Source organism: Poecilia mexicana, unplaced genomic scaffold (assembly GCF_051168715.1).
Source record: "Poecilia mexicana isolate PSO_F unplaced genomic scaffold, ASM5116871v1 scaffold_2, whole genome shotgun sequence".
Classification (NCBI taxonomy): Eukaryota; Metazoa; Chordata; class Actinopteri; order Cyprinodontiformes; family Poeciliidae; genus Poecilia; species Poecilia mexicana.
In genome coordinates, this window is record NW_028263371.1 from 44,198,280 (window position 1) to 44,330,187 (window position 131,908).

Here is a 131,908-nt window from a genome sequence, read left to right on the forward strand (position 1 = left end):
AAAATTGTACCTATTTCAATTTTTTTCAGCAAATGATAAATAAATCAATAATAACAAAAAAAAAACATTCAGAGAAAAAATTCAGATGAATAACTTATAAAAATGGCTTATCAAATTTACTACATTTCAAATGTAAACTTACGTTTTGCTGAATGATACTTCTAGACCTGCTGGTGGAAACTCAACATTGATTAAAAAATATAGAAAATAGATTTATACATTTACACAGATAGAATAAAGTTTTAGAGTAGATCAATAAAGTTGGTGTCACAACATACATCCAGTTTATTTTGAAAGATTTGAATCAATATTTCTAAGCAAACATTATTTTTGCTCCGTCTTGTAAAGAAACAATAAATAACAATTTATTAGTGATCGCATCTTGATATCTAGTTTGATTTGAGCATTAGCGCTGCTGCTAAGCTGGTTATGGCAAAAAATATTACTGAAATAGACTTGGATAAAAATTTATTCTAAAATGTGCATTTAAACCTTTTACTTAATCAGTAATCTGTGGTATTCACCAACATTGACTTTCAATGCTAATGAAAGGCTAGAAAGTTTAAATATAGCATTAGGGCTGTCAGCAAACTAAGTAAAAGAATAAAATGTTAATCTCAACTTTTCAAATCCATTCAAACAAAGTGGTGTGTAAACTTTCTCCCTTACAATTTCAGCTAATATTTAACATTGTTGACAATGACACTCCAAAGGCAATTCAGCTGCTTGCAAGTTGTACTTTAGCATTAGCATTGTTGCTAAACAATTCAAGGCACAGAATGTTACTGAAATAATGCTAGGCCTTAGAATTTGTTCCAACAAATTCAAATTTGCATTTCACTGGGGTCAGCTTCCAAAGGGTTAAAAAGTCCAGCTTGCTAGCAAGTTTGACTTTAGCATTAGCGCCCTTGCTAAACTAGTTAAGCTGGTTACAAACTTAAATTCTTGCTCCAACACTCAAAGCCAGAAATGTTATAATAATCCTTAATTTACTATCATTTTACGTATGAGTAATGATTGACTGAGCCAACATCTTGTTAAATTCTAATCAAATATAGATTTGCCTCAAAATAGCAGCTACTGTTATTAGAATTTAGTAAAAATTGAAGACTGCATTATGCCAGATTAGAATTTTTGTATCTCACTGCCCTCCCAAATTCCTTTTTGAATCGATCTGCATTATACAACACACATCTGCTTTGAGAATAATTTAAATTGCTTTAAAACTTTAATCAACGAGAACCCTAAAAACCGCAACCCAGTTTCAAGCCTTTTTGTGCAATACGTCTTGCAAAGCCACAGTGACTGGGGAGTGAGAAATCCTTCTTACTGGCCAACAAGGCCGAGTTGTGACAATTTTGTTCAGTAAATACTGCAGAAGAAAGCGACAGAGTGAAAGCCATGTGAGAGGAAGAAATGGGCACTCAGTCCCACTGTCTTCTCTTTGTTCCAAATTGAGAACTTTCTGTGCAGGAAGAAGCTTCCTCTTGAGTTGGTTGTAAAAGCTAGAACAAGAATAATTGAGTTCACTTCAGATTATTTATATAGCACCAATTCACAACAAATGTCACTCCAGTGCAATTTGAAAGAAAAACAAGTCCAGTTTCATATCTAAGAATAAAAAGAAGCACGATAAAAATCAAATCAATCCAATACAGTTAAATAGAAAGATTCCAATTCAACTGTGCATTGTTCACTTTACTGCTAATAATGGGATATTTGCCAACTGCTGCTGTAAATACTAAACAATTATTGGGGTGAATAATGTAAATATACAAAATGATAATATATTAAAACTGTGAAAATTAACAAATGGTATTAAAAGCAACTACACACTAAACACACTACATATGTGTTAAGCACCGTGCTTACACTGAGATGCGCAAAATCTACAAAAATGTGGTTCATTTCAATTCTTTATATTCTTATTCCTTTCAGCAGTGTTATTCTGAAACATAGGAGCCTGAATACATTTTTGGTCTAAAATAAGCATTAGGGTATAAATTGTTTTCGCACAGGAGGAAGGATACAAAAGAGCATTTAGTGTAATTTCTCATGCCTAAATAGCTGTGAGCCTAATCTGATCTGATTTGTGTTGTTTGTGGCCTAAACACGGCAAACGTTTGACAGTAACATTTTTGACAGGGTACTGAGATGTAAGGACAACGCTATCGTTAAAAGTCACTTAACTGCCCACTATATCTGCTTCAGAACAAGAAGCCCGCGTTTGTTTCTTTTTTCATTTAAATGTTTTTGAAAACACATTTTCTATACACTCTTAAGATTTCTAATGTGCCCCAAAAAATCTGTTTGATTGTAGGACTGATTAAATTATATTGTCTGAATATGAAAGCATAATTTATGTTCATGAAGTAATACCATGTTGTTTTTTATTTTTTAATATCAAGCGCAGACATTTATTTATTATGTTTTTTTTTTTTTTTCACACACCCACATGCACACAAGGAAACCGGTCATGCTCTAAGGGAAGTCCAGGCTGTAAATGTGCACAATATTCCACATTATATACATGTCATTTCAGAGTGCACTCCAAGTGACACAGTGTCAAATCTGTGTGACAGATTTAGGTGAACGCTGGTGAAGGCAGCCCTGCGTGGGGACAGCGGCTTAGGGCTGACTAAAGAAGCAAGTACAAGATCTCCAGCAGGCAGAAAGGAACCCTGCATGGTGCGGAGCCGATGCCTGTCCAAGCCCACCAACGCTGACAGCCACGCAATAACCTGACACCATTGCCATCTTCTGACTGCATTCACACACAACTCTGTAGTGTGCATCTAATGCCGAGATGAGAAAATGAGAATACCAAATGCTACGGGCGGCAAAAATTAACTGCAACTTTTACAAAAGAGTTCTAAAAACATGAAGAAATTATGGCGATTGTTCAACTAAATGGCATTTGACGTTTTTAGAAAAAAACAACAAAAAAAAAGACAGAAGTACTGAGGATTTTATTTATGAGGATGCCTTAATTGTTTACCTTAATGGGATGTCTCCCTCTTATGGTGGGTGCCATGGTAATCTGAAAGGCATGTACAAAATCCATTTTAAATGCAAAAACAATTAACATGACTGGTTTAAAATGTTCATATTTTTAACAAAAGTAATACAACTATTTTGTAACAAAGACTTAAATAATGTTTAGTGAAAAGAGTAAGTTTGAATATTTCAAAGTCACTTTCATCACAGGAGCATTTTAATACTGAAATTGTTTTGGATTTCCTTCACATTTATCCTGTTTGTATTCTACTGTATAGTTTTATTGAGGGTCATAATGTTAGTAGGATTTGTTGAAGAAATGTGTGAGCTTCCTGACATCTAGTGGACAGAGTCTAGATTTGTTTTGTCTGTAGTAGGAGTTTACTTTTCCTTCTGTATCTGCAAAGTCAAATTAGTATCCATACTTCTAATTAGCAGAATGGGTCTGGTCAAATTATGCTGACAGACAAAGCAATATCCACAATATGTGGCTATAATTATTTAGCTCAGTTATTATTTCCAGCTGTTGTATTTAACTTGTCCTTTGTTTTGGATAGGCTCATCTTTTATGCACAAGTGCATCTTAAATAAGATCATTTTTCAGCAAAAACCAGCCTAATTTCATTCAGCATCATGTTTTTTAGCATGAGTTGAAATGCCAAATAAACTCCTTGGGCCTTAGTTTGAAAAACTAGAAGGGCTGACCAACTCCTGTATAGTATCTGCATTCAGTACCTGGTCAAATCTACTTTTTTTTAATGAATTATTGTATCGATGCAGTGGGGAAGACAAGGTTGCTTTAATAGCCTGTCTGCTTTCCTAGGTATTCCTAGGTATTTTCTTTCCAGTCTTCTGTCCAGACAATACCTATTACAGCAAGTGGGATTGTGGGTAGGTACTAAATACTGCTGCGTCAGAATCATTTCAATAAAGCTCGTCAGCAGAGGAAATCATCACTGAATAAGCAAAACATTATTTATGTGGCTCTCTACTCTTCCTCCAAACTCTTGACTGTGACTTGCCAATAAAATACAAAAACTGCTTTATCAGAAAAGAGGACGTTGGCCGACTTTACAGCAGTCCAGTTATCTTAGGTAAAACACTGTTGATGTTTTCTGTGGTTCCGCTATGTGAGTCAACTTGTTATTAAAGTGCCATGCATTCAAACTCTCTTTGCTGGAAAATTTGGTGACACTTGTTCAACGCAGTAAGATTCAAGACAAAGTGGTGCTAAAGTACATATTTCCTCGTCAAAACAGATGTTAGCCAGAAGCAATAAATGTGTTGCACATAAACAACCAGTGATTGCATTCCTTTTTAAGTTGTTTTATATCTACCCACCTTACAAATATGTGTTGCTTCTTTTGTGATTTATTCCACTATGAATGCATCTGACATGAAACCAGCTCCGCCCCCATGCAGAAGTAGATCAAACCTCTGACAAACAAAGACAGTAATAATGGCAGAGGACGTCAAACTCAATGCAGTGCCCAAGACATTTTTGTCCTTTTTGCCTTATACAAGCCAACACTGAGGTGAAGACAACACGCAAGAACATTATCCAAGTCATACATCAGATCTGTAAGGTTATTTGCGGAAAACAATGGAGAAATCAGCATTAAAGCCCAAGTCTTTCTCCCCCACAGGACAAATTGGGACACAAAGTCTGTGTCAGCTGTATTTTACACGTGCAAAAGCAGGTGAGTAAGACTTTAAATAATACAAGCTTGTAAAACAATGCGTTCATAAAAATACTTAAAATTAACATTAGCATAAAAAGTGCTTAAATATTACTGCAGCAAATGTTAGCAGAGCTACCTGAATTTACACATAAATTAAAGCATAACTCCCTTAACTTACTGAGCTTTGATTTGACTATCATACAGTGCCGTCATGACAAAAAAGGGATGCTTACAACCAGTTACCTTTGTACATGTAGCAGTCGCCGTCGATGACAATTTCATTCAACAGGACATGAGGTCGGCAGCAGGCCTTGATCCATTTCTTGCGTTATTCCAGACTCCGTTTGGGTTTTGGAAATGTAGAAAATTGCATTCCGCTCTCTACACGCTCTGGGCAGTGAGTGTCGGGTTTGCATGTTCCCCATTGACAAAGTTGGACAATGATTTCCTCGAAATGTTTATGAACGCAGCACGTTAGCAACCTGTGCTACCCAGCAATCCGTCCCGCATTACCGCTGCGCACCGATGTTACGTCACAAACTGCTTACTCAGCGGTCAGAACAACGTTATGGGAATAACGTTGGATAATAATAATCTATAATTATAAATATATCTATATAATATATCTATAATTAATCTATCATTTTCTTTCAGAAAAGGGGCGTGTACTTCGGGACAAATAGCGACCGCCGATTGGTGAGTTGCTAACAAATTCCCTATGATTGACAGGTGGAGTCGTGAATTATTCTAATTGATACAGAAGTTACTTGATGTTAATATGAAGGTTTACCTTATAACCTTCAGGCCTTTTTTGTCAAGGCAGTATCTCAAACCACTTTTAAAGCCTTATATAAACAGGATAAAGGAGGGATGCTCCATTTGTGATAAACTGGCAAGGTTTTTAATTTTGCGATGATCATTGAAATCCAATATGACACTTACCAGTCAGAGATGGTTGAGGGATGGTGGTTGGTTGTCATTTAGACAGCAAACTAGGCTAGGGCTTATTGAGGAAGCTTAGCTATTTCAAAGTTTGCCGCAAGATGCTGCATAGCTTCAAGAAGTGTATTGTTGAGACTGTCACATCTTCTCTTCTGTTGGGGAAGCAGCATCAGAACCAGGGACAAAGAGAAGTCTCAATAACCTGATTACGAAGATGTTCTGTAAATGTAAAATTGACCAGTTGATAATTACCAACAGGTTTATCGAAAATCAAATAACCAGTGAAAGACCAGTCTTTGGTTTGTTGTCTGCAGTTGGTCCAGAATTCATCTGCCTGTCTGCTAATTGGGACCAGACAATATCCTGATTTTGTTTTTTCTTCCTGTTTCTTTTAGAGTTGTTTTTAAGGTTTTGTTTTTAAATGTCTTAATTGTCTGGCATCACCACCTTACTGAGCTTTTATAGTCACATATCCGGAGTAGATCTTGACAATATCAAAAGCTTTTAGTTGTTCTCAGGATTCAGGTTGTGACTTTTTTCAATTGCAGTTAAGCTCTGGAACAATCTCCATTGTACGTGAAGTCTGCTGAATTTTTATGATTTTCGTTTTAAACAGGTGTATAATTCCAGGGAACGCAATCACCTTTGTTTTCTGACTTATTCTCTTAACTTTGTATTTTGCACATTGTTTTATTATTATTTCCATTATTCTTTTATACTTTGAGTTTTGATGTACCTGTGCAGCACTTTGTTTTTTTTAAAAGCTTAATAAATAAACAATGATGATGATGAAAGATGAACCTAGGAAAGAGACACAGGAAACGAAAGAACACCGGATGGAGCACAAGGGGGAAAGACAGATTAATAAACAAACTATTGCAAAGAAATAAAATAAAATGACAAGATCTAATAAACAAAATAAACAGAAACTCTAGAAATCCCCAAAGTTCAAACAAGCATATATTATGACTTTTAAATTCTAGAGTTGTATGTATTTTGAATGTATAAGGGTTTGGGTTGTTGTTCAGATTTTTCCATTTTAAGCTAGTCTTATTTTATCAAAAATGAATAGTGTGGAACAAATTTTGTAATTTTGTTTACTTGAGACCGGATTTAAATAGATGTTTGAACCTGTTGTAGATGAGATTATTCTGCATCAAATCACTTGATCTGGAACAGGGGGTAGTTTCTAGTTTACTATGAATGTTTCAGTGAAAACCACACAAAAAGAAAACACATTAAGGTTTAAAATGTTTTTAAGATCAAAACCTAAAACACAAAAAAAAAACAAAGCAAAAAACAAAAAAACACCTTTGGCTACTTTTATGCTAAGATAGCACCAAAGCGCTGCTGTTTCGTACTGTATATGTTTCTGCAAATAATAATTCCATTATATATGTCACAGCCAGACACATTATGTCTGTTGCACATATAAACCAGTTATTGGTTAGTGGTATCACCCACCAGTAATAAAACTGGTTGTTATATTATTTGTAAATTAAAATAAAAAATACCCACCAGGACAAATGCATATATATAAAAAAAAAAAAAATTCCCTTCTCACCCTCCGTGGGTGGTCTCTTTCATCCTCTGAGCTCGGGTCCTCTACCAGAGGCCTGGGAGCTTGAGGGTTCTGCGCAGTATCTTGGCTGTGCCTAGAACTGCACATTTCTGGACTGAGATGTCTGATGTTGTTCCTGGGATCTGTTTGAGCCACTGCTCCAGTTTGGGGGTGACTGCCCCGAGGGCCCCGATGACCACAGGCACCACTGTGGTCTTCACCTTCCAGGCCTTCTCCAGTTCCTCTCTGAGGCCCTGGTATTTCTCCAGTTTCTCATGCTCCTTTTTCCTGATGTTGTGGTCACTTGGTATTGCTACATCCACCACAACGGCTTTCCTCTGTTCTTTATCCACCACCACAATGTCCGGTTGGTTCGACATTACCATCTTGTCTGTCTGGATCTGGAAGTCCCACAGGATCTTAGCTCGGTCATTCTCCACCACCTTTGGGGGTGTCCCCCATTTTGACCTCGGGGCTTCCAGTCCATATTCTGCACAGATGTTCCTGTACACTATGCCCGCCACTTGGTTATGTCGTTCCATGTACGCTTTCCCTGCCAGCATCTTGCACCCTGCTGTTATGTGCTGGACTGTCTCAGAGGCCTCCTTGCACAACCTACACCTTGGGTCTTGTCTGGTGTGGTAGATCTGAGCTTCTATTGCTCTGGTGTTTAGGGCCTGTTCCTGGGCGGCCAGGATGAGGGCCTCCGTGCTGTCCTTGAGTCCAGCTTTCTCCAGTCATTGGTAGGATTTCCTGATATCAGCCACTTCAGTTATTTGTCGGTGGTACATCCCATGTAGGGGCTTGTCTTCCCATGATGGTTCCTCCAGCACCTCGTCCTCTGTTCCCCATTGCCTGAGACATTCGCTGAGCACATCGTCCGTTGAGGCTTTGTCCTTGATGTATTTATGGATCTTGGATGTTTCATCCTGGACAGTGGCTCTCACACTCACTAGTCCTCTGCCTCCTTCCTTACGGCTCGTGTACAGTCTCAGGGTGCTGGATTTGGGGTGGAACCCTCCATGCATGGTTAGTAGCTTCCGAGTCTTAACATCCGTGGCCTTCATCTCTTCCATTGGCCAGCTAATTATTCCGGCAGGGTATCTGATTACTGGTAAGGCATAGCTGTTTATTGCACGGATCTTGTTCTTGCCATTGAGCTGGCTTCTCAGGACTTGCCTTATTCGTTGGAGGTATTTGGCTGTGGCTCCTTTCCTTGTGACCTCATCGAGGTTGCCATTTGCTTGTGGTATTCCCAGGTACTTGTAGCTGTGCTCTATGTCTGCTATCGTTCCCTCTGGGAGTGAGACCCCTTCTGTGCGGACGACCTTCCCTCTCTTTGTAACCATCCGGCCACACTTCTCTAGTCCGAATGACATCCCAATGTCAGTGCTGTAGATCCTGGTGGTGTGGATCAGTGAGTCGATGTCTCGATGATTTGGCTGAGGGGGTTCAGGCCTATGCAGAACAGCAGTGGGGACAGAGCATCTCCTTGGTATATGCCACATTTGATGGACACTTGTGCAAGCGGTTTGCAGTTGGCTTCAAGGGTGGTTTTCCACAGCCCCATCGAGTTTGCAATGAAGGCTCTTAGAGTCCTATTGATGTTGTACATCTCTAAGCATTCAATGATCCAGGTGTGTGGCATTGAGTCATAGGCTTTCTTGTAATCAATCCAAGCGGTGCACAGGTTGGTGTGTCGGGTTTTGCAGTTTCGGGCGACTGTGTGGTCTACAAGGAGTTGGTGTTTGGCTCCTCTACTATTTATGCCGATGCCCTTCTGTGCCGTGCTCATGTATTTATCCATGTGTCCGCTTATCTTAGCCGCTATGATGCCTGACATGAGCTTCCATGTTGTAGAGAGACAGGTTATTGGCCGATAGTTGGATGGGACTGAACCCTTTGAGGGATCCTTCTGGATCACTGATGCTGAGTTGTATATCAGCTCATTGGTTTCTGTTATGGTGTTGGTAGGGATTGTTCTCAATGCTGCATTCACATCTTCAATGAGACTTTCTGATGGTACTTCACTCAGCCGTTGTAATTGGCGTCGGGGTTGCCTGGTGTTCATTCGGGCCACGATTCTCTCTCTCAGGTCAGTTGCTGTCTCGTTCAGCTTTGATAGTTCGTTCATTACTGGGGCTGCATACCCAGTCTCGGGGTGGGGAGTAGTTAACTCCCCCCTGACCTTACCTTTGGGCTCCTCCCTTATGCCGTAGCATTTGTGTTGTACCTCGTCAATCTCAAGTTGTGATAGCAGTTGCCGTTTGCGGATGTTGGAGCACTGAGCTACTAGTTGTTTGGCAGTCATTGTAGACTGTGGGTGTCGAAGTAACCATTCCACCCTCAGTCTTTGCATGTAACCCCTCTGACTAGGGTTACTTGAGTAGTAGCATTCCAACAGATCCATGTTTTCGTCTCTCGCCCATTTCCGTCTTGTTCCAGTAGCCCATTTTTCATCAAGGTGCTCTGGTTCCCCAGCACCTGACGCAGACCTTGTTTGGCCGGGCGACGTCTGAGCCGGCATGTTATGCATATCAGTGTCTCTCATTGTATGAGGTAGGCTATATAGCTCCAAGGGTCTTGCCTAGGGACCCACACTGCATAGCTCAATTGCACTGTTGTAACTTGCCCCAACCTGGATTCGAACCCCAGTCTCCCAGGTGGTAGACTGGTGTCTTACCCACTGAGCTATACAGTCAGCCCACTGAGCTATATATATATATATATATATATATATATATATATATAATTTTTTTTTTTTTTTTTATATATAATTTGAAAATATATAGGGTGTATCCCGCTCCTCACCCGTTGACAGCTGGAGATAGGCACCAAGATCCCTCCTGACCTCAAAGGGATAAGGGTGTAAAGAAAATGGATGGATGGAAATTCTGCCTTCAGGCTTGGCACCATCACAAACTAAATTGTTATTCAGACTGTGACCACGTGGTGGCACTGGAATACAGGTTGATCAAAACTTGGTTTGACAACAGTTTTTTGTATTTACTCGGGTTATATTTGTCTGATTATTGACATTTGTTGAGGCAAAAATATTTAAATGTGTCAGACAAGAAGAAATCTTGAAGTTGAAAAATAGTTTCTCACATTATTCTCATTCAGTTTAAATGACCCAATTTAGAGCAAGATTTTGCATTGACCAACAATGTCAACAATTTTCAGTTAAGCAGACAAATAAAGTCAAGTGTATAGTTTATGGAGAATTCACTGGAAGGATGGAAAGTATGTTTTGGAAATTTACAGGAGGAGTGTAGCAGCATGGTTGTGTGGATTTTATAGAGAGATCCCATGGTTTGTAATGCAAAAAGCTATTACATTGTTGTTATTTTTTATTCTCATTTTACTTTTGTTATTTATCTCAGAGCCCGGGTCTGATTGCTTTTACATAATTTTGCCTTGTTGGCCTGAAAGAAACTGCCTGAAGACAATCAACAATTGCATTGTATGTAATCTTTATTCAACCAGGTATGTCCCATTGAGATTAAGATTCTCTTTTTCAAGACAGACCTGACATATTAGGAGCAGAAAATACTGTTAAATAATAACATTATCCAGAAATAGAAGAAAACTGGCCAAGCAGAGTGCCAAGATTCCGACATTAACATTAGAAAGGCTGCAGGAATTCTCACCAAGTAGCTGTTGTGCAATGTGCAGCTCAAGTGAGACAGTCTCATCTCATTCCATCACCAAAAGACAACCACAGCCACAATAAAGCTTGGTGGAGGAAGTATCATATCAAAATATACCATAGTGATTTTGATTCTGAGTCCTCTTCAGATTCACATTACATTGTACAAGATGTTGCATGTATTTGTTGTATTCGGCTTCCATTAAAAAAAATAATTACAACCAAGTTATTTGATCCACCTTAAGAGGGCGAAAATCTTCTTGCCACCACACTCAATTCTAAGTTAAGGAATAAATGTGTCATTAAAACATAAGGGACTTTGCTATCTTTATCCCTGGAGGGAAAAAAAAAACTGTCAGTCATCCACCTGCTCCACCTGTATGGATGAATGGCGAAGCAAATAACAGACAGTGTCATGTGATTTAAAAGCAACACACAGTGCATTCAGTAGACCAAGAAAGTGGCTGGGGAGGGCGAGGATTTGGGACTTGAGGATTTGACCAACTGAGCATCTGTGACTGCAATGCCTCAAGCAAAAAGGAAGCTGTGAGAAGCTGCAAAAACAAAAAAAAAAAAAAAAACAAAAAAAAAAAAAAAAAAAAAATATATATATATATATATATATATATATATATATATATATATATATATATATATATATATATATTGATTCAAAGTAAGACCTGAAAACAAATATAGCCCTGTGCTTTGGTATGAAATTATGCTGTACATTTCCTATATGAATGTTAGATGGCGCTGTTGTCTTTGAAATGTAGCATTAGGCGTCTTAAGCTAAATCCAAATGTTCCATGCTGGTATTCATTACATTCAACTCACCTGACAAGATTGCATTGAAAATGGCTTCTATGTTTATTTAAGTTGTGCTTTGTTATAAGTATTTGTTGTATAACATCATTGCAGATTTTATGTCATCAACTTTAAGAGATCCTTATATAATGACTGCAAAAAAAACAAAAAAAAAAAAACAAATGCGGTCAACAGAGAAAGACTGAAACATGATACAGAGATCGCACAACAGAACTGGATCTGAAAGTTATAAAAGATAGTTTCACATTTGTGTTTATTTGTTTGGAGCAAATAAATGAGATGGATAATGCAGTCAGGTGTAAAATTTGTAGTCATAATGTGACAAGTCTTGAATAGCTTTTTTCGGCTAGCACACTGTAGTGGCTGTTTTGTGTGCTTCATGTACCTGAGGTTAATGTCAAATCGGCCTGACGCTGTCATTGTAAATGAAGACGCATGGTGAGAGCAGGCTTACATCCTGCAGCTACTTCAGCATCACAAGCTCTGAGTGAGCTGAAGGACTACCACTGCTTCCTTTTCTAATTTTATATGCACTAAGTTTCCTTTTGTGTAAAAATCTGTATAAATGATGTTGTGCTTGTATCACATCTAATGTTGGTGCAGGTAAATATGATCAGAATCGCTTAATTTCACATTTGTAAAACAAATAAAGCAAAAATCTTGACTTGATCAAAAATTAAATGACATAAAACCACACACACAAGATTTAGACAACAGCTGTTACATGTCCAGCTCATGTAAAAAAAAATAAATAAATAAGATTTACTATTCTCCTGAGGCTACAAAATCTAACTTGTTTTTCAATCCGCTCCAGATGTAAAGTAAGAACAGCATGTTCTATTATGCAAAACAGCGAAGAAACACTTTTTCACAATCCCTATAGAGTAAGGTGGCCGGCACTCTGTGTCAGAATGGAAAATCTTTTACCCAACAGAGCTCATCTGACAGCAGAGCAGTGTGTTATTATGAGTGACTTATTATAAGCTTCACTGGGTGATTGTGTGTGTCGGTTGTGAGTGCAATAGCATATGTTAGTGCATATGTGTGTTGTGACGTTTTCTCTTCTAACACACTTGCTAATTACAGACTGAATTGCACCTGTTAAAAGTAAGTGGCTTGTTTTATTGCACGAAAGACAGAGCAGAGAACCGAGATAAGCATTGTCCTAAACTGAAAATCACAGTGAATGGGCTGCATTACATTTTATGATATTGTTTCTAAAATTAAACCGATTCCAAAATATACTTGCACCCTGATAAATGAGCAATGACATCGCAAAGTCAACATTGCAGAATTTTTAACAGTAAAGTACAGCAGACTGTTAATTACATATTAAGTACACTATAAAATATAAGCAAAATAATACTGCTACTTCACAGGAATGAAACTAAAAAAAGTTGTGCTAGAAATCAACTCGACATAAACATAAATACTACATTTTGCATATGTGTGAATGAGTCGCAATAAATTCTGGAGAGGTTAATGGTGCTGGATAGATATTAAGAAAAATCTTAACTGCATTTGGATTGCCTTGAATTTTGTCCTATTTACCCTGATTCAGGCATGCAGAAATAAATGATCAGAACTATTCAACTCAATCCAGTCTTATAGATATTGTTGAAGCAGATAAAAATTTGAAAACCTACATCTTGGAGAGGTACTTTTGGTTTCTTGGATTTTTAAACAAACCCAGCAGAACACAATGTTTGATCAGTCGCCTTCTTAGTTTCAGGCTAATAAAACAAAACAAAACGAAACAACAAAAAAAGCTCATTTAAGGTCTAGACTACATATCCAGTCTCCCAGCAACTACTAGCCACTTGTACTGCTTTCTTTCAAACCAATGCTGCATTTTCTCCAGTATTTATTGCAACTCCTCCAGTAGCATATGATATTTATGTAATTTGCTCTATTGCATGTGGGGACAATGGCCAAGTTATTGAATTTAGCCGTTAACTAACTAATGTCAGTTGTCGCATCTCATTTACTCACATTGTTACAACTTTTTTTTTTTCTTTGCACGTTTCATCACTTTCATCCTTTAGATATCAGAAGTCTTTAGCACACCTCTAGTCTCAATCTATCCTGTTTTTATTCTGATATATCAGTTAATACTGCTCTCAATCACCAATCCATTGATACAACAATGTGACAGGGGAAAAAAATACTATGTTTTTCTCTGGGTTGGCTGTAGGGATGATGTTAATTTACCTAATTGCAGTCGCCATGTGGACTGAGAGTATTGTGTAGCTGCTGGGCTGTCTGTGTTGTAGCTCCTCTCAGAGCCTCCGGATCGCTCATTGACTCACCCAGCAGTAGCGTTACCTAGCAACGCCTCTTGAATGTACTGTACAGTACTTCCCCATCTCATGGGCGCCTTTAATAATCTGCTTTCCTATTTCCATGTAAGCTTTGTTAAAAGATTTATTGTGCAGTCAAAACCGTGCTTTTCTTGCTTCTGTTCGCTGCGTATATGGCAGGAAAACAGCGTAGAGACATGGATCAATGCAGTTTACAGCAGTGCTTTTCCCATTCATGCCTTTCTTTGACAGGAGAATTAACATGATGCAAGAATCTCATACAGTGAGAGGGGAAAGCGCTGATTAAAGCTCATTGGTTTGAATGAATGGCCCAAGAATGATGGCAAGGTTTAGCTGAAGAATTGCTTTGACCTCAGCAATTTTATTAACGCCACCACATGGCTGATAGACAGTTTTAATAAGTGAGGCTAATTAAACTGAAGGACCTCGCTGTCATGATCAAGCTCTCATGAAAACTTCATGATGTAATTACGCCGTTCCCCCTAAATGTGTACATTTTGCTGCAGAAGTGCTGCACACTTTCACTGATAGCTGTATGTAATAGAGCAGAGCTCCACAGTAGCTCTGTGTGCAAAATAGGAGTGCATTAGATGGCTACAAACTGAGCTGAAGGGGCAGTGGCAATTGAGAAAGGTAATCTGTTTGTATGTGCTGAATCCTGGCATTGCATGTATTGTTGTTGCCGGAGTCCAGCTGTGAAATTTATGGCCCATAAAAGGGTTCCTCATCATGTGGTTGTGGCAGATGGTATATATTCTCTACGACAGAAAATCAAGGTTTTTGCTGCCTTGTGAAACTGAGACTGAGCTCTTACTAAGTCACAACATGGGAAACCGGCATGTGGGCTGTCGTGAACGCTTCAAAGCTTTACGATTAGCAAAGCAAATAAGTACACATGTTCTGATGGCTTTGCAGCTCCATAATATTATTCTATATGCAGATGGACACCAATAAATTTGAATGTTACTGAAAAGTAAATTTCTTGCAGTCTAAAAATGTATATGTCATATAAAATTGTGAGGCACTGGGATACATTTCAGTCTCTTTCCATTTCTTTGTCTTTTAAGAACATATTGGGACTTTGGGCAGAGCTAGTTTTTTCAGCATCTCCATGACGTTTGCCAGCAGAGGAAAACGTAGCTGGTGGACAGATGTGTTTGCTTTGATCAAACACATTGTATCGACAGCAGTGGATGCAGTCTGAACTTCACATTGGACTATCTGAAATGGGGATTCTGTGCCTCTCATCTCTTCATTGAGAGTACGGGACCATCATTTCCTGCTATACAACTTTTTTCATCTAAAATAGAAGGACTTCTGACCTCTTAAAAACACCCCAGTGATTTATTTCTTATAGCCTCTGGCAAGATACTTATTATTCTAGGCCCTAACATGAACGTGACATTCTGTGTCAGAAGTATTTGTGTTGCTCTTATTTAATGTTACAATATTCAGAGAAACTACATTTTACATTTTTATTTACTATAAACCACAGTTATAATAATGGAAATAAATATATTTTTTTTAAAAATCACTTTTTGAATTTAATTACTGAAATTAAGTTTAACTTCTTATGATATTCATATTCTGATTTAAGGAGATCCACCTCTCGTGTTTTTTTTATTATTTCTGGACCGTTTCGTAAAACATATTTCCAAACTCCTGATTTGACAGTTTCAGCTTTCATAGACCAGCTGTAATTGTCTCCAATATTAGAGGATATAGCTTCACCAAAAGCCTCTGACGTGTGTTACATGGATTACATCATGTTCAGGTTGCTGCTAGTCCACCTCCTCTCTTTGTCTTGTTTTATTTATGTGTTTTATTGAGCTTCCTCTCCTCATCATGAGCTAAACTGGCTCCATGTTCACTTCACTGCCGACATTCCTGAGTCACACAAGCAGCTCCTTCCTGAAAAAAAAGGATAGAAAAAGAGAGAGAAAATCTGTCTGTCTTTTCCTTCACCTGTTTCTGTCCACTGCTTTTCCCTGTGGTGAAGAAGATGTTGTCTCCCATCTGGCTGACTTTACAACAGACGCACACTCTCTTGCAGCTCTCCTGTGATTGCTCGCTGTAGATGCACCACCAAATCTATACAGATCTCCTCCAAAAACAGTTAAGCAAAAGCAATTGTTTTGTTACGACTCGTAAAACACATCGTAAATGCAAATTTTCTGTACATGTGTATTGTTAATCTCGTAGGCAAATTCAGAACATTCCTCACACATATGTATTATTTCTTAGTGCAGCTTTATCAAAAATACTAATTAGATACGCAGAATAATGAACAGCATATTACTTGCAGCTGCACTATGTTTTAATTAAGCCATAAGGCAACACATTACCCAGACCTGGACATGTCTGGTGTTAATGAGCCACCTCAGCTGTCCCCTGTGCTTCTCTTTGGGAAAGGATAAAATGGAATGCGGAAACATGAGACTGCAGCGAGAATTCGCTGCGAGGTGATTAAAGGTAGTTGTGGAGGCCCTTTCTGGGAGCAAGAGATTAAGAAGACGATGCCACTCTCTCATCTTCCTCAAAGCCTGAAGCTATTTGATGCAGCCCCTTTGGACTGGTCATCCAGAACCGGCATTTCTCTGCAGCAACAGCAGATCTCAAATGAGGATACCCATGCTCAAATATGTTTTGATTAGAGCGGTTATGATAAGACGACAAATTGAAAGACAGCGCTGGCGCAGAGCAGGGCGGATTTAAAATTCATCCAGCTGAGGATTTGAGCTCCGAGAAGATTTTAAGGGCCACATTCAAATATCTGAAAATGTGCAGATCATCGTTACTCTAATTGACCGAGGCGTGAAACGTCCTTAGACAAGACTGGGGTTATTTATGTGTATATGCATATAGGGATATATCATTTTTTACATATCTGTATAGATTCAATATATGGAACTGGGCCGATATTAACAACCGATATTTATTTTGGTTGTTAATATCGGAGTGAGCCTGCGTCATTGCGAAATGGCGCAATGCGGTCCTGGTCTTTCAAATAAAATCTGAGCCAATTAAGTACTAGATAATTCCTTACTCACACTAAGACACCACTGGCTTGTTTTAGGACACGTGTTTAGAACACTCCACTAAAATATTTTCACATCTGCTGGAAATTTAAAATTCAGAAAAAAAATATTCAAATTTACATTACATTTTGCTTCACATAGTGGATTACTCATTAAAAACATATGGCTGAAAATACATAGTTATTTAAAATATTCACTTGCAACCGTTTCACTCCAGCTCTGGGGTTCTTGTTTCACTTTCTCACTTTAAAGGCAAAAAAAAAAAATTAAAAGTTCACCTGACATCTCTCTGACACAGGCAAGAAATAATTGCAGAGCGCTATCGTGAATGAAAGCAAAGGTGGAAGCATTATTACATCATTACATGACTCTAATGATGTAATAATGTAATAATAATATCTGATTTTGCCTGTTATTAAAAAATAAACTTTTTACACTGAGGGATAGCTACAATTTATATAAAGACCATCAATAATGAAGGTGTGGCTTGTAGATCTGGCACACAGATTTTGTAGACTGCATCTATGAGGAAAAATGCCTTAAAGGCACAATGTTTATTTTTCTTCATAAGTCCACAAATTATTCTCCTGGGTGGAAATCACATTAAAGTGAGTCACACCTGACCTCTCAGGAAAAGGATTTTAATAGATTTTAAATGTTGCTTCTGCGCGCACCAATTACGTCCTTGTTCCTAATGTATCACATTTATGTTTGATAATTTGCAATTTGAATGCAAAAGCAGTCAGTTTTGTTTAGCCTTTGATTTATGCTTTATACTTTAGGGGGACAATTATTTTGTAGGTTTTAGATGTTGCTGCACAAACAATTCAGATAAAAGGTTATTCTGAGTGCATCCACTTTTTCACTGCTGCCGCCGATTTCCTGATACAGAGCTTGCCATTGTACTGTACAAAGATGATGCTATTAGCACAGATACATTAAACATGAACCATGAGTTGGGGTCTGGAATAAAATAGAACAGATGGTAAGCATATTTAGCGCTGAGCCAGAATGAATAATTTCCTAACAGATGACACAGCAGTGCCAGCAACAGCTTTACATACTTCCAATTTGTTGTAAGCAAAGTTGGCGTATATAAATATATTTTTTGTATTATTGTTACAAGACTTGATACAAGCCTATGATATTTCTATGATGTGCTTACAATAAAATGTAAAAGTCTGAAAAAGCAATAGAACAGGAGAGCTGAATGAATGTTCCTCATTTAACTGAGTTCTTCTGTGCATCTCTGTTGTTGTAATGATCTGCGGTCTACCTTGGTAAACAAGTTGTCCCTGTGTGTGACATTCTCCTTTAACAGCAGCCTAACTCTGCAGTTTGGAAAGGCGGATGTTTGTCCTTGAGGGGACTGCTGCCCCCAGACCTTCCTGTCAGTTTAAATGAGAGATGATGGCGTGGTTTGTAGTACATTTCCTGCAAGTACTTTGAATATATATTTTTTTCAAAATACAAAGTATATCCTGATGGAATATTAATGCAGAGTGAGCCTTACACTTTTAGTCAGCAGAATATGAATCTTGTCCATTTTTTTAATTCTTTTTTTTTCAACCACAGGGAGGTATTTTGTATTTTCTAGGCACAGTTTGGCATTTTATGTCACAATCAATATGGTACATATATTACTATGTTACCTTTTCATAACAACATTTCAGTTATGAAAATGTATATATACATCAAAAACAAAGTAAAATTTAAAAGAAATTTTACTTTGCCATATGTGACACCTTGAAATTGGACTCTGTCTCTTTAAGAACCTTCTACTCTTTCCTACACCCCATATTCAGCAAGTTGCCACAACAGTGTTTCTCCATGGCATCCATTAAAACCATTTTAAAAAAAGTCAGAACTTAATTATACTGTAGGTATTTTAACAGTAAATATTTGCTCACGTTTACTTTTGTTCTAGAATAATAGTTCAAAATTTGACCAGGTACCTTCCTGCCACTTTCTATAGTCCCTCAATACTTGTCAGGGTTTATCAGGTAGGGGTTGTAGCCAATCCCAGCAGTCAATGGGCAGGTTATAATCTGTAAAGATCATCAGACCATTGCCGGGGAAACACAGAAACAACTATAATGTAGTATAGTTGTACTTCCACCCAAGGGCACGTTTGAGTTTCCATGCAATCTAACCTAACACCTAGCAATGTGCAAAAATGAAACAGACAAAAAAAAAAAAAAAAACACGTAAAGGGAGAACTACATACAAACGTCTGCAGCCACTATTTAAAACAAATTACTTTTTGTGTGATGCAATAGTGATAACCAAATAATGAAAACATGTGAAAGTTTCTGTGGACATCAGTCTTTCTATCATCTAATCTAGTGCCATATCATAGTCAGTCTCTCTCTCTGTCTCTCTCTCTGTCTCTCTCTGTCTCTCTCTCTCTCTCTCTCTCTCTGTGTGTGTGTGTGTACATCAATGTTTGTATCTATAATGTAAAAAAATGTGGAAAACTTCAGGATGTATTGATATTTTGGTAAATTCTGTATCTGTTGACCTGTTTTTCTCACTGTGACTCAGCCACTCTGCCTTTAACTGAAGTAAAATTGAAACCCATCTGTTCACTTTTTTGGCCCACTCATGTGTCACTTGGGTTCCACAGTGACCTCACCCTTCACTGTTTATCTTAATGTTTATTGTCCTGAAACCCATTGATCTTGCCAGACCTTCAAACTAACAGCGGGACGAGAAAATTAAGCCCTTTTGTGATTACGTGACCCTGACAAAGAAAGAACACAAAGAGATGAAGAAAACAGTGCTTCATTCTGCAACATTTAGTCCAATCAGCTCCCTGAGGCTAAACACCAATGGGAGGTTAGGCTCCCGTGGTGAGGGAAAGTGGAGGCTTTAAGCCTGCTCTATTTTTCCATAGCATCAAAAATGCATGGGAGGGGAGTGCATTATGAATTACATGGAGGGCTGCATCCAACAAATTCATATAGCCTGTAAACACGAGGCTGTTCAACATCTCGGTATTTAGACCAAGTAGCATCTTCATCCAGAAACAGACTCTGCAGATTATTAATAGCCTGCAGATTCAGTTTTGGAAAAACAAATTCACTGAGAAGACAAATGTGTTATTGGTGCAGCATAGATGATTTGGCTTCTTGACACCCATCTCCTCCTTTATTTGCCATTCCACATGTGTTCTTTAGATGTTATCTTTAGAAAACCACTTGATTTATTTACTATCTAAGCAGAAAATAGGGGATGTAAATTGGTGCACATCCCAAATTTCAGTTGTAATTGCTTGTGAGCAAATTGCCAATTGTTTGTGTAGAGTGAACAGAGGCTTTTGGCAGGGTCTAAACACCTAAGTACCTGTGGGGAGACTCCAACTCTGTTCACATCCAAAGTAACAAATGGAATGCCATGTTGACTCCTGAAATATTCATTCCGCTACTACCTCAGCAGACAGTGCTATGGCAGTGAAGAGACAATGATGAAGTGAGTGACCAGCAGAAGGGGGGGGAAAGGTTTTGCTCAGCCAGGTGAAACGAGCCTTTAGTCTGGGTTTTTATTGTTCTGCTCATCGTCATCGAATACACACGCCTTCTCACAGAACCCAAAAACATGAAAAAATTATCCAAATTTGAATTAAAACATGTAAAATCCTGGCTACATGCAGATTCGATGTATTCTGGTAGCAGTTGCTAGGAAACAAGTGTTGGGAAATCCTTGTTATGAAGTATTTAAAATGCACGTTTAATTGCTTTTTTTTTTTTTGCAGTTTCAGGTATTTTAATATCTATTATAAATATTCACACGGCTTTACAACAAAACCATGTGTGTGCATTTGACTTGATTTCATCAAAAGTTGTGATTGTGACTAAGATTTTGCAGAGTGTGTACAAGATGCTGGATTTGGAGCTGTACTGTGAGCTGGCTCCGAACCTCTCTGTACGGCACATCACGCTTACAGAAGCACACATTTAAAATCTCTTTCTCATAGCTCTACACTTATCAAACAGTTGCCTCCACAGCCACAGAGCAGAGGATGCAGCCGAGAATCTGCCACCCTCGTCTGAGCGAGCTTATTTTTAGCAGCCATGGATTGTGAGAGAGCACTTGTTTTATTTCAGTCCTTCTGGCTGAGCTTAAAGCACCACGGTTACTGTTTGGTGCCCCCTTTTGTATGCAGCTATTTTAAAGAAGTGTACACATCCTCCGCATAGAAGCATATGGATCTCACCTAATATTTTTCGTTTGTTCAGTTTACATAAATATCTCTTCATTAACAGACTCTTCAAATGACTGGTATTTAAATTATCTTGGAAAGTTACTGATTCTCCTTTAACTTTTTTTCTTTTGTTTTTTTTTTGTTTTGTTTTGTTTTGTTTTGTTTTTATGTGACCAAGACAAAGTAACTAGTCTAACCTTAAGATTTTCTACAACCCTATGTCTGCTCTGTCTGCTGTTCTCCTTGGATTTTATGATATTTGCTCAGTAATGTTCTGAGGCCTTCAAAGCAGAGCTGTATTTACACTGAGATCAAATTACACACAGGTGGATTTCTAATGATAATTATACTGTTGGACTGTTTTTAATGAATATCAGAGAAAACACAAATACCACATTTTACTGGGTTTTTTTTTTTTTATTGAAAAAAAAAATATTTAAAAAAGCAGGTTTCATTTTCCTTCCACTTCACATTGAGCTTCTCTTTGTTGGACTGTCACAAATCTCAATATAACACTAAATTCTGTGGCTGTAAGGTTACAAAATGTGTTCAAGAGGAATTAATCCTTTTGTACGGCATTTTATGTATTTCATAAAGTTTTAATACTGAGCAGACTCATTAACACAAAGCTAATTAAAATGTGACAAAAGAAAAAAAAAAAAATCCTTCTACACTCATGACTCGCACATCACGTTCTGCTTAAATTCACGTTTTCAGCTGAAGGACGTAGAGTGGCCTCTCGTAGCACAAAGAAAAGAGACCCTGCTTTTTCCTGTTCTCCAAAAATGATTATTTATGCCAGAAAGACTGCAGTCGCTAGCTGATCTTACAGCAAACATGAATTGCAGATAGAGCAAGCATCAGGCAGACGGACGCGGTATTCTTCAAAGAGAGTGGGCTTGGTGTGATGTGTCCTACTCAGCTCCTTTTTCCCCGCGCTGTTGGCGACTAAAGCAGAGATAGATTTTGACTCAGGTGCAAACTGAGTTGTTTTGCAAACACCCACACCGGCCCGTTATCTTACAAATACAATACACCAGAGACGAGGCATCTGTTGTGGCTATGTGTGGACGGTTATGCAGAGGATGTGTTTGTGCATCTGCGAGCATGAGGATATGTTTAAAAATAATATTTTTTTTGCCATCACTTTTTCCCTCAACCCATCTTTCGCCACATTCATTTTAAGCGCCTTCATGGAACAAAACAAAGGGCGACACTGCGTACCGACTCTGCAGTCGCCGCGCCGGGCTGTGGCAGCTGTTTCCACATCAAATTATCAAACCTATTTGATTTGCAAGGAGAGCAGCGTTGGGATAAGGAGGCAAAGTGCAAATGTAAAACAAGTCATGACAGAATCTGACAAGAGACAGAAATATCCTCTATCCCCCCCCTCTGGTGTTCTCCTTTACACTCTCCCAGCCATTTTTAATCTCTACTTTAATACCAATCCTCCCAGACTCAACTTTGATCACTGTCATTTTGCTAACTTACAGGACTAGAAGGATTGAACAAAATGTATTATTCATCCCACGCACCAATTTGGGTCTCCTTGTCTGTCTGTAATGCACTTCTCTCATCTCTCTGTCAGTTTTGTCTTTTGTTCGCCTTAGTCTACCGCTGGAAGGGACTGATCTTTGGGGATTCATGATGGACGATAAAGTTCAAGAGGAAATTCTGGTAAATTGGTTAATAAATATGGTGGTTTTAATTTTGTAAAAAGACAGAAATCCTTTAGCTTGTTTAGTTTAAAGCAAATGGGACTTACATAAAAGTGATGAATGATTTCTCGATTGAAGCAACATTTCAGTCACGAAGTAAGAAGCTACCTTCTACATAAGCGCTTATTCTTTTCTCTTTTTTTCTCTTTTAGCGGGATTAAGCAGCAACAGAGGGCTAGTATTTATTTTACAGAGTTGTTACCTGCATCACCTTGAGCTTGACTGAGCACTAAGCTTCCTGACCCAAACTAAACCTCGTTAAATCCCACCTAGAGCTCATGAATCAGGAGTTGCAAGAATAAAGATTAATTGGAAATCACTACTCTGGCCTTGAAAACTTTCCCCTCTTCCTCTCTCTCCCGCCTCTCAATTTGGTTAGATGCATTTAGACTAATCTGAATAATATGACTGACTCAGTGTGTAAAAATATTAATTAGACTTTCAGTTGAAAACATTGCTTTTTATATTTTCCATTGTGGTTACACTGACATGCAGGTTAATTATCGAGGCCTTCATTTTAATGCTTGATTAAACCCAGAGAAATAAAAGGAGCTTAACCCATTTAGTCACGTTCACAGGAAGGGGAATTTGTCATGAGACAAACCAGACACAACATCATACATCTGTAGTATGACAAAATTATTAAAAGTGTAAAATTAACCCATTAGGTTTTGTCAAAGCAAATTTAAAACCATTTTTCTTAGTTAGAAAACAGCAGGTTGAGTGTCACTGTAAAAAGGTGTGTTCAACAGCATACATGCACAGCAATTTCCCATTCCGAACTCTCTTAATCTTCCAACATGAAGGCTACTCACATATTTTCAGAACTTACTGGGTAAGTTCTTCTTTTGAGAAAATGTTTCGCAAACTTTTCTCAAAAATCGCCATTAGAGGAAACTAACCTTTTGGTTACTGTTAAGTCATCCATAGTTCATTAAAAGTAATCTTTAAATTTGATAAATATTTCGTAAAGGAGGCTGTAAGTCCTGTAAAAAGTTTCCTCTTTTCCTCTTTTAGTAGATGCATTATTTTTGCACAACATATTAAGTAGCATAATATGATGCTGTTAAAGAGAGACTTGGATTTCTGCTAATACTGTTTTGCATCATTCAAATGAGCAAATTATAGAAATAAATTCAATTATGTTTTGCTTAAAATGAATGCTGCAACCCCATTTGTTCTGATGAAAATAATTGGTAAACAAGGTCTCAGTCCTCATATTAGTTGTTAACAACCAACTGCTGGAATGCAATTTCTGTGCTCATCGAGGCAGCAAAATTATTGGAAACTAGCCATATTTGAAAAAAACAAAAACAACAGTCCTGCTAAATAATGTGTCCCATTAAAAAAAAGTTTCTTGCTGCAAAAGTGAAAATTTTATATATTTTATTGTTTTCACCTGCTCTATTTCCACTTTATTTTCTTCATGCTGTATTTTTGTTGCAGTTTAAATAAAGCATGTCACCAGACATCAAAGGCAAAAAGACTAGCTGTTATGACGCTAAGAAGACATTTGTCATGCAGTGCAAAAGACACCCGCAGCTCAGTCTTTTTGTTGCACAAATCCCCATATGTGATGCCTCATATATTATCTCATCTTGACACTGGCACTGATGTGGTTCAAGAAGTGCCATCTAGTCAGTGAGCCACCTTCAACTTGGTTGTAAAGTATGTTAATCATAATTGATGTGATTATAGAAGTGTTTAAAATCAATAAAACCAGTAAAGAGACAATGGAAATGCTTCCATTTTTGAGCACATTTGTTTCTTTGTCCCATAATTACCACTTGATGACTTTACAGAAGTTGTTGTCATGTCGGATAAAACAGAAACAGTAAATTATCAAGACATCGCTTCAAGTAGTAATTATTTTTGAGGGTTTTTTTTTTTTTTAAAAAGGTTCTAAACCATGAACAGTCCTGTCTTCTCTTCCCCACTAAGCCCTCCCACTTCTTCCGTCTCTGTCTCCGCCAATTATTTGAGCTTTTAAATGCTATTTCGGAGGATAGGCTCAGACAAAAGACAACCCCACCACCACCACCCACACACCCACAAAAAAAGTGACATCCAGAGCACAGATCTCCTTGGTGATAAAGGGCAATTGTTTTCCAGCAGAACAATTGCTGATTTAAGGTGGCCTAAAAAGATTTGAACCCCATCTCCGAAAAGACTGAGGATAATGCCATCAGCAGTTTTGATACGTCGATCCGTCCCATGGGTTTATTAAGGAGGGGAGGGTTATCTGAGGATAAAGACACAATTAACCTATCTGCTTCTGATAAGTACAATAATGGCACTGACTTTTATCACCAGAAGTTCTTTAGGGGCTCTCTTCAAATACACATTATTATACATGCATAGTTAACAGCAACAAATGGTGTGCTGTGAAAATAAAGTGCAGCACTGATTACACAAGAGTATGATTAAAACAATGGAAGTGCCTGAAGAGGTGACACTGCCTTTGCGTCGATGTGTTATTGTTTGTCTGACTCAGTTTTATCTAAATTTAGAAACGGATCAAATTTGTTTGCAGGCATGTGTATTGCCAAGTAAAACAACAAATAAGTAAGAATGAGCTGCCCCCCCTCCCCCCCTCAGGTTGCTTTGAACTTATAGCTAAATGATATCAATTTAAAAACATAATTCTTTATCTACAGTGCACTATTGAAATATTTTTGTAAGTTTTCACACATGTATAATAAACTCAAAGTAACTACTTGCAGAAGAATGTTTCTACTACATACATCATTAATGTCCCAGTCATCAATTTAGATTTAATTTGATTTGTTGACTGTCCATCAACAATTATTTCACCTACAAAAATATCAGTGTAACTTTGTACAACTGTTCAGTGTATTTTTAAATTAGTAAAACATCCGTATTTATAGATCTATGTCAGTAATGTGTGGTCCATTAGTTTGGTAAGAAGCAAGAATGGCTTAAAAAGTTGCATGTTTTAAATAACAAAGTACCCTGAAGTAGTCAGCAAGGCTAATACCCATATTTACATTTGAACAAGCAAATTGTGATTTTAAGAAAGCAGAGGAGCGCGATAAAAAAAAAATGTTGAAAAGCCTTAAGTTCCTACTCCAAGTCTGCCTATTTCAGAATATCTCTTAGCCAAATTGACATTTAATCTGTTAAGCATCTTTCTGTACTTTCACACAGCAGGTGTCTCGCCTTTGCTTTTATACCTTTGCTTGAGGTGCTGCAGCTAAAATTTTAAATAATAGATGGAAGTGCAGATAAAATCTGACAACCAGATACAGAAGAAGAGCTAAAAGAGGAAGTACATTCCTAATGTAACTGGCTACAGTGATTTACTTTGAGATTTTACCTTGTTGCTCTTCCTGTCTGGTGAGTAAGCAGTACTCTGCGCAGAATGTTGCAAAATTGAGAGGAACACAGCACAACATGCCCCCCCCCCAATACATTTTGGGTTGTGCTTCTGCTGCAAGAAGAATTTAATTTTCCTCTTCGTGTTGTTCAATACTAATCCCAAAGAACAAACTCTTATGTTCTATTCACTGAGTATTTCCATTCAAATCTCTACTGTTGCCAGTTTTCAATTTAAGAGGTTATTCAAAATGTAGGTGTTGAAGGAGTATTTTATCAATTCACTTTTATCAATACTATCATGATATTTTCTGTGATAGTATTTGAAAAACAAATGTGTTTTCAATAACTAATCACAGAAAATATCATGAAAGTTGCAATTAAAAGGTGCAATGCTTTTCGCTAATTTAGTGAGAAAGAAACTATTCAAAAGAAGTAACAACTACTTTAATCTACATTTTCTCTTTTTCAGTTAGCATTAGTTCAGCAGTAGTTTTTCCCTAAAAAGGCTCAGCAGCCAAGTTGCAACTCAACGTGAGGAGTTCTGAGATGCTATCCTTCATAATTTCATGCTCTGTACATTTTTTAAATTACCTCCAGCATGTTGCCCTCTGCAACATGTGTTTACTTAACGCATGTTGCAGAGGGCATTGGAGCCCTGGCTTCCCTTTCTTCAAGAAAGAAGGCTTTTTTTTTTTTTTCTTAAATTGTTTGTTAGATTTCCTGTGAGATTAAAAGCCAAAACTGTAATCACAGCCCATTCCCAATCTGCTGCAGCCTACAGTGTTAGAAATCCACTTAGAAGGCCATCAGTTTCATTACATCGAGGCAACACTGAGAAGCAGTGCTCTTTAAGTGAAAGAACAGTCCTGAAAATGTCTGAGTAGCAACTGCTGTCCTAAACCTAAATAACTATTTTTTTTAATATTAGGGAAAGCAAAAGCAAACAGCAAGTATAAGAAAAAGTAGAAAAAGGAAAAGAAAATAACTGCCTTCTCCATCCAGCCTAAAGCGTGGTCTATTTGTTCATAGATAAATACACTTGAACATTATCAGGCCATGCAATCTTGCAAACGGAGGTGGTTTCCACACATTCACTGTAGTCGTGGAGTTTTCTAGAAATGCTCCTCGGGGTTTGCAGCCACTGTATGTTCTGAATGCAAATGTCTGCATTCCAGACTTCTTTAAGAGATTTTCCCTGCAGCACCCTATGCCAAAATCTCTCGAACATAGCTGGGTGATAAAATGTGCAAACACAGCAGTTACATTTTTGAAGCATTTAACATGAGCCAGTGTGCAATCGTGTTTATAGCTTGGATTGTGTATCGTCTGTGGGCTGCACCTCGCTTGTTGATGCTGTGGTCATATTGGGCTATATGTGATACTGGTATGAACATAAGACAGACTACTCTATTTTGATGTAAAGAACATAGAAGTTTCTACAACTTCATTTTTGCATCATGTCCTTCCTATTAGGATCTCTAAGGGACCCTATTGCTGGGGACTGACCTGTCTGTTTTCTGCTTCAAAATGCCCAGAATTAGTGAATGAATAGCTTCTTCTGCTTGTCATTAAGTTGTGCAATCAATCAATCATTTATTTAGCTGCGCTGAAGCAGATAAATGTCCAAAACAGGATCTGAGGATCAGGATCAATGCCTGCTGCTCTAGAGGAGCCTTCCACTGCATGCTCTTGATCCATATTTAATTTCCTGCTTTCCCAAACATTCTCCTGAACTTGTCCAAAAATTAAAATGTTCATATCCTGTATGTAAAACTGTGTGCGTCTCTGAGGAAATGCACACACATCCCATGCAAAACATTTATTGGTTAATTTGTATTGTTTACTTTGCAGCTGGAGCTTCTTCCATTAGCTAAATGTGGCTTTATGGTGAAGCTATCTAAAGATGAGTAAACAGACAAATGTCATCACTTCACCTACTCCTCCTCTGGATGTCACAGACGGAAGACTGACCCTGGGAACTGGCAGGAAGACAGTTTACCGTACTTAAAATAGGTAGGCTTTGTTTTCCATTTGTATTATTTGGCGTAATTTGTATCAAATAGTCTATGTGGGGATGTATGTACGTGTGGGTCAGATGCGCTGCTTTTGAGCGGCATGCGCATCGCGCTCACGTGTCCTGTTTGTGTGGGGCAGGAACTGACTGTCTTGTACTCGGTGCCACACTGCTGTTTTTTGTGTGCCATTTGCACTGCGCACATGTGGCCTGTATTTGTGTGGGTCGGGTGCATTGTGTGGGTTTTGTATGCCACGCACATTATGCGCGTTAGGGATGTGGTTGTATTTGTGTGGGTGAGGTGCAGTGATGGTTTTTGTGCATGCCCTCCAATAACATCCCTGGCCTCATACACACACACACACACACACACACACACACACACACACACACACACACTTCCTCAGTCTCTCTTTCATTGTCATTCCAATGTCACTTTTGTCTTTCTCTTGAGCTTGTGCTGTCCTCTTCATCACGCAGCAGTCCAGCTTTTTGAAACACGTTGTTACAAAGCCAGGCAGTATTCAGAGAGTGTGGGAAAAGTAGCTGCTTGTAGTCCAGAAATTATGGTACAAATAAAATTATGAAAAGTCTGCATTTGTGTTTAACTTCTGTTACTCTGATACCCCAAAAATAAATGCAGTCCAACCAGCTGCTTCAAAAATAGATTAAGATTTTCTTTCTTCAAACTACTCCTTTTCATTCAGAACTTTCTTTGTGCCGACATGTGGCATGTTCATTTCGAACTGTAAATGAAATAAACAGATAAATCACCTATTCGTAAAAGACAGTCCACTTAGTTGCAGTTCAATCCCATAAATCCAGCTGATTGTGAAGGGTTCAGAAAACATTAGTGAATAAATAGTGTCGTGAAGACATGTTAGAGATAAAGTTGTGGAGAGGTTTCCGGCAGGGTTAGGTTATAAAACAAAGTCCTAAACTTTAAACATCATAAAGAGCACTGTTCAGTCTGTTATTAAAAAATGTAAACCGTTTACACGACAGCAAACCAGTGACGACATCCCTGTCCACCAAACTTGAAACACAGGGTATTAAGAGTATTAATTGGAGAAGCAGCTAACAAGAAGAGTTAGGTGAGAGATGAATAAAAAATAAAAAATAAAAAAACTTTTAGGGCTACTTGTACAATACTAAATTGATGATCAGAATGCAAGATTTTCTATCTGAAAAATGGTTCTTATTTTGCTCCAACGTCTTCCCAGTAAACCTGATGGTAGTTTTTTAATCAGGTGACTATTTTGTCCCAACAATGAGAGGGATTTTCATGGATAAGACTGAAGCAGAGTGCAATTATAACTTGGCCCTCCAAGTTATATCCACCAATCAGACAATGCTGCAGATAAGAGGTTTTTGCATTTTGGTAATGGATTTATGACTGAAAAGTAGTAATGCTTATAACCTTGAACACATGGAGTGTTTAATGGGCATAGTGGCAGCATTGTTCTGTGTCTTTTTTCCTTCAGGAGGGACATGAAAGCTGGTCTGAGTGTATGGGAAGATGGATGGAGCTAAATCCTGGAAGAAAATCTGTTAGAGACCACAAAAAAATAAATAAATAAATAAATGTTGTGAGCTGCAAACAGGTCATATAAGTACATAAATATGTATATTTTTTGAATTTCTGATTATTACTTCTTGTAATCAGCCGGCAGTAATGCGTTCATAAAACGTGCAACGCACCAAATATATTCCACCAAGTACCAAGATACTAAATAGTTACGTTAGATCTTTATTCCTGAATAGATCAGTTATCATACAATGTCTTTGATGCATTTAGAGAAAATCAGATTTCATGGCACAGATCAAGTAAACAAAACAATCATAGGGGGTGTGGTAGACCCTGTGGCTGTAGGTTGTAGTTTTTATAATATTATTGCTTTCATCACAAAGGAGGAATATTATGGTCCCTAAAAACAAAGATTATTTCAATTTTTTTTTTTTTACAGGCCCACCAAATCTAACCAGTAACACGTAAGTTGAAAATCTAGTGGTGCCCTTGTTAAAGCGGCACTGGCTTACTGAAGATTGCATTTTGGTATATAATGAGACAAGAAAGGCTTTCTAACATCTTAAGGATTTATATGATTGTTTTGTGCTTATCGGTTACAGCTATAGAGTATTTCAACTTAAGTGTTACATTAATAAGCAAGTGAAAATTGCGTATCGTTGTGCCCAGTTTTACTGACGCTAATAACGCATTTGTAAATATAGTATGCATCATCTAGCAGCACTTTCTGTATCCAATCAGATAAAATCTTTAAAGCGCACATGGTAAAATAGTCTGTATATGAAATACCAAAAAATACAGCTGTGAACAAACATGAAAATGGGAACAAGGTAATATAGTTAAGGCTAAACATCTTTGTCTATTACCTTTGTATAGCTAAGTCAGTAAGAGGAGCATGCAACCAACGTAACATTGCCACAATTTTACAGTAAACAACAAAAGCAATCAACTCAAAACAAACATGTGCCTTTCTTCACTACAGATTAGAACCAGTGTAATGTAAGTTTTCAGTGGTGTAAATCATATGGCTTTGTGCAATTGTCCACTGTCTGTAAATTCACTAATGAAATTGTTTTTTTTGGTCTTTCTGTTTTGTGAAATCAACAAATTGTCATGCCAGAAACTGAGATTCGGTTCTACATGCGTCGCTTCTTACATGCCAGATTGTGCTAATTGTACATCATCCTAAAAAAGAAACAAAGAAAGGAAAAAAAAACAAAGAAAAATAAATAAATCTGAGGTCTTTCATTAGAGCAAGAACACTTACATCCAGGGACAAATGTGCTCATTTCCATCCCCCTACTTTATATAAGGTATTTGTGCACGTATTCTACAGCTCCTTTAATATAAGAATATTGTCCGTTAATAAATACGGAATAGTACAAGGATTTCAGGTTCAGAAAAAAAAAGGAGATAGCAGGAGTTAAAATTGGTTGTGTGCTTTTATGTAAAGCGATCCGAGTTCATTTTCCTAAGTTTAGGTGGCAAGTGTCCGTCCATCCTCCCACCTCCTCCCCCAGCTAGTCGCTGCAGCTTCGGGGGCAAGTCCGCCACCGACTTACTGATGGGCTCTGTGCTGATCTTGGAGGCCTTCCCGGCCTGTTTGTCGTCAGAGACGCCGGGGACTGAACTGATTCGCTGCAGCTTCATGGGCAGGTCTCCGAAGCTGTAAGTCATCTCTGAGGTGGTGGAGCTCATCCTCAGCAGCTTCTTGGGCAGACCGTCTCGGCCCGTGATCTTCTGCAGCTTGGTAGGCAGCTTGGTGGTGCTGTCATTGTCCTCCAGTGTCTCCAGGCAGTCCAGGGAGCTGTTTTTCTCCCCACTGTTGCACAGGGAGGGCGCCATGAGGGGCGAGGACAGAAGGAGCGCCTCCTCCTGCTCTTTCACGCTGTAAGGAGGAGTAGGCACCTCGAACGTGGCATGAAACTGAGAGTAGTCCACCTTGAAGAAGCCCTCCTCCAAGGAGATGACAGGAAAGAACCGGTGTCCCCAGAGAACCTCGTCCTCCGTGTACGACGTCCTCGCCTGGCAGGTCATCCCTGCCAGAGAAACACAAGACACTTTTAAGCTTCTGGAATCATATAAATGAACGTCTTCGCTGCGCAAAGAAAGCAGCACTGAATTGCTCTGTGGCTCCGATGTGAAACAATGTGCCTCTGATTCAATTATGTGCTTGGCGCCGTTCCATAAAATCAATAATATTTCCAACATTATTTGTGCTATTTTTAGATTACAAAGCAAACAATACTGTAAACATAACAGCCCCATCGAAACAACATTTATTGCATTACAGAGCCAGCTCCCTGAATAATAAGCCTAATTGATTTTTATGTTTCTGCACGTGATGTTTGCAAGCACTTTCCAGGCTAATTTGAAAAATAATTAAAAGTTATTTGCTGTGTGAGTTTTATATGAATTACAAAATATTTAATCCTGAAAGCCTCAATTCATTTTGACATAAAAGCTAAGAAAAACCTGGAAGCATATTTGTCATGCAGTTACGGCACAGTGCTAAACTTGATATTAGCACCTGAGTCCATTATTCGTTCAGATTTGTTCTTCAGTGTGCCTTTTAACTCTACAAACAGTGCCCAACGCAAGCTAATTAATGTATTTTATCGAAATTTTATGTAAAAGGCCCATGCAAAGAAACACAAATTACCAAAAAAAAAAAAAAAAAAACATCTGGAAAGATGTTTTGTTAGCACCAAAGATCCACAGCTCAGGTGGGACAAGCTGTCAGTAAGTCAACTGTTAGCTGTAAGCTCCTCAAATTGGTATTTAAACTAAATTGGCAAGAAAAAAGCAATTTATTGAAAGAAAGCTTTAAGAAGTCCTGCTAGCAGTTTTCCACAGGTCATATAGAACACACACACACAAAAAAAAAAAAAAAAATACATGAGAGAAGGTGCTCTGGTAGATGAAACCAAAATGGAACTTTTGAGCTGCAAATACTTTGTTCGGTATAAAATTAACACCCCACATCTCCCTGAACACCTCATCTCTGTGGTGAAACATGGTGCTGGTGGCATCAGGATGTGGGGTTGCTCGTCTTCAGTAGAACTAGAGAAGCCGGTCAAAGTTGATGGTAAGATGAAGGGAACCAAATAGAGGGATTTCAAGAAGAAATTAAACAAAATAATAGACAAAGCAATTTCACTTTCTGAATGTGCAGGTAAAGAGACGCCCTAAAAGATTTACAGCTGCATAGATAAGGGCTGAATGCCATAAACCTGCAAAACCTTGCTTTTGTAAAAACAAAAAAAATAAAAAAGTATGAATAACTTTGCAGTGGAGTGTTACAGGTTAAGGCTTACCTATTGTGTAAAGATAAAAAGTTTCGTTTTGTGATATTAAAGTAAAGAAACAAGGTTCTCAGAAAAACAAAGTAACTGCAGAAACAGATTTGTCCTCACATCACCTTTTACGCTACTTGCTTTTTCAGTTCACATCTTAAGCTTGGCTTCTAGCTACAAAAGATGAAGGATTAAGATAGTCAGTACTCCCTCTGAGTACTACATTATCACAGAACATGTCCACAGGAAAACATTTAACTTTCTTTGATGCAACAAAGGCAAATTAAAACTCATGCAAAAGTCTTTAAATTATACATTAGGGATTTTGCATATCCATTGAAATATTTCGGGTTAAACTGTTCAGTCGTGTCCATTTTAAAGAACAAATTGAAAACAAAACGTCCTGTTTTGCATGTGCTGGTTGTTTCATCTGAGTGTTTATGTCTGCTCCAAATCACACCATGATGAATTTGGAATAAATGCTCCCCCTGTGAAGAAACATTTATTCCATTAAACCCCTGCGTCAAACCGCCCTTCATATCCACAAAAGGAAATTAATACAGTTAGCAAACCCTGTCTTTAAAATTAGTCAACACAAACATCTTTTCATGCAAACTTATTGGAGGCTTGTTAGTGATTACTCATCAACGATATTCAGCAGCTCCTGTTGTAGCTGTCTAATATTACACACTGCTGCTTAAAGCAAAGCCCTGCGAGTCTCATAATATTAACATTCAGCTGTAAAAATCTGTTTTTAACGTCTTGCAGAAAATCAGCAGTGGATTCTGAAAGTGGTATTACATCATCCCATCACAAGTGGATTTTGGCCTTTTTGACTTCTTGAATAAAAAAAAAAAAAACATGTTTGTATCCCTACCTTTCAAATGCACAACACGGATCAAAAATGGTCCATTTCAATTTTCCGTTTCAGCGTATGTCTTTTTCATAAAGCTTAATTGACTTCAAAACATTTTATCGTTCACTCTTCTAAGTATTGCACACATATCTGTGTTTTGTTCAGTAGAAATCATTTTATTTTTTCGTTCCAACTTCGTAAACAAGTGCAGTTTTGAATCCTACCTCAGGTTTACGCACATGGGACAGAAACAATCCACCTACATTTACCATAGCTGTGTGATGCAAGGCTGTATTACTCAATAGCTAGAACTGTCTATACAAGAAGACCAAGAAGGAAAGTTGGATAAAACATTTTCTTCCTCTTGAGCGGTGGAATCAGACAGAGAGGTGGATGTAACGTATATAAAACATACAACATGTTTGCTCATTTGATTTCACTATAAACACAATAGTCGTTTCATACAAGTTTGTATAATAGTAATGATAGAGCAGAGTCTATTATTGTTAAATGACCACAAATGTGTTGTGGTCATTTGTGAGGTATGTAAATGAGGAAATGGTAATTTTCACAGGTGTGGATTCAAGTCATGTGCCTGGAGTCAGACTCGAAACACAAATTTTAATGACTTTCGACTTGGCTTGATGAAATAATAGATATGAAATATGAAAGAGCTTGGACTTGAATCTGACATTAATACCAACGCCTCATACCTCCACTTCAACTTGACCCCTCTGGCACGAAAAGATTCCATATCTTACACCAAACATAATGTGCATTTCAAGGGAAAAATGCTGGGAGCGCCAAGAGGGAACCGTGTCAAACGTGTGATCCAGCCCGCTGTGTACACGCCGCCATTTAGCAATATGTCTTCCTCTTGTTGCTACAACAAGCACTCTGCATCTACCATGCTGTTTACCTGCTTTTCTTCTCCATCCTAGGATGAGAGAGCAATGCCTCTGTGGGTGGTAGAAAGGTCCTGCGTCCCACGCTATCAGGAAGGTGTGCACAAAGTTGGAAAAAGACAAAAATAGCTGTGCATGGCATCACCCAAACAAGGGGTAGGCTAGTATGCAGCATAGCTCTGTGCCATGATATTAAAACATTACAACGGACCTGAATTGATCAAAGGTGTTTGAAAAGCTGTGAACTCTTCCTTAACATAACATTTTTTTCTAAAAAAAAAAAAAAGGTAAAGCTAAAGACAAAAGTACAAAGCAAAATATACAAGTATTTACATTCTTGTGTTGTTTTTTTATTATTTCAGTTTAATCAGTATATTCTTCAGTACTACAGTTAGATTTTATGATACTGTTCTGCTAAAATTGTCTATCCGTCTATCCATCTATCCATCTATCCATCTATCTATCTATCTATCTATCTATCTATCTATCTATCTATCTATCTATCTACAAACTTGTAAGTTTCAATTTGTTTAAGTGAAACAAAAATTACATTCAGAACAGGGGCGAGAATATATTGCATGGTTTATCGTTTGTCGTTTATCATGATAAATTTCTTATGAGATTATTATTTATCATTTCCACATTCAGTTCCAATTGATGTTTAAAAAATCCTAAGACTGTCTGTTTTATCCAGATTGTTAATTTGTTACTATTTTTTCTCCACTGTTTCTTCAATAAATGTGTATCATTAAATATCAAAACATTTGAAATATGATTAAATGCACTTATTTTGTCCATTTTAGAGGAACAATCCACACTTCATCATTAATTTCCATAATCTACACATAAAACACAAATGTGAACAATTATATATTACTAATATATTGTTTATTTATATTGTATTATTATTTATGTATAATGGAATGTATTTTGCACAGACTACAAATACATTTTAGTAACAAAACTGAAGCAGAGAAGTGTCTTGCTGACTTTCTACAAGGTATTAATATATAGGTTTTGAAACTTAGGCTTTGGTTGAAGCAGTTGTGTTTGATATAATGTGAAGACATCGTTTAACAGACTCATTTGCAAGACGAAGAATGTGGCTTAAACTGAATAAATATTTCTTTGTGAGGACATTTGTGTCTCAAATGAATCCAATTAATCAAATATTTGCTCATCATCACTGGTCTAATCCGAACCTAATATTATTCGTGCAGACATTTGGTTCCCAAAACTGAGGGGCACTTGTTTACTGTGAGACACGGCTGCTGACAGCCAGAGTGTCATCACCCCAACTAGAAGCATCTGCAATTCCGCCTGATTCCCAGTGCCGTGAGATAATTCACTGATCACAACCCTGCACACAATCACAGATGTGCAGGAGACTGAACATCAAGTGCGTTTGGGGTATTCACAATATTACTTCAGCTCTATTGCTTCAAAGTCCCAGTGCCTTTAGGCTCATGCAAGCGTGCTGCGGTGAATGAAGCGGGCAAAGCTAATGTGAACTTGAGGGCCAAAGCGTTTGAGAGTTAAGCGTGAATAGAAATCCTATTCCATAGTGAGCCTGTTAAACAGCCTCCAGCCAAAACATTGTCGCCATCGACGTACGTGGTCACGGCGTACCAAATCTGAGGAGATCTTATCAAGACAAACATATGTTTTTTATAGGCTCGGAACGCTGACCTAATCACCATCAAAAGTTATCTGCTTTATTGAACACTGGACTTAGTGATGCAATGCTAAGCTGAAATCGATACTGTAAATACATGGCTGCAATATTAAAAACAGCTTAACCCATGTATTACAAGCAATGAAGTTGTAAACCGATGCTATGCCTAAGGCAAAAAACTGTATCGCAATACACAACACTCTGATAGTTTCATCTTACATCTATTGATAATGCTCTGTTGGTCCTGCAGATGATGCAAGAGTTATTGTGAGACCTCTGTCTCCTCTGTGAAACCCTGCCTCCTGTTTCAGTTTACTCCACGTCTAAGACAAGCCGCCCACAAAGGAGGCTCTCAGATAAGGATCATTCTTCTAAAACTAACAACTAATGGTACTGGACACAATCTCTAAATATAACACATTTCATTTACATTCATTATTCAATGCCCAATGCCGGAGCACTGCATAATTATAGACAGAGTTGCATCACGTATGTTCAATTGTGTTGCGAAGACCTGCTGTTCTGCTACGCCCACATTCATATGGCACACACTGTAAGAGATAAAGCACTAATATTGAACTGTGCACCTCCGCTCTCAGTGAGGCCATGACACCGTTTAATATTTGATAGAGATGCAAACATTATGTTAAGTATATGTAAACATTATCAGACAGAAACCTCAAGTGGTACAGTACGTCCTTGTAGCCTAAAATAGCAGCGGTAAAGAAAGGGAAGGCAGATTTCGTTATTTTCTGCTGTTGCTGTGCATTATTCCCAAAATAGGAATCCAGTCAAATGAGAAATCCCATATCAGATTGTCTGTCGTATTATTGGTAAGGTCTTATGTAACTCTGTAATACACGGCTGCCCGGCACTCTGTGTTTCTATGGAAACAAAACTGTTGGAATGAGTACATGTGACGGCCATAAACCTTTTCACTGCTCCATTTGGTCAAAAGTAACAGTGACACGACACGAAACAAGAGTGTCTCTCTCTCTCTCTCTCTCTCTCTCTCTCTCTCTCTCTCTCTCTCTCTCTCTCTCAAAGACCCCGACAACAACAGAGAGCGTTTTTTTCCAGCAAGTGCGGGTTCTGATCATACATAAAGCACCAGAGCCAGACAAATATTGTTTTTACTGTCAAAGACTTGTGACCTTTTAAGCACACAACCACAGAGTTAAAAGTGCTGTTTTTAGTGGAGTCTGGAAATTATATATTTTGGTGACGTATCTTCAGTGAAGCCCAGAGCTCTTGTTATAAATGTCACCTTTAATAAAGCACAGGGCAAGTCCCTTTCTTCTCCTTATCTGTCACTCTTACAATACATTGTAAAGTGAGTAATGGTGCAGAAAGTGTGTGTGGCCGTGTGTGTGTGGGAGGGGGGTAAGCATGTACCCCTTTGAGGTGATTGAAGGACACAGAAACGTTACTCAAAGGCAACTTTCCATAAGCGGTATTTTTTTTTTTTCATAAGAAAAAAATGTTTTAGCACTTTAACTTATACGGAAGTATAGAAATAAAAAGGACAAACAGCTAAAACTGAGAGGTATTTTTACAAATCTATTTTCATATTCTAAAGTTTTGTATGTATATGATTCTGATTTCAAACCTACAGTAAATGAAAAACATTAGCAAACAAATACAATCTCTGACAGAGATTACTTATAAGGGCAGGCTTATAAGTTATTGATTGGCGTTATTTACAGACCAGAACTTCTTGTGTTATGAGAATTGCTTCAAGAAAAAGTATGCTGAAAGCTAGTAATTATATTTACCACAGGTGAAAAAAGGGAATAAATAAAAGCATCTCTTTACAGAAAAGTGGCAGGGATGTTACAGAAGTTGGGTTCATTGTTTCTTGCAGTGAAGTCTGCTGAATATTGTTTTGCAAATTATTTTTCTAATCAGAAATGTTTTTCAAATTGTGCTTAAAACTGTTATGCATTTTAGAAAGCAAGACATATTTCCATAAACATTTTGTTTCTTCAAACTCAATATATTATTACAGCATATATGCATGGACTACATAACATAATACTAGGCTAGAAAGGCTAGAAATTAAAAAGATGAAAGCTCTGAAAACAGATGCAGTTAAATGTGCAAAAAATGGCAACTTTTTCACAAAACAGTGCTAACAACGCCCCGTAACTAGGGAACTTTGTCTCGTAGCCCATCAGTCATGAGCCCACAAGTCCAGAGTGGTTAGGTAGGATTACTCATTGAGTGAATATTAGAAATAATAATGAAGTGCATGGTGTAGAACTGGTTTTTATGAAATGTGCCATGAGATGCAAAAAATGATTCACCTCATTACAACTGACTTGAATTGATCAAAAGATTTTGTAAAAACAGGAGATTTGTGCTGAAAATTATGACGGTTTTAAAAATGTGATTTATTGTCAAAAGCAGAGCCAGGAGTTGAGACAGAACTTCTCATGTCTTTAGACAATGATATTGTAATATACAAAGCTGCATAGACTACTGCACTGCTCATATGTATATTAATGTGTTGGAGTTGGCCATATTTCTTCATAACTCCATAACTTAAGAGGAAAAAAAGAATAGGATCATTAAGGTAATATCATACTGCCATTATGACTTTAACTTGGCAGTGTACTCTACAATGTACCTTGTAGAGTACAGTGTGCTGTTTTTATTATTAGATTAAATATTATGTGAACACAAACTTGCTATTTGATTTTGCACAAAACAACATTGTGATGTAAATAATCTCAGTGAAATCTAACTGTGATGGACCTGTTTTCCTGCAGGGGAAAAAAATGGAGATGACAATGTTAAAAGGAAGTTCAACACTTTTTAATTTATTTTTCTGAATTTGATATTGAATATTGTAACTTACTCTCTCTCATTTCATTTTTAAGGTTTGGATATCTCTGAGCTCTTAATTGAAAAAATAGATTGTGATATTGTTGAAAAGGATGTGTTGTAATGTATATTGTTTGAGATGCGCACTCATGTTGAAATCAATCTACATTGTGAAGCAGCCCTCACTTGCAATGAATTGGAAGTATTTTAGAGAAATACACTGAATTACAAGGTTTTACAGAACAGTGCCCAATTGTAGATTCAACATGTAAGATGATAATTATATGATTTTAATAATAATAATAGGTTGTTATCTAAAGTAGGCTGGTCTGAGGCATGGAACTCTAGGGCTTAAAATGAGTTCCTCTCTGGCTCTGGAAATGACAGAGAATTACATTAAATAAAGCTGGTGTTTGTGCTGCAGCTGCTTGGAAATGCCAAAATGGAACAAGAAGACCTCCAGTTTCTAACCCAAGCTGTTTAAGACAATCATCGGGATAAAAACATTTAACCAAATATATTGGAATGGTGCCTTACAAAGACTTAAAGATCCTTCATTTTAACTTTAAACAACCTCTCATTATCTCACAATTTATTCTGATTTTGCCTTAACTCCTGCCAATGGTGTTAGCACTAGCTAATAGTAAACATTGGATCACAAGCCACTCACATTTGCGTCAACAGATATCACTACACAAGAGAACCTTGAGTTAGTTTTCCTCAGTCCAGACTTTTTGTGGGTTGTCTTCATAAGCCTTGAAGATCTTTACATATGCTATGACACTCATACCTGTTTGCAGTGGCGCAAAAGATGGGTATGCACTGTATGCAACGCATAGGGGCGCTGAACCAGAGGTAATGCCATAATTAATAATAAAATAAAGACTTTGTGGTATTCTCATTTAGTGACATAATTATTAGTTGTGCTACCACTCCCACATCACTAGAGGCAGTAGCAGCCCCGAAAAGGTGCAATTTAGGAGCAGATTTAGAAGTATACAGAAAGCTATGGAATTTGTTAAAAACTGTGAGCTGTGTTGAAGTAAATAAAAGACAGAAGTTCAAATATATGCTGAGAGTGAAACTCCTTCTTAAAGATGAAGCTATATCCCAGATTTCAAAAGAAAATAAAAACGGGAGACCGATAATATAGGAAATAGCGCCCCCTTTCAATTCCGGAGTGCAATGGTCCCATTTCCAAATAAGGTGTGAGACTGACAGTGGTCTGTCCTCGACCCTTTCTGCTTACTGCAGCGAAGTCCTTCTCAAACAACAAGGTAATGGTGGGTAACTATGGCAACCAATGACAGTTTAAAAGCCCGCCTACTCTTTCTGCAGTCAAGTTGCGTGCGCATCCGCGTAACAAGAAGAAAATGATACCGTTTCACATCTGGTTGGAGAAACATGCCCCCACTGACGTAAGGACTTCAGCTGAAAATACTGGAACGGAAGACGATTCACTGGTTACCGAACAGGAATTGATCTCCGTACTGGAGGAGACACCAGAGAAGAAAGAGTCCTCTAAGTCCAGCACTGAAAATGTTATCAATCAGGACACTTCTCTGCCTGAAGAAGAAGGTGATCAGAAGGATTCCTTTAAGACAGAGATTTGCAAAGAGGAACTTCTGAGTTTTATATCAAAGCCGGTCACCGAAAAGAAATCTGTCACAGAAAAACAGAAGAAAATGGACCAGAAAGGGGAAAAACAGTCAGTCTAAGCGCATCAAGAAGACGCCATTGTTGTGGAAATCTTTCCCTGAGACTGATGCTTACATAGATCTTGCATTTTTTTGTGAAAACAGTGACATCAACGGTCCTCTGTCTGAAAATCAAAGTCATCAGGCAGGTTTGCCCAGCAGCAAAAAAAAGACATTGTGGAAAGTGCTCCCAAAGTCTGAACCTTGCATAGATATAAGTTTTTTTGCTGAGACTATTGAAACCAAAAATGTTTCAATGCCGGCCGAAGAACATGAGGAGGTAGCTTCCTTGAAAAAGAAAAGTTACTCCGAGAATACTGTAATCTCTACAACACAGATAGTCACCAAAGAAGAATCCATCTTGAAACCCCAAGAGACACTGGATCAAAAAGGGGAGAAACATCCATCTCTGGGAAAACCCATGGACAACATCCAAACTGGGAACTTAACTGAGGTTTCTGTTAATCAAACAGAAGAAAATGTTCAAGGAGAGGATTTAACCAAAATTCAGAATTTGCCCCACTCTCCAGAAAAGACAAGTCAAGCAAAATGTATATGTGAAGTCAAATGTAAGGAGTCTGAATTGGCACATATGGAAGTACAGAAATACTTAATGCAACAGCTCGATGACATGTTCGATGTAAATCAGAAACTAAATGCTAAACCTCAACAGCTAAAAGATCTGACGAGGAAATTGCTCTCAGAGAGAAGACAGAGGAAGAAGACTATGGTTTCTGTTCAGACTCAGAGTGAATCACAAGACACCTCACCAGAATACCAATGTGCTTCAGTCCAGATGGATATGGATGTGCCTGAAACCAGATGTCACTTGAAACCAGTCCGTCAAACAATATCAACGCAAACAGAGATGGATGTGCTGGAGACCAGATTTCACTTGGAACCAGTTTATAAAACCATTTCAACCCAAACTGAGCTTTTTTTATTGCCGAGAAAACAACCCACTGAAACCAAAATGAACGGAAATCAGGATCGGCAGAACAAAGTATTCAAGAGATCTACAGATGAGAACAGGAGAGAGTCAGCAGCGAGAGATGCATCTGAACTGAAAGCTGTCGGTAATGAAAACATTTCTGGTGTCAACATTGAAAAAGAACTTTCAGTACCAGAAATAGTTGGAGACCAGGCAGAGACCATCGAAAACGAGATTCACACAAATGAAACAGCCATAGTTGAAGTACTGCAGGTGATAGAAGAAGAAATGGTGATGTGGGAGTGGTAGCACAACTAATAGATCAAAGAAATCTAAACGCAAGATCAAGAGAAAGGCAGCAACGAGAGATGCATCGGAACTCAAAGCTGTCAATGAGGAAAACATTTCTGGTGAAAACATTGAAAAAGAACTTTCAGTACCGGAGATAGTTGGAGACCAGGCAGAGACCATCGAAAATGAAATTCACACAAATGAAACAGCCATCGGTGAAGTACTGCAGGTGATAGAAGACGAAACGGTCTCCACAGCACAACAAAATGGAGACCATCAGGATGAGAAGAAGCGATCAAAGAAATCTAAACGCAAGATCAAGAGAAAGGCAGCAACGAGAGATGCATCTGAACTGAAAGCTGTCAGTAATGAAAACATTTCTGGTGACAACATTGAAAAAGAACTTTCACCGGAAAAAGTTGGAGACCAGGCAGAGACCATCGAAAACGAGATAAACACAAATGAAACAGCCATTGTTGAAGTACTGCAGGTGATAGAAGAAGAAACGGTCACCATAACACAACAAAATGGAGACCACCAGGATGAGAAGAAGCGATCAACGAGATCTAAACGTAAGATCAAGAGAAAGGTAGCAAAGAGAGATGCATCTGAACTTGAAGCTGTCAATGAGGAAAACATTTCTGGTGAAAACATTGAAAAAGAACTTTCAGTACCGGAGATAGTTGGAGACCAGGCAGAGACCATCGAAAACGAAATTCACACGAATGAAACAGACGTCGGTGAAGTACTGCAGGTGATAGAAGACGAAACGGTCTCCACAGTGCAACGAAATGGAGACCACCAGGATGAGAGAAAGAGATCAAAGAAATCTAAACGCAAGAGAAAGGCAGCAACGAGATATGCATCTGAACTGGAGAGCCTCTTTAAGGAAAACGTTTCTGGAGCAAACGTAGAACAAGAAGTTTCTACAGTAGAAACAATTTGGGATCAGACAGCCTTCGTTAAAAACGAGATTCACTCAATAGAAACAGAGATCGCTAAAGAACAGCAGATCACTGAAGAAAAAACTGAACTGGAGACTGTTGTAAACACGATTGAGACAGATCAACACTCGGTCCAAATCACTAAGACAATAAAACCAAATTCGGAAAAAATACCTGAGATCCCCCAGATTGCTCCTGAAGAAATTGTGACAATACTTCATGTAGTTTCCACAGAGGAGGAGTGTGGTCTAATGGAAAAGCAGAAAACATCGCCTCCACAAATAAAGGTTACATTAATCAAAGATGAAGTCCAAACACCACCTCAGGAATTAGAACTCCAGTCAGCTGATGAGTCAGCTGAGGAGAACAATATTTCTGAAGTAGAAGAGAACCCCAAGAAAAAGACATCACTGTGGAAGCGAATCAAAAAGGCTCTAACTCCACCACCTCTACGCAGGATCAAAAACAGATGCAAAGTCCATCCAGCATGAATGGATGCTGGACATCAGTTGACTTTAGACATCAACTGATGTCTACAGTAGATTGGATTTAAAAGGGGGGCGGGGCCACGTGTGTTTTGGGTGATTGGCAGTAATTGGAAAAAAAAGCTACTGTTGATTGTAATTGGACATTTTAATATTCAAAAGGCAGGACTGCACGGTGGGAAATGTCTCGCCGTGCAGGTGTGGGTTCACTCCGGGTGCTCCGGCTTCCCCCACATTCAACAACATCAGTACTCATCTTCATCCATTGTAAGATGTTAATTTCTAATTCGAAACAGAAAATCAGAAAACCAAATTTATTAATTAGAGGGATATTTAGAGAAAGAAAATGTAAACAACGTGGAACAAAAAGAGAATTTTAGAAGTCTAATCTGATACAAACTGGGAAAATTTTAGAAAACTATTTATCTTTCTGGGCAATCAATCAATCAATAAAATTTTATTTGTATAGCACATTTCAGCAGCAAGACATTTCAAAGTGCTTTACATCATTAAAAATAAAAACACAGTCATGTGGCATTGAATAAACAACCCAAAAAAAACAAACACACACACACACATATATATATATATATATATATATATATATATATATATATATATATATATATATATATACACACACACACGCACACACACACACACACATAAATGGGTGATTGGCAGGATTTGGAAAAAAAGCTACTGTTGATTGTAATTGGACATTTTAATATTAAAAAAGGCAGGACTGCACGGTGGGAAATGTCTCGCCGTGCAGGTGTGGGTTCACTCCGGGTCCTCCGGCTTGCCCCACGTTCATCAACATCAGTACTCATCTTCATCCATTGTAAGATGTTAATTTCTAATTCGAAACAAAAAATCAGGAAACCACATTTATTAATTAAATCGAGATTTATAGAAAGAAATGTAAACAGTATGGAGCAAAAAGACTTCTGTGTCTAACAAAGATGTCTAAACCTATACGAATTGGGAAACATTTTGAAATGTACTTATCTTTCTGGGTAAGATATCTATCTTTCTATCTGTCTGTCTGTCTCTCTGTATGTCTGTCTGTCTGTCTATCTTATTTCATCATTATCATTTTATCATTATGATATAGTTGTTTGTAATTTACACAAGATGAATATGGAGATGGAATGAGTTGGTTTCCTATCAAGCTATAAGAATGATAGAAAACTTTCTAACAAAAAGCCTCAGACCTGCAGCCCATCGGCAGTTCTAGACAGGCCAACAGAAGTGGCTTTTTGACTCACTTATATATTAAATGATGAAATATTGCCCTGTTTTCTGTTTCATTCTTCTTAATTGCCCTGTAGCCAGCAATTTATTCACATATATCTACATTTATTATTATTGATACTTTAATTAAAGATAAATTGTATAAGTTTATGTCATTGGGGCTGGGGGCGCCGATGACATGTTCGGATACACCTCAGAAAGTAGGTAGTTGGGCCCCTGCCTGTTTGTACATCAATGATCTATCTAATCTCTTATCTCTGCTGCCTGTGGTTAAGTGTTTATCTGTAGGGCCAACTGCTAAAGGTATGAATAATTGTGAAACCGCTTGCAGAGTTCAATCAGGCCTTCAGTGTTCAGTGTAATGATACATTCAGTGATATTATTCTACTACAGTGCTATTTTGTTCACAAGAAAAGGTATTAGCAATTAGATTAGGCAAATTAAGCATCCTCTGTTGTTTTAACAAAAAAAATTTGAGATTTAACTATTCTACACATTGCATTTAAATACTGTGGTGGTTGCTAATGCCAAAAAAAGTGGGAACAAAAATTCTCTCTTTTCTGTTTTATCACATAGAGTAATTATTAAATCAGTCTCAAACATTGTTGTAATGCTTGGTATAGAATTATTTATTCCAGCATTTATGAATTTAATACAATAGATTATTATTATTATTATTATTATTATTATTATTATTATTATTATTATTATCATCAAAGTACTTACAAACCATTTGCATCTTTTCTGTTATGCTTTCACCATTTCATGTTTTCACCATGTCATGGTGCTGGGTGACAATGCTAAGTTAAAGCTTAGCAATGTGGAAATCACAGTGTTCTGCTGCATCAGAATGGGGTACATCACTGTAAGTTTTTTTTTATAAACCATGAAGAAATTAAATAAGTGCCTATAAAATGATTAGTTTTTTTTTTTATTTTATTTTTTTAGATGAATCAGTCAGAAAGTAAGTAATCATTTCAGCCATTTTCCCCACCTGTTTAGATATCTTAGAACCGTATTTATATCTGGCTTAGAAGTGAAAATGACTGCACTATAAATAAGTGACTACAAGGGTCTTTTTCTACATTAAAAACACACACACAGGGATTAAACAGAAGCTCAATTGAGGCAAAGAATGAACCAAATGGGAAAAACACCACTGGAATCGGTAAAGAGCCAGTTCCTCAATCAGCCCTTTAGAAGAGAAATTTGTGACTCTGTGGATCCATTGCACTTCTAATTTCAGTAAATCGTTATCTGTTACCCTCAGTGACTCAGTATAAGACAATACCAGTGCATTTCAAACAGTCTGTGGAGTGGCTCTTCTCAGTAAAGTGCTGCATGAAATTCACAAACACTCCTGAGAAATCAGTAGTGTTCTGCTTGTTTTTCCAACAACCTGTATTACTAGCAATGCATACGATATTTATGTTATATGCTTTACATTTATGAGCTTAAATTGTCATATAGTTAGTTCAATGTGCAGACTGATACAAAAAAATCTTCTGTTAATTAGCAGAATAGCGAAATCAGCAAATAGCGAATCAGCAAATCATACAGCAACTCAATGCATTATCCAGGTGTGATAAAGACAACTTGATGAAGTTCAAACAGAACATCGGACTTTGAACTTGGCCTGGTCCAATAAGCTCAATTCAGCTAAAACTATAACATGGTAGGGTCAAAGTTCAGAAGATACATGAGAGCATGATTCCATCCTGTCTTATATCAGCAGTTTAGGCTGTGGTGGTTAGGGTTAGGGCTAGCTGGTACTGTTGCTGACCCTCTGCATCCCTGTATGACTACAGCAGACCCATCTCCTGATGGCTGCCTCTAACAGTATAATATGAAGTCGGAAGGTGTTGGAGATCACTCAGAGGTGTTCAGCTCTTTTTCTGTGTTGAAAAAGATGGTGTTAAAATGCTTGCACGACAAAGGTAAGCACTGAACAGGGAAGTCTTGCCGCTTTTGCTTTTGGAAGTTTAATGTCCTTCAGCCAGGCAAAGACACAGCCACTGTTTGTTGGGAAGTGTCTACAGTGCCTCAACTTTATTTAGCATAGTCCACCATTTTACAAAGCTCAAATCATCTCAAACATGACAGTACTCCAATGACCTTCACAGTAAACATATTCCAATCCAATAGAGCACATTTAGGATACTAATGAATGGGAAAGTCACATCATGCATGTGCAGCCAAAAATCTTCTGCCAATTTGCAATGCGCAGTCAACTCAATATGGACCCAAATCTCAGAGGACCGTTTCTGATATTTTGTTCAATTTACGCCCATGTCTTTAACCGTTCTGTCTCTCCCCATTTTTTGTGTAACTATTATCAATATAAGCCACCAGCTCCACAAGAAATATTTTTTAAAAAAGCTTTTGATAGCAAATGCTCCAGTTTTGCTCCATTTCTACTACAGAGATGCAAAACAGTTACTGCCAGAAATATTTTTGAAATACCTTATTTGATTAAAATATTTCAGTAATAGATTTGCAGCATGCTAAGCTGAGACCTAAATGACAACATAACATAATGGTAAGAAGTTTAAATCAGAAATAAAATAAGAGGGGAAAAAAAGTAAGGATTTTTTTTAATCTAGCAGAGAATATGAATGCTCCCAAAAAAGTTAAAAATCCTGTCTAAATGGTGAAAATGAAATAAAAAGATATCCATACGGAGGTAATGAATACAGTATCAGATCAAATGGAAAAGTGCAGGATGTGTCATCTCCCCTTTGTACAGCCAGTGCACAAGATGGTGATCCGTAGTGATGCAGACCCAAGACTCATCGCTGTACATATTAAGACAGCACTTATCATCACTGCATGCCTCCCAGTTACAGCACCACTCCAAACACAGATGTTTCTGCTCTGGTGTTAATAGCATCAATCAGATGGGATGGTAAACTCATAGCCTTGCTTATGCTGGTTGCTGAGACACAGCGGAGGATGTCAAGCTGTGTCATGAGAAGTTCAGTCATTACCTATCATGCTTAGAATATGGCGATCTTATGCTGTGTGGTCTGCCCTGGGTGACTGGGGAGCTCAAGCCTTTTGTGGGGAACCTTAACAGTGATTCCAACTGGGCACAAGTGTGAGATTCTCATGGCATGATATCCTTGAGTAAAATACCAGGGTTTTGTTGTATTTTCACAAAAATTTCAAAGTGGAAATACATAACATGATCAAACTGCTTCCACTTAAAATAATAAAAAACATTTATTTATACCATTACTAAAATGTGGACAATGATGTTTAAACTTGTAACATATTACCTGCAATATTTTTTAATCATTATGATTTTAGCATTAGTAAACATTGGGAAGAAACTAAATATAGTTTTCAATTATTTTCTGACTTTTTGCAGAGGGAAACCAGGAGATTAATTTCTTTAGTTTCATTTGTGTTGAGCAGAGGGTTTTTTATCCTTCAGATGTAAGGTTTTGTTTGCATTAGCTCATGATTTCCACCTACATTATCTATCAGTAGTCCTCCTCACCTGTCTTAGGATGTATCTAAGTTCTTAGTCATGCTTTTGTCTTGTGCGGGATTCTTGTGCGTTCTTATGACTGTTTAGTTGGTGAATACTCAGGTACACGTCAGTCTAATTTTCACTACGCCACATCATTTTGGCTCTTTGTCATCTCCGCCTTCACCAGTCGTGACACCATACAGCTGGAGAACATCCCTGTCACTCTGGTATTTTATCGGACATTTCATTAAATTCACTTTAAACTGTAGGAAAGTTATGATGGGAAATTAAAAAAATAATAAAACTTTAAAGAAAAATAATTTTGGCTTGGCTGGATTCAACTTTGAAACCCTCTTGAAGAAACTACTCAAGCTATTAACTCAGCCAAGACTATGCATTATTTAGGAACACGGGAAAAAAACTGAAGGCATTTCGGCGACCTATTTTATGGCATGCTTGGGTAATCTTTCAACAATAGCTCAAAATGAAGAACGGGGTGTATCCAAACGTATTTCTGAAAATGCTGAAGTGTAAAACAGTTGACAAGGTGTATATTAATCCTGTAAAAGTGTGAAATCCCTCCAGGTTCTCACATTTTGGGGGAAAGCAAGGGTCATGATATATCCAATATTCATGTGACAGCTGGAGAAAAATCCTCTCCTGAATCCACAAATTCAAGCTATATCTTGACACAGGTCTCACCGGAAACACATTTTTGACAGAAAATATCCTGGGAGTCAGGGGATAAGCATGCAGATATGCTACATGCTCAGATTCTCTGTCATCTAAGTGACAGCGATGTTTTAAAAAAAATGAATTCTTGGGGTGTATTCTAACCATGAGCAGGTGGACATTGGAAATACAAACCACTGAGTGGGAGGGATTACAGCTGCACTATCTGCACTTTACAGTTCAATTCAACGATTTCCAGACTTAACAGGTTGATTCTACTATAAGCCGAGTGAAAGTTAAAAGGTGAGGTGTTGAGAAGAAACTTTAAGATTCAGATGGCCAAGAGCCATCTTCTTTCCAAATAAATGTACCTTCCTAGATAAGAAGTAGCTCTGCATCCTATGAAAGTGAGGTGAGTGACAGCAAAGATAAAATGGGTTCTTTGGTGGCTGAAATAGAAAAGCACTGTAAACCAAGGCAGGCTGTCAGTGTTTCTTGATAGTAGCCGAGAAAAAGAAAAGAACAAGAGATATTCACATCCTTGGCCATCTAAGCTTACTTACCTTACCTAGGTTGGAGAGGATACATACCTTAAACAATGAAGGTATAAAGAAAATTTTTGTAGCATATGTTTCACATGTAATGACATAATCAAATTTCCTCACGTGAAAACTGCATGTTTTTTTACAGCATGAGTTTCACATGTAACTATATGACTGAATTTAATTCCAACTTCCACATTAAACATGATACGAGCTTCACACTTAACACTATAATGTCATTAGAGATTACATGTTATTCTTAAGGGTTGTAGGGGAGTTTCACATGGGCATCACATGTGATACTATTGGTTTCATACGGTGACTTAAATTATAATCATTTTTCCAGAAAGGCTTCAAACAGACATCATATGAAATGATTACATCTTATAGGTGATTCAAACATTATAAAATTGTTCCAAATCCACGTGTTGTACATGTGCAAAATATGTGCTCTATATTTGTTCACATGTCATGTGAGCATATGAAATTTCACGTTGTGGTGAATCACATTCGCATATGATCACATGTTTTTGGATTATATGATTTTGGTGGTTCATAGTCATCAATAATCTAGGGGCCTGGTAGCAGAGGCCAATCTATTTCAACTCTGTGAAATCATCTCGGCACATTCCCAATCTGTACTTTCAATTGGATAAATTAGAGCTATTGTGTGATTAAACAAACCCATGGCGCTAAAGCAAATGACTCTCAAAATTGCCCACTACGTGAAAATGAAGGTTTGCTCAAATGAGCTTTCTGGATGAACAAACACAGAGTGAGTATTGGATCATGGGAGTCAGAGAGGAGTTCTTCGTAACCTTATATTTAGTGACAAAATCTCAAATACCCTCTTTATTCCTTAGTCTATCTCTCTCTTCACGCACAGGCACACACACACACGTATACTCAGTTATCAAAACCATGCTGTCAGCATCGTCCCCTGACAGTCTATCACCGCTGTGAAAACAGCTCGAGTGTTATGTATGAGAAAAATACCAGCAAAAACAAGCATGAGAATCTGGACGTTACTCACACAGAGCGCCATCACACAACTCTCACCGTTTTTATCCCAGCAGGGCTCCCATTGTTGAGCACTTGGCTGCAGCTGAATCTCCTTCCATGAAAATGCCAATACACCAACAATGGATTATGTGGGACAAAAGTTAATTCAAGACAATTAGCCAGGTCTTAGTTTTTTCCAAATTAGGGAGCAGCCTTTGTCTCTTTGTTGGCTTTTGTTGTCGGTCTTTGGTGGCACTGCACAAAGAAATGGGAACATGAGGTGACGGGTAGTGAGTTTAAATCTTCTAGTCTATTGATTCAGCTGTCCAGAAATCTTACAGAGTAAAAGATACCAATCTAAAATTTGAACAAAATAATTTAATTGCATGAAATTATTATCAGACCCTCTGATGAAACTTGTCATGGCCCAGAACTCACTATGGATATGTGTGTTTAAAGGGAGCCGACGCTTTTCATTGAGAGCTGATCATCTTATGGTAAAAGATGTTTTTATAGTATTCTAAGCTACATCAACCATATATTTTATTTTGGATTTAGGTAGCTGAGGCAAAAATCAAAACTAAACAAGCAAACAAAAAAAATTGGGTCAGTTTCCTTTTAAAAGTTTAAACAGTCTCACCTTGATACAAGTGATGGGAGGCACGCCAATTTACACGCCATGGCTGTCCAACAACTTCAAGTATGTCCAAACGTCAGAATTTGTATTTCTTATACCTGACAGGAAAATTGTAGCAGCAATTAATCATCCAGCTGTCTGGCAGTCCACAGTAGCATACTCAGCTTCTCATTCGACTCAATAACTAACCTGTTTCCTCAGCACTTTGATGGTGTCATTTGAAATACTTTAAACGTTTGTAATATTTGAACTGTTACTTAGCCAGACTTGATCATATCCCAGTGCCTTTTAGAAAGTTTACAAATTATGTAAAATTTTAAAGCTGGTTTAATAACAAAGAATTGTTAGATCAATAGGTTTTTTTTTTTTGTCAATTTCACATGATCATTTCTGCAGACTGCTGGAAGAGCTGTAGAAAAACAATTGTACAGAAAGTACAGTCATAGGGAACACTAGTGTTGCCAGATTAGGAGGGTTTTTGCCAATTTGGGTGTCCTTTTAACACACTTGTGCTAGAAAAAAGTATCTTTGAATTGGTTGTTAAACTGCTTTTGAAGGTTTTTAGAAAGTATAGAAAATTCTATCAAAATAGTTGTCATTGTGTGGTAGAAAAGTAAAAAACTTGTACATTTTAAGAAAATGCAGTGTACTTGGACTCATTTTATTTGTTCATTTATTTTGAAATGTCTTCTGTCAAACGTGACACCAACAATTAGTAGTCATTATAGTCATTAGTAGTGGTTAATCAAGTGTAAATGAAATTATATTGGTCAATGTGGTATAATTTTAACATGAGCTTTGACAAAGGTTCAGATTTGCTCTAAGATTTTTTTTAGTCTGGGCGTTAATATTTGTTTGAGCTGGAAACTGTCAGTCAGACCTGGCAACCCTGGTGGATAATTTGTGTGTAGCTGGCATAAAACTGATGACACTGTTGGATACTCTATGTACATTGTGTAACTATGCCACATTGCAAAATTTTACATGCAGAACTCAGAATTTGCCTAAACTAACTTCATATTAGTTTTTAATGAATACTAACAATAATTCCATAAACAACAAATAAGATCAGAGACATTATTTACGCAGATTTTGTTATCGTGGCCACATGTTCACATCATCAGTTTCTATGGTGACCACCATCAAGTGATAAAAAAAAAAATCCAGAAGCAGGCAGTGACCCGTTTTTCACAGTTTGACTTCTCAAGGATGCAAATAAGTACCCCCCCCCCCACCCCCACAAACACACACATATACACACACTTTCAATTCTGTCTTACTGCGAGGCTGGATTCCAGTTGTTTGCTGCTCTGCGATTTTATTTCCTCCCATACAGCATAAGCTGAGCAGTTAGAACAAGAAAGAGGATGACGGAGGGTGGGGGGAAGAGTGCTGCCGTGGGGGAGGGGAGAGCCTGGATGCTGAGGCAAATGCTTGAGTGTGGAGGCTGTTGGAAAGAGAAGGAAAGGGAAAAGGAGCAGGGCTGCCAACCATCTCCACACAAGGTGGGGAGTCAGGCAGGCAAAAGGAGCATATGGCTGCAGGCCATTAACACAGCCGAGAGAGGACATATTAGCAAGTGAAGGCAGAGCTGAATGCTGCCATAAAGGGAAGCACTTGAGCAAAAAAATGTCAATCAATGGATTTCCTTTAGGCTAAACAGCCAGTATTGGTCCAATAGGGGGAGAAGCACACAGACTCTGTCAACCTGGACTGGGAAAGATTTTTTTCTTTATTATATACCGATACCAGATCGGATTTTTTTTTTCTTCTGCAAAACTTAGTGAATTAATAATAGCAATAATCTTATATTGATCGCAGTTATTACATCTTCTTACGGTAAGTCACGAAGAGGAGTTACAGCTGGAAGCAGGCAGACAAAGGAAGGGATTTTTATGCCTTAAGTGGTCTCACACTTGGATGGTACTTTAGGAGAGAGGAACTCACTGTTGAGGAAGAATCCCTATTATGTTTTCTTAATTTTTTTGTCAATTCAACCAGACAGCATATTATTCCAGCAAACTGAAGCCTGACAGAGACAAGAATAGAATGGAGAAATCCCAGAGGAGTCAGTCTTTAGAACATGTCCACGTGATCCTGTGTTTAGGCCCCAGGATTGATTCACCTGCACTTCGTGGGACCGCCACAATCAATGCTTGTCATAGAGTAACGCTGCAAATACAATACGTGATAACCTCTCCAACAAGCAGAGCACAATGTTATGTCAGTTTGTGTCATGTAACTCTAATCTCTAACTGGAATTCTGTAAGGCAATGATCAAACCACACTTCAATTAATTTTATTGGGATTCTATTTGAAGGATCAATTAAAGGTACAGCAAATCTATAATAGTGTAGTGTGCAGGATCATTTAGCCAACTTTACTCTTTTACCCCTAAATAAAATCTATTTTCCATCAGAAGCCATCTAATTAGTTAATAAAGTCTCATTTCATTTTAGAATAAATCCAACCATTCCGTGCAGGCCTCAGTTTGTTTGAGAACATAACTAAACAAAAAGAACAGTGAACACCAAGAAACGCAGCAGACAGGTCAGGGATAATAAAGTTCATCCTACAGACATGTTGAAAGCATGAAAAATTAAAAGGGTACAACTGCCAACCTGACAAGACATGACTGCCCACCTAAACTTACAAGCCAGGCAAAGAAAGGGCTTATCAGAAAGCTGCCAAGACATCCATAGTCTTGCAGCAGCAGACATCCATAGCTGAGCTGGAAGAATATCATAGTCACGTGTTACACGAATCTGGTTAGCAAAGAGTGGCAAAAACAAAACCATGTTCATTTTTTTTTTTAAAAGTCCACAAGGCTCCCTTTTGCAATTTAACACAAAAAGTTGTAAGGCACAACCCAAGCATGTGGAAGAATACAAATTCATGCCACACTAGTCAGATGCTGGTTTGTCAAAAACAGAACATTGAGTTAAAAATGAGGATTGATAATTGTGCAAATGTTGAAATGTGTAAATACTTATTGAGGTCTCAGCTCTGAGTAAATAGTTACCAAAGAGGCGTCCCTCTCAGGCTGGGGAAGAGAGCTGAGGGACAGGCAGTTGGTTCTAACTCAGACGTGTTGCAAAACTGAGATCTTGCAGCTTTGGCCACACAAGTTCATCACCATGTATTCCACCACTCCTCCTCTGCCAGTGATTTGTTTCCATCCAACAGGGATCTGACAAATCCCTAAAGACACAATTACTGTGCACCCCCCTTTGGGAAGACGGCACAGTTCATCTAAAAAGGATAATGAATCCAGGATGTCATAGCGGCTTCGCTGCAATGCCCATTATCTTCATCCTGAGCACAATTATTGGATGTACACTCGGTAGATTACGTTGTTTGTTTTTTCTAAAATTAGTAATGTTAAGTTGGCTGTTTCTTATTACAACGTGCGAGCAAAAGCAGGCTGTCACAGTGATAAGTACACACAAAATTAGCCTCACAACAAATCTTATAAAGCTTATGAAAAGTCATGTTTAAAGACCGAGAGGTGCTGACTTGTCTTCCTGGTGATTTTGTGGCAGGGATTTTTGCTCATTAGTAATGGGCAGAATTAAATTGCAAATGCAGCACATTATACACAAAACAGTGCAACGCAACACAGGGCATTCAAAACATAAGATGGACCAATTATCACCTCTATGACACTGTGTAAAACAAGATGATGTGTTTAGCTATTATTTACTGCGTAAGTGGCGTGACAGAGTGCACAAAATTTTAAACAATTCCCTGGTACTGTGTCTGTAAATTGCAAATGAACTGCATGTGTCACACAGCATCTGCAAGCTTCATAAAATTAAAATCCAACAATATGGGCAAATTACCATGCAAAATTGAAAACAAACAAATTGTAGGGAATTTATCAGATTAGTCACTTAGGTAAAAAAAAAAAAGCAAAAACAAAAACGATTAGAATGTATTCAGAAAACATGAGTATTTTTTCAAAGTAGCAAATTTACTCAGTATTGATTTATCTTAAACAAATGTGTTACATAAAGTGACCATTTACAGCCATTTACTAAAATATCACATTGTTTACAACTGCAATCCATAAAACATACAGACTATAAGGTTGACATGTGTAGTGAGGGTTGTTTATGAGAAAAGCACTTCTTATAACTCTGCTGTGATGTCAAATATTGTAAATGTAGAACATCACTGAGTGTCATAAATCTTAGGTAGCAGCATAAAAGGCAGCTCATGTTCATGTTAGCGCCGGAAAAAAGTCACTAGCATAATCACTGCAGTAGTCTGAGCTAGTTTGCTGCATATGCTATTAGGAAATGTCTGAATGAGTAATATGGAGTCTCTTCAAAGGTTGGTGTTATCTGTGTAAATACAACCATCATAAATACAAATTGAATGTGGAAAAGAGTGCAGTAAAGGAGTTAGGTGTCTCACAGCACTCTCCAAAATTAGATTTTGAAACTAGTATCAACAAAAACAGGCTGTAGAATGACATGCTACTGTAATTATTTTTTTTTATTTTGACCTGTGCGTGCTGGAAGAACTCACAAACTGTGCTCAGTTTTGATATAAAAGAACCTAAAAAGTGCATTTCACAGGACAAAAATATCTCATGTTCATACAAATGTTTAGAAATGTAAAAAAAACAGAGAACTTAAAGAAAAATGCAAGTGGTGCCTTTAACCACAACAATACCAAACATTTCTATATTTGGATCTACACTCTATGTAATGTCCGTTCTGTTTCTGACTCTAAAAACATTATCCATGTTTCTCGTCCTAATGTGTAAACGAGTCGTTAAATGCATTGCCTAAACTGGCAAAGGAAGCAACTGAATGAAATACTCTGGAATATGAGTACCGTAAGGCTCATATGATGTTAAGCCTCTGCAGAACAGGCAAAGCTCAGTAGGGACAGAGATTTATCTCATGAGCTTTCACCTTGAGCACATTAGATTTAATTGGAAACTCCTGTTCTCACCTCCGTTGCAGCTTTTAACTTCCCCACTGAACCCAGTTTAACCCTTTGACCCACAGGGCCGAGGCGAGGAAAGGCGACACTGAAGCAGAGAGGACACGCTCTCGCAGTAATGACTCTGAATGAATTATGGTCAATTCCTCAGGTCTTTCACAACTGCCTAAGCTGCAGGGTTCGGTCTCGCTACTGTTTACTGGAGCTCTGCGACGACCTCAGGCCGCCGGAGCCACAGCCTCATACTTATATGAATAAGTCAGGCCTGTGGCGCAACAGAAAGCTCTCGGTTTTCATTTCAATTACTCCTGCCAGTGATAAAACATAGATTGAGCCATGACATTGGCTGCTTCACTAATCAGTGGCAATAAATGTGTCCAATTAATTATGCAGACTGGCTTTACTCCGAGACAGAGTCTACATTAAAGTAATTATTATTCTCAGTTTTATTTTTCCTGTGTATGCGTTGCAAAACAACTTAATTGAAATTATGATGATAGTATTGAATGACTAAATTAGTTCTTCCACTGCACAACACTGATGAATGATTTTATTTAACTAAGCTAAAAACTATGATTAATTAATGTTGTCATAAAAAACACAAAGACAAGAACCTTAGACAATTGAGTATTGAACTTTTATCACATTACCACCTCAAACGGTTTATTTTATTAGGAAAATATGTGATAGACCAAAAAATGCTGAAAGTGCAAAAAAAAAAAAAAAAAAGTGTGGATTGGGTTTACTCATAATTTTCCTCATGAAACATGATTTAGTGTTACATGTCCAACACACTCCAGGTTAGGAAATCCCTCCTCAACATCCAGATTTTTAGTGAGCTCAGTAAGGGGAACGTGTTTGCCTGTTTTACAGCCATGCTGTGTCAGCAAATGGGTCACATAAAAAGAGGCAGAAAAACTCACAGGAAACACAAACACAAGTAACTTAATGAATATTAAGAGAACTGAATCGCTGCCAAGCAAACGACATCCCCATAAACCCTAAAAGAAATGCTCAGCAATTATAGCACGGGCTGGAAAACATTCAAATCTAGATTTATTTATTGCATTTTAGGAATTTAACTGCAGCAGTAATGATCATACACAACACATTTTGCATGAAACCCAAATCTCTCAAAAAGATAAAAGGTTTACGCTGATGATACACTTTATGCTCACTGCTTTTCATTGCCGATGAGTGAATTTAAAAACACTTCAGAGCTTGCAGAGGTTTTTTTTAAGACTGAAATGCCAAAATGAAAAACAAAAAAAATGCTGTTGAAATTTTCAGGGACAAACCGATGTGCAATGAAACATCTTTTTGTTCTTTATTGAAAATGAGTCCCTTGGGAAATAACTGATCAGCTTTTTTATCTCTGCTGGCTGAAAAGTCTCTAATCTGACAGGTGCAGGGTCTTAAATTACTCACGCTGATGCTTAATACTACTGTGTGGCATTCGTACAGGAATGTTTTTGGAAAATGGATTTAGTTGCTGATTAGTTTCTTAGCTGCAGAAACCTAAACGTCTGTTACTGGCAGCTACAGTTTATTTTGGGATCTTAAGAATCAGCGTCGCTAATCAACAGATTGCTTCTGGCTTGGTGTTTAAGCTCTCATAAAGTTGGACTGTATTACTGGTTTAACTGGGACAGTCACCTAAATTTCCAATGCATTAATTTGCCTAAGTATTATTAAAAGTTTTCCAGATTTATTTTTTTTTTTTTTTTGCTAACTTTCCTGCTGTATTTCTTGGTTTATTGCTGTTTATTTCCTAACAAAACACTGAGACCTTCAGAAAACAGTTGGATTTATAGTGAGATAAAAGTACACAGGTAGACTGTTCACCAATTCAATAATTTTAAAGGCAATCAATTGCTATAGATTTTATTTATGGGCATGAGATTAAAAGGGAATTGGATGTATACGTACACGACACACTTTTCAGCTTTGTACAAAAACATTACAATTATTTTCCTTCTTCTTCACATTTAAGACCTGCTTGGCCTGTCACAAACTCAGTCAAGTAAATTGAGCTTTGGTTATAATTTGAAAATGTCCCAAGAAATCTGAGTATATTTGCAAGGCACTTTCTATCATTACCTCATCAATGATCGCATGTTTGCAGAGCTGCACAGCAGCAGAAATTTCATATACAGACTAGCGCGGGTGTGCCACTGGCTGCCAGCCTGGCCTTGTTCAAGCACCTGCTCCTGTACACACTGACACTCACTCAGAGCCCACAGAGACGCCGACCGGCTCCCTTCCCCTGACGTGAAATTCTGCCTTTGACATCTCTGATATAGGTGTCCTTTGAGCCCTGAAGCAGTTTGCGGCAGCAACATGAGATGCTGACAGCAAACTCCAGAAATGTCATTCTGGAGTGTTTACGTATGAATCACTGCACAATGAAGCCTGAATTGAAAAACAGTTTGGAAGAGTTAGTTTTCACTTGTTTTTTTTTTTTTGTTTTTGTTTTTTTACCTTTTGACTTGGCTTTTACTCTAAATTCTGCCTGGTATTCAGTCAGGCTTCAAATCGTTGTGGTCATATCTTCACATGCTCTCATGCTGTGGATGATAATTTGGCAAGACTGTTGTTTTACCACCTGAACTTTAAAAACGTCAAGTTTTACAAAGAAGGTTTTAATTTTCTCTGGTTTTCCACACTTGGTTGAAATTTGGCTCAAGTTTAAGGTGACTTAAGATGACTTTCCAAGTAAGCAGGACAAGTATGACCTCCACTAGGTATTTAAAACTCAAGGATGACTGGAGGTGAAATGGGAGAGAGCGGTTTGAGGATTTCATAGAAGCTGAGAAGTTAAGAGCTGTTAAACCGAGGCATGAGCCTGAAGTGGGGTTTCCTAATGAAATTATCAATGGAAACAGTTCATAGTCTCAACTGATTTTTTTTTTAAAAGTACGTAAATAAAAAGTTTTAATTTGCTAACTTTGATATAAAAATGAGTTATTTTAATTCTTGGAATGTATTTATTGTTGAAGATACAAATGTAAAGAACATCCACAAGAACTGTCTAATTAACCTTGGAGCTGGCTGAGATAAGGCAATTATTATTTTAATCTTTCGATCGTGAGTGACTCAGAAAAAATGCAAGAAAAGGAAATTATTTTTGAATAATACTATTAAAAATGGTTGTTTCCAGTCTCATGTTTCCAGTAAAATCCATTTATCAGAATAAAGGGTACAATATTTTGCAGTGAGTGACAGTCAAGTAATACATTAGATATGTATTACAATTAGTTTTAAATTCTTATCTCCTGAAAATGTGGACTTTGGCTTTATATGAGCTTAAACCATAATATCTATTTTTTTAATCTTTCTTTATTATAGGTACTTGCTCTGTTTCTTCCGAAATCACTAAAATCTAAAAACAGAAATCAAATCAGAAGGAAATGTGAACGTGTCCTAGGACTAGTCGAACATTTGGCACATTTTGAAGAATGAAAGAAATGAATTATTAAAAGTAAAGTTATATAAATTATTAAATAGATTCATTTTAAATGAAATTGTCAGGCATGTGAGTGGTTTTCTTTGAGTAGTCAGGTTTTCTCCTGCATTACATAGACATGCAGGTAAGGTTGACTTAAGTGAGGGAAAGGATCATTTTGTGTCCCTTTGTTGCCCCATAATGAATTGGCTGCATGTCTTACTTTTAGGGATGGATGATAAACTCTGTTACTTGATCTATGCAAACATGGACAATTTTAAACTGATTAACAAATGTAACAACTCATTATTAGCTCAATGTCAGTTTAATACCCTGATGTGGAGGAATATAAAGGGAGCAACTCTGAAGCAAATAACGGGACACCCAAACAGTTTATCCTGACCACATGACAAGGCCATAAGAACCGAAAGTTAAATAAATTGCATAAGAGCACAGGCCATATGTAACCTGTGTACCACTAAAATATAAATATTAAGAAACACAACAAACATAAGGAAGGGTATGATGCACTTTCGCCCAAACACAGATGTTCTGTCTCCTGTCGTCAGCCAGAAGAACAATATAATATGAATTGTCAAAAGCTCCTCTACGACTTGGAAATATTGAAACAAATAGCAAAGTTAATTGCAGCTTCTACTGCAAAGGATCTGGATAGAGAGTAGTCAAGAATCATGAATTTTGTGCTAACATCCAACCTCTAACAGGACAATCCCCCAAAACCAGGTGCCGGGGTGACTAAAAGATGGTAGGACAGCTCCAACATCTGATGCGTGGACAGCTTTTGTCCACAGAGTCATATGTTACTATGACCAAGCTTTTTCTGATGCATGGGTGCTGGTGTGTTGCATGCATCAAATAAGAATGTCTTATTTGATGCTAACATCTATAGTTATTCTAAGAAGCAGATTAATGGGGAAGACAAAGAACTGTAAAGATTCATCACTTTGTTCAGTTTGTTACTGTGAAGACATTAATGCCCTGAATGGTAGGGGTCTTCCTAAGCCTATTGTTCAAAGCTAAATCTAATAAAACAGACACTGTTTTTCACAACTTCAGGAATGTATTCTCTGATATTAACTTGTAACAGTTAAAATGCACATAGATGGTGGCTATGCTCCATCAGGGATATTTATTATTTCCAAAACCTCTTAAACTCTAAGACGCAATGATTAGGAAAAGAAAAATAATAATAGAGAGAATATGAGTGGTAAAGCCTGAGATCCAATTTAAATTCTGTGGTTGGATCTAGAACGAGCTGTGAATAAACAAATCAAACCTCATGAAACTGAAATTTTGCTTAGATTGCGCCATAACTCTCCACTATGAAGTAAGAGATTGATGAGGTCATACAGCGGAGGATTACTTCAGGTGACAGCCGCAAAAAGTGCTTCTTCAAATTGATTAAGTTTGGGGCGTACTGTGTCACAAAGTACTCTTGTGTTCTGGTATATTTTTGTCAAATTAATAATGACAATCTTTTATATCTCATGACTTTTTGTTCATTCTCAGCTGTACGACACAAAACTGAGAAGTAATCCCACTTCCTTCGGCAAGTGAATGCATCAAAAACCAGCATGTTCTTTTAATGGATTTGATGGACTAAAGAAAACTGGAAATCAGCATCTGTCAGTAAAAGCCTGGTCAGTGCATCTCTTTTACATAGTGCAAACCTCTTTACTTCAGCACTTAAGCCCTGTATTATTATTCTGAGAATCACATCATCAAAGCAATGTGATGAACTGCACATATAAAATCTGACATGCCTATGATTAATAAACCCAGGAGCTCTTAAACATTCTGTCGAGAGTTATGCGATGTTTTGCTGCCACTGCCATTATTTACATTAATCAGTCATTAACCCTGGGCTTGGTGGAAACATGGAAATACTTCATAAGAGGGTCTTGTAATATCAATAGTATTCTTTTAAAAACTCAGCCAAGAGCAACAGATTGAACGCTTATAAAAGATGTTGAAGTAGTCCGGTTTGCACACAAAAAAATATACTACTAGATCATGAAGCACACTGCATGTCTACTGTGTGGCTCAAGCATAGAAAGTCCTCTATGTTCACATCAGAACTCATGCACTTAACTACCAATGTGAGAGTATATTCAGCCATTAGTCATTAATTTCATATCGCAATACCAGAAGGTCTCAAGGCTTTTCAAGCAATAGGTTAAATGTATCAAAACAAGAAAATGCCACAGCTATCTTTCTCCTAACAACTTTTCATAAATGTGCAGTGGAAATCTGGAGGACAAGCAAGTAAAATTCAACAAGGAAACAGCTCAAGTTGGAGCCTGAAGAGAAGCTACTAAAACAAAACAAAACAAAAAAAAAAAAGAAACAAGGCCAAACAACTGCAGCTAAGTCAGTGATTCACACTCTGGAAGAACAGGCAGAAGCAGAGCTGTCTGGATACTGCTGAGACTCTGATGCCATCCATGGAGATGATGGAAAGAACACCAGCACCAGCTACTATCCAAACAAAAGCTAATAAACATTAGGTAGTCTCTTATGATTAAAAAGTAAACTTTGCAGCAAGCAGAAGAGGAGCAGACTGAATACAGATAAGACTCCATGAGAATGTAATCCATAACACATGACAAAAGAACACCACCAAAACTATTCATGTATCCATATACCTCTTTCCTTTCTTTTTACATTAATAAATCTCTAACATTGTATTATTCTCTTTTTTGAGATGCCTCTTCCATATCCTATTAGAACATTTTGGTTGAATTAAAATCATTTTAAATTTAGATGCGCAAGGAATATGTCGAAGTTTGGGTTGAACTGTAAAATGAATGAAAAATAATGACAAAAATTCTAGATATGCAAAATTTGCTTGCTCCTTTTTTTTAACAGAGATGGTAGCTATAAAAAGCAAAAACAGATTGCCAACAAGAGAGTTTTTTTGTAACAGACGTCATATGTCTTTCTAAAAAGCCCCAAAAAAGCAAGATGCTGTGTCTACATTTTTATTGCCCCAATAACTACATGTAACTTTAATGGTAATTCAGTTTACAAATTGGTAACACTAACTGTAAAGATTTAAATTGTTGGATCCTACTAATATAATTTACTCTCCAACATCTTTTTGACTCAGGGCCTGCGTTTTATGTTCCTGTTATAACATTTGCACGTCTGTCACAAAGATGCAGGTGCTGTTATTTTAGGTGAAGATATGATCTGCCAGGTCTCATTTGGAAAATGTAGCACACACTGGTGATCATGGAGGTGAGGTGAGATTATGTTCTCCTCTGACTTTTATGCATAGCGTGACAACTCAGAGCTCTTTCATTCTCCTATGTTTTCTTGTGTGCAAAGAAAGAGTCGTAATTATTACTCTTTGCAGTCTCCAGGAGAAAAGGGTCCCATGTCACAATGTAAATATTTTCTCATTTGGCGTCCAGTAGAAAGCGATGGTGAAACTCTGCGCTGCATAACAGTATTTTAGCTCATTTTTTTTCAACAAGTGACACTGTTAGTTACACAGCTTTTTTTTTTTTTTTTTTTCTAGTAGACAGAAAGCAGGGCTCATAAATGCTTTATCTCATTCTTTCTCTGCTGTATCACCTGTTTTGGTGAGCTTTTAATGGCCCACCACTGCCTCTGAGTGCTTTTCGTAATTCAGACAAGATATTCACAAATAACAGGCGACATTGTTGAGGCAGCGAACTTATTTCATATTCAGCATCGCACATTTGCCTTATTCATTACTGAAACTGGGTAATGATTCCTATACCATAGAAACAAAAAAAATATCTAAGTTTAGTGCATCGCTGCAATCCTGAATACTCAAGGAGAGGTTGCCATGGAAACAGAGTTACATTGGCCAGAAATGAGAGCGACGAAGGATTCAGACTTTCACTGTACATCAATTTTTAACTATAGATTGTTTCTAGATCAGCATTTCCACCAACTTTCACACGACTGCGGCTGCTCTGAAGTTCAGATGTTTTTTTGGGGGGGGGAGAAAAGACATGAGAGCACATTTTATATGACAATAAAGACCTGTTATTTAAAAATATGTGCTAATTACACTATTCACATTCCTGGAGATTTTCTCCAAGGGTCATTCAAAACAGGTTGAAACCCTTGTCTCTTACTTTTTTCAGGCCCATGAATCATTAAATCTGAATTAAATCACCAGTTAATTCCACAATTACAGATTTCCTGATATTCTAAACCAAAGGTGTATTTATATATCACTTTAATCATTGATATTAAATTAAGTTTTACTATAAAATATATTTCTCAAGTGGAACCTCAATGTCTTTTTTTTCTTTAACACTAGGAATACGTTCAACATTACAATAACATAATAAACATCACATATGCCATAAAAAGTACTTTAATAAATCAATCACTTTTACACTTCAGAAGCACTTATGATTATACACAATAAAACTCCAACTTTTTAGCTCTGTCATTAGTAGTGATGCCTTTTGCAGTCGTAAAAAAAAAGCTGTATGAAATAACCTCAGTCTGTTGTGGAAACTAATTGCCCTGCTTTACTAAATTATGAATTTTGAGTGATTAACTATATTTTTGTCTCAATGTCACAAGCCACACCCGGGCCAGATTGTTGTCAGAACTGTAAAATCAAGAAAATAAATGAAACCTGTCTGACAATATCAAGTCGACTTAAAAGATCTCAAAGAGGAACACAGCTCTTCCTTTTCAAAAGAAATTCAAGAATAGATCAAAACCAAAGACACATCTGTCAGTCTGGAGATGGTTTGAGCTCTGTCTAACGTTTTGGGGCTCCGCAGTGGAGAGAACGTAGAGCAGTTATCCACCTTTCCTGGAGCTGCTTGATGGTACTTTTTCCCACAAAGAGTGAGCCCTAAACATCACAGTTTAGGGGTCAATAACTTTTTCTCAAAGGGCCAGATTGTTTTGAATAATTATAATCACAAAAATGGTTTATTTGAGTTTTCTTCTTGTTTTGCCTCAGCTGAAACACTGAGTTCCTTTAAATCGAGCCTTAAAAACCACCTCTTTACCTTTGATCACTAGCAAGTGAAACATTAGACAACATGCTTGATATGTAACCGCTTGATGATTTTAATGATGACATTTGGAAAAGGTAATTGCTTGTTTTGTAAATGATGACTGTATGATGCCAGACTAATGTAAAATAGTTTGAATTACTTTTTTGCTGAAATGTGAAATATAGAAATAAACTTGACTGGAATAGAAAAAGTGAGAATGAAGAATATGAGAGTGGTGAATAATATAAAAATAATCATAACCAAAATGTTATGATTATATCACTGAAAAGGTTGTAAATTACCCTAAATTTATGACACAAAAAAACACTAATTTATGGCAGTAATATCCTATTAAGAAGTAAACATTTGTGGTTCATTAAGAGGTCAGTGGTTGAGCTTTTGAATAATATTTGATAAAACTTTGTTTAAATCCACAAATGAACCCCTGACATGATGCGTAATGGTAACAATAATATGCTCATGGGAAAAAAAAATGTTTTAATATCTTTTCAAGACATATTTCTTTTTTTAATTCTTTATTCTACCTGAATTAATACTGACCTAAACGCATTTTGATAAATCAAAAACTCCACTCTGAACATACGACACTGTGCAGTATAATTTAATAACATACACCGAGTTTCTCTAATATGTCTGGTCCCAGCAGAATGATACAGCATAAATACTGCATGGCCTGAGCTGCAGGGCCACGCTATGTGTCAGATCATACTCAGCCACGATAAAACTTTAATAAAACTGCAATACATCCCCATCATGCATCTCTAGGACCCGCCTGCTTCGCTAATTACCATCCTCTCACATCTCCATATGCTGCATTTCCTCTGAAGTGGTCCGTTACAACTGTTATAACACTAAAGGAGCTCCGTGTGCGCCACTTTATTATCAACTGTGTCAAATAAACGATTGAATTTTAAAATGACCGTATAGAGGAGTTTTACTCGCGGCATCACTAGTCTCGTGGAAAGGAAATTCTGTAACTCCAAAGGGACCCTGGAAAGCAAATGATTGTGCCCTCTGAGAACAGCAGCCAGCGGTGTTCAGGCACAAAAACGAGGAATGGATTTTTTTTTTTTTTTTCTGATGAGAAAAAGAAATTTTACACAGCCAAGTGCAGAACCCTGAAAAATCACATAAAAAAAAGAAGAAAAAAAACGGTAGAATTGCACTGTGAGGTTCAAAAGCAAATGTTTTCCATTAAAATCTGAAACACTAATTTGTCCCTCCTTATTAATAGATGAAAATCGCTCTCATTATTAGCTGCTTATTGTTGTGTTTGCCTCAAAAATGAAAATCAATCAAATACGATAGTTTGCCCAGCTGAATTTGAGCAGTTAACACTCATGAAATGGCTCGATATTACCAATCAGATTTGTTGCAAAAGCACATTAAAAAAAAACAAAACACAACCTTCCTCTGTATGCAGCAACATTTACCAAAACAATCTCTGTCTCTGTTTTTCGGCCGTGCTGACGGTAGAACATGCTGTCGCCTACCTGTGGTCTCCACGATGCCTTCTAGTATCACCACGATTTCAAACTGCTCCGTTTGCATGGACCTTTGTGAGAGGTCGTAAAAGGGGCTTTTGGTGTCGATCACGTGGCAGATCGTGAGTGGCGAGACGAGGAAGAGCTGGTCAGCCCCAGTGCTGAAACCTACGTCCAGCTCCAGCTGATCCAGTGGAAGAAACTCGCCCTCAGGAGTCTGACGAGACTGAAGGAGAAAGTAAACACCAGATGTTCAATATGAAGAAAGACAAGGAAAGATTTGTCTCACATAAATTGCAATAAAAGGAAATAAAATAGGTCAACATTTTAACTGCAGATCCTAACTCGCTTAGTGTCTTGCTTTAGTACAAATCCAAATAAGTTGGTTCTGAAAGCTAAAGCTGATGACAAGTCGGAGAAGGACCAAAACCAAAGTGGACCTCTAGCATATAAAAAAAAAACCCTCCAATCTCAAAAATATCCAACCAATTTGTGTAAAAGCTATTTTATTAATCTTTGAATGAAAGTCGTGTTTGCATTCAACAATTAATCATAGAGAAGTTGATAGTCATCCACACAGAAAATAGAGGTGTGAAGTGGTGCAATACCAAAGATCCTCCTCTGTGAAAGGCATTAAAAATGGACAATTTTTACACCCAACTTTTCAGATACAAAATGGAGCTTGTTGCATGACATTTTGCACTGACAATCCGTCACTTTGTACCCCGCTTGGGATGTTTTGTACCTACGTAATAACCAACACGGTACAGAAATGTTGCTTTATGACTGAAAAGAAAAACGTTTAAACATAGTTATTTTGGTTTGATCAATCTGTCTGGACAAAATCTTTACCATCTTTAAACGACTACAACCTCAAAAACTTCTTATCTTCTTATGCTAACACCAATGTATTATTTCTTAGCCCTTGCGATGTTTGTGTTGGAGTGCAATTTGCAGAGAAGTCGATAAATATTTACACAGGAAATTGATATAGGAGGCTATGATAATCAAACTGAAAGCACTTTAAGCCGCCAGTCCCCAGCTGCTTTAAGGACCATATTGCTAGTTTGTTGGAAAAGTGACAAGTTGGAGGAAGGGATTCACCTTTGGTAACCTTTTAAGCATGGATCGGGGGGGGAGGTGGGACAGACATAAAGGTGATGTTCCCAACAACAACAAAGATGTGAAGGTCCTGATGACAATCTCCTGTTTCCCTGCCAATGGCATATGTTCATATATGTCAAGTGTCACATCAGAAATAGACAAGTGGATCTGGTTAGTAAGAATAAAAATGAATAAAACAGCTTTTAGATCTTGGTCCCTCTAAATCTACTTGTTAGCCTCATAATTTGATACTCTGATCTCAATTTATACTAAATACAGAAGCTTTGTAAAGTGAAGATTATACACTCACATCAATTTGAGCTTGAATTTGATATCCAGTGAAAAAACTACATCTGAAAAAACTACATCCAGTAATTTACGCATGAGGTAATACTGTCTGAAACTCACTTTCTGTGCAAAACAAACAAGTATAAATACATAAGGTTCTAAACTGCCTAGAGTATTCTAAATTCCTTCAGAAATGTTCTAAGTTGTACAATATTTTCCAACTATTATTGTATTTGTAACAAATGTTAGCTGTTGAAGATAAAGTTACAGAATTTTTTTAGGATAATCCACACATGGGGATCATCTAATAAGAGAAACCATCACTAACACCACATTTCAACTAATAATTCCTTAACACATTTTATAATCAGTGATGAATAAATGAGTTAATAAATGAGCATTTTTTTATTAAGATAAAAAAATGCATTTTAGTTTTCAAAAACTTGAAAACTGATTAAGCTTTCAAGTTTTAATAAAGTTTTATTAAGCTTTAATAAAGTTTTTTTGTGTTTTGAGGAATGTCTGTATTTTAGATAGATCTGAGGTGACAAGGATTTTGCAGCAGATCAGAAACTGCATGTCAGATGCCACCTGGATTCTCATTAGAAACATGCGGCGAATGGAAAAATGCTCTTTGACTGTTGATACACTAAGCTCACAGCATGAGTCTCTATTGAATTGACAGCCAACAAAGCAACAGAAATCTGGAGTTAAACTGTCAGGTGACTCTCTTTACTTCAGTTGCTCATTTATTTTCCCTTAAAGTTTAAATGGTGTGGTACCCCTTCATTTAACGAAGGTCCTCCAGCCACGTATTCCCAGAAGAGCTCTGAGATAATCTAGCAAGATGCTGAAAGTGCAGACTCGGTCAAAACCTAAAAAAAAAGGGGGGGGGGAGATCGGGCTTTTACAGTGACTAGATTCTTGAAAAAAACCTGCAACATAATATTCGTACTGCGGGACTTCTTTATGTTGGCTTTAATTCACGCTTACTATGGTCAATAAAACAGTTATTGGCTATAATAGCAGTGTAGCCAGGTGCCAAGTCAGCGTCTCTATAAAGTTTACCAGCAGACAAAAGAGTAAATTGGTTCACTTGCTGTGGCAACTTCTTTCTGGATGCCAGGAAATGTGTATTCAGTGCCTCTACACTCTAAATCCAGACCCTAAACTCCACTATTGTCCAAAAATGTCTTTGAGCCACTAATTATATCATATATCAATTATATTATATCTGGCATTATTCAACCTTGATCAGCTAAATGCATTTTAGATTGCTTCTGGTTCAAGAGCACCTTAATATAAAGAATGTATAAGTTTATGATCTATGATTCTCAAACCTCTCCCTAAAACATTTGACTGGGCTTTGCTTTGTTTAAAAACAAAAAACCCTTAAGGCTGTGGTTAATTCTATTACTTGGACGCATTTATTCCACACTTTTTCCATCCACTAAGCATTCCCGCTTCTTTAGAAATGAGCTCAAGTACCGACTTTGGATTTTCCTTACCTATGAGCCATTATAATCAAACTCTCACTTTAAATACATCACTATGCATGCAGTGGGTCTTTCGCTATGCTATACAAGCTTCACTTGTTGAAATCATTTTTGTGATTTTAATTTGTAATAAATCTTTTTTTTTTCAAGTTAATTCAGTGAAAAAAATAGTTAATATATCAAAGATTTATAAAATACTTGGTACATTTCAAGCACTTTTATATTAATTGTGATTGTTATAACTTGAAACAAAAAAAAAAAACATAAAATCACAGGGAAGACTTCTAACTTGACAGCTGCAGCAGCTACTGAAACCTTCCATGAGAAGGGTGAAACACAAAAAGATTATTGCTGAAGAAGCTGGCTGTTCACAAAGTGTTGATTGCCAGTATCCTAATGGGAAGTTTAGTGGAAGGCAAAAGTGTGGCAGGAAAAGGTCAACAGGCCCTAGTGGAACATTGGAGGATTTTGAAGCCAGGCCCATTAATGTACAGTATATTTTTCATTGGTTCTTTAAAATATTGTAATATGTTTTCATTAAATGTAATCCATAGTCATCAAAATGAACAAAAATAAAATTTCTGTGTAAAGAATCTATAGGAGATGTGTTTTTTGTGTGTTTATTTTTCTTTTAATTGTTGAACTGTTAACTTTTCAGTGCTAGTGTTGGTGAGATTTGAAAGATGTGCATCCAAATTTATGACATAAAAACTTTCCCTGGATGGATCTTTAGGCTTTTCTATATCGATTTCTTCCTTTTATAAGCCCCCCACCACCACCACCCTTCTATTTCTTTCTTTCTTTCTTTCTTTCTTTCTTTCTTTCTTTCTTTCTTTCTTTCTTTCTTTCTTTCTTTCTTTCTTTCTTTCGTTTCTCTTAATTGTGAAATCATGAACGTTTGATGTGAGATTGCAGCAAACAATGACATGTCGCTCCTTATAAAAGTGCCACCACTTACTTTGAGCAATTTGCAGCGGATCTGTGCAGAGACCATATGGCTGTTACGCAAGTTTCCCACCCTGAACATGAGAGTGAGTTTCCCATCACGCATGGAGATCGCCGCATGCTCGCTGAACATCAGCGTCTCTGCCCTCTTCTTGGGCTGAGACATCTTGATGAACATGCAGCCGATCAGGAACGCGTCGACGATCGATCCGAGGATGGACTGGAACAGAAACAGAATGATCCCCTCGGGGCATTTGTCTGTAATGTATCTGTAGCCGTAGCCTATGGTGGCCTCGGTCTCTATGAAAAACAGGAAGGCAGAGGGAAAGTTGTACACGTTGGCCACACACGGAGTGTACTTGTCGTTGTGCGCTTTGTTGAGGTCTCCTCTGATGTAGGCGATGAGCCACCACATGGAGGCCATGAAGAGCCAAGCCACCGTGTAGGTGAGGATGAAGATGAACAAATTCCAGCGCCATTTCAAGTCTACCAGCGTGGTGAACAAGTCCGAGAGGTACCTGCTAGTCTCACCGCCCAGGTTCCCATGCTGGACGTTGCAACGTCCGTTCTTGTCCACAAAGCGTTGCCTCTTCTTCTTTTTCTCTGGGGGAGGCTGATTGAATCCGGACCCGCTGGAGGAGGTGGTCACTACCTGATAATCGTCCCCAAATTTCTTTCGAAGTGCAGACATACTACGATGACAGAAAGAAATACCAAAGGATTCAGTGTTCCTCAAAAAGAAAAGAAAAGAAAAAAAAAAAAGTCTGGTAGTTGCTGCAGCCGTGCGCAATATCTCCTGTTTGGAAAGGTATGATGTCTTTACCCCTCCTGTTAGACTTCTACTGTCCTCTTTCTCCACACACCACTGTTGCTACTCTCTATAGCCATGAAATCTTAATAATGCATGACTTGACAAGAAGCCATCAGAAATAAATAAATAAAAATTAAGTAAGTAGAGACTCTCAAGGATGAGGTATCCAAACGCGCCAGTCGCAATCCAGGTTTTACAGCTTTATCAGTTACTGCGTCGTGAATCACTCATCTCTCTCCCCCTAGAAAGCTGAGGCTTTAACCGACTTGCTCAGGAGCCGCACTCGCAGTAAGTTTTCATTGGAAACTTAAATCCCCCTCTCTCCCTGCGCTCTGTAAAACACAAATAATATACACGTCTCTGCGTAATTATTCGATTCAATTAAACGAAACCTCCCTGCGCGCACTGGCGACTGCGTTGGAGATAATTCGGTTTCCCAGTCCTTTCCTTTGTGCTCTGCGCGCACATGAGATAAACTCCAGGCATATGGTAAAAAAATAAAAAAATAAATATAGAGCTTGATGAGAAGGAGAAGAAGAAGAAAAAGAAGAAGAAGAATATCACCGTCCCGCTGTCGTCATTTTTGGAGGCTCGATCGCCAGGGCTCTTTTCCTGCAGCTTTTCCTTTCCTTCTTATGGGAACATCGACGGGTTTCTCATTGTTCCACTGATACAAAGATCCAACAGATGCTCCTTTTGGCTGCTTACGTCCCTTTCTTTTGCTTCGATTTCTTTGCTCGGCTCCTGCGCACTTTTGCATATCCAGTGATGCGCCCACGGTTGCCTAGTGGTACCACATAGAGACACAGTTTGGAGGAAGGGAGAAGGGAGAGAGAGGGATTGCCTCATTTAACAGTATATATATATATATCCCCCCACTGAAGCCGAATCGCTGAATGAACAGATCTCTGGCAGTTTGATATGTTATTTATTTATTTATTTTTACCAATAAAATTATGAGAGGCTATGGACAATCTTGAAGGATAATCTTTTACACGTTCATTTCCAGTTCCCTGAAAAAAAGTATTCACATCCCTTTACCTTTTCCACAATTTGTTACTTCATTTGACCCTAATGCCACTGTGTTTTGTTAGGATTTCATTTTTCATACCACCATAAAAAAGCAGCAAATGTGGAAGGGAAGGGATACAAAATAAAATAGTTTTTGAAAAGCAAATATAAAAAGTGTGGAGTCCATAAAACATGTTGAAAAAATATGATTTAGTCTAATTGAACTGCTTAGTCTACATACAAAATGCTAATTATCTTGAAAAACTAACATTGTACATCACACTGAAGGCACTATTAATACAATAAAAACATGGTGGTGGAAGCATCATGCTGGGGGGGATGCTTTTCTTGAATGGGGTGGGATGGCTGGCCTGAGCTAATCACAGGGTAATAATGAAGAAAACTGATTTAAAATGTGCAACAGATAGGAGATCTATGTCAGCTGGATAACCACTCAGAAGAAACTACAGTTGGATGATTTAGATTAAAGTGTATACATTACGTTTTATCTTTCCTGATTACTGTTTTTGCTTTAAGTCTTCACCTCTCTCCCCAAAATATACTGAGGTGTGGTTCTAACTTGACGTATGAATTCCTTTAAGAAGTCACTGTAGCTCCTTATTTTCCTAATAAATAGCTCCACAGTGAGCCAATGCCAGTTATTGATCTTCCATTATTCAGCAGGTTTCTCCACAGGTCACTGAAAACTGTTTACAAGTTATTCTTCTGGGTCACCTGTGTTAACATTCTCCAATGACCCTGCTACTCTCCCAGAGGGGACTGCACTTTATTTTCCTGATAAATCTACACATGTTCTGCAGGGAGAGTTTCTCACACTCCACACACACACACACACACGCACATGGCGCTATTAGCTCCCAGGTGCACAAAAAAACCTGCAACTAGAATTACTCATCATATTACCAAGATTGTATCCACGGAGGAATACACCCACACTGCCCAGGCTCACACACTGTGTCAAACACAGAAGGACAGGAGGAACAAAACAGCACCTCCTCTAACAATAAATAGCTGATCTATCTCTTCTTCCACTTTGTTTTTGCTCTTTATTTATTTTTCGCAGCATTGTGCAGATGTTGAAAACAGCACAATTAACACTTTGTCGAGAACCCCCTGATAGTTGTAGCAGGAAATTTGCATTAAAATCTAGTATTTATATCAGTTTAGTCATAAAGTGGATTTATTTAGTTATTATTTGCATATTCAAAGTACATTTGGAAGAAAACAAAGCACATTTTGTTACAATTTTCTACATCTAAGTGTACCACCACCCGACAGAAAGGGAATTAAATGTTTACATATTTTATTCAAATAATTAAAGGAAGATTAAATGGTTGAATGTGCTATGCACATTCAACCTTTTATCAGTAGATTATGTATTGATTTCCTTTAAGCAATCATTTATTCATCTACTAATTGAATTATTATCATGAATTGTTTGGTGGTGGACTCGAAACGCAGACAGGACAGCATAATAAAACTCTTTAAAATTTGTTGTGGCTTTTGATTTTGGTGTGCCAGCAAAAAACTTTTTTTTTTCTTTTTTCTTTTTTGTCATAATGTCCACCACATCATTGTGATCTTTCATTTAAACAATTTATGTCCACTGCAGCTTGTTTATTTTCCAACCATTCCTGGATCCACTGTCTGAGCTCACCAGGATCAATATGCTGCTAAGTCAGTCTGGTTCCAGGCAAAAAAAAAAAAAAAGAAAAGGAAAGGAAAAACTACCTCCCTATTCACTTGCAGCTCCCTGCAGTTTATCACATCACATTTCTTGTCTAGTCTGAACTCAGCAAGCCTCACTGTATGAACGGTAGCTTCTAAAAACAGCGCTTTGGCCTGACATAACTGTTTCCAAATGAATGACTGCATGGCAGGACGGTGAGAAGTTGAAATGCCTCAGAGCGCTGTCTGTGCGGCTCTGTGATGCAGCCCTCTTGAGGGGAACAGACAGGAAATGATTTCCCTATCAGTCACTGGGCCATCATAATTGCCAGGTGAGCATTAGCTATCCCGCCTCTGCAAGACTCTGTGCTTTTATAATGAGCGCAGAGGGACACGGGTCATCTAATCTCTGCATGCTGGCCCTCATTAAGAGAAAGAGCCCATTTTTTATGTTTGCAGAGTGAAAACAAGGCTATTAGTTCGAACTGTCCAACAACCAGCCAACCAGCACTATGAGCTACATATTTTTAATTGCGGTATTTTCTAGATGTAGTCATATAGACAAAAGGCTTTTTTTTAATGTTTTGTCAAAATGTCTTTTCTGCATAAACTTTTGACAAAAAAAAAGTAAAGCAATAAACTTCATGAAACAGATGATTCAATGCATTGCCTTGGTTTCAACTAGAAGTATTTCCTTACTGGGTCATTCAAAGCAAACATTTCAGAAAAACAATGTTGAACTTGGTACATTTATTTGCTTTTTTTGAAAAATTAAAAACAAAAAAAAAAACATCTAAATATGTTTACAGGCCATGTATTTATTTTTGATTTACCAGTCAGAATATGAAAGTAAATCATTTTCATTGTTCACTTAGCTTCCTAACTCTTCAAATGAAGTTACCTGTGTGATAGCTATTTATTTTGAACTAAAGATTATAGAAAATAAAAATGGTAACATTCTTTAAAAGATGAAAATAATTATGTACTTGCAGTGTAGTTAAGTTATCATTCCCACTTCATTCCTACTTGTATCAGATTATAGAAAGAAGTATATTTTCTGTCATTTAGAGTTCTTTCAACCCTGTGTAAAAATAATTTTCATAATTGACATATGTCTTTCTGTTTATTGCATACTTTTAACAATAATGTTGAAATTAAAGTATTATCCAGGTTTATCATGTTTTGCACCACACTTGATTCTTCAAGTGTTTATAATAATTTATTTCTCATATATTTCCAAAAGAATAAAGATTGTATTCCTTTTGTGCATGCGTGAGTGTGTGCGTTTGCAGAAATACACCTCATTTGATTAATACCTCAAGAATCAACTATAAACTTAATTTTTGGGCTGTAGGCACCATAGACTAACAGCACTGTCCACCTATTGCTGCACACTGCCGGTCAGTTGTCTAACAAAGGGCACTTCTTTCTTGCTTCATTCGGTTACTCCAAAGAGCAGAAAGGCAAAAAAGTATAATATTCTGAAAAACAAATGGAAACTAATCCTAAATTTTGCAGATGTTTATTTCACATTTCTGTTTCACTAAATTTATTAAAAATAAAAATGTCAAATACACTAGGCCTACTAAATAACCCATTTATTTTTGTGCATAAACAAAGCCCAATTATATATTATTTATTTGTTTGGAAACTTTAAGTGGTAATTGTTGCAGAGGAGTCAATATTATATTTTCGCCATGGTAAAACATTTGCTGTTCAACACTCTGAGGAGCTGTCATTGCATTGTTCTTATAATGTGCTTGATGCATGAGAGGACACAGAGCTGCACTGACGGCAAGCCAGTCAGGCACAAACACTCTCAGGCCGGATTCACCAAAGCTTTTGCATTCACCCGCCATTACCAGAGCAGAGTCTCTGTATCATTTACAGAGCTCTTGCGAAGGAAGATTTGAACCCCACATGATGCTGCAAGTCAAATACACCTTTTGTAATGACACAGCTTGCCAAATACTACATAAGTCTATGTGCATGTATTTAGAGAAAAGACTAACCACATTCATGTAAATTTGCATAGAGAACAACCTATGGCAAAAAAGTGTAGGATTTTCAGAGGCCGGTGCTGTCTGCAATGTGCAGTTAGTGATAAATATTTACTTTGTCCTAAAAGGTGTAAATAACACAAAAAAAAAAGAATTTAGGCAAGCTGGTGCACTGCTGACGTCACACAAACAGGCCAGGTCATCAGCCCTCTCTGTCCTGATCCTTCTAAGTGGTCTCACAGTTTTTCTGCTGGGGACTCGGTTCTGGGTCTGACCTGCAGAGTGGGAGATAGTGAATAGGCTGGGTCAGAGTCTTGTGAGTGCTCTACGTACATCTTACCCTGTGCCTCTTTAGCCTATGATCTGCTGCTCCCATTCTTTGCTAGCGCTGTACCACAACATCTAGTTTTTCTGTGTGCGTGTGTGTAGGCGTGTGTGTGCATGTGTGTGTGTGTGTGTGTGCGTGTGTGTGTGTGTGTGTGTGTGTGTGTGTGTGTGTGTGTGTGTGTGTGTGTGTGTGTGTGTGTGTGTGTGTGTGTGTGTGTGTGCAGAAGCTTCATTTGAATAAGTATGAAAGGTACTTAAGTTCACCAAGTATAACTTTGTATTTTTATTATAAAATTACAAAGCTCATTATGGTTTTCTGTCAAAAACAAACAATTGCAAGCAAAAGTGTAATTTCGTTTGCAAGTTCTGAGTAAATCTAATATAATGGAGTTGCTTGTCACTTGTAGATCAGATTTGAACCTAACACATGAATGCAGACCCTCACAATTATGTTTAAGGAGGCAGACATGATTACAGAGAATCAACTAATATTGTACCCATTAGATTACATATTAGACCAACCATGTTCAGCTTAGTATCACCCATAGCCACAGAGATGTCAGCAAAAATACAAGGCTTTGTGCACAAACAAAGATATGACCACCAACAAAGAGTCCATCGAAAGCTTTGTTTGAATCACTATCCAACAGCAGCACTCCTTTAATCCCGCAGGGTGCACAGGCTTTGTCAGTGACAGCCCCGAACAAGAGAGAGGTTAAGGTCCAGGCTTGTTCTTGTCACACACGAGGAGGTAGCTGATGTACAACACTGTGCACCAAATTGAAAAATATGCAGATTAGTTCTCATCTATAATTGGGAGTTTTTTTTTTTTTTTTTTTTTTTTAATGCAGAACATTTAGCAAAACAGACAATTTCAGAAAATGAAACTTCCTATTTTATAACACATTTTCGGACCATTTGGTGCAGAGCTAACATATTGTTTCCGGCATCATTTTAAAAAGCTTTGATGATCCTCTGCAACCCGTTTCTTAAAAGGATCAAATCTGATGCGCACTCAGTCTAGATGGAGAATGTGTGCGAACCCTGTTCTTATAGTCTTACCAAGTTTTCAGTCTAAACTTTGACTGGACTATTCTAAGACAAAGACATGCTTTTCATCAAAACCCTTCAATAGTAGCACTGGCTGTGTGATTAGGATGAATGTCAGATGGATGTTGAACATAATCGTTTTCTTTCATGCTGTGGTTATAAATGTATGACCACAGCATGATCCCCCCCCCTCTCTGCTTCAACATGGGGATGGAGTTCAGGGTTATGTATAGATAACAATTCAAGGCCACATCAAAAAATATATATATTTGTTTTCTTTTCTTGGTGCTCTACCTCTGATGAAATGCACACAGAAGCCACTTTCTGCATCACTAAATAAAATTTGTGTCAACTGATCAGAGGCCTTTTGATGATCTTCTGTAACCCAGTTCTTAAAAATAGCCTAGTTAAAACTCGATGGGCGGGTGGAGATGGGATTGATTTATTAATCCAATCAGACCGATGTGGGACACTAGATGCTTTTGACCCCTTCTCCAAATCAACTAAAACAGCACTTGAGGTATTTCTCCACGAAGATCAGACAATCTGATCTAATTTCTCATCTTCCCCCATAATCTTGGCAATCAGAGATGGAGCAGGGGACAAAAAAAAACAGCCTCGGCTTTGATCTCGACTTCGATTGATTTGCTCCTCTACGGCCTCCCTGCAAATGTGTGGCTTCCTCGCTAAAAATTCTCTGTATTCTCATTTTACAGCTGGTATATTGATTTTTGTATTTGTTCAAACAATTCTGTTCACATTAAAAACACAGTGCGAGTTTCCCTTTTTCCCTAAACAAGATCTGAGAAATGATCAGCAGACCTAAAGGGCTCTCCTTTGTGATGTGAAAAGGAAAAAAAGCATGTAGAAGATAGGGCAGATCAGATTTAAACTGGGTCAAAATATGCAGCTTTCGAGTGATGAATGTAATTGTCAACATCTTGTGGTAATCAACTCAAATTACAGCTAATTAGGATGGAAAATGACAATGGTGTGTCTCAGAAACGTATAGCTATCAGCTATACTTCTCTATCATTCAGAACAATAAACTCAGTCGTTAATTTGGAGCATTATGTTGTGATATCATGTTGGTTTTCTTTTTTTCTTCCAGTTCAAGAAAGATCCTATTAGAGGCTCCACAAGTCAAAAATAGCAGCTGACCTGGAGTGTTTTGTAGAGCAGCTTCTGAAGATTGATGATTGATTAGTGCACAATTACTGCTGAAAGCAGCAGGACTCCTCCTTCTAATCGCTGCTTTTGTCACAAAAAGAAGATTATCACACAGGAGATGGTACTTAGAGCCACTTCCTCCCTGAAAATCAATAAAAATAAAAAAAAAACACCCAAGAGACCATGAACATACATCTGATATATCTCAGTTAAATCCCCGGGCTGGCTTTGCACGTAAACAGACAGGTGCTGTGCATTTTTGCCCGTGTGTGGGGGTGTTTGTGTGCCTCCTGTGGCTGTGGATCTGACTGCATTGGAGATACTGTCCTGATACCATGTCTAATTAAAGCTGCTTTTCAATGCTGGCGCTTTGGAACCTCAGGTCCCCTCAACAATTAAAGTGCAGGATTTCTCTTATGGTCTTGAGTAAAAGACAAGGAACACGTTAAAAGGTTTGATTATCCCCCGACTTTCTCCTCGGCTCTAACCTATATATATATATATATATATACATATATATATATATATATATATATATATATATATATATATATATATATATATATTAAAAAAAATATACACACACACACACACACACACACACATATATATATATATATATATATATATATATATATATATATATATATATATATACACTTTTCCATCTCAGACTGGTGTCATTCTGCCTCTGCTTTTTAATATAAAGTAACTATCCAATGATGGATACCACAGACAGTTACAAAATACAACTTCTGTGGCATTGTCTTGTCGCTGCTGCTTAGCCACGTGCTGAATGTATCTTGTCAAGTTTGACCTCTGACCCATTCACAGTCACTCCTGAAGTCTGCTTTGTAACAGAAATAGTTCTAATGACAAAAAAATGTTAAAATCCTTCACATCTTGATCTTCAATGCCACAAGTATGCTCCGCAGTTTTACGTAACATGTTTGACAAACTGGAACTTTCAGTATCCTGTTATTGTCTCCTAATATAACTTTTTTTTGTGCTACGTCTATAGATTTGTTGTTTTAGTAACATGAAAAATGACAAGCAGGGAAGGACAATGATTCTGCATTTTGTAGAACTTAGACATAGTCCTATAGTTTCTCAGCTGCCAATAAACTTGGAGAGAAAGGACTACAGATAACACAGTGTCTCACCTGTGCAAAATGAGAGATGTGAGAGATGGGGGTGGGGGGTAAAAAAAGCAAAATACAATGGTCTCTATACACATTCATGCTTTTATATTTCCTGAACTTCAATGACTCCATGCTTTCAATAACTGGGAATTATGCGGCCTTCAGCACGCTCTGCCTTCAAGAGCCAAAGTGTGGCTCAGACAGCCACTGATAAGGCTTCCATTAGGACTGGTATTCAAAGCCATCGCACCCCTTAATGCACTCCTTTGGCCTGGCCACAATACCACCATATCTTATCCTCACAGGACCGGTTAACGAGCCTGTGTTTGGTCTCCAACAGGTGTGAGAGTGTCTGAAACCTCAGTCGGACCCCAAAGGGTCTCTGCTGAGAAAGTGGTGGATCACTGGTGTGTTGTCAACTCTTCAGGAGCCGTTAATGGCTCTACTGAGATCACCTCAGAGAGGTTCATTCTAATGTCATTGAACATGGAAAAAAGGGGATGATTAAAGATGCGCATGGCATACAAAAACTCTATCTCCCTTTTATATTCAAATAGTTTCTTTCTGAACAGAAACTTTAGTGTGCATTGGTATTGTCCAATTTTACTCTGAAGCTCTAAATAAAATCCAGAGCAAGCAGCTGACTGCAGAAATCCCCCCTGGGGGTGTGAGGGGAGATTTCTGGTGTTAAAGCCACCTGGTGTGATGCATGGGTCAAAGCTGCACTGTTGGTGTTATAAAGATGAATGCTAAGGTCACATCCTCAGTTACATCACGATTTTATCTTGTCTGTTGCTCTTTTTTTCCCTTTCCTTTCAGAAACTCCTGTAGACAGAAATGAACATCTTTTTGGCAAGGTGTAAGATTTTGTTTCAATCTCTTGCAAAGAAAGGCCTACAAAGATTTGGCCTGATACTTAAAGCCGTTCATGACTTCATCATCTGTCAGGAAAAGTCAAGTACCCTCCTCCTGATGGGTAGCTTTGTTCGGATCATGGGAAGTCAAGGATCATTGGCAACCTTTCTTTAAACTATGACTTTGGTTTAAGGATGTAAATAATCAAATGTTATGAAAATCCGCTTAGGGCAGTTGAACTGTATCTCAGGTTGATCCCTCGAGTTAAAGGGAGGTGTAAACGCAGAATTATTTTTCATAAATGTTACAAGGACAAAGTTTTCAGATAATTTATCTATGTCTCGTTTTTATAGATCACAAAAACCTGACATTTTAAGAGATTTTTTACACTTTTGAGAACCACCATAACTCGTAACCAAAACCTGACATTGTTCACTTGAAGCAAACAAGCTACTAGGCATATATTTAATACATCTGTCTCCTATTGGCAGAGTTATGTCGAGCAAGAAGCAACTGACTACAGATTACGTGTTGGGGAGGAGGTGCGGACCCTCAATATTATTGTTACCAAACAGTCCAAATGTCTTTTTTGTTTTGTGAACTTCTGTAATGTAAATGTGCTGACCTAATACAAGCACAAACGGCTTTACGGCACAATGAGTGTAAAGGTGGAACAAAAGAATAATACAGGCTCTTTAAAATAATGATGAGCTCTGTAATATTCAAACCGCTCAGTGCTCACTCTGCCTCTTTTCTCAGCCCTGTTCAGGGAGAGTAATTTTCCCCCCCTTTCAGAGTTTAACAAAGCAGGAGTCCTCTGAAAGGTCAAGCCTTCTTAGCTAAAATGTACACAGAAGAATGAGTCATGTCAGGAGTCCTTTCGTCAGCTGACAACCACGGGCTCCTTGTCCACACTGGACAAAAGGAGAATGTAACATCCATCGCAAACTACTCCTGTCATTGTAAAATACAGTCCCAAATTTACCAAAGACCCCACATGAAGCCTGGCGATGGAACGTGCAGGGGTCTCAGAAGCCCACTGTAAATTCAGAGAACTTAAGGAAAATGTTGTATTCACATTTTTTTTATTTTAACAAAGGCAAAACATACAGTTATCACTTTGCAGTCTGCATAATGGAACATTACATTTCTGTTACTCTGTGCACTTTATCGGAAAGACAGTCGATTAACACGTAATACAAAAGAGGTGATCAAAACGTACTCTGAATGCCAAGTAAGGATTCTGTGAAGATTTCAAGTAGCTCTAACAGTTACTTCCTCCTGTGTTCTTACCTGAGGTCCTTAAAATAATGTAAGATTTATCTTTGGGGTAGTTACAGTGTCTTGCAAAAGTATTAATATTAACTTATTTTTCCAAGCTTCATATGGGGCATCAATCCATCATCGTCTCTAACTTCATATCTTAAAGCTGCAAGTCTTTTTGTTTACATCTCCTCCTATTATGCACATATAGATTTGGACTCATTCTGGGTTTTTTTTTTCTTTTTGCAAATTTGCTCAAATACAGTCAAAGTTGATCGATATAATCTGTGAACATTAATTTTCTCCGTACATACCTTCAGCCAAATTTAGGATTAGGCAATCCAACACATAAATGTGCTTTGATATTTTGCAAGACACTGCATCAAAACAGTCTAATTATGAAACCGATATTCCAAAACCAGTATTTCAGTACCTGTTTTTGTTTTGTTTTTTTTCTTTTTCAAAATCTTTCAATCACCTTTTAAACAGATGGGTGTTCACACTTACAGGATCATAGAAAAATAACTGGTTCTTTATTTACAACATCAACAGTGATACAAACAAGTTCACAGCCTTATGTACAACATCTGTTTTCAGAATCCAGCACAGCGGTGCAATCAAAAGTCCCTCTCACATTTCTATGGGCATCAGATGAATATGACACTGTAGCAGATGCCTGCTGAAGTGTAAGAAATGAATGGGATCGTGAACCTGTTTGAGATATGGCTGTTTTTTTTTTTCTTCATATATGCGTATGCTTCTGATTTTATCTGTGAAAACATGGCAACAGAAAGACGTTTGAACAACAAGCTATGTGTCTGAAGGCACATATTACAACCCCACTCCAGGACATTTTGGTTTCTAAATCTCCCTTCTGACAATGAGAGAAATCCTTTAAAAACATTCCAGTCAACATTCCTGGTTTTAGGAAAGAACTATGATCCCATTCCACTTTCTTCTATTACTTAAAAAAATGCTTCAAAACAATTCTTTCAATTCCTACAATAATACATATATATAAAAAAAATATGGGCATTTTTTCACACAATGCTTGACATCCTTCATAATTAACACAAAAGCAAGAGAAAATATTTGAGGTATTTTAAAGAATAAAAATTGTACCTTCTTTTTACATGACAAAGGGCTCAATTAAATCAGTTTTGAGCTACAACAGTATGGCATTGCAAGCGTGTCAACAGAAATGAAAATGAATTTTTGTTCCTTGAAACATTTTTTTTTTTTTTTACTAGAACGCTGCTGATTGTGGTGCTTGATTGGTAGCTAATTTAGGCCATAAATGACCCTAGCTAGAGTTATGGTAAAATTTACAGGGTCTGCTTTGGAGTGAGAATCTTAAAAGGCAAATACATTTTAGAGCCAGAAAACCATGAACTGTTGCAAGTATAAAGCATAACCAAATCTCAATTGGCATCTTATTGTTTTTCAAAGCAGATAAGTACCATTAGATTAAACCTAAAATGGCTTGACGCTTTGTTTGAAACTTTATTTTATAAGCATATGCTTCTGGTCTGTAAAGTGCTTTCTATTGGTCTGACAGGCATCTGCAATAGGAAAATTGAACCCCAAAAATCTGGTTAGTCCCATTTATTTAGTGATTTATCAAGGGGCACAATTGTGTCTTCACTCGCTGTTTTTTATGATGCATAATGTATTTCATGGCTACAAATTCAAGTGTCAACATGTGATCATGGGTCTCCAGTTTCTGACAAGAAGCTTGTTAGCTCTGCATGATACCTCTTCTAAAATGAGCACAAAGTTTACAGCAGTGTCCTGTCAAACAAGAGGGGAGCAAACAAAAAAAAAAATTGTATCAGTGTCAGAGAGGGTATGTTGTACAGCAGTTTGACAGCATGCCTCCCACAGAGTTGATGCTGACCCTCTGATGGCAGCAGCTGCTGTGATGGGAAACACCCACAGCTCCCAGAATATAAGCCTCTTTATTTTTGAGAAAAGTGATAAATGCAACCACTAGGCTCCTGTTTTATTATAAAGCCAAGGTGAGCAGAAATAAAATGTTACCTCATGCATTGTCACCACACTTTCTAACTGAATTCATCTTAGAAATCCTAGGGTAAACTTTTTTTTTCTTTTCTTTTTTTATCTGAGCAAAGCAGATAGCGATGATAAAAAAAAAAAGATGAGCAGTGAACCAGCTGTGCTCATAAAATCTGATGCACTCGCTAACATTGCTGAGCACGTTTGGAGATTTCGATATTTTACCAACTCTTCTGTGTACGTGTTTGACCTCCAGCAGAGAGACAAGGTTTTTTTTTTTTTTTTTACAAGCAAATGCGTGTTCTTCATGCTCAGACCCCATGCATGGTCCCTCCCAGCCTGGACGCAGCCTAGAGCTACGCCTCATTATGTAGTCGGAAAGGCAGGTGCTGCCTTGCCTAAACCCGAGGCCCAGCCTCAACAGGATACGGATCCATAGAGGAAGTTAATCCTCTGCTGCGTCTCTGCGACTGGTGGCCAGGCAGCTACAGGAGGAAGCATATGTTGTGTGTTAAGAGACACCTGGTGAGGGTGTGAATGGCAAGTCGGGTTAGGAAAAGGAAGAGGAGGAGGAAGACGAGGGAATGCCGAGGTGAAGGATCAGATGCTTAGGGTCATGTTACGGAGCAGCCACTGCTGGGAGCGGCTGCCGCTGCAGTCTCTCAGGGTGGGGACCATCTTGTCCTCCTCGGACGGCATGTCCAAGCACTGGTTGCTATTCACGTGGAGCAGCGTCAGTTGCTGAGAAGAGAGCAAACACAGGTGATTACCGCTGTGGCGGGACAATTTCCTTCCAACTGTAATTTTTTATGAACTGTAAACACAAACCCATTTAGGTAGAAGAGGGTGAGAGGAATGCTTTTGAAAGTCAGAACACGCATTTCGGTTATAAAAACCGAGGCTCCTGTAGGAGGAATCGATGGTTGCTTCCATTTAGCGTGAAAGGCAGAAAACCCAAAATACACCCGTGAAGTTTCTTGTCGTATGGAACTTCGAAAATAATTTGTCACATTGCAAAACACAAAAGCTGAAGTATTTTATAGAGACTGAAAACTGCATTTCTATTCAGGCACCCTGGATTGTTGGTAGAACCAGGAATCAGTGCAATTTTAGATGCAAATCCTTTGCTACCAGCTTTGCTCATCCAGAGACTAAAACTTCTTAATATTCTTCTTTGCAAAAACAGCTCAAACTCAGTCAGATTGGATGGAGTGTGTTTATGAATATCAATTTTGAGATCTTGCCACAGATTCTCAATTAGATGGTACATTTGCATTTGCACAATGCTCTTTTCATCTGCAGAAATGGAATAGTCCACTGGATTTTATTTAAGAGAATATAAGAAAAATGAATTGTAAAAAACCCACACTTGTAAGATTTTTAGTATTTTTAAAGTAAATACACATAATTTTCCTTCCACTGTATAATTATATACCACATTGTATACATCTATCACATAAAATCTCAAAGTAAATAATACAAACACACTGAAGATTATAGATGCGACATGATAAACATGTGAATAGGTTCAAGGGTGTATTGCCGTTACAATATCTAGTATTTAAAATCATTGGATTGGAGTTAGTACATTTTTCGTATATTTACTTAACAATAGCAAAGCCAAATACAAACATACAAAAGCAATACCTTGTTCCAAAAAGTACAAACGAATGGGCTATGCCTGTGTATTTTGATAACACTGACCTCAAAACAAAAAGGAGAATACAGAGGCCACATCATGCATCACAGCCCAGCCGCGGCATCGTCTACGAAATAAATTGGCCTTGACACAAGTTGTTTCAGGATCTGTCAGATTGAGATCAGCTGACAATGACTGATTAACAGGTCTGCTTCATGAAAGACGTCTCTGGAAAATTAATGACGTCTGAATTCCATTAAGTAGCTTCTGGATTCGTGCGCGCCGGCTCCCTGTCACAGCTGTGATTTTACTGAGACGCCAGAATAGAACAGGGCCTTCCTTCATCAGTGTAATTATTGTGTTTCTCTCCTGCTGTTTGTCCCCCTCTCACCTGTCAGCCCCTGTCTCTCCGCTGCTCTGTCAAGTTAGCTGGAGAAGTCAGGCGACAGAACGAATGGAAGAAAAAAAAAAAGGCCCCACCTGTTGTGAAGAGACGAACCCAACCACCGCATCGATGCGTACCACAGGAGAAAAGCTATCTACCGTGACGGCAGCAGAGGCAACTCCCCCAACACCCAAGAACAGCAGGAGAGCTCTCAGTGGTTCTAAATTAACCATTCATGTTCATGCGCTCATATGGATGATGAGTTCACAACCTTACTTCTTTCTAGGGTTGCCTTTCTTGTCCTATAATTACACACGTAGGATAAAAGGACCACATTTGTTTTTAAAAAACACTTTTTTAGAGTAAAATGTCTTACAAACCAATGAGTAGCTTTGTCCTGTCGTTGGAAAGTCAACTCCAGTTTCTCTTTAAGAACTATGATAATAAGCTACAGGAATTACATTTAAAAGAATTTCAAGCCAGTTCCTGCTTTGGAACAGAGGTGTGAGACAGTAGTTTCAGGGTCTTACTATTACTTTAGAACACACTTTTAGTATCACATTAGAAATCAGAGGTCTCAAATGGTAATTTCTGAAGAATGTAAATCTCTCCTTAACTTTGGGCTTTTCAAAAGGCTGCCCACATTTGGTCTAAAACCGATGGAGGCAGAAAAGGATAAAACAGACTCACTTTGCTGTAATCTGTTCATCCATCCTGTTATCTAATGAAAGCCTTACTCTCTCCCCGACACATCTTGCCATGTAGTAGAAAGTTTTATTTAAATGCGTTTCCTTGACTTTATTTTTTTAAACACCATTTTGAAACTAAGCAGCTTTACATCTTCTTCACGTGCAGTAAAGTCTAGACTAAAGAGTGTCGCTTTCAATGTGACCCAGTAGATCTCAGAGCAGGTTCACTGGTGTATAAAAGATTGGACCTATGAGTTTTCAGCCAGTCGGTCAGGTGTCAGAGCTCATTAAGCTGAAAATATTTGGTCACCTGCAGATTTCTCGGCACATCGCTTTCAGTGACTCAAATCGAGCAATTTCATACCAGCAAGGTGCCGCAGAATGAGTTCAGAGGAAGATCACAATTTATACAGCGAGAGTTTGTTTTAGATTCCAACCTCTATATGTCAACCAACAAGCATTGTTTAGAAATTAAAACCCACATTCACTGGGAAACCTCCAGTGAATGTGGGGTTTTGTTTATCATTGCGGAAATACACAAAAAGGTATCCATTAAGCTGCCAAGGATCTTTCCCCCCTGACCCTTCAATCGCCACTGGGCTGCTCACGTTGTTTCAACTAACAACTATTCTAACAAAAATATTTTCTTAGCAATAACACCATAAAGATAATTTATAGCATTTTTATTTTACACCTTATTTGATGTCACTCCAATATCTGTACTGAATTTTAAATGGATCCCAGTTGAAGATTTCTGGGATTACAATGTGGTGTTCTAATACCATAACTTCTCATTTTTGTTTTTTGTTTTCTTCTTTTTTTTACGCATAAATGTAAAACACAGTCACCTATTCCTGAAATGTAAAAGTTAAAAATGTAATTCCATGTTATACGTTACTTGTATATTTTGAAATGTAAAAAAAAAAAAAAAATCTATAAATGTTTAGGGTCATATTAAAAAATATAACTTATTTTTAATTGCATCTTAATTCTACTAGAAGACAATACTTTTTCAAAATTGGACGATTGTTATGTTGGTTTTTACAGAAAAAGTTTGTGATTGGTGCATCTCCAGTTAATTGTAAAATATGCATCTCCACTTTATCTCCAGTTAATTGCTGGAGATGCACCAGCATCTAATTGGTTTGTAACGAAGGTTTACAAAACCTATATTACAAAGGCACACAGTTCTGTATTGTAATATAATTTATGGGTATCTTTCAAAGTAAGACTGCAATAGCGAAGCGGATATAACCCGCGGTTTTACAGTAAGCACAGCCTTATCTTGGGAGTCGTTCTTCACGAATATGAGGTAAAATTCATGTGAGGAACTATAATATTCAGTCTGTGATTGCCACAGTGTTTTTTTATCCTACATTGGAGGCACACTGTAATTGTTCATTAAAACAAGATTGTGCTTTGGCCATTGACGGAGGATCTCCAGACTAATGAGCTCGCAGAGACGCTCGGGCCATGTTTGATCTTAAGCTATAAAAACACAAGGACCAGTATTTCTCTGCCCAGATATGAGGATGTGCACACACGCACACACACACACACACACACACACACACACACGTATTCTTCCTGAAGTACACGTTGCAGACTGCCCAACAAGGCTTATTTGTTCAAACAGAGTGAGAACAAAGAGCAGGTGGCACACGATCCCTCGCACCTGCCAAAAAGACTGGAGAAAAGAACAAAGAGGTTGCTTTATTTAGAAAAAGGGGGAAAAAAATGATAAAAAAAGAAGAATGATATAATCCTGACATAAAAGAAAACTGTTTTTCTGTATCATTTGAAAATGATGAGCAGTAGTATCAATAAAAAGACTTTACGCTATCAAAACGCCACAATATTTCAGCTGAAGTCTGGCTCATGAAGCACCACCCGGTTGCCGTCACGGATGTAGCCTCGTCTGGCAAAATGCATCCTTGCTATTATTATTAGATCTGGATATAACAGCGAGTTCTTTAAAAAGAAAAAAAAAAAGTATATTCTCAATATAAAGGGTGTCAAAATTAAAGTTTAATTAAAAGAACGCATTTCTTTAGCTACCCACTTGTGTTGACAGAGTAGGCTAATAAAGACATCATCCAGATGCAAAGCCTGTTCAGTCTGTACATTAATTTTAAAGTTACAGTTTGGTTTCAACGTCCCACCCTTTAATTTAGAGACAAATAGAAGATAGATTGATTACACAACAAATCCCCACGAAAAAGCTCAGTGTTTTAACAAGACCGTGTGTGTGTGTGTGTGTGTGTGTGTGTGTGTGTGTGTGTGTGTGTGTGTGTGACCTCAGTATATTTTCATACACTAAACAACTTATCATTTGGCTGTTTGGCCGATACCTCTACTATCTAAGAGTTTTACATTTGCTCTGCTCTGCATACTTTATTGGCTATTTAACCCTATAGTTATCCTAGGAACCTTCAAGAAGTCACAGCATAGCATACACATTTTACTAATTATTGTTTTTTTTTTTTTGCGCAATCCACGATAACACAAAGCTGCCTAAATAGAACAAAAAGAGCCGATTCATAATTCATTAGCAGTCTGGCCATGGAGAGAACCCCTGCAGCTGGTAGGGCTTGCTGCAAGTGAACTCCAATAACATAAGGAAATGTTGCAAAATGTTTTGCAAGTATTTTGATGTAACATAATTGAAACCTCACTAAGCTCTGGAAGCTCTGGAAGCTTGAAGTTGATCATATTTTAATGCTGGACCAAAACTTATTCGTTATATCACAATCATTAATGATCTTTGCTGGAGGAAGAAGACGCATCAGGCTGACTTGTTATGGAGAGACATATTTTTCTTTTCATTTAAAAATTCCAAGTTGTCAAGAGAGGAGTAATACAATGGAGGGCAGGGAAAATGTACCTTAAATGAAATTAGCAGAAATGTGGAAGTCCAGTTCCTTGCTCATAATTATTTCATGCCAGCTTTAGGGCAGAGAAAACTCCCATCCTAGCCTCTCAGCAAATGAAGCAGGGCCTCTGGAGCAAGTTACAGACCGTTTGCGCAGCTGAGACCAGCTAATTAAATGAAGACTGCTTCGAACCGTCCTTCCTGTCACCAGGCAGCACACTACACTTGCATCGAGGCATAAGAGTCACCATTTTGACTGTGGAGTCTTATTTTCCTTTTTTCCTTTTCTTTCTTTTCAGGCGCTTTCCTTTTATTTCAAGGCAGAGTGAAGCAATAGTTTCGTTTGCTTTAATGATGACTCGGTCTTGCATCCGTGCTTCCTTCTTCTTAGGGCAATGTCAGGAGGAACTCAGAGCGCGACCAGCAAATCAGGCCATCTAACAGCACGTCACTTTGCTGCCATGACTCCGACACACACCACAAGTTCTGGGAGCTCCTCGCTCAATTTACAGAGCTGGGACACAAAAACCGTGGCATTCTACATGCTCTTTAGCTGTGTGAGAGTCACCGAGGTTCAGGACTCTGAAGTGCAAACTTGAGATAAGTCTGCAGAGCAGAATAGGCTATAGAGAAAATGACAGGCGCAAAGGCGGGAAAATAACAACCCTGAAATGAAAAGAAAAGCGGAGCAAAAGAACATCTCTTACAGAGCTATGTAAATAAGTAGGCAGAGTGGTGAAAAGCCCCGATGATTGGGATTCATTGCTTTAACAATCTGAACATGGCACACAGTGTGCACAGCTGCTTCAGGCCAATAAGAGAGCCATCTGAGTGTCCAGAGCCATGAAAAGGTAGCTCCACAATGAAGGATCACTTCAAAGAACTTGTAAACAATAGCTGACCCATTTCAATCATGTGTGCTGGTAGATAATCAGCTAAAAATAAACACGTCCTCCTCCGTTTCAAACATCACTCACCAGGCGTGGGCAGACCAGGACACAGCCAGTGAATATTCACATCAAAATAAAACATTCATGTTGGAAAATAAATGTCAAATGAGATCTAATTTAGCATGAAGTCTAGCTAAAGGTCCTGCAGATAAGATCTTATACACTGAAGCATCTTGAAGGGACATCTGTCACTGCTTAATGTGCTTCTGCCCTGTCTTCATGGATTCCCTTTAAAAGGTCACCAGTAAAAGCTTTTTAATGCTCCGCAGAACAATCTGCATCCACATTCTAAGACCTGAAAGAAGCACAACATGCTCCGAATCCATCTGCTCTTCCTGCAAAAGGAAAATAAAATATCTAAAGTGACAATCTGCTCTGGAGGCAACTACCGACTAAACAATCTAACCGATCTAAACTGCATTGCTAAACTAGATTGCGACAACTAACGTGTGCTCACCTCATGCCCCCCAAAACGCTGCCCCAAAGAGCAGATGTTAGTTTAGAGAATATAATCGGTGGGACTGAAGTAAAGGTGCCTAGCGACCTCCAGGCGGGTGTAGTTGTGGAGGATCCACGCCTGCAAAGGGCTGTTGTTACAGTACTCCACAGTGGGGCCGTAGGTGCCGTCCTCCAGGCGGCTGATGGTCAGGCATGACTGGGTGATGATGTGGAGGAAGGTGTGTTTCTGCACGGATCCAGGAAGGAAGAGGAACACATGGTCGTGAAGGCAAGTAAAATAATTATTTATATTCTCTATCTAGGGTGTCAGGTTTTTTTTTTTTTTTTTTTTGCAGCAAAAACAAACAAAGCTAAAGAGAATCATAACTGGAAGAAATTGTCTGAACCAAACTTTGACACTACGTACCATTTTAATAGTCGCAGTTGAGGAAAAACGTGTTTGTTTACTACAGTCTCAGGCTTCAGGTGTATTTAAAGGCATTGAGTTAAATGCCAATTTTTTACAAAATTTGATAAGCGGGTGTGGCCACCATAATCTTTAGCTTTCTCTACTTTTTCAGATTTAAGTCAGAACTATGTCTTGGCTGCTCCAATGAGTTAATATTACTTCCTCTTAGAATAAACATAGTGGTAAATTGAGAAGATAACTTTCAACTTAAATCTACTAGGAATAATTTGGATTCATCTGGAAGGTACACATATTTACCTATTGTGAACTTTTATTTTCGTATAAAACTTTGTGAAACCATGACAACATTGTGAAATCTTGGTATTTTTGTAAAAACTGATCATATTATTATAAATCTCATATCGGTTTATGCCTAAAAAGTAGACAGGGTCTCAGATGATTATATTTTAGATAGGCTGCTTATATTTAAACATCAAATATAATGTGTATTTAATATAATTCAGTTTGCATTTCTCGTTCACAAAATTTCAAAAAAGCAAAATGTAAATGTCATTCATGAAATGTTAACAGAATTTTGAAATGTTAGCGGCGCATCTTGAAAAAATTACAACAGCTTACTTTTTTTGACAACGCATAACAGCATTTAAAATTAAAAGAGGCTGCAATTAGCAACATGACAACAGGAATATGAAAACTTAAATGTGTTAAAGCGAAACTGATGACCAGCTGGATTTTTCCACGGTTCTCTAGTGACCCAGGATTCAGATGTTGTCAGTCACACCTGTGCTAAAAATAACCTTGACCGCAATAGTCGTGAAAACCCAACGCTGTTTACCGGTCTGGTCTGCTTCATTCATTATTTATTCACTTTTTTTTTTTTTTCAAACTTTCCGAAAGCGCCCTGAGAACAAAGCGTAATTAAAGAATTTCCCCTGGGGGTTTTGCTCGGCGCTTGATGGGAACAGCCTGTGGGCTTCTTCGCCTCGCCATATCGAAACATCAGCAATGTGACAACTCAATCACTCACAGATTACACTGCAGGACTTTTCAAGCATCTCTCCGGAGATTTGAAAATTCATAAATAGTTAAAACACAAATACTTTTCCAGTTCCATAAGCCCTAATGTGTTTTGACCAGTCAGGCAATGAAGTCTTAAGACGGCTTAGGGAAGAATATTTGTACTTCTCCCAGGAGCATAAAATGCCGTGTTGTGTCTTGTACACAACATCTGCTTCTTCATTTGGATGAATATTAAAGTTTCAATTTGCACAAACAGGAGTGTAAGGTAAAATGAAACCTTTGTGTTTAATATTCAGAATAAACCAATGTCATTAATCTTACTTTGGTTTCCTCTTTTGCTCTGCAGAGCAGCAGATCAGTAAATTATGACATATGTGTGGATTTGTTTCGTATAAATTCAATGTTTTGCATAAATTTAGCAAATGTGTCTTATGACAAAACAAAAATGCACACAGGAGTAAGTGCTTACAAAGCATTGTATGTATATTAATTATAATTTTTGACTACCAAGAGGTTCTCTTGGCTTCTTAGAAAGGATATTTGCTACAAAAATGTATTTGTATAAATTAGTCTTATTTTATCTGAAATCACTGAAATTATAAAAATATCACATTAAAAGGAAATTAATAAAGCTGTAAAATTCAGTGACATTTTCCACCACATTTTTTTCAAGCTAAGAAAAAAAGCTTGAAAATTTCACATAGATTTACGTATTCTAACCTAAGAACCACAGATTCTTCGAACTCGCTAGAGGATGCCACTGCACTCAGAGCACAGGACATAAGCTATAGGGAGATTAAGGCAGGAGAACTTTGACAGCTTACCTCAAAATCATACTCCCACTTGCCAACATACTATATGAAATGAGAGAAGATGAGAGGAGACACAGCTGCTGGAAGGAAATAGCACCTCGACACTGAGCTGCTTAAAAAAAATAAAAACCTACAAAAACACACAACACCATCTAGTGGCAGAGAAGAGGCATCACATTTTCCAATTTTCTGCCATGTAAATCCTATTTTAGTAAACCGCTGCTTTCGATTTGACGACATAATCCTCAGAGGGCAAAACGGACCACATCCCACTGCCTCGATTTGGACTCTGGTTCCTGCAGGAAACTCAGATCCTACCTCGGCGTCGTACTCAAACATCTGGTTGCCCTTCATGTGGTGACACTTGAGCATCTTGACGGGCCCGTTGAGCCTGGAGACATCCAAACAGAGGTCATCCGTCCGGATTTCTTTATCCGCTGTGTAGGAAAAGACCTGGGGAATGCAACACAAAGATGAATGAAAGCACAATGAATCCATTCCAAAGGTGTACAATACTTTTTTTTTCTCTGTACTTTCAACAAAAGTACAGAGAGCATTTTCACTCTTTTAAGCTGCATGTTTGAGCATAAGCATCCAATAAAGATTAGAATTCAAAATCTTACCAGATAAGCTAAATACTGGACTCAAAAAGGGACTAATGTACTTCTTATCACAGATCAAATCATACAGAAAAAAAAAAAGAAAAAAAAAGAAAAAGGTTAAAACGCTTCTTCTCAATGGACAAGGTCCCAAATATAATGGCTGATTAGTTACCAATTAGAGATAATTAAGTCGATGTTTTGGAGTTTTCATCACCAAGACTTGATCTCGGTGGGACAAAAAAATTCAAGGCAGAACTGCAGGTCGGCCTGCAGACCTGGTTCGGCAGGATTGGGACGACATTTTAGCAAATTATCATGAAAAAGTTGCGTAAAAATACTTAATTGTTTAAAAAGGCAGTTCCCCTATATAACTACAAAATGCATCTAATCTTCTGGCTTTATTTAAAGTATAAATAAATAACATTGCCTGCAGATATAATAATTAGATGAAAGAGCCTCCTGTGGGAAACTTAATTTCTTTTCTCAATATTCTGCACAGTCGTTTCTCCAAAGCCACTTAACTGATCACAGTTAAGTGGCTTTATTTTAACTCCACTGGTGGCTTCTTTCTAACATACAGCTGACTTGTCAGAGCAGACGTTTACATTTTGTTGGTATTTGTATAGGTATGGCTGAAAATCTAAAGATGCTCTCCAATTCCAGGTTTTTCAATCATTTTCCAGCAGACAACTGTTATTAATCACCTTATGCACTGAGATAACACCAATAGTTTTGCAATAGCTCATTCTTTTTTAGCACTTTGCTGCTTTGTGGACAGTTGGGGATCCGGTAGGTGATCAAAGGCATGTTTACTACCCATTCAAAAAAACGCTTACGATTTAAACATGAAAAGCTGATAAAAATATGAAACTTTATACAAGTTATCAAAGGGGTGCCCTTTTTTATGTATAATCTATACATTTTAGAAAGATATGCTTAAAAGAGAGAAAATACCTGGTTTCCACCCATGCCATGACAGTTGAAAAAGCCAACTTTCTCGTTCTCCTTTCTTCCCATGTTGTCCACACACTGGTTGGTCTCCACATTCCTGATCTGCAGGCAGGTACAGACAGACCAATAATTTTACTATTCAAAGCATGTACTTTTCGAAACGGTTATACTGAAATCCATATTGTCTTGTAAATGGTCAGTTGTGTATTTCTAAGCTGCTAAAGTCAGATCACATAAAGGTCACAGGTCTGAATATATTTTCCTGTTAGAAAACCCAAGATGGATTGATGATGGCGGCAGTGACGGAAACCACTGCAGCTAGTTTTAACTGGTATCCATCAATGACTTTTATCAAACAGGAAAGTTATCCAGCTTGCTGTTTTTAATGTTTTTACCAAGCCATCTCGACAATATGACATGATTTTTGTTAGTTTGTTTTTACAGAAATACAATAATTATGAGTTTATCACCATGCCCTTGTGTTAAAACATAAAAGAATTATAAATGGTACACTGACACATTTAGTCAAACTCAAAAATGTGGCTCTAAAGGTGAATTTGCCTCCTTGCCAGTTCACATCCTTACTTCATATCTAGTCAATGTAATTTTCCCCTCCCTACTTTCCACTGATAAGGACCAACTGACTCAAAATTATCCATACTCCTGGCAGAAACCTGCAGTTTTTTCATGACACATTCTACATCCTTCTTTTATTTTCAGTCAGTGCAAGTAAATGGCAAAATATTTCAATGTGTAAATTTTCAGATTTTTACCAGGTTTTAAAATTATTTAAATCTGACCTCAACTGTAAGAAAGCCAGTCCACACATTTCACTATGTACGCATGTAACACGTACACAAAATTTGAAAAAAAAAAAAAAAATTATGACAGGTCTTTCTTCTAAACACGAGCTTGAGTCCAACTTCAACCAATATGGGAACCAACTATAACAACTCACATATTGACCCATATATATTATCAAGGCTTGTTGCAGCTTCCATTTACCGCAGGATTTTCTTAGAATCATTGTGATGAAGACGAAGCATACACTATATTCTAAGCTTAACAAGCACAACTAAAACATCACAATTAAGAAATATAAAACCCAACAATTTACAGCTTTTACAGAAAGGCTGACAGTGTGTTATAATAATTGGGACTCAGTCAGAAGACGTCTGGCTCGGAGGGAAAGGGACGGGGAGAGGTGACAGAGGAAGATTCAGCTCTTTTACAACAGGATGACAGAGCAGCAATGATGAAAATCCTCCCATCCCCAGCTGTTGGATGATTTCAAGTTCTTTTCACCACAAGTTCTTATACTGACACTACTTTTTAAATAGCCATTTTCCCCGAGGGAGACATGGCTCATGACAGTTCTGCCTCTAGCCAAAGCTGCGCTGGAGCAGACATTGCATAAAAAGCCAAATCCGGTTAGTTAAAAAAAAATACTTTCATCTCGAGTTAGCAGGAGCTCGAACTTATATTATCTTGCTAATGCGATGGTCACATTCTTGCTGCAGACTCCTGCAGCCTGCTTTCTTTGCAAAAAAATAAAAAATAAACATAATAACGTATATTGTTTATTCAGATATGTAGGAACTTTGAAATGTTGTGAAATATATTTTTACTCACCAAGTAGAGATCAGATCAATTGATACATAAGCTTTACCCCACTCCCTCTGTACACATAATAACTCTGTAAATGTCTCAGATCAATATCGCCTGTGTGAGCATCCAAGCGGGACTTTGTTATAAGTATTCAATACAACAGACTGAGTACGGCTGCTTCTATCTCATTTTCTCCAGCCTTTCTCGGGTCCATAGAGCTTTGCATTTATCTCTCTGTAATATTGTATTTCTGAAAGCACAGATATGCATGGCATGGTCCCAATCAATCATAAAACAACCTAAATTTCAATTCAAAATGTGAAACTCGTGTTTTATATATGATTTTTATTACACAAGCGTGAGAAGTTAGAGAAAATTGTATGACGCAAAACCACTAAAAAATGATTTATAAGGAACACAGAGATCTAATTTTATGACCTCCAGAGGACCGGTGACTTGAAATTTGTCCTGCAGATAGTCAACTGACACCCTGTGAAGAAAGGCAAGCCACGAAAGGTCACTGCTAAAGAAGATGGCTGAGTAATGTAACTTTGTATACTAATGGAAAGCGTAGAGGAAGGGAAAAAATATGGTAGGACAAAGTGCTCAAGCAACAGAGAAGTCTTGAGAGGAGTGTAAAGAAAAGCCCGATCAAAAAGTTAATTTATGTCAGTAATTAAAATGTGAAACTAATACACTGTTTTGATGATTATGACTTACAAAAAAAAAAAAATATATATATATATATATATATATATATTAGAAAATTACACTTTCAGAAGATATTCTTATGTCTTGAGAAGCACCTGTATCGGGCAAATGGTAGGACAAAAAAAAAAAAAAAAAAAAAAAAATAATGTACAAGAGCGCTCATACTTCACCAAGTGAGAAGTATCTTCTTGGGATCTGGGAGTCAGGGTAGATGTTCTCTAGATACCAGGAAAATGGTTTACACTTCAAGGCCTCTCGGAGAGCTTTGCGGGAGGAGACGTCTCCGTAGTCCACCCGCATCACACCTGCAGGAGTCAACGGAGGAGTTAATCACATTTATCGGAGAGTGTCATCAGGCTGATTTCAGATTTTCCCGTTCTGAAACAACTGCTCTGTTTTCTTGCATCACCATGAAGAAACACCAGAGGGCCTTTTTCCTCACCAACACGCCACACAGCTCTGCATAAAAAATTGTGCCACGATGTTAATCAGGGAGGGATTTTCTCTTAAGTTATACATAATTAACCTGGCCTCTTGAGTCCATTTTGCACATACCAAACAGCAGCACTGTTTAGGTTAATGCTGCTCTTAGAAACGAGCATCATGCTGCCAAATAAAAACAGCCTGATGCATCAGCACTGTTGAAGCCGACAAGAAGGGACGGATTAGACAGCAACTGGGCACAGACACAAGCTCATCAAGCAGATGGTTAGTCTTGGAGTGCCTCTCGAGGAGTCATAGCTCGCGTGCAGATAGATGCAGGGTGGTAATTTATTATGAAAGAGCTTGATTGCAATGAGGAGAAAATAGCACAATTTACAAAAACCAGTCAAAATGTGTGACCAACAGCAGGGCGCGGCAAAAACCAGTCAAACAGCAACTGAACAAAGGGGCATACACCTTCAAATACCAACACACGCTTACCATTTAACACAGAAGAAATATTTACAGTGTTTAACAAAAGTATTCAGACCCCTAGAAGTTGTGTCACATTACAACCACAAGCCAAAATATTTTATTCATAAGGCATGGAAGCTGCGAAAAGGCCCACGGCACCTCTGGAGGGGCTGCAGATATCCACAGCTCAGGTGAGAGAATCTGTTGACAGGATAGCCGTTATGCTGCACACATTTGGCCTTGGGAGAAGAGTGGCAAGAAGTAAAGCCACAGTTGAAATTAAGTCCTACAAAGTTAACTTAAACCCTGCCAGCATGCCTAGGTGGCCCCCACATGGGTTTGTCCATTTAGGGCCCATGTAGGGCCCATGTGGGCTGTGGCCCTACATGGGCAAACCCATGTGGGGCCATCGTGGAACCCGCGGACAAACCCATAGGGGGCCCATATATCAGCCCTCCTTTCCCCCACATGGGGCCCACCTAGGCATGCTGGCTGGGAAATTTGCAAAACAACAAATAGGGGACAATACAAACATGTAAAAGTAGATTCTGCGGTCAGATGAGTGGAATCTAGTTCAAAATCTGAGGCAAGACTTGAAATTGTGATCACTACTCCAGTTTCAATTGGTTGGACTAGTTTAATTTATTGATGTCAGAATAAAGGGAGTTAAATACAAATGCACACCAGATTTCCATTTTTTATTTTATTTTGAAAAACATGTATCTTTTTCCTTCTACTTAGTCACACAGTGTATGAGTTTTTGGTTTATCACATAAAATCCAATTGCAAGTGTGTGCAACACAGCGAAAGCCAAACATTTGCGGGTTGTGACTACTTTTGCAAAGGACTGTAGGAGGCAGATAATATCTTGGAGAACCAGAAGCTTCTTTGATCCTAAAACACTCTGCTAAGAAGGAAAAAAGGAGGCAATTACACTTTTATTAGGAAGGCTATAGGGCTCTCCAAAAATGAGGCAACACGGTGTGCTCCTCTGTGCCAATAAGTGAGCGCAGGCAGCAGCAGCACAGCTCAGATCATCCTCAATAATGTCCAGGAGGAACAGAGAGGCATTGCCGGGCCACAGCGCACAGCAAAAGCCATCCATCACAATGCTGGCTCTGTCTGCACACCTGCCCGTGGAGAGTCCTGCCTGACCGAGCCGCGGAGAAGGTCACAATTTGTGGAGGAAGATCTACAGATTAAGGATGATCCCTTATAGGTTGGCAAGCCATCTAGAACACTTAGCCAGAGATTTCCGGAAAAGTGATTTCTGCTAAAGGGTAATCACATTACTGAGACAACAGATGGAGGGGTACTCATCTCTCAAGCTGCACAGCCCTGTTGCTCTAGTTTTTCCATATGCGCCGCAGCCCCATTGGAGGAAGGACCGGTTTTGACAAATTTCTGAACTTGAGTTCACGAGAGCGCTTAAAGCACGTCTGAAGGCAAAACTGAATTAGCCTCCTTTGAAGATGACACAGCAGCCTCACATTCCAGCATATGAGCAGAGAGAGAAATGTGAATTATTCAATGGATGAAAAGAAAAGGACTCTGTGAGAGAATAAAATAATAAAATAGACCAGACACCATCCTTTCAGAGCAATTTGCTAAATGTAATATCAGCAAGCCCAGAATGGACGGGTAATGAGGACTGTCCGTATCAGCTTTTAAAGAGGAATGTACGCTGAATAAAATATAAAGCAAATCCCTGACTATTCTATAAATTCCTAAAACCTTAACACGTCATTTTTAAACTATCTGAGACGTGCTCTTGTTTATAAAAGTGGGGGGAAAAAAAAAACAAAAAACATGTAGTCGCAAAGCAACAATTGCTTTGCTCTGTACCTGGTGAGATGATATAAAAGAAGTCTTTGAATTCGTCCATCCAGACTTCAGCCAGCCGTCGGTTGTTCTTGTTGATAACTTGGCCTGTTCCTCCAGGAAAGCTGTACGGAGTAGCTTTGCGGAAAACGTGCCCCACATGTGAGCATGTTATAATTTCCAAGGATCCGCCACACTGCCAGATCTGGGAAGACAGGGATTTATATAAATGAAAAAAATGAGTTTGTAGAAACGGTAGTCTCTGCACTGAGGTGAAGATTTATTAAATAATCAAAAATTAAATGCATCGATTATGGCAGTAGCGAGATTTCACAATGAATTTTTTTTTTTAGAAATATCCAACTTTTGCCTAGAGTACATTTATTAAATGGTGAAAAATGAAAAGATAAAAATGATTATTGTTCTCGCTACATCACCGGTGTCCCAACAATTCCTGGAAAAGAAATGGAACGGGAGGGGAGTCACGTTTATTTGCAGATCATCCTTCTCAAAGTAATTCAAAGTGGCCCACAAGAAAATAAAGAAAATTCAGTAAAGATAAAAAAAAAAACAGGAAATATTGCATAAATTTAGCATCACATTCAAAGAAAGAAACACTAAAATCTGAAATTTAAACAAGTAAGTAGCCAAGACAAGAAGACATTTTTGGCGTCTATGGGGAAGATACAGAAACAAAGTTTTCACTTCCAACTTAAACTGAATATTTTAGAATTTCATGGGAATTACTCCAATGCTGAAGATGATAAAAACTACATGTGGAGGGATAAATGTGATAACATTAGGGTAAAACTTAACTTGGCATTAGTCAAAATAGGCAAGACAAGAGACCATAGCATTGTAGCCAAAAGCCCAATTAGGGACAGACATTGCAAATTAGCTTATACTATAATAGTTCAGTATTTCTTAATACCAAACCCTAAATTTGTTACAGACCTAAACTTGACAACCTGAAAGTTCAGTTTGATGTAACCACATAAAATTATAGCTGGAAAATGTTTATTTTACCAAAGAATTAAGGTTACATTGGTTTACACTGAGGCTATGAACATGTTACAGCTTCACAATATGACCAATATGACCTATTTTTATATCGCTGGTTCAATATTCCCAAGCAGCAGGAAGGAAGTCGGAGGGGAAAAGTAGAGCAACAAACAGCTGCCTATAGGCAGATTATGCTGCAACAGCTCAGACGATTGCAGAGGAAAAACTTAAGCAGCCTTCATTACTTTTTAATACCCCATTTTTAATGCATCAGCTACAAAACAAACTTTACATTAAACACTGGAATTTGTCTACGAAAGAAAGGCAGTGGTCGTTAGAAGTGAAACGGTTTCAGTTTGGAGGTTTAAAAAGAAAATGTCCAGAGTAGACATAGAGATATGGCAGCTTTGTGTAAAGAATAACTAAATAATCAAGAATTGTTTTGCTTTTGTCCTTATTTCTCAAGGGTTGTTCAGGAAAAGCACATCGTAATGATTTTTTTCAAAAACTTTCTGACATTATTTATGCTTTAATGTCTTAAACTATCATGACATAGAATTTCTTTAAGAAAATTCAACTGTAACACTCACTGAACTTAGATTTCTTACTCAGAAAAGTCAAACAAAACCTTATAGTCAAAAGTCCAACACAGTTTGATAGGATCTGATTTTAAGGAACATAATCGGATGTTTACATATCTGAGCTGGCACCAGTGATCAAAGTTGGTTAACCCCTAGAACCCGACGGACCCACCAGTGGGTCCAGCTGCCACGTGACCTCGGCTCGCTCTGTAAACAAAGGCTCCACGTGCCTTTAAATTTTTTTTTTATTATTATCCGCTAAAAGAGGCTTTAATCTTTCAAAAACTATTCCGCATAAAGGTTTTGCCCAAAATGTTAAGATTTAAATTTATTTATACCCCCAAAATGTGGCTAATTTCAATCACAGGTTGAGTGATCCTTGTATCTCTAATGAGTAGGGGGGGGTAATCCCACCTGAAGAAATAAGTGTCTTTAGAGAATTCATTGATGCTACAATTATTCTCACCCCAAACTACTCTTTAATATATCTAACTAAAGTTGTTTTTAATGTATAATGTAGAAAGTTTGAATTAGTATTAATGACTTTGTTTACAAGCATGGTGATCCACTTCTCTTAGTCGCTCCTCAAAATGGGAAGGACAATAAGGCATAACATTAGAAAAGCAGATGTGTGTTGGTCTTAACAATGACTACAAGAAAATGGCTACTCACCTAAAGCTGTCCATGGAATTAAAGCAACATCATAAACATTTAAAACAACTGGAAGTATGTTCATCTTGCCTTACAGTGAGGAGCAAGGTGTGTGAGGTAACTATGTTTCCATGACAACAATTTCCCTCCCATTTTGTACATATCTGTACCAGTGGAGCCAATAAATGACGAGAGCATGATACATCTCCTGTAGTATGAGGGATGTATGATATAATCTAGTGCTGACAGTGTTTGTGTAACCTTTCTGACTATGAGAGGGAGAGATGACGGTTCTGCTCACCTCTCCCATGCATTTTAAATCAAATATGCATGCAGGTAGGAGAACTTGCATGTATCCCCTGCCGTCAAGCAAGTCTGGTAGGATGATAACATTGTGTTCTCCGACACTCACCCTAAAAGACATTTCCAGGTTTTCTCCACCCCATATATCCATCCCCGGATCGTAGCTTCCAATTTCTTCAAAATATGTTTTGTCAATGGAGAATAGCCCTCCTGCCATCGTGGGAGTCCTGCACAAGTCACACAAAAAAATTACTGCCAAAAAAACAAACAAGGTATTTGCTGAAGTCTAGCTGGATTATTTAGCAAATAAAAATAAGAGCAATGCAGATTATGTAAAGACAGATTATTAGAATGTTAGAATTTTTTTTCTTTCTTTGATAAAAATTAGTATTCAATCCAAATCAGAGCATATGGATGAAAAGAGGCTAAATAGAGGTATTTATTTGTTGAAGAGGCACTGCTGCACCATAAAGCAGAGACGGGTTGAAAGAAATAATTTCTGATAAATGTACTAATGTTTTATATATAAAAAAAGATGTATCGAGCTTAGTATGGAGCTTTGCATTCATGCAATTCAAAGTATCCTGTTGTAGCACAGTGAGGCATTGAAGAAACAATACAGACTCATTTGTTTTGAAAAATTAAAACAAAACCTTAGAAGAATAACCATGTCTATCCTCTGTGAATAAAAATTTGTTGGTGGAAATAAATAAAGTGAATACAGATGAGAAGTTGTGCTCTTTTTTCTGTCAAAACGGGATATATGACTGAGTTTAATTCCTTCCTGTTTAAGCTGCGAAAATAATTAATTGAATATGTTCTTGACTCCAACTGTGGATGCGGCGGATGCATCTTCTTCTGTACCTGACTGGAAGTGTTCGGTCTCCTTTACGTCGATCCATCTCCCGCTGAGGAACTGGGTACCATCGGAAGTTCAGCTTCCAGTTGAAGCCCCCATAAGTCATATCCGAACCCGCCATGTACTCAAACGTCTCATCGCTGATGACATCTATGATAGGGCACACCACTGCTCTTCTGAAAGACACAATTTGATAATTAACTGCGACAAAATGACAACAAACGATGAATAAATAAACATTTTATTTTAAAGTTATGACTTTAACAGTCTAGAGTCTCATTGAGTTTTCTTGGACTGTCCTCCTCTTCCCTCACAAATGTACAAATTCATAAATTCAGAGGTCAACTTTGTCAATGAAGAAAATTTGCACTTATTGTGAATTTTTAGCAGCACCGTTTAATTTATGCAATGTTTTAATAATACAGTAGTTGGAGTCATATAATGGCATTTTCAAAAAGCCTTGGACAATATCAGGAAATGCATTATAGACACATCTATAAGATTAATTCATACTAAATATACATTTTAAGATGATCTATCTCTAGGCAGGTAAAGAGGGAAAAAACACCTGACGCATTGCACAGTTTGTAATTTCTGGTTTGTAGTGTTTCCCATAAATAAAAGACGTTCTGTGAGTACTAAAATATACCTGTCTGCACTTTACCTGAGCTTTATTAATTTTTCAAATAATTTATTTTCAGTATTAACTTAATTGGTCAGAATTGTTGCAATTGTTTAACTTTTTTATGTGTTTTTTTTTTTTGACTATTGTTATTCTGGCTCTTATGTTTCTTGTTCTTCCTCATTCTTGTTAGAGGCCAATGCATTAATCCACCATACATCAAACAGAGACTTATATTTATTTTCCGTTTTCCTTTAAGGATCAGCCTTGTTGAAGACGAAATAAACTCCCAGATTCAGGTAGATTTTATTAATGTGGGATATTTTAGAGATTTTCTATTACATAGAATCAGTTGCTAGCTTTAGCCTCCAGGACTAAATCATTTTGCAAAACAAAGACACCAAAAGAGTTATCTATTGCAGGTAAGATGTTTTCTGCTTACAAGTTCCCTTCAAAAATCTTCAACTTGCGGCTGGCTTAGCAGGGTTATAGAATGAACTGGTGAGTTAACAGCAGTATTAACAAAAAGTGTTTCTGGCGTCAACATGAAGGTTAAATTGGCTAACAGTCTCCACCCTTATAAAGCACTTTAAAATCTCTCTCTCTGTCAGAAATCCTCATCTTGGCTCCTACCGGTCCTCTCTGATGCGAGCCAGCAGGGGCTCCAGCCAGCCCACCGTACACTCGCAGTGAGCGTCAAGGAAGGTGATGACTTGGCCTGTGGTTACGGCTGCCCCCCTGAGCCGGGCTCTGATCAGACCCGACCGCTGCTCCATCCTCAGAATCTTCACAGGCACCTCTAATGTCCGCACATAATCCTCCAGCTTTGCCCTTAAGAAGTCTGAAACAAAAACGGAGGAAATCAGCTGAAGAGCAATTCAACCAGAGCTGAAGTAAAGTAATTACATTAGAAGATTAGTCAGCAGCCAGCTGATAATCAGAAAATAATAGAAAACACAAGAGGATTAAAAGCTTTTATTTCTAAACCAACACATTTAAAATGTAGATTTTATTTTGCAACAAATAATATAACTATATAAGGATTTCTCATTAAAGGGAACTCACAAAATGTTCAATTAAAAATATTTTCCTAACAGCTCACCTCCCCCTTTGTGTAACTGCTGAATCATGCATTTGGCACAAACTACTTACATTTAAACAACTATACCTGCTTGAATTGCAAAATTAAATCTGTTTAACTCAGTAGAAATGCCACATGAGAGCACCACATTCAAATAGGCACATGATGGATAACATAAAGAAAATCCTACAAATATTGCAATGATAATGATTTCTTTTTAAGATATGACATTTTGCCACGTGAGAATTTATGGATAAGAGAAGAAAAAAAATAACTTTCCATCTGGAAATCAGATTTTAGATCCAATGATAGAAAAATCCTGTTAAGAGGATGACATTTGAATGACATTTCACTATATTAAGTAGAAGTCTGCGCTTGAGATAAGCGATAATAGAAGAAACTAAAAAAGAGCTGAACACACTCAGATAGCTCATAGTATGTTATCCTATTTGATATTAAACACATTAGTCATAAATCAGTAGGGGAATCGTACAGTACAATCATCAATATTCATAAGTTTGATAGAGAGGAATGTTGATGGAAAATTAGCACAAGTGTTCTGACATTTCTTATGCATCATAATATATTAGTCCGGGATACAGAGCAGTTCATTTAGTACCGTTGTCATTTTCTATCCTGCCTCAGTAATTCAGCTCCTGTTTTTGTCTCGTCTTGATTTCATTGCAAGAAACCCCGAAAAGATCTCACAGCTAAAAATGAGTTGTGGAGCAAACCTTCCCCAGAGAGCGAAGTCAGAGACTGGCAGATAGCTCACTGAAGTTAGTACAGGTAGCTGTACTAACTTAACAACGGGTAAGGGGGATCAAACAGACGTTAAAGCTAAGGGTGTCCTAACTTTTACCTTACCAAAAAAAATTATTAAATAAATAAAAGTTTTTACAGATATATCCAGGGTATGGATAAAATTCTATACAGCTTAATGTAAACAACACGTCTACTAGACATTAAGTACTTTATATTCTCAGGGAGGCTTTTGAGTCAACACCAACTCCTGACCTCGCTCACTGGCATCATCTACCAGGACAATCTCCACCAGCAGGTGTCTCGGAGAGCGGTTGATGACACTGTGGACGGTCCGCAGCAGGGTGCTCCACGCCTCGTTATGAAACACGATGACGATGCTGGTGTTGGGCAGGTCGTCTGGGTACACCTTGGTTTTACAGCTGGCACAGAAATGTAGACAAGAGAAATCAGTGGATTGAAGTCTAGACAACTGCATGCAGATGAGCTTTACAGAAATATAAACTATCAGAACCTTTCAAACGTGTTCATGCACATTTTTTTTTCAATTTGCAACCACAAATATCAATGTTTTATTAAGACCAACATAATGTGGTGTCATAACATGAAGTGGGATAAAACAAGTCTTTTTTCCCCCCCTCACAATTTAAAATCTGAAAAGTGCGGCATGCAACAGGTTTGATAAAGTTAGATCAACAACTCATTTGGATCCTTTGAGATTTCAAACGATCCATTGCCAATAGTGTCACACATCCAAAGACATCACAGTAAATCTTTTTTTGTGTGTTGGGCAGGTAGTAAAATGACAATGAGAATAAATACATGTTATTAGCAGCTAAAGTATATTCAATATAACAGACAGCCACCAGCTAAATGTAAACATGTTTCATTTTGCTGGCACCAGAATCAATAAAATCTGAAACTACCTGTTCAATACTTTGCTGTTAGTTCCACAAAGTGGTTTATTAAAGAGCCTGAAAACAAAGTTTTGGTTTCCAGCTGCTCTTCAACACTGCCGCCGGTGCAGAAACATTCTCACCGGGGGAGTAGGAAGAAGTAGAACCACTGCTGACAGCAGTGTCATCGTGTCCTTTGCTCCATGTGATGTTTGCAAAAGAATATTGGTGATGCAGTGATAAACTAGTGGATGTTATTGAATAAAATATTCACTACATTACGGCAGAGGAGCTGGACAGTGGAAGTGCAGTGGATGGCGGGAGGACGAATGGGGAGAAGTGACAGAGGGTGAAAAAAGCCACCGATGCAGACAGCATTGCTCGTTCAGTCCCGTCTATTCAACATGACAGCGCAGACTGACAGAACTGGGCCAGGAGGTTGCCTTAAAGAAAAAGTGTTATTGCCCTTCACAGATAACTCTGTCCCTATCTGGATTATTCTCACTGCGTAGCTGCAGAAACCTTGCGAAACTGAGCTGTGTACTGCAATAAACCTGTTGTAGTGTTTATGTGGAAGAACGAATTGTACTATGATAGATAGAAAAAAGGTTGGCACTGAAATCCACTAAACGTTCACCTTTTCTCTGTAAAATAGGTTTACCGGTGCAAAGTGCTTCAGAACAAGGCTTAATCTACTTCGTTTTCATTCTAGCATAAAGCAGTAAAATCACTCTGAGAGTGGTCATCACATGAATCCAAAACACTGCTTGTCTGTATTTTGTTCTGTGGCAGCTCAGTATTAACACAGGTGTTATTAAAACTTAAATAACCACCCATCAGCAACCTCTCTAGGTCGGTGACCACAAGCCATGCTTAGCAAAATATTCTTTAAAAAAGAATTAAAAAGTAGTTAAAAATGAGTCCTGAGGAAGATGTTGAGCAATTTCATTCTTTTGCACACAGGTTACGGCTCCTGACAACCGCTGACAGCAGCCATTGTAGAAGGCGATGCCTTTGCATTGTTCTATATTCACAACAACAGACCAATGAGGCATCTGCAGCAATGTGGATGCTGCTGTAATATGACTATTAATTTTTCACTTCATTGTACACTCAGTCATACTTGAACTTCTTCACCTGGGGCAGAAGCTCATTTCCCTCAAAGATACTGCATTGCACTTTCCACTCTTAAAAAAAAAAGTGTCTTCTAACGCTTCAAACAGAACACATTATCTGCAGACCTCTTTCCTGATGGAAACAGGAAACATGTGCCTGGGTAAATATTTCCATATAGATTTGTTACAGTCGCCGTCTAATCACCAGTGCGGCAATGTGGTTCATAGCAATGATGTGGAAGCAGAAGAATACGTACCCGTCCAATCTCACATCTGGTAGGCTCCTGTTGAGCGCAATCATGTCACTGGCCATCAGGTTAAACTGGTTAATCTTAAAGAGCTCCTTCATCTTCCCCTGGTCGTCTTTAGGGATGTTCACCGCCTTGCCCATCTCGCCCGGACCCTCGTGACTCCGAGATATCACAGCTGTGAGAAAAGACATGTTTCTCTCAGGAATGACGAGCATGAACAGCAGCAATTTAGACTAATTAAAAGCCAACAGAAAAAACATCTCTTACATCACTGAACATAATAAGTAAGGCTTAGCAAGATACACCCAGCTTGTACACATCCAGTAAGTGCCACACAAAAAATGTCTTCACAGATTTCTCCTGTTTATGCCTTTTCTCACACATTTCATATCACTGAACACATTTCAATATGAGACAGAGAACAGCCGTGTAAATACAAAATACAGTTCACAAATGATGATTTAAGGGGAAAAAAATCTATTCAAACAAACCTGCCCCTAGGTTAAATTATAATTCTCCCCCTATCTAAATTTGTATTTCGCTAGGCACAACCAAGTACTATAACTGCTAGACTGGATGAATTAAAAAAATCACCTAAATAGAACCTGAAGTAAGCTTAAACATATCAAAAAGTGACACATCATGCACTTTCAAGAATGTCTGAGGAATGAAGTCAGTGACCTCATCAGTCTGGCAAGGGGTACAAAGCCGTTTCTAAGGCTTTGGGAGAGCCGATGTCCACACATGAAGAAAACATAGCAGTACATAAAACAACTTTCTTTTGATCGCTGTTTGTTATGATTATCAGAGAGAATTCAGACTCAACTAAAATTAGTATTTGTGGGTCAAAGTTTGTCAGAAAACAGAAACTGAAAAACTATGAGTCTCTGATTGTTTGATTTCTATACTTATGAAACTGTATTGATTCTAATACAGAAAATTTGAAAGATATCTCACTTATTTCTAGCAGGAAAAAGTGGCATTTGTAAGAACAATCTGTTTCTAAAACATCAGTGACAATGAACAGACAGACCACCAGTGACTGTACTAATGCCTGCCATTAGTACAGACAGGGCAGACACCCTAGACACCCTCCTCTTTGCTCTGGCTTAAGCTAACTGGGCATTAAGCAACATGCAGCCTGGCAGCTATATTTAAATTTACAGATGATCTACTGGAAATATATTATAGAGATTTAGGAGAAAGTATGAGTTCCAGGACTTTGCCAATTCTAGCTTAGAAGCAAAAAGAAGGTTCACATAGTTGCTTATAGCCCTCGTGGGAACATTATCCTACAGTTCTGCCTGCAGAACATCAGCAGATTAGCGTTGCTGCTACAGCACACTGTCAGCTCTTTTCAACAAAGGTAAATAACATCACATGGATTTATGACGTCGCTCTCCCCCACTCTCCCTCAAATAATCCCTCAAAACAGAGGCAGCGATTTCCATGAAAGAGGGCAACGTGGGACACTGGCTGCACAGCAAACAGCTAAGAGGATTCCGCAGAAAAACGCTTTGTTGAAATGGACTGATGTTGGCCATATTGTCAATCTCGGCTGACCCTGCTCTTTTCTTGATGCCGCTGTTGACAGCCCCAGTATGTCAATGAGCTCTCATTTGATGGACACAGCTACAGTGTTGAGCTGGGTGCCTGAGCAAAATCAACTTCTTGACCCACTCCAAGCTATCACTAAGTATGTATGAACACATATTTCAAGAAATGTCTCACATGACGAAAACATACAGCAGTCAATAGGAGTCATTTTCCCGATCAACTTGCATCATGGACGTATAGGCAAGCGGACAAATGGATGGCAACTATATAATACATGTTCCCAGGAGCTGAAAGATGATTTTCTCAGAGTTTTTGTATTTATCGTTACCACACTCGTATCTATATCTATATGTCTTCTGAGAGGTCCATTATTGCCTCAGCTGGACTGTCAGGATGCCTACCAATCTGCATGCAGATTTTCTGCTGAGTCCTTCATAACACGGCTTCCAACATCCTGCAGCTTTGTTCAGTCTCATTTACTTTACAGAAAAGGGTCTGTGTAGCCGAGCACAGTTGGAGGCTTTTTTTTTTGCAGGCTCAATCCATTACCTTCTCCGCCTTTAACCGCTGTGCTCTCCCTCCTGCCTGCAAGTCTGACACCGCTGGCATTATATTATAAATAACAGACACTCCACCACTATGCAGAACGAGCAAGGTTCATCTTATAAATCACTGCTCGGGAGAAAGGAAACATACAGAGTTTGCTCTGCTGGAGAAACTCCATCAACATTGAGTCATTGTGTTTTATGTGCCGATTTTAATAGTAGGATTGATTTTCTTCGTTCCAATTAGAATTATTTATTTATTTTTTTTTCCCAGGTTGTGAAAGGTGAAAGTTTTTCAAGCAAATAGCTTTGAGCTACAACCAGAGTGAATACAATATTTACTTTAGGAGAGGAAGACAGTCTAGAAAATAACTTTTTATTTAAAAAAAAAACAGTGGCTGCAATTAAAAGATGGTCTGCACTACAAATGGTGAGTTACAACAGAAACAAATCTCAGATTAAAACGATAAACTGAGTAGAAACTTAAATAATCAATCAGTGTACTTATTCCAGCATAGGCTTTTCTCACTTTAATGCATTGCTCTCAAATGACCACCTGCTCAGGAGTGATTTAGCTGCACTATGGTGTGAAAGAGAAGCAGAACGATTAACAGATTTTTACTGCAGAATCCATTAAAAGTCCATTTCTGCGCATATTATTAGAATCTGTCCAAACAACTGTACCCTGGAATGTCAGAAGAACATTAATTCTTCGTCAAGCAGAGTAATGAGGAGTAAATGGCCATAAAGTTCATTGTAGTGACAGCTAAATGCAGTGTTGTCACAGTTTGCCTGCTCTAATCAAGAATATCAGGCGGAGACTATTAAAGACATCATTATCCACCTGGTAACACTAGCAAGAGTTTAATGGTCTGATGTTCAGTACGGTTTAGAAAGGGGAAACCTTTGTAAATAAGCTCAGGTCACATTGCAGAAAAGAGAACATATTGCTCTCACAATACCCTGTAGTCTCCATGTTAGTTACCAGTAAGCAACTATGTAAATTTTGGTGGATTAAACTGTTTGGGGGCATATTCAATGAGCATTTAATGAAATCCATGGATGCAATTTTTCAACATGTATTCACTCAGGTTTCTAAATGATACCAAAATCAGATGGGAGCAAGTAAAGATGAAACTGTAACAATCTTCAGACTGGTTATGCATTCTGCACACGTTAAACAGGTGCAAACAAAAGTTGTTTTTAGAAATAATTTTCTAAAAATTCTTCCAAACAGATGCAATCTATTTGCATAACACAATCTTGAACTAAATCATTATTCAATTACTTTGGGGAAAAAGGTTTGCAATTTTGTATATTTATGTCAACTATAGCCAAACCAAAAAAAAAAAAAAGCATCTGATTCTCAATGATCGTTGCTGTTTGCAATACATATTTAGAAAGGACTATTTAATGTCACCTTGAAAGCTGTTGGTAACTGTGATGCAGGAGAAGAAGCAAAAGATAAAGAACCCAGCTGCAGAAAAACAGGGAGCTGAAGGTGTAATTTAGCTTTTCGTACAGAGATGGGATTTTGATTTCCTTAAATGATCTCTCTAACCTGCAAATATATTTTAGATTTAATGCTGTTTGTAAAATCCTGCACTTTTTTTTTTTTAGAATATAACTCGCTCACATACACAGGTTACTGCGCTCAACTGAAAGAACTATGATGCCCTCATCAAGCAGCATGACTCAATGCACCAAGGACAGTCTAAACCAGAAAACAGAGTGCGGGGAGACTTGGAGAGAAACCAACTAGAAACCAATGAGGGATTTTTTTTTTTTTTTCACATTTGCAATAGGATCTATCAAAAGGAACAAAAGTCATCAATCATTATTTTACAGATTTGCATTGAGTGTATGCAATATTTGATTAACAGGACCAATTTTTATTTCAAAACAGTACTTTTTGTTTTTAGGAAAATCAAATAAATGGTTTGAATCCCTGAATTTTACTACCTATATAGTAGATAGTATGTTTTACTATCTAGCTGTAAAGCAAGAATTTAAGAATTACCACCTAAAAGTCAGATTTCTTCCCTTGCAGTTTTGGTGATACTGTAAGGAGCAATTTTCTCTCTTTCATTCATTTTTGTGAATTATTTTTTGTAGTGGAAAGTCATATTTATACTTTGCACAAAGAATGTAAATTGGTCATAAAAGGAGGACTGCACCAAAATGAAGGAATATGCAGTCCATTTATTTGCTTTGTGAGCCAGATGCACAAATGGATGCAAATGATAGACAGAAAACTTTCAATTACAAGGAAATGTTTGCAGATATCCATCTTACATGCAAACTAACTACAGTGTATCATTTGACTTTTTTTAAATGGCATCAGCCAGAGAAGCTGGCAGCTCTACCTCGTTCCAACCTAAAAGCAGATTAGTAAGCCTCTTATAAAACGTGGCAACCTGCTTTCTTGAGGGCATGTGAGGAATCAGGCTTTGCTAAAGACGAACTCTGCATATCTGATCGTAAAAGTGTAATCTTCGAAAAAAAAAGAAAACACAAGCCACATGTATGCCAGAGATTTTCAGGGCATGTCTGTACGCTTTGCTCTGGACGTTTTCCAGAGTTTCTGTTGTTGTTCACGCATGTTTCTCACAGCAGGAGGTTCTCTGTTGGAGATGTGCTCCAACAGCTTGACACACGAAGAAGGTTTTGCAATAGTGGCTGTCTATCAGACACAGAAGCCAAAGAAGATTGGGTTTGGAAATAAGTATGTTTTCTCGTCTTCAAAAAAACAGATCGTAGATTCAAGAAAAAAAACAAAAAAACAAGCTTATGATTACTTTTGTTTTAAATTAGTGCCATATACGCAAGTACAAATGTGTTTTACATAAAGTGGAATGGAAGACAACACAAAAATGAGCTTTGCATAAACAACAAACTGATATAACATCGCCTGAGATTCACACACATTAATGCAGGAGTGAGCATGTGACCATTGGGAAAACTGAAGGAACCTCAGCTACTCCTGATGTTTAAACCAAATATGGTTTGAAAAAGAAAAAAAAAAGAAAAGAAATCTGGTATTATACAATACTGCAGCCAGAGGTCAGTATTACCATTAATACTGTACTATTAATTACTTGTTCTAATACTTCAGTTGCACTTTGCTGTCATAAGATGATTTCAGATGTGTTTACACTAAATGTTAGTTCTGCATTAATATCACTTATCTTTAGTCATACTCTGTGGTCTCACATAATGTCATGTCTATACAAATAGCCTGTGTTTGTATATTTGCAGTGAGACTAATCAAGTTTGAATATAGAAGCAAACACAAGGCAGAAAGCACTGATTTTATGCCAAAGCATCCTAAGAACATTTAACATCAATGACTGCTGATTTTAAATATACTTATGTGTGAAATGGTCCCTTAAACTGAGCGCTGTAAGCTTAAGATGCTGAAATATCAGTCTGCCCACAGGCTGTCTCCAAAGGAAAACTCCATTATAGATTCCGTCTGTCTTTCCTGGTTTGTCTCACTTTAACGTTTAATGTTTCAAATTGTCACACAGATTTTAACTATTTCATGACAGAAATTACTTGAGTAAATATAAAATCTAGATCTCCAATGAGGAATATACTTACTATAGGACACATAAAATGTCACACTTTATGAAATTAAAAACATAGCTAGAGTTTTTTTTTTTTAATTTATTTTTGGGCTATGTGATGTACAAAGGTTAAATCTTGCACAGATTTAACTGTTACTGAACAATCTGAAACATACCGAAATATTGCATTAGGGGGCTGATAGTCCCGATCATGATGTAAAAAATAAATCAACAAATAATCACACAGAGCTTTACATCATGTTATAATGTTATCCCTTCATCAAAAACATATCTGGAGTGTTGAATTGTGCATCTGCTCAGCTCATTATACAAGCTGCTTCTGACTGCAACGCTGGTGAAAACGCTGGTAAAGGATTAATAGAGGAGAAATGTTTTGACGACTTTCTGAAGGCAGCGTTTGAGACAAAACAGAAGGTTTTAAAGAGACGGAGGCCCAATTTTAAGGGGTTAAATTACAAAGTCAAATTTATTTTAAGTAATATTTGATATTTAGCATTTTTATAACTGGAGGTGGCATAATTATTTGACTGTGCTGTAAAATGACACTATGTGCCAGGAAAACACATAGCACCTACCCTGTAATAAATTGGTGAAAAAGTACCTCAAGTCATTTTGCACTGCAAATAGCTTTACTTCTGTTATTAATGGAAATGATAAAGGAAATGGCTTTTATCCAGAATATACAGAAATATAAAGTGGTTTGCAATCTATGAGCAAAGATATTCATTCCACCTACAGATTCAGGTATGAAATTACTTTCAGCCAACAGCATGTCATAGGAAATGATGCATATCTTAATAAAACAGTCAGGAAAGGAAAATAAATTTTCAATGAATATTTTCATTTGATGTTAATTTGCATTTAATTAAAAAAAAAAAAGATCAGGTCGAGCATTGTTTATACTTTTCAATCTGGCAGTACAGCAGTCAAACCCTGCTTGTATTTGCAGACCAGCTTTTTGAAAATGTTTCCACTGGTGTTTGATTAATCTTTGGTGATGAGCTTCAGGTTGAAAAGCATCCTTGTCATCACCTTTATCATCATCTTTAGCTCCTACTACAGATTCCCTGTTAGGTCCTAACTGAGCCCCATCAATACATTCATATTACTTCCAGTCTGGAAAAAAAAAATTACTGGTCAAATTAAAAGATTACTTTAAACCTGAATCTGCAAGGGTGTGAATTATTTTGTGTTTAACATCTTACATTGATTTTCAATGCATTATTTTTTTTTATTTTTTACTATTATTTAATTTTCTCAGGAGCGCTGAACTGAGAAGTAGTTCACATGGTAAGCTCAGCAGACGCACATTTCCACCAGGTGTTTGCTAATTAATGCTGAGTGGGGGAGTCATGACGGAGGGGTGTACTGTTTTTTTAAGTGCTACATGATGTAACACTTAAAACGTCGATTTTATGTCATGCCTCCAACCCCCTTTAAAACGCCAGTTAACACTGAAGAAAAGGGTGACAGGCAAGCCAGGCTTGATTGAATTACTCCTGGACTTAGTTTGAAGCTTTACACTTCCTCCAGTTGTGTCTGAAACTGAAAGGTGTGAACAAGGTTGTGAACTCACCTCGGAGCGCGGGGAGCAGAGAGCGATCTTTCCTCTCATCGCATTTGTTACATTCGCTGAAGTACAGCAGCAAGAACACGTCGACCAGCACCCACACCAAGGAGGTGGTCAACACCACCTTGCAGTAAACAAACCGCCGCATCACCTCTGGGAGGTCTGTCTGTCAGGCAGGCAAGCAAGACGGATGGAGGTGAGGACCTCGGATGTCTCAGACAGCTGGAGAGGTGTTTGATCTTCGGAGGTGGGGGTGAGGATGAAGGGGTGAGACGGAGAAGGTACAGCCAGGAGGCATTCTCCTACAGAAACAGGCAAACACAAACGATATCTCACCATCTTTTTATCTTAAAAAAAGGGTTCAAATAAACACACTACAGTTGAGCTATAATCTGGGATCTATCATTTGGCACGCATTTTAGTTTTGACATTAAAAAAAATAAATAAATAATAAAAAAAAAAGTTGGGCATGCATTTGTATGCAGTCCCACGCCTGCTAAGTCTAGTTCACAGTTGTGTGCTACTTTGTGTTGCTTTGAGGTTGTAACATGTAAAAAAAAGATCGAAAAGCATGAATACTAACCCTAACATGACGGATTCATTTGTTCCTATTTCCATCAAACTGTTGAAACACACATCATGAGGATTGAGCACTACCTCAAGTAATGAAGTAGCAGGTAAATGCAATTCATGTAAAGTGCAATATTCATTTATACAGTGATAAGTGAGTGCTTGGGGGGTGGAGGGAACCATTATTGTTTTCTGCTGTGGTGCAGAAGCAGAGAGGAGTGCAGCTTGGAGTCAACAGCTAATTTTCCTACAGGGACAATGACTAGTTCATGCAAAATAAGCTAGTCACCCAGTGTACCTTCAGAATGACCATTATCAATAAGCATTTTGATATTTTGATTTTCAACCATATTTTCTGTAAATATTTTTTTTTTCTTGCAAATAGGGTGTAGAGTCAAATACATTTATACTTCTGCCTACCTCATTTTTATGCAAATGATTATGTAGATATGTGCTATGGTATTTGAATGTGAATGCTTGAAATAAACAAATAAACTAAACCAGATCTCCAGGACGATCATCCATTGGAGGTCAAACCCAGCTTCCCGTGGGCTTTTGTGCAATGCCAGTGTCACCATTAGGAGAGCACAACACTCTGCTAATCACAGTTTGTTTGGCAGAGTCGAGCTCCTATAGCCAGAGACAACAAGGCAGTTAACTGTACCAATTGCCAAAACAGGTGGATGGAACATGTTCAGTCGTATGAGGAGATCACTGCCATTTGCCAAAAGCAGAACAATGATGCATACCAGAGCGAAAAACAATCGGAGAACGGCTGTCCATCTGAGTCCCAGAGGCAGAGGTGTTTCTGAAACTTACAAGTTTTTAAAAATGCAAAAAAAAAAAAAAAAAAACTTAAATTCATAAAAATAGCTAGACGCAATATTCCCCTTTAGATGAGCCAGGGACTTTACAGTCATATGAATAAACCATTTTCTTTGAAATGTCTAACTATTATTCACCAACAGCAATGATGAGAAATGGATTAATATAGTTGCTAAACCCAGTCTGGCAATAACATATCAGATGTAGTGGAGATTTGGAACCATTATATCCAGTGAAACTAATAACACCATTTTATTCAAAAACTTAGAGCAGAAATACAAATGAGATGCATTTTCTCTTAAACCTCACAGTCTCTTCAAATGGGCTGACCACTGGCTTATTTCTCTTGCATCTGAAAGGATGAGATGATGTCCTTTTCTTCCTAACAGACTTCCCCTACTTCATCAGGAGTGCTGCAACAACCATCTGGGAAGCCTTCGAATCAAAGGCAGTTTGTGAAGGTTAAATATTCTCTGGCAAAGAATGCAGGCTCCACAATATTTTGTGATGAAGAATAACAATTTTCTGTCAAACTGGATTTCCCACTTGGCTGAAATTACAGGGTTTTGTTGACTGAAAGTCACATGAACACATAATTGGCATGGGAATAGAATGATGGAAAAAAATGCTTTCAGCCATCAAATATCATACACACACGAAAAGAAAAAAAAAAAAATCAGGCAGCTTTCACGCTCATGCCAAACATATGCAGTCAATCTCCAAAGCGTACTGAAGCGTGTTAAAATGTCAGGTGTTGGTGATGAAAAGTACAACCAGAATTGCAATTCAACTAAAATATTTAAGTGGGTAAGTGGAGGAAAGGAAAGATTTATACATCTCTAAAATATTACCAAATTAACACCTTTTTAGGTGGTGTTTATTTTGTTTTTTTTTGTTGTTTTTTTGTTTTTTCTTTTTGAGTCCTCAGCATTTCACGTCTCCACTTGGTAACATTTGGCAACTTTAGTTTGCAAAAATTCTCCAAAACGATCAGATTATGGTTATATCTCTCCTGCACAGCCAGACGGCTGTGCAGGGAACTACACAGATGCTGAAAAATAAAACCCATCATCACCTCCAGCTTTAATGCAGACATCTGTACATTTTAGGTCAAAGCTGGAGAGAGGAGAGAGCGTCGCTCCTTCACCCTGACGTTCCTTCTCTCGGGGGGGGGCGCCGATTTATGTTTTCGCATCCACCTGAATAATGTGCAGTTGCGCCACTGCTTACTAATACATTTGTACAAGGAGGTCAGTTTGGTTATTTGTAATTTCAGTAATGGGCAAGGCTTTTGCTTTTCCATGAATTTTCAAAAGTTTCCCTCCAACAGATTTATTTATTTTCAACTGAAGTGCAAAAAGCTTTAAATTTGCTTGTATGTATGTTTAATAAAATACAGAACGGTGTCATGCTACACACTGCTACAATTGTCATTAATGCTGCTGAAAAATCCCAGAAGACCATAAAATGCCATTTTTATTAATCCATTTGTGTGTAACTACAAAACAAGCAAAACACAAACAAATTCAAACTGGATAGTTTAAGGTAAACATATCCAATTTGTTGTATCTTAATACCAACATTTATCCTCTGCTATCCCTTTTTACACTGATAAAAACACAAGGGATAAATGGTTTTGGTCTGGTCAAAGGACAGAGCCGTTTTCCTGCTGCCCCATATGTGGAACAGCTCACAGTTGGAGCTCTCAACAGCGGTTGTTCAAGGTCTTCATACGGAAAAAGCAGCAGTGTTTCAGGAGGGATGGTCCTACACAAATTTAGTGAAGCAGAATAAAAGGGTAATTGGTATCTATGCACAGCTTCCTGACTATAATGTGGCACCAGTGTCACAATTTGGGTTGGTTTAACTGCTGATGAAGATGGGAATAGTCTGTTCAGTGTGATGTGGAGTCTAAGTTATCTGCCACACATGAATTTCAGCATAATGTTGCCGTAAAGTTACATTGAGGGCTGATTTGACCAGTGTACTTCCTTCCCCATGTTTATTGTGTCCCTTACATGAATGAAGTGGGAACAACAACTGGCAAACCTCTTCTATTTGTGCAATGCACAGCCGATAGTTGTCAACAGATTCTCCAATATGAGCCATGGGTCTCTGCAGCTCCTCCAGAGTTACCATGAGCCACAGGTCTGCTTCTCTTTCTAATGGTCTCTTTGCTCAGACTGTCAGTTTATGCAGGTGGGCTGTAATCTTGCAGTTGTGACACGATTTTTTTTTTTTTTTTTTTGGATACTGGATTGTCCACAGCCTGGGAATCATCATACAACATCTGTTACACTGTACTAATGGACATTGCTTGGTTTGACACCAAATTTTCAAATATAATTTAAACAAGAAATAGATTTTTTTTAATCATCTGGGAGAATAATGTAAGCATATTTACCTTCATAATGATTTCAGCAGTGCATAATCCCTGCAGCATTTTCTGTAGGGAAACTAAAACTAATTTCCATTCTCATCCCTTGCAGCATGCTAATGACTCAGACTCCACAGACACAAACATATATTGTCCTCTGCGCTGCCGATCTACATACTCAGAGAAACTGATGCTGTTGCCCCGGGCAAACTCGTACCTCATACCTCATTCAAAAACCAGTCAGCCACTGTCCAGCAGAGTGAATGCAGCATCCACTGGGCAGCGGATGATTTCAGACAAAAAAACACAGCTCAAAAAAAAACTCCAGAAACACAAAAGTCTGCATGTAGCACATTATCCCCACTTACACGCTGTGCACAAATCAATGGTAATCGTCAAATTATGCCTGACATCAGCCCGCATCACCTGCATTGATGCATCTGGTGTAAATAATAAGGGGTGGGGAAAAAAAGAAAGAAAAAACACCAACTTACTTGAGGTTCGTCCAAAGGCAGGCGACTAAATTATTCCTATCCTCTGCATGGAATAATATCTCAGCTCTAGAAAAACTTCAGTATTGCTAAGGCAAATTCTTCCTCTCCTTTCATGACAAGTAGCAGGCATTAGCTGCCTTCTCGAGTGACAACTAATTGGGTTGCGGGCAGCAGTCTTTGTTGTGAAATGTCTGACACAATTCTCCAAGTTGGATTACACATTACACATTTGTCACTTATTCAACAGGAGCGACTGCACTCACTGCATGATACGGAGAGGCTGCTTAGCAAATTGGTTCCCTCTGTGAAATAATAGGAGCAGTCTTGCAGCCAGACTTGACAATGAAACCATGAGATGTACCTCGTGAGAAAAATAACAAGAGATAAGGAAGAAAATAGCATTTAAATGCATCAAATTTATCACTTGGATGAATAAACATACAGCATATACAAGCATATACAAGTACAGCTTAAAAACTATAAATATTGCGAATGTGATATGGCTTAGAGCTGATAGATATCTTACAATCTGTTTGTTTTTAATGTAAATATTGCAAACAGCTGGCTCATAGCATTCTGTGAGGATGGAAAAAGTGTGACAGTAAAGGCGAAAACCGCAGCCTTGACAGGATTGTCCAGCAAAAGCCATTCAAGAATTTGAGGGAGCTTCACAAAGTGGAGTGAGGCTGGACTTAGCATATCAAGAGCCACTACTGCAGACAAATACCACACATGGGCAACAAATTTTATATCCCTTATGTCAAGCTACTCCTGGACCAGATGCAACATCAGATGCAACTCATCTGGATTGTGAAGAAAAAGCACTGGACTGCTGGACTTTGGTCCAAAGTCCTCTTTAAAAATAAAAGTGAGGCTTTGCATTTCATTAGGAAATCAAGATTCTGCAGAAAGAGTAGAGAGTCACAGACACCCCATAACTGGAAAAGCTGCCGACAAGCTTTTATGGAGAAGCTTTCCTTTTCCAGCAAGGCTTGGCGCCTGCCTACACAGCTGTTGCCAAAGGAACCAAAAGCTGGTTAATTGAACATGGTGTTACTGTGCTTGATAGGGCAGCAAAGTCTGACCTCTGTAGGTTTGTGTCAAGAGGAAGATGAGAGACCTCAAGGCTGCTATTAAAGCAACGTGGGCTTCCATTTACAACTCGGTAATGCCACAAGTTTCTCATGCTGATCTAAATTACACACTTCTGAAGCCATTTACTTAAGCCAATATATTTGAAAACAATAACTTTCCCTCCACTTCACAACTACGTGCCACTTTTTGTTCACACATAAATTCCCAATAAAACACAGTTAAGTTTGTAGCTGTTTTGTGGCAAAACGTGAAATGTTTCAAAGGGTGTGAATACTTTTGTAAGTCAGTAATGTACTGGATAATACACTAATTTGGCTTGCCATAGTTAATACTAAAGTGTCTGTTTGGCAATTTGGTAGCAGCAAAAGTACTGAGGCTGAGAAATGTTTTCTTTACACAATCCTCTCCGGAACAGAAGGTGATTACAGAGCTGATCTCTGTAAACCCATTAGGCTGCAGGACATTTTGGTCAACATAACAATGTTCATAGTCTTCTAAAAACATTTCCAAAATGTTATGAAATACTTAATCTGCGCCATGTTTCCTCTTACCAATGATTATCTCATTTGTTGCTGGGTGTTCCATGGATATCAGTGCAGCAACAACAGCCAACCAATTAGGTTACTATTCAATCTGGATAAATAAACCATAGCAACAATCTCAACAGAAGTACAGTTGCGACTGCATTTATAATGTGACCATAATATCCCAATGCAGGGTGTGAATAAAACAGGAAAGAAAAACACTCTCTGCTTACCTAAATTATGGGTGTAGTGAACCGGTGACCTGATCCAGACTCTCTGCCAGGCAACGTGTTGAACATGATCAGATGCCTAACAAATAAAGCAACTAATTTAGCTAAGCGAAGACCGTCTGGAAATGACACCCAAGATGCGGTCCAGGGTTGTCCACAAACCAGTGAGCCGTAGTCGGTCCAGTCAGACCTCTCATGATACCTGCTTAGAGTCCTGGATGTAATTTCTAAGCGACACAGTTGAGGTGGCCGCAGTCAAACCGGTCGATAAGGAAACAGTCAGGAGGGTTTTCCTTATTTATTCACTCGGGGGTCTATCCACGCACCTGCTCCACGGCTGTACATAGAAACGGCGAGAAGACGGCGAGATAATACTCCATACAATCTAACCTCGGCTCCGCTCACATCGACCTGCATGTGTCCCTCTCCTTCTCTCTGATTGGCTGACAGCGACATCAATCATGGGTTATGTTGTGAAGTGGAGCCTCAGTGGCGTCTGGTGGCCGTTACTCTCTACTCTTACTTTTTTGTATTATTATTATTACTATTTAGTTAGTTAATTAAAAATAGTAACAGGAGCATTTTTAGAAAAAAATTGAAAAAGAAAAATAGATAAACTTTTTTATTTAAATCTTAAATAATAATAATAATAAAAAAAACATGTTGAAAATTATTAAATTATTTACTCCTCGTCTTTAAGTTTCCTTGTAGAAAACAATACTTTCTAATACAATGAGTCAGGGACAGGATGGCAGTCTGTCTATTTTGGAGAAGTCGAGAGCTGCCAACCTGACCAGCGCGAGCAAAGAGTTACACTGAGTGCTTTCTAACACACGACACCAAGAGGGGGCGCTGTCTCTTTGAGTAGCAAATAATGCGCGTCAGAGCACAGTGCGAGTCCCATCCGTTATGTATGTGTACGTGCACAAGTTGAATTGAATTGAATTGAATTGAATTGAATTGAATTGAATTGAATTGAATTGAATTGAATTGAATTGAATTGAATTGAAGATCAGACATCCAACCCCAACACAGGCATACAAATTCAGCAATATAGACATACAGAATGAAAACTACAAAAACTGCAGAATACAGCCGTAAAACGGACACATATCCAGATTTCCACATTTGAAGCAAACCAAAAGAGATCATTCAGAATTGTTGCATTCCAATAGGTACAGAGCAATAGCAATGGCAGTCTCACTTTCTATGGCAAAAGCAAGTGATACTGAATAAACATGGAAAACGTGGTTGTGCAGGAAGGCAACCTCTTTCCAACTGAGTGTTTGTTTCTCTCTGTGTGTCCTTTTTGTTGGGAGGTACAGTTGAAGTGATGGAAAATTTTCAGGCTTTTACGTTTTTTTAAAGGTGCAGTAATGATGATAAAACCTCTATTATTAATTGTTTAGTTCATTCTTCTTGAACTTCAAAATGTATTTATATTGTGGTCAAATGTCTGAACAGCCTTTATAGGTGGTTGTTGGTATGCACCCGGAATAGTGGCTATCCACGAAAAGTCCAGATTTGAGGTTTAATCCCAGTCCGCCACTGCCCTCGGTTAAATTGACTCATGTTGATCGATGCTGCCATCTAGCGGTAGTGGCATGAAAGAACACTTAAATTCAAATCAGCAGATAGTTTGTCTAATACTCAGTAAAACTTTATTTCTCTGTTATGTACACCAACGAACTCTGAGTAGTCTTTTAATGTGACACTTTAATTTGGCTATATAAAGATTTATGGGTTTGTGTTCAGATGATTGAAAATGTGTTCAATCAAATGGCGAGCAAAGGTGGTCTGGAATATTCATAATTTATGATCATTTTGAGCCAAATTGTAATAAAAGCGCATTAGTTGATGTGTTCTGTTTAAATAAATAATGCTTATTTTAAAGCAGATGGAAAGTTTCAATAACAACAACTAAAGCTTGTATCACACAAGGAAATTCAATGTTTTGCATGATTTAAGAAAAATAAAACTTGAATATGTTTTTAACTTTGATCTAAAGGAATTCAGTGTTTTAGCATTTTATTTATTTTTTTTACAGTTGCTGGAAGTTTGTTGCAGATTAGTAGAGTGTAAAAATTGAATGCTGCTTCTCCATGTTTGATTTGAATTCTGGAGGTGCAGAGTAGATTTGAACCAGAAGATCCAAGTGGTCTGAGGTTGATGCAACAATATCAGGCTCAGTGATTTTATAAACTAACAAATCTATTTTAAAGCCGATTCTCTGACCTTCAGTGTGAAGTCAATTTGATGTAATCAAACACGAGTATTTAATCAAATCAAATACGATTGATATTTTTTTTTATTTTTCACTGAGCTGTAAATATGAAAATGTGGACATGATAGCTGATTGTTACGTTATTTGACACAAGGTCAGCAGGGAATCTGTTGAAGTTCAGTTCCAAGATGAGTCAGATGCACATCCCAACACAAAGCAAGCTGAAACATTTATCAAAATCACACACACACACATACACACCCAGGACCCTGTGCAAAAATGCCCCACTGTCATCATATCGCATCGTCCTGACTGAAGGTCTACACAGCCAACTTACAGTCTGTCCGCATGGTGGCGCTCGGGCTGTTTCCCCCAACCCAAGTAGCAGCAGTCTGGCTATTTAACCGCGGGGTGTGTGGATTCATTCCGCTTTGAAACTGGCAACGCAGCGCACCGGATCTCCAGTAATGCGATTCCAAAGCAGCTTTCTAAACTCCAGAAGGGCGCTGCTTGATCCGGAGGAACTTCTCCAACTTCGCTCCTCATCTTCACTCCTCACTTGATGACAATTGCTGCGGGACATCATCTCTCCCCTGTTTGATTTTTGTCTTTATTTTTTGGAAAGTTTTATTTTTTTATATTTTTATTTATTTATTTATTTTTATTATTTAAATATTTTATGCCAAAGTCGAGATGAATAACACCGGGTTCAACCAGACTGAGGGCGGGCTGTTCAACAAGACAGAAGAGTTTTTCTGCTGCAACTTCTCCTCCGTGGTGACTGACAACGGCTTTGTGGCCGCGGCTCCGGACGAGAGGAGCCTCTTCATCATGCGGGTGGTCCAGATAGCCGTCATGTGCGTCCTCTCCCTCACCGTGGTGTTTGGCATATTCTTCCTGGGCTGCAACCTGCTCATAAAGTCCGAGGGGATGATAAACTTTCTGGTGACGGACAGAAGACCCTCCAAAGAAGCGGAGGCGGTGATTGTTGGAGCCTACTGATGGACGAGGAGGACGCTGGCAGTCTTGGTGCTGGAATCAGATGGAGAGGGTGCGACGATCAACAGCCCCGAAAACAAGGCCCTGTTTTTATGTTTTGTACAGTTTATAAAAACCTGAAAGAAGCGCTCTGTCTGTAAGGGCACATTGATGGGGACTGAGGCGCACAGCTGCTCACCTTTAGTCATGTGGCCTTTTTAATGCCAACAGTCTCAGAGAAGGGAAAGTGCGCTGAGATCCTCTTTAGTTAAGTGTCCAATCACGCACTGATCTCATTTAATAGTTGTAAAGCATCAGTCTGACGCAAAGGTTTCGCATTTGCTGCTTTACCAACGCAAGGGGGGAATTAAATGTTGAACGTCTTTGCTCTATTTGGCATACAATGGGCAAGACTCCGGACAAAAATAAAATATGTACTAATTCGCAGAAATGATGAAAGGCTGAATAATAAATGTAATTAAAGACTCTTTTCCTCTTAATTGATATTCGTTCACACATCTTGCTTTGAGAGTTACAGTTCAGTTTTTGTTCAATTCTATCAGTTTTATTGTACTGGGGGGGGGGGGAGCGGGAGTTGAGGGGTTAATTTAGAGGAAAATAAGTCATCCCCCAAGAAACATTTTGTTTAAAAAAAGAAAGGACGTGTGGGAATGTGGTTGAGAACCGAAAGGGAAAATACCTCCAAATTAAAACCTCTACTGATTTCTAAATGTCATTAAAAAGTTATTAGAATCAAATTGCGTGCTTGACTTTCAGCATTTTTGTGTGGGCTCCCTTTGGACATAATCTACACTATACAAATGAGTAATAATTAGTAATATAGTAGGGCAATAAATATTACATGTAACAATTATTTTAATTGGATCAATCTTGTTAGTCTGTAAGCTTAAATTTTTAGCATCATTACATTTTTTGATAACCTATCTAAACAATTTAAATGGAATTAAATTAAATAGTTTACTTTCATTCATCGTGTGTCTCATAAACACAACAGCGTGAAAATGTACTCCTCCTCTTACAGAGTTCTTCTGTTTTTTTGCATTTTTGGTAACACTTAAAAGTTTCAAATCATCCAGAATAATAATAACAATAACAGCAATAGACAAAATAACCAGAATAAATACAGAAAAGGAGTTTGCATCTTCAAACTATCCAAAGCAGCCTGGAACCTTCTAGTTGTTTCAACTGAATAACTTAACTTCAAGAATTTTACAAAAACTGTAGGACTCTCTCATGAATGCTAATTTTGGCTAGTGTCTTTGCTATTGTTGACTCATGATGAACCATTAACTATTTCCAGACTGACAACTTGTTTTTCTTCTGTTCTTAAATTTATTTAGCTTGTGGAAGGATGTGTTGCTTTTGAGATGTTTTTGCCTACTTCATCTTGTCAGACAGGGTCTTTTAGGTGACTTTTAGATTTTTCCAAACAAGAGACTAAATCAGGAGTTAAATGTTGTTAGTCACATATAAATTAGGAAGCAATTATCTTTTTATATAGTTCCAGGTTGGTTGAGAAAATGTAAGTGTTTGTCCTGCTTGAACAGGTTTAGCATTGATGCTAACATTCCAGCAACCTTGACAGCTTCTTAACTGTGACACCTTTGTTGCCGTTGGAGGAGAAAAATGTCTCCATGCCACTTTACTCAATGTAAAATGTTTTATTTGAGTCTTTCACTGTGATCCTCTGACAAATGGGGACCCATCACAACTTGGGGCGAGGAAGGTATATTCAGAAAGATAATTCAAGATTGAGAAATCAGTACTGATTTAAGTCGAGGGACAATTTAGAAAATATATAAATTAAAAAACTTAAAATATATAAACTTAAAAAATTATACAATGTTTTAATATCATTGTTTTGTTTGTACATCTTAAAAAGTGCTTGAAATTTAATTAATTTCATGTCTGTCTTTTAGCTGTTCAATTTAATTGAACAAATTCTTCTCAGAAATGTGAATTAAAATCAACTTAAATCAAATTTACACATATTGTTGCATCAATTTCAACATTTACCAGCACATAACAGTACAGTTCTTAGCATATCTTTTTCTGAATCTAATTAAACATTGGCCAACCTGAAACAGGCTGAAAAAAAAAACAGAGAGAAGAAAAGTTCATGATTATGTACCGTTTGAAAATATGCCGCTTCCCTGACATTTCTTCCACATTTTTAATTATGTCTACATAGAAGCTGCAGATATAGGTCGGAAGCACTTATAAGAACCTTTTTATTCAAATGCCTCTTAGAAAAGGAACCTCATTATCTTAGAATTTCTTTATTTCCTCTACCTGAGGATTCACGGAGCCTTTCACATCCTCACTCCTTCTGTCAAAACATCTGTCGTGCTCTGCCCCAGGGTTCACCTGGCTGCCAGCTCCCCAGGAGCGTCAGACGTTACTTGTCTTGTCAGTGCGGTGACAAAGGAGCCACAGGCCAATATGCCGCAATGCTTCACTGCCCACCTGTGCTTTAATACAAAAGTTAAAGTGAATCAGCTTACATTCATTAAAATGCCCTTCATCTTGTCTCTCTTTTCTCCCGTTTCCTTCATCTTGACTGTTGTGTCATGTTTGACAAAGGTCCCCTTCTGTCTGACAGCTTTGAAAAATTAACTGCCATGGCCCACACTGGACATCCTTGTATTGATGCTTAAGAAACGGATACAATCTAAAACAGTGACTCTGCCGCTGCAAGTGAGACTGAAAATACAGCAAGAATGTGACTCACTCATCACTCCACAGATTTCCACACTTGGAATGCAGAACATCAATTTTGGGGTTTGAGTAAATTCATCCAACTGCAGCATCTCTGAAAACACAGAGTAATGCATCTGCAAAACTGAAAGATTGTCATATGTGATTTACTGAGCTTGATATTTTATTTTATTTTTTATTCTTTTGCAAGATGTTTATCGTTATTCATGCTGAAGGAATACATAAGTCAACTTGAATTGAAAATATTAAGAAAACATGCACTCGGAATATCACTGTTGAATATTGCAATGAGGAGATCAATTGAGGAGATTTCATCAGCATCTTAATTACTAAAATCTATATCCAATCCAGCTTTATTTATTAATTAACGACCTTTCATTATCACAAGAACCAAAGTGCCATCACATAGACTCAAAAACCTTGAATACTAAAATGTAAGATACATTAAAAGCATACATAACAAGTTTATATAAGCTGTGGGCAACAATTCCATCCTACTGCCAAAACATATTGTAGACACTCAGAGTTTGAACGTGTGATAAGTGAAATATAAAAAACAAATAAAACAATGATTCACGAACTCCTTGGGGCACACTGTGATATTGTGATTTTATATATTAGGCTGCTCTAAATGTCAACGAACAAAATATCACAAACATATCCTCAAATGAGTCATCATCAAATACTGAAATACTTAAAATACTTAAAAGATGTATGAATAATAATAATAATAATAATAATAACTAGAAAATTCCGCAGAAATTTTAAGGGGCCTGCCAAGTATGCCCTCCGCTTTTACCCCAGCGTTTCAAATTCACCGTGAAAAATAGATATATGCATGTCTGACATACTTATCCCTCCACTAGAACACAGTAACTGTAAATATCGTCAGGTATATTAAGACAATATAAGTCACCATTGAAAAGCAGGGTATAAACCCAAAGTCAGTGAAATTCAATCCGAGACCGACGACTATAAGATTCGCACATGGTGATCTCACTCATGGTCCAAAATAAAAAACATGAAGAAAGTTGTTAATAGTTAATTTCTAAAAACAATTTCAATTTTCATAGTAAAGATTTTAATTTACACTCAAAAATTCAGACAAGTAATAATTTTATGTAAGCAAAACATGAATAGTCACAGGAAATTTGTATTCTTCCCACAATGCATTGTGAGATCTGATTCAGCGCTGTGGGAATACTCACTGCCTCTGTCTAGGGCCCGTTGCTATGGTAATTAATGATCTGCACCTGGGCTGGCACTCTCTTTCAGACAGGCTGGTTTCTATACTTGTGAGACACTTAACGTCGGTCTACAGGACCCTGACAAAAAACCATAAGCCCTAGGAAAATTTTGAAAACATTTTACAGGAGCAGGCATGTGTATCTATGTCATGACCAAGTTTGACATCAATAGGCCTCTATTTGTGCCTGTGAGGGGGAGTTAAAAAGAGTTTAGGAGTCTGACCTCCACTGTCCTGTGTGTGTGTTTCAGAGAGAAATCTTAGTGATGCTGCGAGTTCCTCAGATTAAAGTTTTTTCGTTTTTTTTTATTTATGTCCTCATTTTTACACAGAATCCCACTAAAAGTAATAGCTCCCTACTCGGCATCGAGCCGCACGATTTGATACCACTTTTGTGGGGGTACACGCAGCGGTACGAGCCGCATTAACGGTAATGGAAGAAAAATAAAGATATAAATAAATAAAGAGACATTCTATTGGGTGTAGAACAATAGGTGCCTGCCATGCAATGCATGGAGGCAGTGACTGACCTGCTTCGCAGGTCAGTCACTGCTCTCCTTATGCATTGCTTATGGCAGGCCCCAATAATAATAATAATAATAATAATAATAATAATAATAATAATAATAATAAAAATAATAATAATAATAATAATAGAAACAGTGGTGACAAGATTTTTTATTTTTTTATTACTAAAGCATATTTTCTCAATTTCACACATAGTGTGTGCTGCAGAAGGTTAGTTTAGTGTGATGCAGTCAGATCTGTCATCTTAAAGATTTCACACCCCGGTGCTCTGTGAAATTCAGGAGATACTAACATCATCCATCTGTATCCTACTGTCAACAAGCTGATTGTGCCCAGCAACGCCTATGTGCTTCTCCTTCCAACATGCTCAGATATGTGCTTTGACTGCTACTCTGTGCAAATCTAAAACAGCTAGTCAGGCTATTAAAAATTCATGTTTCGAAAGCATGACGTAGCCATGTGTTCTCACATTTCTTCCCAAAGGCAGAGAGTGTTACAGGTCAGAGGGGCGTAAAAAAAAAAATCACTGTTCACTACTTCAGCATGTACCAGCTGTCTAGGTAAAAAACGAAAAAAAAAAACGTATGTGAGCAGTGTAGCGCAGAGCAATACGGCATCAGCTCACTTTATCCCATGCCGACTGTCCGTGGACTGTGCTCAACCATGACAGCATCTGTGGGGTGTTGATTGCGGGCTAAAACAGGCTTCAGGTCCCCTCTTGCTGTCTTATGATTGGCTGCTGAGCAGAAGCCCGGTCAATGAACTGGATAGTGACTAAAAGCCCCAAATAGCAGCAAGGCAGCCACACTCAGTCCCCACGTTTCTCTCCTGTTCTCCCACAACTGATCTCCTGGGCTGCGGTGCCACAGACACATCAGTCAATGTGGTGTGAGATCTATGTGGTTGCATCATATTTTTAGCTCCCTCGCTTGGCATCGCAGCCGGTGAAGCCGGAATTGTCATTTCACACGAACTTATCTGTAATAATATTTTCAATAAAGTTGAAAAGAAGGATGAGAAGAGCAGAATAAATTAGTTTGCATTAGCTGTTGATGAAAGAGGAAGTCTTAAAAGTCAAGCTTTGAAAAATCCCCACACTCAGGTTTTAATTTTTATTACCTTGCGCCTTCAGTTGTATTCAGAGGATGAGTCACGGCTGTGTTGTACTGCTGATTGTTTCACACAGAAACATCCCAGGGATTTAACATCTGAACCATGCTGCCTTTAATACTTTCCTGTAAGCCACAGTGTGTGTCTGTGTGTGTGTATGTGTGTTATTTTGTGGGTGTATCTGAGTCGTAAGGACACAAAATCAATGCAGCATCCACTCAGACTGAGAAGGGTCCCTCTTCTTGTGGTGGCAAAGACTTTACCTAAGTGTACCTGTAATCACAGAACTAAGGAAAACACAGTCCATCACTGCTACTATAATCAGAGACAGGAATAAAAGTCTGGAATTTGGTTTAACTGGAGTAATTTTTTTAGGTCCAGGTGAGTATGAAACAACATAATAGGATACATCAATATTTGTGTGTTTAGAGATTGTATGCTCTATCCAACTGTCATTCTGTCCATCAATTTATCCCTCTGTACAGCTCTCCCTCCCTTCATCTATCTGTCCATCATCCAGCCATCCAGCCTTCCTTCCCTTTGTTTGTCCAAACTTTAAAATTCTTTCAGAAACCCAGGATGCTGAGCCCCTGCTGCAGGAAGGCAGAGCATCCAGCTTGTTATCAGTGCCCTGTTCAAAAGCCAGTATCCACAATAGTATGTGGGTGCATTAGCGCAGGTTGTACGGGTGACTTCAATATCTGTGAAGACACAATGAGTGCTGAGTCATACCCTCCTGACTACCAGTAGTTCATTTTTGTCCTCTGTAGAGGACATTTCTAAACTTGAATATCTCCCACCCCCTGCATTCTACTGAATTAATTCCTTTTGGTATCTGGAGAGGACATTTAGGGCTTTTCAATGATACCACATTTGAAGGGGTGGGATTTTTGTTTGTATCTTTTTCTAATACATAAAAATTGTGTTCATCAGTAATAACACATTTTATGGGAAGAGACAAAGTAAGTGCATAAAACCTTTTATTACCTTACAAAGAATGTGGGATTTAAAAAAAATGGTGATTGGACAATATTTTTTTCCCTGGTAGTCAGGAGGATACAGACAGACTTGAGAGCCGCTGGATGTTTCCATCTAGACAACCTTTTTTTTATTTTTTCATTCAAGGACTTCATTTCACCAGGAAGAACTTTCTGCACACATTTATCAAAAGGTAAATCTTCACACATCTTCACCTTTGGTAAAGATGTGTAAGACGTCTTCACATATTTTGTTGTTCTAGCACAACATACTGATTTCTTTTCTAAAAGTAATTTAGTCTGGGCACAATTAATAATTGGAGGAAAAGACCACATTTAATTACAAATACTTTTACTTTATTATCATCCCCTTGTCTATTTCTATAAAAAAAATACACCTCGTACCTTACTTGTTTATACCTTACTTGCTAAGTTACTCAGTGTTTCTCCTTGTTTCCCTGGATTGAAACAAAGATGTTGTAAATTACTGAAAAAATCTAAGCAACAAACATTCCAATGAAACCTATACTACAACCCATGTTTCTACAGGAGTTAGAATCGTTCCAAATGTACAGCTTTAAAAGAAGATTAGTAACTTGTGTTTTCCTTCCTCGTTGCCCACCCGCTCAACTTAATCAGGTTTTTGTGTGTAATGAAGAAAAATAGCTCTGTGCGTACGGCAGCTTTTGCTAAATCAAATTATATATTTTTTTTATAGTGAGACACTTGGAACTCATTATTCCCTTCAGTCATGCAAATGCATAATGAGTGTTCATTACTTTGAAATAATAGCTGTGATGATGTGATATTGACCCTGTAATCCATTCCAATTCTTGTGTAAGCGTGTTTCAGGGTCTATTGACCTTCCAATCACGGTGCTTCCTGGCAGCTACATCTGCTCCTAAACAGCCTTCTCTGTGTGGTGCTCTACTCCAATAGGGAGGATGCTGAATTTCCTCTTAATAAAGCTGTAGTTATGCAGCCTCAAGGGTATAAGCGCAATAATAATGAGCATCCTTTATCTAAAAGATCATAATCATTTGCATCATATTGTTTTTTAAGCTTTAGTTTTTACATCCATGTTGGAAGCTGTCAAGATAGATATTAAATATGGGAGATACAGATTTGGGAAGTTATGTCTGATCTGGAATCTGTCCTTCATTATGCTTGAAGAATTCCACATTATCCAAGCTGTATAAACTTATGACCACCTAAAATGCTTTCTGTGCCTCCTTTTATTTTAATTTTAAGCTTGAGCGTACTGAATCTATCATAGTAATATACAAAACTGGGTATAGTTAAGAACTTTGTGGCATAGATGTGACTTTATCAGTGAGATATTTGACAGAAAAACGGAGTTACATTAATTAACTCC

At 37.9% G+C, this 131,908-nt stretch overlaps 3 protein-coding genes and 1 pseudogene across 5 annotated transcripts; 2 read left to right on the plus strand and 2 right to left on the minus strand.

The window, feature by feature from the left end:
* Positions 1 to 30,025: 30,025 nt before the first annotated feature.
* Positions 30,026 to 71,945, minus strand: kcnj3a (potassium inwardly rectifying channel subfamily J member 3a). The gene is made up of 3 exons (XM_014997139.2): positions 70,086 to 71,945; positions 66,249 to 66,465; positions 30,026 to 31,860 (listed from the first exon to the last, which is right to left on the minus strand). Exons 1-3 carry the CDS (start codon positions 70,761 to 70,763, stop codon positions 31,265 to 31,267), a joined length of 1,491 nt encoding a protein of 496 aa, XP_014852625.1. The 5' UTR covers positions 70,764 to 71,945; the 3' UTR covers positions 30,026 to 31,264.
* LOC148160875 (uncharacterized) lies at positions 40,191 to 43,733 on the plus strand (annotated as a pseudogene).
* Positions 71,946 to 88,916: 16,971 nt separating the features above from the next.
* Positions 88,917 to 121,551, minus strand: galnt13 (polypeptide N-acetylgalactosaminyltransferase 13). 3 transcript variants are annotated; one of them, XM_014997169.2, is made up of 12 exons: positions 120,735 to 121,551; positions 114,623 to 114,918; positions 107,361 to 107,529; positions 105,348 to 105,514; positions 103,883 to 104,090; positions 102,633 to 102,803; positions 101,878 to 101,995; positions 99,256 to 99,436; positions 96,679 to 96,818; positions 94,198 to 94,296; positions 92,960 to 93,094; positions 88,917 to 90,626 (listed from the first exon to the last, which is right to left on the minus strand). In XM_014997169.2, the coding sequence occupies exons 2-12, from the start codon at positions 114,762 to 114,764 to the stop codon at positions 90,441 to 90,443; spliced, it is 1,716 nt and encodes a 571-aa protein (XP_014852655.2). In that variant the 5' UTR covers positions 114,765 to 114,918; positions 120,735 to 121,551; the 3' UTR covers positions 88,917 to 90,440. The 3 variants fall into 3 exon arrangements, with proteins under 3 accessions (XP_014852655.2, XP_087857546.1, XP_087857542.1); XM_088001420.1 differs by lacking the exon at positions 88,917 to 90,626 and having other exon boundaries at positions 92,399 to 93,094; XM_088001416.1 differs by lacking the exons at positions 88,917 to 90,626; positions 120,735 to 121,551 and having other exon boundaries at positions 92,399 to 93,094; positions 114,623 to 115,204.
* A 1,065-nt stretch (positions 121,552 to 122,616) lies between these two features.
* rprma (reprimo, TP53 dependent G2 arrest mediator candidate a) lies at positions 122,617 to 124,433 on the plus strand. The gene has a single exon (XM_014997191.2). It carries the CDS (start codon positions 123,649 to 123,651, stop codon positions 123,955 to 123,957), a length of 309 nt encoding a protein of 102 aa, XP_014852677.1. The 5' UTR covers positions 122,617 to 123,648; the 3' UTR covers positions 123,958 to 124,433.
* The last annotated feature ends 7,475 nt before the right edge of the window (positions 124,434 to 131,908 follow it).

Coding starts and splice junctions, on each gene's coding strand:
- kcnj3a (XM_014997139.2), bottom strand. CDS start 70,763: ATGTCTGCACTTCGAAAGAAATTTGGGGACGATTATCAGGTAGTGACC. Junction 66,466..70,085: donor TCCGCTGCAAATTGCTCAAA/GTAAGTGGTGGC, acceptor TTTCTCCTTCAG/TCTCGTCAGACTCCTGAGGG. Junction 31,861..66,248: donor AGGCATCGTGGAGACCACAG/GTAGGCGACAGC, acceptor TTTCTCTGGCAG/GGATGACCTGCCAGGCGAGG.
- galnt13 (XM_088001420.1), bottom strand. CDS start 114,764: ATGCGGCGGTTTGTTTACTGCAAGGTGGTGTTGACCACCTCCTTGGTG. Junction 102,804..103,882: donor GCTCGCATCAGAGAGGACCG/GTAGGAGCCAAG, acceptor TGTGTCTTTCAG/AAGAGCAGTGGTGTGCCCTA. Junction 101,996..102,632: donor GACCGAACACTTCCAGTCAG/GTACAGAAGAAG, acceptor TGACTTGTGCAG/GACTCCCACGATGGCAGGAG.
- rprma (XM_014997191.2), top strand. CDS start 123,649: ATGAATAACACCGGGTTCAACCAGACTGAGGGCGGGCTGTTCAACAAG.